The sequence below is a fragment of the Lepisma saccharinum genome, chromosome 4, assembly GCF_977018435.1.
Source record: "Lepisma saccharinum chromosome 4, izLepSacc3.1, whole genome shotgun sequence".
In the NCBI taxonomy this organism is placed as follows: Eukaryota; Metazoa; Arthropoda; class Insecta; order Zygentoma; family Lepismatidae; genus Lepisma; species Lepisma saccharinum.
The window spans coordinates 103,847,775-103,959,517 of NC_139232.1; the positions used below are offsets into that span (position 1 = coordinate 103,847,775).

The 111,743-nt window shown below is 37.1% G+C and overlaps 2 protein-coding genes across 2 annotated transcripts in view; both read right to left on the reverse strand.

Moving 5' to 3' along the window:
* The window catches only part of LOC145986690 (aminopeptidase N-like), a 120,197-nt gene extending 110,373 nt beyond the window's left edge, over positions 1 to 9,824 (reverse strand). Inside the window, exon 1 of the mRNA XM_083121003.1 lies at positions 9,468 to 9,824. Within this exon, the coding sequence (XP_082977129.1) occupies positions 9,468 to 9,755 (288 nt within the window). The 5' untranslated portion in view covers positions 9,756 to 9,824. The remainder of the gene's footprint in view (positions 1 to 9,467) is intronic.
* A 24,351-nt stretch (positions 9,825 to 34,175) lies between these two features.
* Positions 34,176 to 103,563, reverse strand: LOC145986693 (aminopeptidase N-like). The gene is made up of 12 exons (XM_083121007.1): positions 103,438 to 103,563; positions 100,126 to 100,485; positions 98,324 to 98,405; positions 89,053 to 89,134; positions 85,210 to 85,402; positions 78,432 to 78,624; positions 72,606 to 72,880; positions 70,092 to 70,297; positions 53,259 to 53,426; positions 50,686 to 50,829; positions 36,525 to 36,606; positions 34,176 to 34,535 (listed from the first exon to the last, which is right to left on the reverse strand). The coding sequence occupies exons 2-12, from the start codon at positions 100,411 to 100,413 to the stop codon at positions 34,365 to 34,367; spliced, it is 1,884 nt and encodes a 627-aa protein (XP_082977133.1). The 5' UTR covers positions 100,414 to 100,485; positions 103,438 to 103,563; the 3' UTR covers positions 34,176 to 34,364.
* Between the last annotated feature and the right edge of the window lie 8,180 nt (positions 103,564 to 111,743).

The following is a 111,743-nucleotide window of genomic DNA, read 5'->3' on the forward strand; positions in this document are numbered from 1 at the left end:
TAACTATATTGCTTTTTTATCCATTTATCTAAGAATACACACAGACAAACACATCTGTTCACACTTTTATGTACATAGATATGCCTTTTTTCAATATTTTAGTATGAAGATTGCACTTTAGCTATTTAAGCAAGTGTAGGAAAGGTAGGATTTCTGAGAATTTGTTGCAGGATTTTGTTGTCCAAGTATAGATGAGAACTGAGCTGGGAGACTGCTTTGAACCTTTTCATGAGAGTTTGCATGTGAACTGTATGCAAATTGAGCACTATTGACTGTGCATGCTTCTAAGTTTTGCTGTTATTTTACATCAAGTCTGTGAGACTGTAGTCAGTTTTCCCTCTTCAAGTAGTTTTTATTGATTGTATTTGTATATGTTTTGGGGACGAGGCAGTTTGTTGTAGAATATTTTTACCTGATTGTTTTGAGATATTGAGTGTCTGCTGTTTTACTTGTAATTATTTTCCTTCTTGTGTTGTGTATTTGACTATATTTTGTCCAAGTTTGTAATATTTAGAATAATTGTTATTGACTTGTAGATGTAGGGAGTAATAATCCTTTGCAAGATGCTCTATACTTTAGTCTGAACATTATTCTTAGTGTTCACTTTTGAAGCCTTAGTATTCTGGTAGTATTATTAATGTAGAGGTAAATTATGCTGAAATGTAGGCATTTTTCTGATAAATTATACTCACTTAGTTGTTTCAGCAGGTAGAAGTTGCATGATGGTTTACTGCTGATTATGTTAATTTGCTCTTCTTATGTACTACGTATGATGTAGCTTACTTGAGTAATTGGAATTTTCTACTGAAAAAAGGATTGCTTGTCTATTTTATTCCTATGTTGTTGAGTTTGTCCATAAGCAAGCCATGTTTTTACTCTATCCTATGCCTTGAAAGAATCTAGATATATTGTGTTTGCAGTTTTATGTTTCTCTAAGGTTTCAGCTATGTAGTTTTTTAAACTGTGCTATGGGTGTGACTATTGATTTCTCTTTCTGGATGCCATGTTGGTTTCTGTGTATTCCTCTTGCTGCTTGAATCTGACTTAGGTTGTTTGCTTTTCTTCTTTGATCTTTATTTGTTTATTTGTTCAGTATTTTTTATTTCTTTGAATTTTAATTACTTTAATTTTACATTAACTAACATATTTTATTTTAACAACAAAAGAATTTACTCTAGTATAATAACTTCTACTAACAAAAATGAACTATTATAACTTTTAATTTTAGAAAATTGTATTTTTAAAACTTTAACTTTGAAAAATTGATTTTCAATTACTTTAATTTTACATTAACTAACAAATTTTACATTAACAACAAAATAATTTGCCCTAGTATAAAAACTTCTACTAACAAAAATATACTATTATAACTTTTAATTTTAGAAAATTGTATTTTTAAAACTTTAACTTTGAAAAATTGAATTTTAACACGCTTTGACTTTAACAATGTTCTTTGAATTTTTTATGTAAAAAAATATTAAAAAATAAAAAATACTGAACAAATAAACAAATAAAGATCAAAGAAGAAAAGCAAACAACCTAAGTCAGATTCAAGCAGCAAGAGGAATACACAGAAACCAACATGGCATCCAGAAAGAGAAATCAATAGTCACACCCATAGCACAGTTTAAAAAACTACATAGCTGAAACCTTAGAGAAACATAAAACTGCAAACACAATATATCTAGATTCTTTCAAGGCATAGGATAGAGTAAAAACATGGCTTGCTTATGGACAAACTCAACAACATAGGAATAAAATAGACAAGCAATCCTTTTTTCAGTAGAAAATTCCAATTACTCAAGTAAGCTACATCATACGTAGTACATAAGAAGAGCAAATTAACATAATCAGCAGTAAACCATCATGCAACTTCTACCTGCTGAAACAACTAAGTGAGTATAATTTATCAGAAAAATGCCTACATTTCAGCATAATTTACCTCTACATTAATAATACTACCAGAATACTAAGGCTTCAAAAGTGAACACTAAGAATAATGTTCAGACTAAAGTATAGAGCATCTTGCAAAGGATTATTACTCCCTACATCTACAAGTCAATAACAATTATTCTAAATATTACAAACTTGGACAAAATATAGTCAAATACACAACACAAGAAGGAAAATAATTACAAGTAAAACAGCAGACACTCAATATCTCAAAACAATCAGGTAAAAATATTCTACAACAAACTGCCTCGTCCCCAAAACATATACAAATACAATCAATAAAAACTACTTGAAGAGGGAAAACTGACTACAGTCTCACAGACTTGATGTAAAATAACAGCAAAACTTAGAAGCATGCACAGTCAATAGTGCTCAATTTGCATACAGTTCACATGCAAACTCTCATGAAAAGGTTCAAAGCAGTCTCCCAGCTCAGTTCTCATCTATACTTGGACAACAAAATCCTGCAACAAATTCTCAGAAATCCTACCTTTCCTACACTTGCTTAAATAGCTAAAGTGCAATCTTCATACTAAAATATTGAAAAAAGGCATATCTATGTACATAAAAGTGTGAACAGATGTGTTTGTCTGTGTGTATTCTTAGATAAATGGATAAAAAGCAATATAGTTATAAATCAATGACTATACCTAATAATATTAATTTCAAAATAAGCTGATAGAAAAAGATCTAATAACTACAGTATAAGCTTTTAATTTTTGTTAATTACAAAAAATAAAAGTTAAATACAGTAAATAAACTTGATCCCTTACATTGAAAAAGGAACATAAATTGAGAATATTTGAAAATAAAATACTTAGGAAAATACTTGGGCCTAAAACAGATGAGGAGACAGATGAGTAGAGAAGATTACATAATTTAGAAGTACATAATTTGTATTCATGTCCAGATAGTATTAGAATGATTAAATCAAGAAGACTTAGGTGTGTAGATCATGTGGTACGAATGGGAGAGGAAAAAATAGTATACAGGATTTTTGTTGGGAAACCTGATGGTAAAAGACCAATAGGAAGACCAAAACAAAGATGGAGGGATAATGTAGAGATGGACCTAAAGGAAATTGGTAGGGAAGGAAAGGAGTATATAGATCTTGCTCAGGACAAGGACAGATGAAAGGCATGTGTTGCTGCAGCCAAGAACATTCGGGTTTAAGAAGACTAGAGAGTTAGTTAGTTATACATTAAATAAGCATAATATTTGGATTGTAAGTAGAGAATATAACAAATGTACAAAGCATTGTGCGTAAACTATGTCAACTTTGCATTATAAGCAGAAAATTAAACCAGTTTGCCTTAGAAATACATTTTAAAAATAGCCCAAAATAGCATGCGTAATAGAAAATTAAGAAAACTTTCTGAAACATAAAAGTACTGACTAGTGCTGAATGAATCAATTACTGTAAAATATTATTCTCTGATTCAAGTAATTTAACTGTAAACATTATCTTTTGTGTGTAAAATATAATTGTTAGTTGAACTGATAAGTACAAATATTAACTTTATACGCCTTCATACACTCTAAATAACATAACTTTGATATATAAATTAGTAACAATTTGTTAAAATGAAGTTAAACTGTAGAATTGTTTTCTTAAATAAATATAAAGTAGTAAAAATACTAAACAAATAATTCCTTCTTTTGCTATTTAAAGGATGTCAAACAGTGTAAATCAGTTGTTAGTGGCTAAATAACATAAAATTTGAAGGCAGTAACAATATTTTTAAAAAATACTGTTTTTTACCTAACTTTGTGAATTAAATACTAGTACATTTTGTCAAATTATAAATAAAATATACCTATTTCTTTGGTATTTGTACTAAAGTGAAGAAAATGTTACTAAAACTTGGCTAGTACAGTAAATCTAAGAGTTTTAGCTTTATTTGTCCGTAACTGGATATAATTGTAACTTGTTAATCTCGCCAAACACAATCTTTACCTCAATTTTGGAAGCTAGCTGAACTTTAGCGTTTCGAATTACATATAGTGAAGGCCTCTATAGTGGAAAAATACACCCAGTCTGTAAACATTTAGAAATGTTGTCTCCTTGTCTGTCGAACCAGACCAAAAGTGTTCTCAAGTGTTTCAATATATTTCTTAACATAACTAACTTTTCAAAAAAGAATACCTTGTGCCCAGATAGCTTAGTTGGTATAGCGTTAGGCTTTTAACCTATCTGTCCAGGGTTCGAGTCCCTGTCTGGGAGATAACAATTTTTAAATTTTGTCATCGGATCTTTTGCAGAATGGATATAAAATATGTTTACAGTCTAACAGATTATTATTTATCTAAAATTTTGCAAATAAGCTATTAAGTTTCTCAAATATCAGCATCTTTAGCTAACAGTACAGCATAACCAGTATTATTATGATAGAAATGTTCTGGTGGAAGAACCTACACCTACTGTAATATCTCTGTGGTATTAACTTACATGCAGCCCATAACTTTTGGGACTGTTTCTCCTCCGTTACATTTCCTCGCCATTTACCCTTAGCGTCGCGATTAGCCTCAGAAGCAAAAAAAGCGAAATCTTATATTTGTTCTTTTTATATCTCTGAAACCACCTATACTATAGAACTACGTTTAATGAATTTTGCAGTCTTCCTGTTTGATCTGTTAAATAATCCAGTCAATAAAAATATACTTGCATAGAAAAATCTGTTTTTCAGATACTTTAATCGGGTAATCTGCTTTTGCGTACTTCCTCAGAAATATACACAATCATAGTTCTTTATAAATTTAGCACCTGATATAGAATAAGTCGAAGTCTAGTTAGAGTTGACCTGTAAGTGCTTCTGGTACATGTAGTTACTTGAAAAAGCAAATATTGGGTGTATAAAAGGTAGCATTCTTGTGAAACAGTAAAAAATCAACCTCATTTCCTCGTAATATTAGCTGTAAATGCTTCTTGCAGGTTAACCAAGCTCTGGCGTGTGGGCCTACGTCACCTATAATCCTTTGTAAAGTTCGTGTTGTCCTATAAATTGTCGATATACATACTAAGTCTCTAGTTACAGCCTAAGCTTTTAGTTTCAATCAGAGAATTTCAGTGTTCAGATAGTGATTGTAGCCTCGTATAATAAACCAAATGGAAATAACCCAAATGTTGATGCACCCAAAAACCAGTAATACTTCAAAAATACCTTGAAAAAGGCTATAAGGCTAAATTATTCTTCTAGCATAGAAAAAAGTTTAGCAAGTGGACCTATGGTCCATATAGTCAGTCGTCTGAGAACTTCGTCTTGTCCTGTGAATTGTCAATATATTGATAAATAGTTATATTAAAAAAAAAAAAAAAGAAACAATGTTGGTAAGCGTCCAGTTATGGACCCATCGGTAAAGGAATTTCAGTCTTTATAGACACACAATAATTTTCGTTAAACTAAACATTTGGCCTCGTATAAAAATAAATAGTCGAAATGATAAACATTTCGTGTACCTTATCCAGTAAGCCTTAGCTAGAAATACAATAACAGCGTTACAGACATAAAAATTAAGCAAGCTTTGATATTCTAGTGGCACATAATAAATATAAAATATCCTTTAAAAAACTCTGACAAAAAGTTGTGGGTTATCTGAGATCAGAATTTTCAAGCCCTCTCTCCTGCATAAATAGGCTCTAGAATTCACTAAGCCTCAAAATAATATTAGGGTACATAAAATAAAAAGCAGATGGAGAGTGATGCTGATCACATCTCCAAACAGCAAAAACAAAAGTATATGGATGGAGCCCTACCTGATATATTTAGAAAACTTTACCTAGTATAAAAGTAACAAAATACTTAGCAAACTCTAAAATAAACAAACTTTCCTACGTAGCAGGCGTAACCTGACCTAAATAAATACATATAGAAATACAGAACCAAAAATAGCATATTGGAAATCAGTAAACCCTAATAATAATAATAATAATATATTCTGTGGCTTACATTTTAGCTAAAAGTACTTTTCCTTTAGTGTTTTCGAAAATATTTAAATAAATACTAAACTCTAAGTTAAAAATTTGTAAATGTATATATGATACAAAACAAAATAAATAAAAATTAATACATACCCTGCAAATAATCAGTAAAAAAGTTGAAAACATCTCTTTGTGCATCCAAAATAAAATAACAAATCCTACCTGACTGGATTAAATTGTGTTATTTGAGTAATATTAAGCCTAAACTTGTAAAATAAAAGGGTAAAACTTGACGAAACACACTTCATGTGTACAAAATTTAATTCAAAACACATCTAAATTGTGTTATTTGAGTAAACTAGAGAATAATCCTGTAAACTTGGAAAATATATCTGTGTGTGTATGTGTGTGTGTGTGTGTGTGTGTGTGTGTGTGTGTGTCCAAAATGTAATAAAAAACACGTTCAAGTCGTGTTATTTGAGTAAATATTAGGCTAAACTTGTAAAATAAACAGATAAAAAATAAAAACTCACACTTTGTGTGTCGAAAATATAACTAAAAGTCTTTCCTAAACAAATAGAATTGTGTTATTTGAGTAAAAAATAGGCATAAACTTGTAAATAATAAATTAAAAGTTGAAAAAATCTCTTTGTAAATACAAAATATCCTGAATAGATGAAATTGTGTTATTTGAGTAATAATAAGCCTAAACTTGTGAAATAAACAAATAGAAGTTGAGAACAAACACTTTGTGTGTCGAAAATGTAACTACAAGTCTTTCCTGAACAGATTGAATTGTGTTATTTTGGTAAAAATAAGCCTAGACTTGTGAAATAAACAGATAGAAGTTGAGAACACACACTTTGTGTGTCGAAAATGTAACTAAAAGTCTTTCCTGAATAGTACAAATAGTGTTATTTTTGTAAAAAATTAATATCAAATTGTAAAATAATAAGTTAAAAGTTGAAAAAATGTCTTTGTGAGTCCAAAATTTAATAAAAATTGTTGCCTGAATAGTACAAATAGTGTTATTTAGGTTAAAAACAGGTATAAAATTGTAAAATAATAAGTTAAAAAGTTGTAAAAATATCTTTGTGAGTCCAAAATTTAATAAAAAATGTTGTATAAATAGTGTTATTTTGGTAAAAAATTAACATAAAATTGTAAAATAATAAATTAAAAGTTGAAAAAATGTCTTTGCGAGTCCAAAATTTAATAAAAAATGTTGCCTGAATAGTACAAATAGTGTTATTTAGGTTAAAAATAGGTATAAAATTGTAAAATAATAAGTTAAACAGTTGTAAAAATATCTTTGTGAGTCCAAAACTTAATAAAAAATGTTGCGTGAATAGTACAAATAGTGTTATTTTTGTAAAAATAAGGATAAGCTGTGAAAATGTTTGACATAAAGTCAAAGTTTGGTAAAAAAATAAACTCAAAATTAAATTAAATAGCACACAGTAACATAAATTTACTACCTAAATCAATAATCAAAAGGTCCTAGGTTCGTTACCCCGTTATAAAAGCAAATAGTGAAAACTGTAGGCCCAGTCCCTGATAGCTCTCCCTTCTTCCTAGTACAGATAATAAACCCTTACGCTTCGTTCTCCTTGTTCAAAATAAAGTTCTCGCTCCAATCTAATTCGGTATCCAAAATCCTTTTTTCTTGTGTTCTCGGTAACCTTGGCTTAGTTAGACAGAAACCTGTTCTAACATGCAAGCTTTCTACCCTAAAACCTTCGCTAAAGCGTCCTGTGCCTTGGGGCAACCCTGAGCGGAATATTAATTGGCGGCTGAAACCAGTTCTACAAGCGACGCATAGCTTCAGAGATTTGACCCTTGCTGCGCATTTCATTTCCAGACATCCTTTGTTGTCTGGTTCAATCCCTCCCCTGCCCTACACTATTGCATAGCTTTCCCCTGTTCTTGCGTACTGGTTAACCTTGGAAAAAAAACCGGTTCTGAAAACCTACCGACGCGTTCTCTGATTGGTGAATCAGATTCCTTCTTTGTTGTGACGTTCTGACGTCATTTGACCTTGAACGCACACTCCCCAAATTCCTTTCTCGTCTACCTGGGCGGAATATTAATTCATTCTCTCTGTCTGGCATCAGAGCCGAGTCGAGATTCGGAGACAGTATTCTGTCTGGCGTCTGAGACCACCGTGTTTCATAACATGATGAAATTACTGCATAGTACTAATTAATAATATTACATATCGCGGGTTCGAGTACCGGGAGCGTCCCCAATCGTAATTGGACCTGTACCTACACCCATTACCACCGTTCATAGCAGTTCATAAACCATAGAAAACTTATTTTCAATATTATAAACATTAATTATTATAGTTTCATACATTACATACTTTGCAGTAATGAATATAAAACCATATGCATAGCGTTTAGTACCTCTAATTACCTTCTATATACATATTTTTCATAAAATAAATAATTATATATTCATAAAAAGTTATAAATATGCAAATACATAAATGTAAAGTATTCTAAGTACATGCAAATGAATTCTAAGTACATGCGAATTAATTAAAACCCGTGCAAATGACTTCTAAGTACGTGCAAATTAAATTGCGAATATTAAATAGCAACAGACGTTATCTCACATCAATACTACTTATAGAGGTTCCGGGATATGCAGTTTTTACTGTATTATTCAATCAAAATCCTGCTATTTTCCATTACCAATTATAAGTTACCTTGGGATCTAAGTCCCCCTTGTAGTAGCACAAGTAGTTTCGCACACATATTAAGAATAGTAAAGTTTTTATTTCTTATGAAAATTTTAATAGTTTAATATTAACATTTAATTCTTTTTTAAAAAAATTACATGTGAAAGTTCGTTTTAAGTTCATTTTATGCTCAGGTAGCCTAATCAGGATTGGGCCTACAGTTTTAAGATGAAATTTGAATATTTATGTAATATGTCTCCACTGAGGATCAAATCTGGTATCCTTTAATACAAGACAACAATCCATATGGTAAAAACAAATTAAGGATTACACGGTATACAGAAAGTTATGCAAACGAGATTTTAACTTACGTAATTTTGTACAAAAAGAGAGAGACATGAATCTTACATTGGCAATTAACTCTGATGTGTCGATATTTTATTAAACATTAAATTAGATTATCATGCTAAGCATGAACGTATAGTAAGCCAAAATTGACTAAGGTTTCATTTTAACACGAAGTAAAAAGAATATAGATAAAAGACAGCTGTGGAATATCTTGCAAAAAATTTCAATGTGTATTGATGATCTCTGTGATTATCTACCGAATTGATAAAAATAATTATACTTACTCGGGCAAGAAGCGGCAACTTTAAAAATTCCCCTCCCCAAAGCAGTCAGCAGGGAAACGGGATTTTGTCAAAATAACCTTTTTGCGCTGTAATTGGCCACCAGGAGATACAACGGCAGGAGTGTAAAAAAAAAAGAACTTCAAAAGTAGGCAAAGAGCCATAAACATGTATTGGCTACTTGAAATAGTATACGTAATACTCCCTTGGAAAATCTTGCGCACACTACTGCACATTACTACCATCAAAATAAATAAATTTATTGACCACATCTGCTCACCTCCGGCATTTCAGCAGAGCGCACACTAATTGATTTTTTGTGGAGCTTTATATCATCCGACCATTCCTCCGTTGTCAGGCCGTCTATCCATTGGTCAGCTGTGGATCCATCCAGAAGAGACCTTTCCCAATCAGTGTCCACGATTTTATAGTTGTTGACTCTTCTCATTCTGTGCAGAGGTTCCGCCTCCTCAACAAAGCTTTCCTGAGATTGTTTGAAATTGCAAATTGCAAGAAACAATAACGGCAACAATACCTTGCTGGCCCACGCCATCTGTCCAGTTTTCATCTTCTTTCACCGGCGAAAGACTTCCCAGTAAAGTGCTTTTGGATGCAATGTTCACTAGCGTTGGCTGATGATCTGCAAGAACAAGAACAATACAAGATTGGTTAGTTTAAAAACCACAAGTCACACACATTCCGAGAAAGTTACCTTGTATAACTGCCGTTCTCCCAAAATGCACACACCTAGTACACAAGATGAAATATTTTAACATTCAGAATTTAGGGATGCATTGTTTTTTCTAGTCCAAAGTCTAAATTATATGTTTGTTATAGTTTGTTTCTAAGTCCTCATTATGCACAGAAAGGCTAATCGGGACTGGATCTACGGTTTAAAGTGGTATTCAAACCGCTATGTGCCGGGTATCGAAGCAGGGACTCCTTGATAACAAGGCAACGATGTTAGCACTACGTAATTGGGGTGGCTATAAATCATAGAATTACAACGTTCACTATGTGAACGCTTTGATCAGTTTAAGATGGGCCGGATCGTGCGATATGTGTCAAATGCATAACTTTTCACCTTCTTTGCTAGAAATTAACACAATAACTGTCTATGGACCAAAATGCACTTCATGGTTTCATAACAAATGTATGTATCAAAGGAAGTTCGCACACTTCACGAAAGCAACAGAGGTGGACGAGAGGGTTGAGTGGTAGACTCACGTAATCGTCACAGAAGATCCTATGGTCCAGTCTCGGATTTTGCACGGGTAAATGTTGCTTCATCAGTGCCACCTATTCACCATTCATCCCCATCGACGGGATTAGCCAACAGGAACCGGAATGCGACGCTAAATATGAAAAATCCAAATAAAAAAATATATATATCTTATATTGTGTAACGTTGTCAACCCTTGTTCTTACGTGACTTGAGGGGTTATGCCTGTCGGGCACCAAAAGAATTAATTAAATTTAAAACACAAACTTTTGTGAATAAAATAGCTATTTGTTTGAACAAATATGTGTATTACTAATTGATACATAATTATGGAAACATCAAAATCATGATTTTTTAGTTCTTTAACTGTAGTGTTTATCAAAGGGATCAGGCAGGCACATCGTACAGAATTTCGGATGCCCCTTTAAACTGTTGGTCGAATTTTGTTTATCCCAGTTAAGTAAACAGTGCAAAAAAACAAACATTTTCCCTTATGTTACCCTTACGTCCTTAAGATTATTTTTTTTTAAAAAAAAACAATTTCCAAGTGAAATGAATTTTTTATATAGCACCGTGATGCATGCCACCGTTGTGCTCTTTCAGAATGATTGCGTCATCATCGCTTACATTTCCGGTCAGGCAAATAGGAAGTATAATGACAATATGCATTTGCGAACTGTTCAGAAAAGAAATATGGAAGATGTCCTTGGCAACATGAATTATTTCCGGTCATATAACACTTTAGTTGTCTTTTTATATACCGAAGCGTTGGAATGGCATTTCCTGTATGAAAACTGATTGCACTTTCTTCAATCTGAGTGTTGATATTGTGATCAAAAATATATTACATTAGTGAGGATACCAAAATTAAAGTTAAAAAGGTGTATGTTCGTTATTTAGCGTTGCTATTCTGCCTGAATTTGCTAATGCGACGATGAGATAACATTGATGAAAACAACATCCGAAAAGACATACTTCCCGGAACTCGAAATCAGAAACCTCAGTTGCTGCAACGGCAATGAACTCGATGCACTGACCACGCGTGAACTGGCCCTAGGCTCTCGAAAAGCCTGTAAAACTGAATATAGTTATCTTCTCTTCTTGCAGGTGGTCTTAGGTCACATTTTTCTTTTCTAGCTACATCTTCTAAGTATTATTTCTTGTAGTTAAATTTTCGTAATGTATCAGAAAAAACTATGGACAAAAATACTCGAATTGCGATCGTATTATAATATAAATTATGGATATTTGCTCGTCTGTTCATAAGAGCCAGTAATCAACATCGAATGTCCCTTGCGACGTGTCAGATACTAAAACATTACATATTTGATTATATAAAAAGAACGTCCTTAAAAAGGGATCAGTTATACAATGGATCTTGTCAATGTTACATTGTTGGAATGTAGCAAATTAACTGTGAAGCAAGCAGTCTGTTTTATTATTATTTAAGATGAATAAAGATGATATTAAAACGTCACAACAAAAAAATATATGTTTTTATGCTTGTAACAACCATAGACTACAAGAGAAGTAGTTTTATCATTTAAGTTAAATTGTTCATTGAGGGTAAATAATTTAGTTGTAAATAATAATAATATGTGTGTGTGTGTTAGCCCCTCTTCAGCTCGATTCCTTCAACATTAAGACCGTATCGTTGGTCGAACAGAAGCTAAACAAAATTATAAAATAAAGATTAATCGTAGTCAAAAAGGACTTACAGAAGCTAAGTGCTCATTGTAAAATGGCATCACTGCAGCATATTTAACATGCATTCAGAATTTATAAGTTTCAGCATTGAGGATTTAGACCTGATCAAGAAAAACTCGTGTACAACTTACCTGTATCTTCCCTCGACTCTCCCTCTTTGTAATCAATGTTGATAGTCTGAACCAGATCAACCGGACTGTAGGATTGCCTAGTAGCTGAAGGCATTTTATAATCCTATCCTTAGAATTTCCTATTGTTCTTAAGCACCCCTCCCCCTTTCCAATCTCATCATCATCACATTGTGATAGATCCTCCAAAGGTCAACAATAGTGTTGAATGCCAATTTTCTTTTCTGTCATGTTCTTACCACGTATTTTTCATAGTATTCATATCTCCTGCCGCTGTTGTTGGTGAGCATTATTATTTTATTATTATTATTTCTTTATGTGTTTCACCGTGGAATGACCAAGGATGTATCGTGAAGCAAACAGGATGTTAGAATGGCATGGTTTCCCCTGTTGCTGATGTTATCTTAGTCACGACAGCTGTTGATCAGTAGCTTCGTCTACTTCGCTGCACTTTTTGACTCTCTCTCTCTCTCTCTCTCTCTGCACTCATGCGTTTAGTTGGTTTCAGGGTGCAACGTGGATTCACCTACAACCTACTTCGTTGAATTGGTGTCAGGCAGTGGCGGCTCGTGGTCTGTCTCTATGGGTGGGGTGTGAACTTAAGAGCCCGTATCAGCGTCGCTCGAAAAAAGCAGCGGACAGATGTCATTTATTCTTCCTAGTCTTATCAATATTGATTCCATTTTCCCCTTCGAAGGCAAATCCATTGCATGGGAGACCTTTTGAGACTTTGCTGGAAGGAGGGTTGCTGTGTCGAAAGAAGCAGACCACAAGGTTCCCTGTCCGCTACTCTCCCCCCATTCATGCAGGTCAGAGTCTGATCATAACGGACCTTTCTTTCCAGCCCCCACCGTTTATAAACCCGACATGTTTCCTGTGACAAGACAAAACTTTTTCCGAGTGTCTGAAAGAAGAAAAACACACATTGACGAACATCGCAATACAACTTACATGTAATAGAGCCAAGGACTATTTAGGGGTGGCGGGGTGTCCAGGGAGTCCGAATCTTCCACGAGAGACTTACGAAGTACTAAAATTAAATAATGTAAATATGCTTGTTTTGTTTAGCATCTGTCGTATAATCGAGAGAGGTGTATTTCCGTCAAACATATTCTAAGGGAAGGATTACATTGGGGTCAAACAACTTTGGATGACTGTATCACATAAGATTTATGCACACCACTACTTAAGTAATATGCTTAAATATTAAATTAAGAGCTTTTCTCTTCGTCAAGTGGATCTAACATCCTTTTTCGTTATTCAAGAAATATTCAATTCCTTATCTGTTTCACAATCACCTTGCCAGGGCAGTTGTTTTTATACAAATTGAAGCGATCTGAACTATTCATGAGCTAGATAACGAATATTCTTATGCCGTCTTTTCCCCATTCATGTAATAACAATATTAATTAATATTTTAATTATTAATTTAATATTACAGTTATTTTAATTTGTTTTTATTATTAGAAGAAGGTACCAACACCATAGGCGTATGCAGACCCTCTGATAAGGGAGGGGGCAAAAGCCTTGAAAATTCAGTCAGATCGGGAAAAAAAAACTCATTTTATTTCACTGTTTTAGTTTTTTGCATTGATGTGATATATATATGTGTGTGTGTTCGCGCGCGCGCGTGTGTATATATATATATATGTTAATACCTAGGTATATATATATATATATACCTAGGTATTAACATATTATTTAAATACATTACGTAATCTATTCATCCGCCCCTTAACAAACCAACAGCAAAAATTATATAAATTGTCTGTGAAATGTGAGCGCTCGTTTTTCTCCAAACCAAACTGTTATAGCAGCAACTGTCTGAATTACTTACTTGTTCTTACTTTTTCTCTGGTAATTTACAATGTATTGGAGAAAAGAAATTGCGAGCGAAGCGAGCAAGAAAATTTTTCGAATCAAATTTTTGAAAATTGAAACAGTATTGATTTAATAGGGCGCAAAAAATTTCATGGGACGGCATGGCATTCTCTTTTACAATATTTCTCAATCAGATTGTTCGGCGCCCAGGGCCAACTCCCGCTACTTCCTAGCTACGGCTCGGAAGTTGACAAGACTGCAAGAAAAGCAGGTACCGCGAGCGAAGCGAGAAATAAAATTTTACGAAATGTATTTTTATTTGTATAAAATTTAAGTCGAGGGGACAATTGTCCCTCTGTAACCCCCTGCAAGTGATCCTGACCGTCTGGAAGAAATATTGCAAGATGGACGTGAAAACTAATTCCGCCTTGAGTATTTTTTTGTCCTGCTACTAGTAGATTCTGCTAGTCTTGCTTTGTTTTACTTCAATGTATCCCCCCCCATAATTGATTTCCGTCCAAGGTTGGAAAAAGGCATAAGGCAATGCCCCCCTGTCCCCTTGTGGTTGCGCCATTTCCTTTTAGAGTATAATATTGTTTAATAACAGCGACAATATTGCTCTTCACTAAATTTCTAGGTGAAAGTATAATAATATAGGGGCATGGAACGTCTGAAAGGGTGCAAGGAAGACCACACCTCGAAAACGAAGGTCAACCTAAAAGTATATATCTCACAAGTATAATTCAATTCAATTCAATTCAATGGTCTTTATTCTTGGGCGAGGTTCAGCAAATGCTGATCTACCACCTAACCCGGCAAAGAAAAATGTAGCAAAGTACCTAGGTACATTATTATACATGAAGATTATAAGACACTACATAAGTAAAATAACATAAAAGAAACTATAAAGAAAAACTACTACTACACAAAGAAAATCACAAAAAGAAAACAGATGAGAAAATATATACAGTGCGTGTGTGCTAATAAATGAAAAGATAATAATGTACATGTATTAACTTAGTTTCGGTCCAGTTTTTTCAATAATTCACAGGAAACAGTTTTTAATCATATGTGGTCTTACTTTGCTTCTGATCATCAATCAGTGAATCATATACTGCCCTACGAAAGTGTTTGTAGTTCAGTTGCCTTATTTCGTTCGGGAGTGCATTCCAGATTTTAGGTGCCAAGTAACTGAATGAAGATTGCGAAACAGAAGTTCTGCAGCGAGGTATATGGAGATTAGCGGCGCTTCTGGTGAAGTATGAGTGCGTTTCCCTCCTGGCTTTAAGCTTTACACTCGGATAGTTCGGTATGTTTTTATTTATAACATTGCAAGTAATGCAGGTCATGTGCAGTTCTCTCCGTCTTGCCATGTTGAGAATTTTGTGCTGATTAAGCACAGGTAGAACGTGTTCGTGATTTTTAAATCTGTAGACGTACCTCATGCATGCATTTTGGACTTTCTGAATTTTGCCTGAGAGCCTTTTTGTGATTCTTGGCCCGTAAACAACATCGCAATAATCAAAAAGAGGATATATTAAAGATTGGACCAAATTTAATTTAATTTTGGGTGAAAGAAAGTCAACAAGCGTGTAGAGGCTCTTTAGCACTGAATATCCTTTACCGCACTGTTTCAGTACATGTTCAGACCAGTCTAATTTTTGATCCATGGTCAAGCCCAAATTTCGTACTGTTTGTGAGAATTTTGCGTTCTTCGTTTCAATTAATATTTTACATTCGCTGAGATTTATTTGTTTCACGAGATTATTGTTTCCGATAATAGTAAATGTAGATTTATTTAAATTTAGAACTAAGCCATTTGATTCTTACCAGTTACTTATATTTTTGAAGTCCTGATTTAATAGTACAATCGCATTTTGTAAATTAAATATATCTGTCGATGTATACAATTGCGTGTCATCGGCATAACAGTGCACGTTACAATATTTTACTGACGTAATCAAGTCGGCAGCTGCTAACGTGAATAACAAAGGACCCAGGATTGAACCCTGAGGGACGCCAGCATCCACTAGCAGAGGCGACGACAGTTTATCTGTTAATACACGCTGTTGCCTTCCACGGAGATACGTCTCGAACCATTTGAGTGTTATTTGAGATAATTTGTAATATTGTAGCTTTGCAAGAAGTAGTTTATGTGGTAGCGTGTCAAAAGCTTTGCTGACGTTAAGTAAAACTAACATTGTTACATGGGATTTGTCCATTGCATGAAAAATATCGTCGGTCACTTTCAGGAGAGCAGTTTGCGTGCTATAGTGAGGACGGCGGAGGAAGAATGTTATAGTCGCCAATGTACTTACGAACTTGATCGTTTACTATTTTCTCAATGATTTTTGAGAGTACCGGCAAAATACTAATGGGGCGAATGTCATTTACAGAGCTCGGGTTCTGTTTCTTAGGTATGGGAATGACCTTTGCCTCCTTCCAAGAATGCGGGAAACAGCCTGTGAGGAGGGAATAATTAATTATATGCGTTAATGGCGGAAGGATTTGGGGAAGTGAGAGTTTTATCATTTTTACAGATATGCCGTCAACTCCGGCCGCGTTTGATCGGATTTTGTACACGAATTTTCTGACAACGGATTCATCCACTTCACGAAAACTGAAATCAGCCGCACTCTCACTGAAACAGCCAGCGTAATAACCCTCACACTGCTGAGAAACTTTCTCTTGGTTTACTTTCAAGTCGCGGCATACGTTCACAAAGTGATTATTTAGGACATTAACATCATTTAATGTGGGAGGAAGTTCCCCGATTTTGTTTTTACCACTATACCCCCAACTCCGCATATGTTGCCATATGTGCTTCGAATCATTGTACGAATTTATGATATGTTCGAAATACGCTTTTTTCTCTTGTCTTACGACCGATGTTGCGAAATTACGTAATCTCTTGTATTCGGTCCAATGTTGAGAATTATTTGTCCGCTTAAATTTCAGTAGTTCGTTATCTCTTAATTTCATGATTAACTTAACATTTTCTGTTATCCAGGGTGCTTTCCTCTTAGTTGCGCGAACGGTTTTCAATGGAGCATGTTTATCAAACACCGCATTCAATTTTTCGGTGAAGAAACGCACTTTATCTTCAATGTTTGCAAATTCTATTAACGTATTCCAATTTATTTTGCTTAGGTCGTTTTCGAGGTTGTCTTTCACTATCGCATTATAGTTTCTGTAAGTAATTGTCGTGGCCTTAGGCTTTGCTTTGCTGAAATCAAAGAGACATATGTCAAACAATGATCGGAGTTGCTGACTGGTACAGAGACGCCACAATTTATGACATCAGGTAAGTTATTTACGAAGATCGGATCAATTAAGGTTTGAGTGTTATGCGTGATACGTGTGGGTTCCTTTTAGGATTTGGGAGAGCTGGAAGTGTTCAGCAAGTGACCGGACGTATCGTGTGTTGGGCTCATTTGGCTTTAAAAAATCTACGTTTATGTCACCTAAGATTACTAAGTGATGGACTTTGTGATATATATTTGATACAATATCTTCGATGATTGATAATTTGGAGTACGGAATATCACCGGGTCTATAAATGCCGCAAATGTCAATACTGTGTTGCTTTTGACGGATTATTATTACAATAAATTCAATATTATTAATCTCTTCAGGAATAATTGATATCTCTTCTACCGCTAGCTCCGAACGCACGTAAAATAAAATTCCGCCGGCACCTTTATGCTTGCGGTCTTTCCTAATCACGTTGAATCCTGGTATTTTAATTATTTGATCATTTGATTTCAGTCATAGTAATTTACATTAATTATTATGTAATGGGGACGCAGGAACGTGATAATTTCAAATTCAAGTGGTGTTTTTTGAGGGGACAGCACTAGTATCGGGGTAATATTATGCCCCATGAAAAAAATACCTTTCTTGTCCCTTTGTGGAAAAATCTGCTAACGTCCGTGATTAGGGGCAATTCCCCCCCCCCCCGGTCCGTGCGCACGCCGATGACCTACATATATGGAATAGTTCATAACATCGAGTAGCAGGATATCTCTCCTGTATGGCGCAGTAAACTAGGGAAATAATGACAATGCTTTGTAGTAGTGCATAGCTATTCAGCCTGTTGCGACACATGTGCAGAACAGGCGAAAGACATTCTTTTGTGTTTTCTGCAGTTGGTGGATTATCCTAGATGAGATGATTTTGATGTTCTTTCTTTTCTTAACGTAATAAAAACGTGTCTTACAACCTAAGGCGTCGTGCTTTGTGCTCCGCCTGAGGATGAATTATATGATGAAACTGATGAACGGACACTCACAAAGAGCATCCATGCCGGGATTCGAACTCCCGGATGTGCTAACCACTCCACACGGAGGCCAATTTCTATTCCATGGAGAAGAATCAGATGTGAAACACATATAAAACTATTGGTAGTTATTTTCACTACTAATCACAACTGCCTAGTGCGAGAGCTGCAACTGTATCCGTTGATTTATGTCAATGATATTGATAGTCAATGCTTTTGTCTCCTAGTGTAGGTGAATTTGCACTGAAAATATGTTTGTTCTCTTAGTGTTACCTTCACAATACAATTGGTAACATCCTCCAACTTATAAAAATTAATTTTTAACACTCGTTCCAAAAATAGTGACATGATTTACATAGGATAATAATTGTTAACATTCAGCTTCGTAGTCATCGTATTATCATCATCGTTTGACCCTCCAACAACCAAACAGCAATCCCAAAGCCACTGAACACATCCACCTGGCAGATATGCAGCAGAGTATCTGTAAATTTTTTTGGCAAGTTTCGAGACTTGTGATTTAACAATTACTTAGTACGTATTAAATAATCAATGTCCGTTGTTGATCCATGCAGATCTGCAGCTGTCACCTCCAACCACGATTTTACGTACAACACGTTGTATTAATCTTGCGATCTTATAAAAGCAGGAAATGTACTTGAACATTGCAATGGCCTTGCCCTAAGGGAAGTTTTATAATGGAAAATATTACGGAAGATAGCTTCTATTTCTTTAATTTTCGATCGCAAGGCGTCTACGTACTATAAAAATCTGGGGCTAAAGGGAGCTTAGATCTGTTGTTGGGGTTTCATCCCCCCCTAACCTCCTTGTAGCTCCGTCCCTGGCTGTATGTATTTCGTCCAATGAGTACAAGCTAGCAAAACTGTGAATTTCAACAAGTTTGTAGATAATTCTGCAGCTGTTCATAAAAACAGACGTATTTTATTAGTTTCTTGCTGTGGTTCATTTTCCCATTTCAGCAAAAAGTATTCACACTCTTTGCATACGGTGAGTAAATGGGCGGAAGGGAGAAGTTGCCCCTTAATAGTCTCACTTAGAAATTTAGTGCAGAGGAATCTCATAACCGTTCTTAAACAACATTATGCTTTTATAGAAATAAAAGTTAATACTATTTTCAAACCTGCGAAAGTTCCAAGTAACTACGTAAGGAAAGGGTAGTGTATTACTTCCTATGTAATTGGACTCTCCCACTAGCAAATTTCTTATTAACACCTCCACATATTTTATTCTTTAGTTGTATTATCTGTATGTGTCTGCCGAATAAATTGCCCATATATTGCACATGAATAAATTATGTGTAGTTCTTTTGAATTTGCGGTACTAAACCACGTTTATACGTACGTTAGTCTTTGAACGACAAAGATGGAAAATAAATCGCCAGCAGAGAACAATGGTGCTACTGAAGTTGAAATTCATCTAATAAAGTGATTTTAGGTGGGACGGGACACACACGACCCTGTTTTGTTCCCATCAATGTAATAAAAACAGTGAGATGGAATGAGGGCTTTATTTCGGCAGCTAAACTTTTATCAAGGTCCTTGCTCCCCATAATCGGAGTATCTGAGCACGCCTAAAATTCCTTATACAGAAATAGTGTTATTTGTCGTATATCCAGAAAGTTTATTGATTTGCTTTATTTTACTTCGCTTTTTGTGCCACTTTTGGCCAATTTGCGAAGATGGGGATGAGTGATGATATGATGAAATTGATGAATGGACACTCACAAACATCCGCGGCTAAGCTGGAATTCGAACCCGGGACCCCTGGCGTCGTAGCGCGATGTGCTGACCACTCTCCTACGGTGGCCGGAACCAGAAAGTTGAAAGTGAATGAAATTTTTATGTTGTGTTTTGTATGGTCATTATCAATAGTAAGTCTGTCATATTATTCCACTAAATAATGTCTTTGGAAAAGAAAAAAACAACATAAAATTAATGTATTTTATTTCACATAAGACCTATGCCTACAAGTATTTTTGTATATGATGACACAGAACTATCTTATGTTGTGATTTCTTTGGGTCTGACTGTAATATATATATATATATATATATATATATATATATATATATATATGTGTGTGTGTGTGTGTGTGTGTGTGTGTGTGTGTGTGTGTGTGTGTGTGTAATTGGTTATAAAATAACGCAGTAAAGTATTAAGTAAATATATTTTATCCCCCTACTTACAAATCATGAAGGGAGTCAAATTCGAAATTAAATTGAACGGACGTTCAAAATGTTTAAAAATAGCAATATTTCCATAACAGATCATCAAGTATATTTTACCATTGACCCTCAGAAATATCTCAAACTAACAATGAACGTTCATTGAACTTATTTATGATCGACAGCTAAAAAGTCATTCATTTGCGTGGCTGGTTGCTAATCCACCACCAGATAGAATTTACACAATATTTACCTAAAAACTTTGAGTAAAGTCACCTTCCCCCTAAGGAAAAAATCCCTTGGTAATGGACTTTCGTGTTCTCACAAAAAAAAAAAAGTTATAATTTGGCACAATTTTTCTTTTGTAGGCAAACCTTTTGTAAAGGTGTACTTCAGTCTGTGCAACCAGCCCTTCCCATTTGTGAACAGTATAGTGGAGTAATCCCCCGTCCTTCACTGTTATCATGGATATCGCGTAGTGAAGAACTGTTTACAAGCATCGCCCAAACCATTGATTCTCACCCAAAACCTTTCCCTGCCTTCTTTTTTTCTTTTCCTAGCTCTCAGCATGCGGTTTTCTTGGAAGACTGGCCGATTGTGAAAGAAAAAAGGGAAGGCGAAGGAGTATGGAGGGGCGGGGGCGGGGTTGAGCGCGAGCGGTACAGAGGGGGAAACGGCTAGCGCGACCAGCTTAGAAAAGTCGAAGTTAAAATTTACATACATTGCTCTGTACGTCGAAAAACTACAGACATTCTAAAGAAAATTATGTAAGATCAGTTTCATTTCTTTGCTGTAGAAGAACAGTTGAAGCTTTCTTGTGCTTTAAAATGTTGATTTAAGTCATTATATACAATTGGCGAGCAAGTGAATTTTACGAAATTGAGATAAGGAAAACTACGTAATAGATAATGTATTTAAAAAAAAGGCTTCGCGACATAACTAATTTCATATTCGATCTTTAACTCAGTAAAATTTAAATGTCACACACTTGACTGTTCGAGCACAGAAGGTCGACGCAAGAACCTATTTTTTAGGTATCGTCACCAGCGGTGATACGGGCTCTTAAGACTATATCACAGATTAATAAGATCGCTTACTTCCTATCTCTCCTTTGTAATCTGTGCGTATACCAAAAAGGGCATGTGGAGCCACCCTACAGCTGTTTCGAAACGTAAAGCGTTGTCATAGCAACCTCTCCGCCAATCATATCTTACTCTTGGCAGTGACAGTTGAATGCGTCTCAGCGCAATGATCCGCTCACCCCACCCTTCCATTGCTGCTTTTATTTTCTGCTAATAATTCGGGACATATCTCGTAAGGTCGAATTAATTATTTTATTTAAGTGCATAAAAATGTTCTACAAGGATAAATACCATTGTTCAGTTAATGCACGTTACGTTTGAATGATTTCTACATCTAAGTTACAAGATATACAGAATAAGTAGCCCAGAAGCACAACATACGAAAATAATTTGAAGTTCCTGAAATTCCAGCACGTAAATCATTCCGTTGTGCATCAAAAATGGTCCGTGTATTATCTGCGGTAATAAGTATTTTTATGTCGTATTCTCCCTATTATGCGTTGCTTTTCTGACATTTTTGGCAAACCGCGATTTTATCTTGTGTAAACTCCACAGCGATTACTTTGTTCGTAGATCAATGCGTTTCCTCGTCGTTGTTTATTTAGCCTCGCATTTTTCCAATTTTAGGCTAATCGCGACGATGCTATGAAAAATTGATGACACAAAGAAAGCTCTAACAGGGATTCGAACCCAGGACCCCTGCATTAACCGAACAATGGTATTTATCCTTGTAGAACATTTTTATGAACTTAAATAAAATAAATACTACGACCTTACGAGATATGTCCCGAATTATTACCAGAAAATAATAGCAGGAATGGAAGGGTGGGGTGAGCGGATCATTGCGCTACCCAAAGTGTTCTAAAGGGCGCTCGAGCCATGTTGCAACATTTCCCAAATTGTCTCTTTCTCTTCATAACAATTGCTGCACAGTTTAACGTGGGTGGCAATCTGCAGGATACAGCATACTTAATACCAGCAACTGTTTCTGGTGCCGTCACTGTAATTTCCTCCCTTGTGTAGGCCTACCATATTCAATCGCAAGATGTAGACACTTCTGATTTACCAACGTAGAAAATTCCATTCATCTGTCTATGGCCTCATAAAATAAAACGAAAGACAAATGCATCCACTTTCTCTGCAATTAATATTAGTAGAGTACCCTGAAAGGGGGGGTGGATTTGATGCTGAAAATGCCAGGGAAACAAAATACAGGATTCGAAGGTTTTGTCTCAGGAAATAAGAATAAATCATAAAACGTATATTAAAAACTACTCATGGAACATTAACGCTATTCATCTAACGAAACCATTACAAATCGGCTGGCGGCTTGTAGGTATGAAATATACTGGAATAAAAGATATATACATGTAGTCAGTCAGTACTTGTTTTCCAAACTTAACCACCATCCTAAGAAAATTGGGGACCTACAAGTGAGTAGCGTAACCCAGTCTGGGAAATCTCCTATAACAGCTGAGGGTTCGATGTGCTGACCCTACGTCACCCCATTACTGGTTGAAGATCTCCACACCTCTAGGTAGGGTTGTGGGAGGCAGACTGGCAGTCAGTTGATAGGCCAAGGACCTTCCAGGGCTGTAGAGCAGTGGATCTCAACCTTTTTCAGTCGGGGACCCACCTTGAAGGATATTACACTTCATGGGACCCATAAGATGGGAACAAGCGGAATTACTTTGTAGGGGTGTGGACCTAGTCTATAATCATATATTTGCTCTTTTACAACAACACTGCCTGAATTTAAATTGTTAAAACAATATATCTAAGTAATTTAAGGTAATAGGTTTTTAAGACCCAGTTAACAAAGTTTCGAACCCAACTTCCCGACCCACCAAATGTCCCCTCAGGACCCAGGAGTTGGTCGCACCCTATAGGTTGAGAAACTATTCTGTAGAACCATGGGTTATGTTATGCTGTAGATGAAAGTAAATATTTTACACTACAGTTAATTTCTATCACAACTTACATTCAGTGTTCTGTAGATGAAATAGTATTTTGGACAATACGACATAGAAACTAGTTCAGTTCCATCTGCCATGAGAGAATAGAATAAAATAATAGTTATGAGTGACACAGCTCATTGGGGAAGTTATCAAGCAGAATATTTTCTGGAATAAAATTGTAATTGTTTTAATTCTATCAGTCTATTTCTCTGTTAAAACTACTATGATGGTGATAATGAATAGTTATAGGAAAATAGAGTAAGAAAAGGTCAAACCTTACACAAGTTAACCTAGAATGCCTATATAGCAACCACCTCATCTCGAAGTTGTACCTATATGGAGACGCATAGTGGTTCGGATCCCACTTTAAACTGTAGTTCCAGTCCCGATTGGCCTTACTGTGAATAAAGTTGACTTAAAACACCAAATCAACCAATCAATCGAAGTTGTATGAAATTTCACTTTTCTGGTTTGCATGAGAGTAATTTCAACCCATTTCTAAAAACGAGTGAATGTTTGTAAGATATATTACTAACTAATCACTGCATGCTTATTCATTTTAGTATTTGTCAAAAATCCTTAATTTTTAATCTAGAATGGGAGTAGGAGTATGTCATACAAGCTAGTTTTGTTCGAAGTTACTTACTGGAACCACTCTACATATTGACTACAATTTCATCATATGGCATTACATATTTCATAGTTACACAAAAATCTGGATTCGAAATATGAATGTCTTAGAATAAAAAACAAAGCAGTCATTGAGTATGTAGGATCAAGCTAGATAAGCACACTCCCAGCCCCCCACTCCTAAACACACACACAATGGAATTAAAAATACACCACTGAAAGATCTTATCCTGCACAGATATGTATTTTATATATTCATATACTTAATACAGTACTGAAGATGATACAATCCATGCATTCAGAATAAATATTGCACATGAATTTTTTAAAGCTAATTAAAAAACAAAAGAAATGTGCAAATTTCCAGCTGATGACAAAGAAACCAACAGTATTTTTTGCAATTTAGAGAGATTTCACACCAAAGTGACATGTGGCATATGCCACTTGGAAATGAACCAATGAACAGCAACATTTCACTCATAGTGGATGCCATATTGACAAAATCCCTGCTACTTCTAAATAATGTCACACATGTTTCTAGTCAGTCTGAAAGAAAGTGAACATAAAGAGTTAATAAATAATCATTCTTTTAAGCTTCACACTATCAGGTCGATCATTGGTGCATGTTTCTCATACCATCCCTTCCATCAAGAAGTAAATTTAACTTGGCTTCGTATCGAACATACAGGTAGGTGTCTCACTCATGATGATTTGCTGCAAGGGCTAGACCATCCAATGTGTCATGTCTAAATGTTAAGTGATTGGCTTATTCCTACCTAATGTGTAGATTATACTTTCCTCAAACTTTTGATCTTACCAATTATTGACCAGGTTGGGAGATAATGAAAGCACTTTAAGAAATGTCATTACCTTTTTGAGAAGAGCTGGGCTCTTATACTGTCTCTGAAGAAGTTCGTAGTTTTGTGTATATCCTTTGCAAGTCTTTATAACATTTCACTTTCAACCTTTCTCAAGGGGCTCTTCACACCCATTTTTTAACTCAGGTATGGGTTCGATACCCGGTGGAGACCCATAGTGTTTCGGATCCCACTTTAAACGGTAGTTTCAACCAAATTAGCCTTTCTGTGCATAACGTAGACCTAAAAGAACAGTTCAAACTCAAGTAAGGATATCAGATAAGAGGATTCTTCCTCACATACATTGAATGGCCCAATATGGTCATTATGCCTACAAGTCCCAAAATTTATTTCAAGCATCTTACTTCCAATTACACATATAAATTATATTGTTAGCATTAAACATATGGAATATAAAGTAAAAGACTATAAGAAATCCTTAAAACCCTACATCAAATAATTTCCACTGTATTGAATATTATCATAATATTGTTAATGAAATTCCATTAGACAAACCATTGTGTCATACTGATAGGTTTCTTGGTCGGACACTCACTATGGTGACATGTTATACTTCACCAAGAATGAATTTACATGTTGAAATACTCCAGAAGAAGAGAACAGTTTCAGAGAAAGTACATTACTCTTAATGATTTAATACTCATACTGTGGAAATGTAAAACATTATATTCTATTGCTAATAACAAATGTAAGGGAAAATAAACAAACACATTGTTATTCAGGTATATATATATTTATTGAATCACTAGTAATTAATATATTTTGCATAAGGTATGATAATCTCTTTGAGGTCCTACAGACTTTCACTGGAATAAAAGTTACTGAAATTATTAAAGCATCATTAACACACTCAACAAACATTTCCATAGTAGGTTCACATATGTACAGTCTCAAACAGAAAAATATGTGCATTTTATTTCCTTTAATCAAACTTTTCAAATATTTTACAGGACTGTTTAGCTGAAAATCATATCTTTTTCATCCATCCTGCTTGGAATATTTAGTGAAACATTAAATACATTTGTTTCTAACATTCTCAAGCAATGTATCGTGTTGTTAGGTGTTATGTACTTTAAGCAAAATTTATCTCTAAAGCATATATTTTTTTAATGCAGAAAAGGGAAAATACAATTTCTTATGCATGAGCCACATAACTGATGACAATGTTATTCCATAAGAAATGCAATATACTTACTTGGTTCTACATCTGGGTATGCATCATGCACTAACTTATTTCTATTAGAATTCATAAACATTTTCTCTGAAAAATTGTCTCCACAAACTCTGTAACTTTTGTATGTTTTGTGCCTCAAGTCCTTTCGCCATACTTTCTCCAACCATATCTCAGCTCTACGAGAAAAATAAAAGACGAAAAATTATTTTAGAAACATATAACTATGCAAGACAAAGCATTCTACATTTTATGTCACTCAAAAAAGATAAATTCCAAGATGCAAGAGTTGTTAGTGAGCTAAGGTCAAAGCGTGTCAACACAAAGAAAAGTTACTGAAAATGAATATGCATTAGATCACTATCTGTATCTGTTGAATAAAGTAGTGTCAAATGTATAAGGGTCCATTCTATGATAGCTCCTTCAACAATTGCGCAAAATATTATGAGCTTGTCACCATTCAATTGATTTATTTTTACTCAATTTTCACATTATTTCTCATCGTAACTAATTCTTATGGCACCATACAGTGTGTGGCAATGCAAATAAAAAAAAATAATTATAGATATTGCACTAAACTTCCTAACATATGAAGCAAAGTTTTACCACATTATCTTTTAGAAAGAGTCCCTGAAGCTTACTGCCTAACCTACAACAGGCTAACAATGCAATTTTTGACATTAAATGGATCATGGAATCTATTCCCGGGAGTGCTTTCAAGAAAAATGTTATGACACAACATATTTCTGAAGAAGATACCAGGACAGGAAATATGTCAACAAATCAAAATCACCCATACCATCTAGTAGATCAAAGCCCATGACCAACAACAAGAGCTATTAAAGCAATAATATTAACTACAGGTATAGTTAGATGATTCCATCAACAAAATATATTATTATTAATAATAGGAGTAACATTCATAATTCTGTAGGGTTGGATTAAAGCACATAGATTAAAATGCGATTTGAAACACAAAATCTTCGTCCCGTGGCACCAGTGAGAAAGGATTTTTCTTTACAGTAACACATGTGTAAATGTTCGTAAAATATTTTGCATATATTGCACATGTAGGTTAGTTACACTAATTTCGTTTCCAAAACTAGTAATTACTTATGATTTGGTTCAATGTATGCTTTCGTAGTTAGGTTAGGCAGGCCAGGTTTGGTTCTCTTAGCATTATAAATAAATTACCTAAATTCATTTTACTAAGGTTCCGATTTACTTCTACATTAATTCCCACTAGTCTACGATACTTACAGTCCCTTGTCAATGGAAAATACATTGTCCTTGGGAAGCGTGCAAGCTTGCGTAAGGTAATTTTTAAGTTGTTTTTTCAACATAAATATTTTTAAAAAAATCCAAAGAGTGCTAATTACTTTAAGAAAGGTTCAAATTTCGTGTGACAATGATTGCTAAAATTCTACGATAATTAGTCTTCCTGCTAAGAGAATTTTTTAAAAAATCATAGAACGATAGGAACCGTTACCTTAGGTTTCATTGCTTTAATATTTACACGCTTTTTTTCATCTCCTGTACATGTTGACAACGTTTTAAATGCTAGAAGAAATAAACTTCATGCAGAAGCGAATAGGAGCGCGATAACTTGCAACTATCTGCATTATAACATGCACAAATGAGCTTTTCTGAACTTCAAACAAACTTCAAGTCATTCCTACTATTCTCGTTGGCTTCCTATCCTCCTGTGTAACTTATAAATAACATTAAGTTACAAAATCGAACCTTTAATCTTTCAGACGTTTTTTTAAACACATGTCCTTTTACTTAAATGAAGCAAAATACAGAATACGAAGACATGCTAGGAATTATTCTCCGTGGAAACTAACTTTATGGAAATTATTTTTACATAAAGAGCGAACAGAATTCATAAATAACTAACCTTTCAGGATATGACAGAACACGAACACAGCTCTGGATTCCTCTTCTGACAGTTTTTACAATAAAAACCTGCACAATAAGCCATTGTTTTTATTTTTTGTTCTTCTACATCCTTATTAAAATAGTTAGTGTACGTCCATGACAGATCATATGGAACTATGTTACGTCATGTAAAAGTATTGACTTTAAAAATACGATTTTTCTTATACATGTTTAAGAAGGGAAAGGCATTTAATAAAATACAAAATCACGTACAAGTGATCATCATTGATTAATAGATACATAAACTAAATTTTTAATGAGAAAATTAGGATTTAACATCGATGGTGGTGCCGACTGGTAGCTGGTTAATTCATGCACGAACAAATGAATACCGAAATTAACCTTGTTCGGATTTTTGCACCAGTGCGGGAGGCCTGACTATATCATGGAAAGGCATTTTCCGAATTCGCCTTCCTTCTGCCGGTAGAGCGCGCACAGCGTTTAGGCACCAGATGTTTTGTCCAGGCCCGCTTTGCGAGGCTCCTCAAGAACACTCCTCCTCCGGTACCCCGGTAGTTAGTGATTGATAGGTCATAAAACCCTTGCGAATTTATTTCATCAGACATGTCCTAGGTTTTGCTGTTCGGGTCGATTGGCATCTTCATTGTCAAAAGCTGATCTTACCATTTCGTGTCAAAATTCCAGACGAACGATAATATAGAGTCCTGCAGCAACAATATGTGGCTTGTAACGTACATAATTGTGAAAGCTTCTCTTCAACTAATAGTATTTGACCTCCGGGGCGAGGTAGTTAGCACAGCGCGCTGACAGCAGGGGTTCGAATCACGAATAAGACATGGATGTTTATGTTCTGAATGTGAAAAAATATGGAACTGAGTATAAACTGGTATATGAGAAAAACAGAGAAAATATTTCATCTTACTGCCACGTAGTAAACCCAGGTTCGATTCTCAGTGTGAATGATTTCAAGCGGAAACTTGAATAAAACCGACTCTGTGAATGTCCTTGATCTATTTTTATAAAACTTTGACTGATAATCAATATATGCACTAATTTAATAAAACTTGCATATTTTAATTAATATTAGGTCTAAAACAAAATATGGTTATTTAATACCATGTGGTCTAAAAAGATAATAATTGACAAAATAGTCAACTTTTTCTATTTATATATATTGTTGTAACCCCTATGTATTTTCCTAAACTTGACTTCGTTTAAAAATTGCGGCCATGTTTGACTTATGATTTGCGGCATTTTTAGCCTTTGTAGATATTTGCGGTAATTATGATAACTAGAGCCCGGAAGTTCAGGCATTTATTTACGTTAAAATAGGCAGGCAAAAAGGCATTTATAATGTGGAAAATAGGCACTAAAAATGAAAAAAGGCAAAATAAACCGAAAAAAAGGCGCATTTAGAAGTCACTTACTTTTATCTATAATATCTTGCAAAATGTTAAAATCTAAATTGGGAAGAGCATTTCAATTTTCTCCGTCTTGATTGCACGTAACTACAAGGTGCTTTTTAAATGCTCAACATTCATTGATAGTTGTCTGTCAGAGAGAATGTTTTTCATAATAGAAAATGATCTTTCTACTTCGACAGAAGTTATTGGAGCATACATAAAACAAGCTAATGTAGCTGGACTCATTTCGGTAACAGCATTTTCACCTTTTAGAATATCACAAATTGTTTTCAATTGTTTCAAGTCCTCATTTGCACTCACTACCCGTTTGCACCGCAACAGCTGACCCCTTTTCTCCTGGCACTTCCATCATCTGCTGCATAGATTCCTCGAAGATTTTCATGGATGCTATAATTGTAATTGTCTCTGGCAATGCACAATATTGTGCAAAAATAAACTTGAATAGCACAGGAGTTTTTTCACTTCACGAATTGAAGCCGCTTCAATTTCTGGAAGAGCATCGATCACCTCACTGATTTTTTGAAGGTTGTTAGCATAATATATAGCTGCTGATATCCAGGTTCCAATCTCGTCAAGACTGGTTACTGAGGTAAACTAAGCTCAATCGCAACTTCCTGAAATCTTCGGGTTCGAGAGGGAGATTTCAGAAATATCTTCTTTGTGTTCGAAATCAACCTGTCCACTTCAGCAGTCAATCATGCACAAGAAATGTAAACCGAAAGGCAATATCCTAACTCAGCATGAATTACTTTTTTCTCACACTTTTCTCCTTCAGCAATCTTGAAACATGCGTGAGTTCAATATTACTTAAACAAGGCGAAAATTATTCACATAATAAACGGAAGAAAAATAAATGCCAACAACGTTTTTTGGGACAAAAATAATTTATATACACATTTTTTTTTAAAAAAATTGTCAAATTTCATTGAAAAAGGCAAAAAAAAGCATTATAATTAAAAATAGGCAGTGGGGTCCCAAATAGGCAAAATAGGCAAAATAGGCAAAATAAAAAGGCTCCCAAAACATTCGAAACAACATAAGAAACGTATATCCGGAAAAATTTTATCAATATATGCAGTAGATAAAATGAGGCATTTTGCCAAACTTCCGGGCTCTAATGATAACTCATCTAAGAAAAATGATAGCTTGGGTAAAAAACATTGTTTTCAGTACATTTTAAGCTACATTGTATATTTCGTGTATTTTTTCATTATATTGATTTTGACCAAAATTCAAAGTTTAGGATATTTTTGTTAGGGAAGTTATGTAATATCATAGTATTTCGGCTGAATTACTGCTAGCTCTTTGATCGTTTCTTGATTCTCTTTTTCAAAATTTTGAGCCCAGATGTCTCCGATGGGGGAGCTAAAAAAAATGATATTTACAACGTAAAGATTACTCTATGACAGGTACCTGTGAAACAAAATTTCCAGATTGATATTTCTTGGATAACAAACCTACAACGTTATTATTTACAAAGAAATGTTTGCTTTTTAATAATCATGTAATTAGAATTATTGTATTTATTAATTACATCATGCTAATGGCGTAATAAGTCCGTTAGTAGTGTTACGAATTAAATTTTCCTTTTTCTTTATCCCATTAGTTATGTGTGGGGCGTTACTCCCACCCCCCCCTATACGCCTTCATGGCGTGGTGCTAAGCACAGGGGAGCACTTTACCTTTTTACCATTAGTTATGAATAACTTCTTCCCGGCTCGACAAATGTCACAAGGTCTTTCAAACTAAAAAATAGAGTGCTTTATGCCAAATTTAAGTCAGATTACGTGTCAGTAAGCAGTTTTTTTACCTGTTTACTTACTTCAAATGCGACATTGTCCCAACGGGAAGTTTACCGATTCTGGCCTATGTTAACTTATTCTTTATAGAATTACAACAAAATGGGTTGCTTTGATATTTTATTGTAATTTTGAAAGATCCAATTATGTACAAAAAGATGTTTTGTTACTATAATTAGGTACTTGTATTTGAAAGAAATTGGTAAAGTCAACCACCTAATTATGCAATGTGTTTTGAAGTCATATTGATGGGTGGGTGGTGGTGGCTCTTTACATATTCACAGTCTCGGTTATTTATAGAGGCGATGCAAATCGTCTCTATCCTCCCATGTAGTTATATAGTAGAGTCCCTTGTACGTAGATGCAGCCTCACCCTCTCCTCCGGGAATCGAACGGCAGTCAAGCTCTCCTGTCGACTGTCTTTATCCTCCCAAAAATAATTTCCGAAAAAAATTATGACCGATTTTGAATCAGGTGCAACACAAACAACATTGGAGATATTGAATTTGTTGAATCGGTAGAGTATAAATACACCCCCAATTTTTTTTATAATTCTCTAGGCATTGAATTAATAATGGAGGTTAGCATATTGAATCTTTCACCCGAAATTCATTATAAAATTATTTCTTAATGATTTATTGATTTTGTGTTTTAAGTTCACTTTATGCACAGTACGGGTAATCGGGACTGAGCCAGGCATGGAACCCGGGATCCCTTCATTACAAGGCGACGACGGTACCACTGCACCATCGAGGATGCTACGTCAATACTTGAGTTTTGAAGAAATCTATGGAGAGACTTTAACTTTGTTTCATTTGCATTTTATATATATTTATCTTGTGTCTCTAATATCCTATTTAACACTACAACTAACCAAATTAGAACTAGTGTACACTTTATGTTGTCTATATTCCCCATAATTATTTGTTACACTGGGAGTCGTATTCATGTACCACTTTCCTCACTTCCAGCACCGGTGTTGGTTAACACTGTGACGACTTCCTGAGGAGTTAGACTGAATTTGGAAGCACTGTTCTGGTAGTAGTTTCCCATTTTTCTGGTGGAACGTCGTTTAGCTACTGAATTTGCTTTTCCTCTAATTTGTGTTTCGGTTTTCTTTTAAGCCTACTTTGACTTACCTTTACTTTGATGCTGGTGTTGCTTTAGTAGTTTGAGAACAAGTCAAAGTATTCTTCGGATTCCATTTTCTCATTTTGGGGATTGGTGGGTGGGTCGGTTTTTGCGCAAGGGGGTGAGGGTGAGGGATGTTGTTTTTCTGCTTCTCTTCACTAACTGTGGTGGTGGTTCATTGTTCTCTTTATGAATTTTGGTTATCGTGTTTTTGGTTTCTATCTCTATTGTGCCTTCTTGTTGTTCGTGTTCCTTGTCGTTGTGACTCTGGTAGATCGGTTGCTGCTCCTTCTGCTGTTCGGTTGCTTGCAGTTGTGATGTGCTTGCTGTTTCCTACATTCCCGTCACTGATCAGTTTGTTCACAACGGCATCAATGTAAGTTCTATTTGCCAGTGTTCGCACATGCAATACAGTAAATTTCGCAGTTTGGCAGGTAGATTTTCAATGATCATTCGAGCCACTCACATATAGAGGACTGAACAGAATTGATCAACTAAGCTTTATAATTATTGAAAGCCAAAAAAATAATTGAATAGGCTTTTCAAGGATATTTTTATCAACCGTACGCCACTGTGCACTGGGTATCGAAATTTTGTTCTCCACGTTTCATCGGGAACATCTACAGTGCCGTATTCACATAGTTTTTCACACACTTGATTCTTATGCACTTCCACTGGTAAATGATATACGAATTAATATCACTACCCTCCCTGCATCGCTAAATGTCAAATTCGCAACCGTCCCATTATCGTAGATGATTCATTTCACCGTGGTATTGTTCAAGCAATTTCTTCACTGTTTGCAGTCGCACTAGTTTCAAATAAACACATCTTCCATTTGTCGGTATCTGTATTACCGAGATTTCGTCGATGTTAAGGATAAACTCTCCACATATAAATTCATGAACGTCCATTTCACTGGGTTTTGCAAACCAGACTCAAAATTTATCAGTATGGTATTTTTTAGAATCATATTTCTCTTTTATTTTTCGATAAACAAAAGCCCTAACACAGTTCTAGGTTCTTGTAATATTCCTCACTTGCCCCGTTCTCGGCCGCGGTGGTTCAGTCGGTAACGCGTCTGACTACCATGTTAGAGGTCCCGGGTTCGATCCCCGGCCGGTCAGGGGCGTGATGCTGATCACATCAACCACACTCACGACCGGATCAAGAATGTGTGGCTCGTTAGCCCTACACCCCCTATACTCCTTCATGGCGTGGTGCTAAGCACAGGGGAGCACTTCACCTTTTTACCCGTTCTCGGTGCTTCACGGTATTGCTGCACTCACGTCAGCTAAGCCCCGAGGAACGAACCCTCTTGACGCGTGCTGACGCATGAACAGGCATAGGTGGAACTGGTTATTTGTCTATGGGTGGAACACTTATGAGTCACCGACTTTACAGCTCGCAATTCCCACCGGCGGCTGGGAAACAACAAATCAGGGATCAGTTAAATTCTCTTCGACTGACATCGGGCATTTTCGAGTCACAAGGCACCGAAAGTTCCGGGAGAGACGAAACAAATGAACGTCGGATTCACAGCATGTTGCCAAACGTACTGTAAAACGGGAGAGAGAGACCAAGGCTGCCCACAGAGGGACATACTAATACTAAAATATAAAACGAAATCCAAATGTTCAAGTACACACGAATACAATAAAAACACTGATGCATGCAAACTGTGATTGTATTATGTACCAGTTGATATAATGATATAGTTAATGACAATAGTCGGTACTCTGTGTAAGATTATACTACAATATAAAAACGTGAACAATAGGTAAATATCTTGAATGCTGTTGACTTTAATTGTTATGTCACATTGATCAGAATACTATGGAAGAATTGGCCGGAAAGAACTTATAAGTTTTCGTTCTCGAATTCCCTGTTAATTTCTTCCAAGACTTCCTTTATTACACCGACGTTCTCTTCTGTCCATTGAACCCTCACCTTGTCTCTTGACAGCCGTTCGGCAATCTCTTCTTCTTCAGAACCAAATTCTCCTTTGTGATCGTCGTAAAATTTCTTCGCCTGCAGACAAAGGAAGGTGTAATTAGGAACTGGAACATATCTATTATACACAAGACAACCCTGTTTTAGGCTGGGCGACCCCAATAATAGAAATATCAAAGATACTTATTATAATATGATTTGCTCCGATTTTGGGTGGAATGAAAACGTTCCTACTGTGAGCCACTAGCCTCACCGTGATTCAAGTCCCTATCTTTACCATGATTCAGGACAGTTTTGAATCCAAAATTCTCCTTACTTCTGACATGTAATTAAATTAAGTTTAAATTTCGATACGATTGCACAATGACGTCAAACCATTCCACAGCAAATTGTTGTTTGGATAATCTTTGAAATATCAGAAAGAAGTTGAGATTCGCTACGACAATTGAAATTCACATTACACCATCCGTGCACGTTCATATAATTGAGTTTCGTTGAAATAGAATTTTATTACATATTCCTAGTTAGCAAAACGAACTATATTAAAATGTATTCATTCTATTGACTTTTAGTTATAAGTCGTGTATGACGAAAAAGTAGCAAAAAGTACGTTCTATGTTCAATTAAAGTGGATGAAAGAAAAGTTGAACATGGTTGCCAAATATCTTAGTTACTGTCCGAATGCTCTGCTACATTATTGAAAATTTCTCGGAAGTGGGGAATTTTTTATCCCCCCCCCCCCACCTCCCCGGTCATCACTGATTCAGGAGCAATTAATTTCGAGCAACCACAAGTGATTTCTTTCTCTCTGTTCTAATTCAAATTTGTTCTACGTCATTTTATGCTTAGAGAGACTAATCAGGACTGAAGTGGGATCCGAAAGAACGTGATGTGCCTCCAAGGTGATCGAACACTGCACACGATGATTACAAGGTAACAGCGTTTCGATCGGAAAGAAATATTAAATGTAATTTTACATACCTTTTAGAAAAAGGAACACGTGGTGGCTCGAAACCAGATACTCATGCGGAGTGTTTTCTATTGAGCTGTGTCAAAGATAACGAACTGGCGTTCGAGTGAGGACTGTAACCATTGCCGGATCTACAAGCCGCCAAACCTCATAGTGGATGGGATCCCGCAGACAAGTAAAGGTAGGTAAGTAGAAGGGGTCTATGATAATATTTTGCGGGGGGTGGGGGCAAGATTTGTAGATCCGGCATTGACTGTAACCATAATGTTGCACATCAGAATCAACAATAACTCGACAAACTGAATAACTGAAAGTCTAGTCTATGCTCTATGGTAGATTTTGCTGTACAGTTAATTGTAAATGGTTTATGGAAAAAACGTATATTATTACTCCATTTATGCTTATGTCATCAACGTATTACGTCGAGACTTCCTTGCCACCAATGGGGTCTCTCCAAATGTCCAAATGCCTAGTGATAACGTATTGTAATAAAGGGATTGTGAAAGCACATGGTGGTTAGGTTTCTACTTTAAACTGTAGGTCCTGTCTCGATTAGCCTATGTGTGCAAAAAGTGGCTTAAAACAAACGTATACTAATCCCTTACCATTAACTTTGCCGATCATTCTGCAGGTGAAGTATTCGTATAATCCTGAAATGTTATGCCACCATGCTTACAACATGCTTCTTCTTAACTATAAGGTAATCTAGAATCATTTATGGCGCTTACCGTACACATAATGCTTTGAAAGCAAAACAACGAAGATACCCAGATAGCACGAAAGCTTTTGGAATCCTTGATGTAGCTTGCTTATAGCTTGTCAAAGCTAGTTGAATACGGCAAGCTTGATATTAACACGATGCAAACTTGTTTCAAGCATGCAGCTTTCAGTAGCAAGCTTGCTTGACACGTGGTAACTAGTTGGCTTGATTCAAGCCTGTTGTAAGCTTACAGAAGCCTTGTTTGCTTTACATGAACAGCTTGAAGATTGAAGAGAGCTTACTGTGCTATCTGGGTAAGGAAGAGTTCAATGACAATCAACAAATGGAGAGAATCTATCATTAATTTAAAAGAAAAAGAAACAGAAAATCTTCATACCTTCTGCAGATATTCCTCTGTATTGATATGCCCAATGGAAGCTGTAAACAAATCTATCCACAATGTAGGGTGGTCAGCATCCCTGCGAGAGAAAAACACGCATCAGTGATTTCATTTTGACTGCAGGCTGCGCGGCATGTCGCGGATGCCGCATTCTCGACTCGTGACGTCCCGCTTATTTTTACGTAAAAATCTTTAGCATGCATATATATATATTGCAAAACGAGTACTAATCTGTGTTATAATAGTTGCTCAAAGTGGTGGCCAACTGTATTCTAGGCATTTTTTGATGAAATTTTGTGACATGCCAAAGATTCTCTTTAGTAATTATGGCAAGTTCTGTTTGTACAGTAGACTATTTCTAATCTGATATTGCTGTGCTACGCAATGCAGTCCTGGCTAGTAAGAAAACATGTCCGAGGAGGCCTCATTTCAATCCACACTGCCCACCTGCTTATCGCTTGAACATGATTCAAACAAGACCTTGAATGAACTCGATCGACACAACCCACAGGAGGAAGCGGGAGGGCGTGTTTAGATTTGCTGATATTCACTGAAAAGCATGAACGTCCCTTCGGCAGACGAAGGCATTACGTAGTCGATTTTCGATCTTGACACCGAAGTGCCCAGTTTCGATTCACAGCCTGCACATGGATGTTTTTTTTGTGAAGTTCCCTTCGTCAATTTCATTTAATTATTATCAATCCTGATTGTCGTGTTAGCCAGAAGTGGTAGAAACGTGACTCTATGTAACCAAAAATACAAATACGTACATTAGTGATGCGGTTGCAGATATGTTCACATACATAAATTTCATTTTGCGTGTGCCCACCCGTGAATGTGTTCTGATTTTATTCATACGTGCCGGCAACAATACATCAAGTATAACACTATTTTTTTTCCTGAAAACAACTTCATGCAGATCTACTAATTGCGATTTATCTATAGTTAATTACAGGATCATTTCACTGTAATGTCACCATACTCGTAAAAGAAGCGCGGATTTACAAATGCAACACGGGAATGAATCTATCTGTATATGTGGGAGTTAGGATTTCTATATGACAGTGACGTGCGGTGATGTCGACACTTGTGGTAGCAATCAGTGGCGTGTCCAAGGGAGGTTGGTGTGGGCATAATCCCCCTCCCCCCTTTAGGGCACAGTATTCCTAAAAATAGAACGTCAAAGAAAGGAAATGATTGCAAAATGAGGAAGGACTACTGAAAAGAAGCAGGTATTAATCCCACCCACTTTCGAAAATCCAGAACATGTTGATTTGACTATTAAGCCTAAGATCCCGGGTTCGAACCCCGACCTGGGCATGGGTGTTACTTGTGTTTGTCCCTTCATCAATTTTATCGTACCATCTTGACGATTAGCCAAAAGTGTAGGAAAAGCGACGTAAAACAAACCAAATTAAACAAACAATCAATGATTTGATTAGTGTTGCCCACGGGACGAGACGGGACAGGCTTTTAAAAATTCGAGACGAGATTGACCATGTGTCATAAGACAAACGAATATTTTCGAGACGAGACAGCATTTCGACGAGACTCCACGAGACGAGACAGACCAAAGTCTCGTCTCGTGGGCAACACTAGATTTGATTTATGCTACTTAGCGTCGCTGTCACATTTGGTTAATCGCGAAGATGGTACAATACAATTAATGAAGAGACAAACACAAAAAACACCCATGCAGAATTCGGGGTTCGAACCCGGAACTTTTCATGTCATAGCGTGCAGTGATAACCATTCCCCCACGGTTGGTTGATTTGGTGTTTAAGTCCACTTTATGTACATAAAAGCTAATCAGGACTGGACACACAGTTTAAAGTGGGATCCAAACCACTATGTGCGTCCACCTGGTAGCGATCCGGGGCACTTGCACTCCCCCACGGAGGTCGGCCGACAACAAAGATGAGTGGAAAGTTCTAACTATTCGGATACGTGGGTATCGGTAAAACAAACTGCATATTTACTCAGTGGTACGTAAATTTCAATTGGATTTTTTAAACACCATATGTGCATATGATTAACGTTTTTCCAAAAAATTTGCATTGCTTGATTTCCCTAATTTCTTCATCTCACTATCTCGTTAGTGAAGTATCCGGGCTCGAGCCCTGGCCTGTGCATGAGTGTTCCTTTGTAACCATTTTTCATCCGTTTAATTTAATCAACGTTCATCGTCATGGCAGAAGTTAGGTAAAGCAATGGAAAAGCAACGCTAAAGAAAGGAAAAAGAAAATACAAATAATCTCCTCCCAGTGCATCTGCAGGGCACTGTGAAATCAGGAGTCCGGAGTTCTCTGTTTATGATTGTCCCTCGTGACTTCCATAAGCTCATTAGCTACTTATCGCGATTAAATCTATACAGCTACAAAAAGTGATGGAAGATGGCAAAAATTAAAAATATTAGAGGGGATGAACAGGTAACAAAACACACTTTTTTATACTTTCTTCAATGATATTCATTTGGCTTTTTGAGTTGTGGGATACATTTTACATTCCAAATTATTTCATTATTCACTGCAGAGTACAACACATATGAACAAGAATGCGCGCTCGTCACGGGTTCGAATCCCGGCCTGAATTGTTCTTTGTGAGGTCCCTTCATCAATTTCATTATATCATCATTCATCCTCATTTTCGCGATAACCAAATGTGGCAGAAAGGTGAAGTAAAATAAACCAAACCAACAACAACAATTAGAACGCGCGTTTTCTTGCCCAAATTAATACATCCGTATTTATGACAGTTTAGCTTACCCATATGTTTTATTGGAGGCCGAATTATTAGTATATTTAAATAAAACACTACTAAAACGAGAGCGAGAGAGCGTGAGCAAATATTTGTTATTTAATCATTATATATTCCATATTTGAAAAAAAAAGAAAGAAACCATAACACTTTTGTCTGCACAACGTTTAAAAGGTTATGTAAATACAGAGAACATAAGTACTGAAGAAAATTTTAGAGGATTTACAAAGGTAACGAAGGGAAACCAATCCCCTATCTGTCCTATAGGAGATAGACTGGAGGACCTTAAACCACGGGCTTTTAACCATGGGAGCGGGGGGCGAGGGGCAAGGGACGTAGAGGCAGAAAACTTCCCCTTCCCTTCGGGCGGATGTCTATACCTGGATCTGGTAAGGCGGAAGAAGAGCCAGCTAGGGTATTCAGCCTTGCCAGCTGATCACATCGAGGGGCGAGAAACGCGTGGAAAGAAATGTTGCATATGAACTGAGGAGGCTTCAAGATAATAAATATTGTGATTTGAAAATAATTAGAGACGTGAGATTTATTGATCTATCTCTGCTAGACTAGCTACTACTCAGTGCACGTCACTGCTATATGATGGTGATAAATATGTGTCTCTGGTGTTTGTGTGTCTGTGTGCGTTCGCTCACACATGAAATCTCTTACAGGAGTTAGTGTCAGTTCAAAAACAGCATTGACATGTTGATATTGTTACAAAAGATATGTTTATTACAACTAATGGAGGGGAATTAGAGCCAAATAAAGACATCTGAAAACAAATGGAGAACGTAATGCATTGCAAAGCAGGAGGTCCCAGGTTCGAACACTGATCAGTCATGATTGTTTTTGTTATCGTCATTTCAACAATTCATCCTTTCCTTTCGCTTTGTCGAGATTAACATGGGAGATAGAACAGCGACCTATAAAGTAACATAAAACTTTGCTGCTTTAGTTGTCTCTTCACGATCTCGTCGTAGAAGGTTCCGGGTTCGAGTCTCAGCTTGGACATGGGCGTGCCCATTGGGAGTGTCCATTCACAAATCTCACCCAACAATCGTTCATTTTCATCCATGCGACTGGGCAAGAGTGGCAGAGAGAAGCGACGTTAAATAAGAAAAATGCCAGTTTCTGGAGAGAGAGAGAAGGCATCTCAAAGCCTGTTTTAAGGGAAATAGTAGTATTGTGTTTCATTGTAAATTTTAAATATATACCCAAGTAAAATAATGATTACCAATGATTAACTGCAATCTTTGAGGTTAAATCGGTATTGTCAGTAGTATATGAAAGACAGAGAGGCGTGTCTGGCGAGTCATAGATGGGGGGCGAATATTTTGTGGGGGACAGTCATAATTGGTTTGAGTTGCTGCTTTAAGTCCACTTTATGCACAGTAAGGCTAATCGGGACTGGACCCACAGTTTAAAGTGGGATCTGAACCACTTGTGCCTTCACCGGGTATCGAACCCGGGACCCCTTGATTACAAGGCAATGACGCTACCACTGCGCCATGGGGGTGGCCCGGACAGTCATATTTAATATATTCAGAAATATTAGTTACATCTCACATGTGTATTTCAAGAAATATTCAAAATGTTACCAGGTCTTGTGTCTGTTTTTTTGTAAGTGACAGGGGAGTGTAAATACCATTGTTTCCTTGAATCGCTATCGAATAAATAAATTAGTAGTTAGCTCACCTCTGGCAGGAGATCATATGACACAGATGAAAATTCAATTAAACCAAAACGTATGGCTTAATCCTGCAATTGGGGGGGGGGGGGGGTGTATCGAGGTGCATTGCCTTGGGTAGAAATATGTATCCTCTACACGCGCGCATTTCTTTGCTTGTAATTTGGGCATCGGTTTGCACATGTTAAGAGTTCCTCACTAGTTACGTGATGTTCTACAGACGGATGTCATTTCACCTAATGAAATTAATTCGAATTTATGTTTTCCGGTCCTTGGAGGGGTAAGGATAATGCATTACGAGGCTAGAGGTCCCATGTTAGAACCTTGGACAGACATGAATGTATCTTCAAAACAAATCTCTATCATTTTTTCTCAACTTCATCTTTGCGAAATGAAATAAAAATGTTCAAACTTTATGAAATTAGGTTATTCGTTTAAGATATTATTTTTTACATGCTTTGATACAATTAAAATTCGAACTTGAGAAGCAAATTTCTTCTGTTTTTCTAACCAACCGCGCGTCCTGCCGTGTTAGAGTACAACACACATATCTTTGCCGTTGCGTAGATAGAGTACAACACACATATCTTTGCCATTGCGTAGATACCAATTTTCGTTTCGTCTCCCTCTCTCTTAGCATCACGTGTTCTACCCTGCTAGCCAACCTTCGCTATTGTTGCCATATTGTCATTCCATTCCTGGACACTCTCGCGCAAACATCATTGAAAACAATTGAATAGCGCTCCAGCTAGTGGTTCACACCGTTCGGCAGGGACGGTAATGTGGCAATATAGCACGGCGTAGTGGTTGCTTCTTTTATGCAGTGCATGTTCATTGGCTAGCTAGTAACTAGTGTTGCCAACTGTAATAATGAAGCACTATTTTTGTCACGGAAGGAGAAAGGCAGGTAAAGTGACGGTGAGTTTTGTTGGATTGGAAGCACCATATTTTTATTTTATACTAAGTATTAGACCGGTTTGACGTTGTGTGCGAGTGCTTATGAACCATAGACAATTTACCGAACCCATAACTGTGTTCAATGTTATCTACTGGTTATAATCAGGGCTAGGATTTATAGGTAACCATATATACTTTTAGTTTGACGAAATATTGCTGAAATTTTGTGATATCTTTGCGAATAGTAATGTTTGTAGTGATTTAAGGTACAGTTTATTGTCAATATTTTTCCATATTTTTCCAACTTTAATAAATACTTACTTTTACATATTTAAGGAAAATATACTTAATTTTACATATTTCAACAGGTTTATTTCACAAAGAGTTCATATTTCATAATTTTGGAATTGTTCAATATAAATAAATTATGTGGCTCCAACAGCATTTCAACCCTTGGCTACGGCATGTGTTATTGTAGAAATTTTTGCTGCTTAATGCAATGCATATTGTTTTCTGTGTTAAAATTGCCATACTTTGATGGGTGACCAAGTTCATAGCAGGGCTGGCGGAAGGGGAGGGCGAACCGTGCGACCGCTCAGAGCGGCAAATTTTCAGGGCGGCAAAATTTGAAGAGAAGAAAAAAATAAGACTATTGAAAACTGTGGTCGAGCGAGATATTCTTTTGCGTTTAATAGTATGGAAATAGCATAAGAAGTCTCATTATTTATTTTATATTTTGATGTTTTACTTAGAATATATTGATTTTGAATTTCCCGTTTCTGGGCAATGACGGGGGGGGGGGGGGTTCGAAATGGAGCGGCATCTGCCGCCACCGCCCAGGGAGGCAAAATGACTACCCCCATCCCTGGAACATAGCAAAAGAAAAAGCCGCGCAGCTTATCGTCTAGTGGCAGTATATGTACGTGTTATTGTTGTGGAACCCGGCATCGTTTGTAAATGTACAACAAAGGCAACCGACTGTCGCCGATCACAGAGAGGAAATAATACTGCTTGAGGAGGAGTGTTGTTGTCCAATTGTCGGGGTTTAACACGTTGGTATGTTATTATCTGCCATTGCAATTCCGTACCAGTGTTTTCTTTTTTTAGGAGTGAACAGTTAGAACGCCACCAGTGCATTAATGCAATGAAAAATATTTTCTTTTACTTTGTTTGAAACCACTCAAATAAGGAATCGTATGAAGAAGTCTTCTTTGCAGCATTTTTGGTAATTTTACGTATGTGTTAGTTCATATTTTGCGAATTTTTAGTCCATATGTATGTAGCTACATACAAAGCCACTTGTTAGTACATATTAATCCTAGTCCTGGTATAATGCATGACGTTTAAAACTCAACGTTAGATAGACCTGAATTCTCTAATTTTTTTGTTGTACGTAACAGCTGTGCATCGGCGCACTGCAGCAATTTTTCTATCTGCTCCATTAGCAACACTGCTTCTTGAGTTGTATCGCGCATCGCACGGCAGAAATATCTGTGTTGGACTTCATCAATTTTCGTTTCGTCTCCCTCTCTCTTAGCATCACGTGTTCTACCCTGCTAGCCAACCTTCGCTATTGTTGCCATATTGTCATTCCATTCCTGCACACTCTCGCGCAAACATCATTGAAAACAATTGAATAGCTTTCCAGCTCGCGGTTCACACCGTTCGGCAGGGACGGAAATGTGGCAATATAGCACGGCGTAGTGGTTGCTTCTATTATGCAGTGCATGTTCATTGGCTAGCTAGTAAGTAGTGTTGCCAACTGTAATAATGAAGCACTATTTCTGTCACGGAGGGGGAAAGGCAGGTAAAGTGACGGTGAGTTTTGTTGGATTGGAAGCACCATATTTTCATTTTATACTAAGTATTTGACCGGTTTGACATTGTGTGCGTGTATTGCGTGTGTGTATCAGGGCTATCATGAACGAAATACAATCTCTTGAGATGTCAGAATTTGAAGAGAAGAAGAAAATAAGCCTATTGAAAACTGTGGTCGAGCGAGATATTCTTTTGCGCTTAATAGTATTGAAATAGCATAAGAAGTCTCATTATTTATTTTATATTTTGATGTTTTACTTAGAATATATTGATTTTGAATTTCCCGTTTCTGGGCAATGACGGGGGGGGGTGTCGAAATGGAGCGGCATCTGCCGCCACCGCCCAGGGAGGCAAAATGACTACCCCCATCCCTGGAACATAGCAAAAGAAAAAGCCGCGCAGCCTATCGCCTAGTGGCAGTATATGTACGTGTTATTGTTGTGGAACCCGGCATCGTTTGTAAATGTACAACAAAGTCAACCGACTGTCGCCGATCACAGAGAGGAAATAATCCTGCTTGAGGAGGAGTGTTGTGGTCCAATTGTCGGGGTTTAGCACGTTGGTATGTTATTATCTGCCGTTGCAATTCCGTACCAGTGTTTTCTTTTTTTAGGAGTGAACAGTTAGAACGCCACCAGTGCATTAATGCAATGAAAAATATTTTCTTTTACTTTGTTTGAAACCACTCAAATAAGGAATCGTATGAAGAAGTCTTCTTTGCAGCATTTTTGGTAATTTTACGTATGTGTTAGTTCATATTTTGCGAATTTTTAGTCCATATGTATGTAGCTACATACAAAGCCACTTGTTAGTACATATTAATCCTAGTCCTGGTATAATGCATGACGTTTAAAACTCAACGTTAGATAGACCTGAATTCTCTAATTTTTTTGTTGTACGCAACAGCTGTGCATCGGCGCAATGCAGCGATTTTTCTATCTGCTGCATTAGCAACACTGCTTTTTTAGTTGTGTCGTGCATCGCACGGCAGAAATTTCTGTGTTGGACTCTAACAATGGCAAAAAAACAACTTGCAAACAGAAGAAACAGGTTAATCAAAATTTCATCAAAAAATGCCGGGAATGGATGAGTGCATAGTCCACCACTTTGAACAACTCTTTTAACACAGGTTAGTACTCGTTATGTATGATAAATATGCATGATAAATATGTGTGCTCAAAAATATGTGGGACGTCACGGGTCGAAAATGCCGGCATTTGCGCCATGCCACGCATTCTGCAGTCATGTGCTATGTCGGCCCAAAACAAAAATGAATGATTGAACTGGAAACTAATCGTAATTTGTATGTCAAAGCACGAAACTTAATAATACAAATAGGTGTCAATATGTAGCACAGTTTCATGTAATAAGCGATGAATGAGAGCCCCGTGGCTTTCGCAACACTCTGTACCAATGTACCAAGCTAGTTATAGATTTCGATGTTCGAGGCGAGAATATAATCCGTTCTCCCCGTACTTTGGCCAAATGTTACCATTATCCGTGTACGCTCTATTATTTTAAAATACCATGCGAAAATAGTAAATCGAAACTAGAGATTCCAGGTTCGAAACCTGATCTGGCATCTATATATCATTGTGTTTTCCTGTCTTCATTTCCTTATCGTTTGCGATTAATTCAAGGATTATAAGACATACTAAATCACAAGAACAGAAAATATAAGCACAAGACAGAACTTCATAGTGGAATTTTGAAATTACTTTGCCGGTTGGTCACGTGAGTACTCGAAAATCAATGTCCTAAGGAAGAGTAATTGGGTGTTTTGTTTTATAACTGTAGTTGTTTTTCCTCTCCATATATTACATTTTTGAGCATTTATATGAAAACAGTCCGTGGAATTTATGAATATATCTTCCAAAATGAAGCTCGGCAATTTAAAACCCACTCAGAGAAGATACACAAATTTCAGAATACTTTTTCATGTAAATGTTTTCTTAAAGTCAATTCCAAAATGAGAAGGTGGTTTCTGTGAAAATCCTTAACATAATGGAAGCCGTTAATTTAAACGGATGCTGCAATTAAAGTCAGTATTGAATTTCCAAACATGATTTCTGTAAATTATGACTGTGCACTCTTCTTAAATCTCCAAAAGTACCATTATACAAGTGTAGACATTATGCTAAGTTTACCGTGACTGGACCAGCAAATATGTTTCTATACAAACTGCTTAATACTGCAAATAACTTATTTCTGCTTCTTCTTTTATATGACTCTATCAACGTTTATATCCTGTTGACTTTGGTCAGCGTTTCTGTGAATGTAGTTCTTCCGTGTTCGGTAGATTAGATTGTCTTATTTCACCAGTAACACAGATTGAAATCAATTATATAAACAATATGTTAAGCAATGACTGGGTGTGATACCTTGATACACCTGCACTACACCTAGTGTCAGAAAGTGCAGCGAACTCGACACGGACCGTTTGCACGATTTGAATGTTTGTTTGTTTTGCACCTGTGTATTATTGTGCGTAACACTCAATTGGGTATCAATGATTTCTTTTAAAAATTGTTTTTGATAACAAAACAGACAGACGCTGACTCACCAACGGTTTTAATGATCGAAATTCGAATCCACCATAAATAGCTCGAGATAATTTTTCAGCCCCAGTTGTACTCAGAAATTTATTGCGTGAACAGTTCTTGCCTCCACGTTATTGGCTGATTATTAATTGATACGTAAAGCGTATAAAGGGGAGTGGTGTGCTATTGAAGTGTCATTTCAGTGACCGTGTCGTCACATCTAGATCTACAGGTAAACGAATATCCTTCTATTCCCCTTTCTATTCTTCTTACAACCGTGCCAAACCAGTCATCCCCGAAGTGTAAATATCGAATGATGTAGTGTTGTTCTTATTTCACAGGTTCGAGCCCCTTTGCTTGTGTTAGTGTTCCATTAATTATCTGGGGTGTCACCTCATCACCTTTGCGTCCCTCTTGCGAAGCGAAGAAGTCGTTTCCGGCTGTCATAGCTGTAGAAAGCGGTCCCCAAAATCTAGCTTAGATTTTATTTATTTATTTATTGATTTAGTTTATTTTTCTTCTCGGTTGTGTTTCTTGGCTAATTTGCAAAGATGGGGATGAGTGATGAAATGATGAAATTGATGATTGGACATTCACAATCAACCAAGCCCCCAGCGGGATTCGAACCCGGGAACCTTGGCGTCGCTCACCTTAGATTTTGTACGTGGTGGAGTTACCTTTGCTTTCATTTATTCCCCTCCACGAAATGCATGAACACTTTTTTTTTTTTTGTATTTTGGCTCCGTTCTCTCGTATCCCCTCTTCCGATTAGGATATAATTGACATCCGGTTTTTTGGGACCGTTCCCGCTACATTCATTTCCATATTTTGAATGCCTTTCCACCCTCCAACATTTTTTCTCACCCGTTTTCTTTAGTTTTTCGTCGCTCAGGCCGCCCGACGTATCTAGCGCGTCACGCTACCAAAGCCTCATGGGGCTAAACCCTACAGTCTCGCCACACCTTATGGTTTGCAATTTCATATTAATTTTGTGTTTTATTGGGGGGGGATCCTTCCTCTCCCCCTCCTTCCTGTTTTTACCCGCTTTACATGTTATTGAGTTTTTACATTTTTATATACATTTCATGGACTTTTTTACATGACGTTTTAGTGTCTACCCTTCCAATCACAGTTTGTATTTGTTAATATTTTGGAATGCGGCCCTTTCAGAATATTTCCTATGCGTATATTTCTGCTATCTCCTCCGTTCCCATAGTAACGAATATATTTACGCTAGAGCCTTGCCTTTTTTTCTCGCAGTTGTTTCATAAATAAATTCAGAATATAAGCTCCTCCCATGTACACATTGAGTACAATACTCTGAAATATTTTTCGGACTGGTCTGGTTTAACTTTTCCTTTTTAGCTACCCCCTGACCCTAGCTTCCACACCATTCGTCTCAGCCAGCAAGGGCCGCCAAAGAGGAACCCGGCACCCCTTTATCCAGGACAGAAGTCCATCACCTTAGCCCTCTCCCGGATTCATCAGGTTCCTGAGCCCTAACCTCCAGGAAGGTTCGTGACCAGTAATCACCAGAACTTCGTTTATAACTAGCAACCACCAGAAGTTTGTTCATGCAGAGCAATTACCTGAACCCCCCCAGATTCATCATGTTCAGGACCAGCAACGCCCAGATAGTCTACGCTAGTACGCCCCAGTCCCATCTTCACGCCTTAAGTGGTTAAAGTGCAGTCGCAGTCCGTCCACCCCAGGATCCTCAAGAAAATGTCTCTCCCCCCCCCCGGATGACAGGGCCTCACATCAAGAATGCTCAGGGCTCAACCTGCCATTTCCGCATCGGCAGCCGCCTCTTTTCCATCGCCCAATTTATCTACGCATCAATCCGTTCTAGTGACATCGTAGCACCTTCCAGGATAACAGTGCAGTCGCCGCCCGTCGACCCCAGGTACGCAAAGATACGCCTAAACTGTCCGTGTGTTCGAAACCCGTTGCTGGACCTTTCAGAACATTTCGGACGATCTCCATTACCCAATAAACACTCACCAGAGTGATTGCTAATGGAGTATATTACCTAAGAGAATAAAGAACGTTTCATAGTATTTTTTTCTGTTCCCATTGGCCTCACATCGTTTTCAACCCAGTACTTCACGTAGAAAACACTAACTTACAGTGTAACATCAGGGAACAATTTCTTTTTATGACAAACCTTTTAACATGATTTCTGACATCAACAACATTAATTTAAAAATAGACAGACAATAGTTTTTGGGGGCGGCACGGTCCATGTATACAACTAATATTTCATTTTTTAAAAAAAATCCTTGACTATTGTATATAATTTCATTACTTGTGAGAGAGACACTCCACAGGTAAACCCCTCAGGTAATACCTCTGTGTATATTTTAAACATTTTTTTTTCTTCTGGAGTATGTCTCGATAAGATTTTTTTTAAAAATACATATGAAACTAACGGTTCAAAGTGTATGGACATTCCGAGTGACCCAAACAATAATCAAGAAGTTCTGACCCTTTTAATGGGAATCGGCAATACGCATCCTTTTTTTTCTCTCAATCAACGTTTAAGTGCTTCAGTGTTCCATGTGACGCGTGATAAACGTGTTCGACGTCAGCACCTGACATGAGAGAATGCTCTGTCAGCAGCAGCTGAAATCTCATAATACGTACGCCGTCAGTATAGTGAACCGGAAAATGGTCCAGTGCTTATGTTCCAGCATATTTAGAATACTAAGTGCATTTTTGTTTCTTTTTTCCTTCTTTTCACCCCCCTTGTATAACATTATTTTTTGGGGGGTTGGCGTAAATAAATTGTCTTCTCCAATTGACTGGACTGGCCGGGTACACGTCACAAACAAAAAAGATTAACTTCCCTTCGTGAACTCAATTTTTTGCCCCAGGCAGGTGTGTCGTATCATGGAAAAGGCGTGATTCGAACCCGGGACCCATGGCGTCACAACTTGATAGTCTAATCACTTAATTAAGAGGCCGGTTGAAGAAGCTGGAAAGAGCATCTCATAAGCACACACCGGCAATCCTCAGCGGATGAAATATCCACTAACACAAAATAGTATGAAATAAAAATAAGTAATCGCAGCTTTATACTTAAAGCACCGTTTGCGACAGATGCGGAATCGCTAACGGTTTTAACGATCGGAAATTCAAATCCACCATAAATAGCTCGAGAGATCATTTCTCAGCCCCAGTTGTACTCAGAAATTTATCGCGTGAATAGTTCTTGCCTCTACGTTATTGGCTTTTTATCGATTCATACGTAAAGCATTACCGCGGGAAGTGGTGCGCTATTGAAGTGTCTTTTCAGGGACCGTGTCGTCACATCTAGATCTACAAGTAAACGAACATTCCTTTATTCCCGTTTCTATTCATCTTACAACCTTTCCAGACCAGTCGTCCCTGAAGTGTTAATATCGAATGTTTAAGTGTTGTTCTTATTTCACAGGGACGAGCCCCTTTGCTTGTGTTAGTGTTCCATTATTTATCTGCCCGACCCTGTGGCCGAGTGGTTAGCACATCGCGCTGCGACGCCAAGGGTCCCGGGTTTGAATCCCGGTCGGGCTTGGTTGTTTGTGAATGTCCATTCATCAATTTCACATTTCATCGCTCATCGCCATCTTCGCAAATTAGACTAGAGGCACAAAACGCGAAGTACAATAAACTAAATCAATCAAATCAATCAATCAACCATTATTTATCTGGGGTGTCACCTCATTACCTATGCGTCCCTCTTGCGAAGCGAGCTAGTCGCTTACGGCTGTCATAGCCGTAGATAACGATCCCCAAAATCTACCTTAAAGACATTGTATGATAGTTACTTTACTTAATTTGTACTCTTTCTCGGATAACTTGATAAGGAAGTAAACACTGTTCGAAATAAGTGAAAAACAATCCAGTGGATGCCAGAGCTTCATCTGTCCGTGTGTAGTTCGCTGCACGTTTTGACACTAGGTGTAGTGCAGGTGTATCCAGATGTCGGGCTGGTGCAAAGAAATGACATCAACCAAGTAGACGAATGGAGGTGTTCAAGTTCACAAGATTCAACAGATGCCTGTCTGCTGCCTCAAATCTTCATTTGATTAGTTATCACGCACCACGTGACCATGCACCACACACTGCACAGCTTTATAACGTAGTGCAAACGGTGCAGACCCAAGATGCACTACTTGATACCAAATCCACCAAATAGTCGAGTTGGTGTTCCACCTTGTAACGTGTATTCAACTAGACGCGTGAGACCAGATAAAGCCAGAAAGTTCAGGGAAAGGAAAGGGGCTTCTTTCTCGAAATTGGTTTTGAAATGATTATTAAAACAAATATTTACAAAGAACAGATATTTAGAAATAGAAAAGATACAGAGTGTTTCAACTGTAGTCATCACGTTTCAGCAGTTGCTTCACTTGAGGAAAATATTCATCTACAAGCACCTTAATGCATCAAGAAAATCTGTAAATATTGAACTCTTACTTACAGTGATTTCCATCCGTTTAAATTAGAAATGAGATGATTCAGCATGTTGCTCCTACCGCAAGAATTCACTGTATATTTAAAGAACACCCTTCTAGCTTGATCGATGGTAATTCCTTCTTTCTTGGCCAATATATGACTCAGTATTCTGCAAAAATTAAAACTAATTTAGATTGCTTAGTTATGAAGTCATATTTGCTTCTTTCAAGGGAATTACTTGCATTAATTTTCAGTAAAGGATCCAATTATATGGAAAGAAAACCATCAATATGTCATCAAGCAATAGATTTCCTCCTAGGGATTGAGATCTGTTTGCTTCGAAGATTGTAAAAGTAACGAAGATTTTTAAACCAACACTTTAACTTTTGCCTTAGACTTATTTATTCGTAATGTCTAGTTTCAATTACTTTGAGCAAATTCATATATTACTAAAATATTGCTCTAGTGTTTTGACGCAGAGAATTCCTTACATTAAAAGAGGAACAAAGCTTTTGAGAATAAAATTCTAAGATTCGTGTTTGGACTTGAATGAGATTAACCGTAACACCGCATGCAGTGACAGCCCACAGTTTCCACGGTTAAAAGGTCATTGCTGTGTGCGGTGTTTCCAAGTTCTACGTAAATCTTTACTTGATTCAATAAAAAAATGTTAAAAATCAGTTTCGCAAGTATGAATTGATAATGATAATGGATTTTAAGAATATATGCAAAGAGCTTTAGAACAAGACCAATTTTGTACTTGTAGGACTATCCAATACTAAAAATTGGTGTTTGGAAAAATTAATAAGAACAAGTTTTTGACAAATTTTGAAAGTCTGAAAATTAAGAATTATGTCAAAAATGTTTCTGCCTGCACCATACTAGAATTGCATAAAGACTGGACCACCCGTTTCTTATTTATATAATTTCAAAGAGAGCGATCAATTACAACACTTAGAAGAAAAAAATTTTTGTTCACACGACGATAACAAATAGAAGGCATACTTGAAATAAATTTGGTTAGCATAGATTAATGTATAATTGAATAAGCTAAATTTTAGCTTAACTCGTTTTTATGTAGATCTACAGGTTAATTTCTAATTGGAGTCCAAACTCGAGTATCAAGAATTTTTAATCCGATAGTGAGGAGGATTCTATCTTATGATGTTCAAATATTATATTTTGTTTGTGGGGATATAAGTATATAATTACTTTCAATAACATTTAGTCGTGCTTCTCTTGCTAAATGACCAATGGAGAGCATGAATTACTTCATAACTTTTTGATTTGTGATAACCCAATTCCCGCTCTAGACGAAGGTATTTTCCTTTGCATTTTTCTTAACATTTTCTTAATTCTACAGTGTAAAGTGAAATCTTATATCATTTTGTTGCCATGGCATATTCCATGACATTTTCACAGATAGAATCGGTTCTAATTTACTTAGCATTTCGAGTAGCGTAACCAATCAGAATGCGAGCTCTAGGTCACGAGTTTAGATGTAATGGTGGCCGAAGAATATGAAGACAATGCATCACTTCACATTGTGGAAAGTCGATGACTATACAACCGAGTGGAAAAATATTCCATACGCAACCATTTTAGGTACAATGTCTCTTAAAAGTTTTAGGACAACGACATTTTATACTAGGCAACCCAAATTACGTAAGGCGATGGTGGGTTGCGTGTAGAGTTAGGCTCTATTTCAGGGTTGCCATAAGCACAATTGATATTTATGAAATACGGGAAAGGTATAAAATCAATTATTATTGCATAAAACTTTTAAAAAAATATCAGTATTACATTTGTCGCAAATAAGAAAAACTTTCCTTTGTGTAGACTCATCATCGATGAAATACTAGAAAATCGATTTTCTTTCTTTCAGAAAATATGTCTCTTTTGCGACAAATGTGATAGTGATATTTTTTTAGACTTTCATACAATAATACTTGTTGTTATTCCTTTTGCGTATTTCATAAATATCTATTGGGCATATGGCAACTTTGAAATTTTGCCTAACACTACACGCAACCCACAAGCGCCTTACGTAATTTGGGTTGCCTAGTTTAAAATGTCGTTGTACTAAAACTTTTGAGAGACACTGTACAAATCAGTGGCGCTGCTTCAGTTCGAGCTTTATAGCAGTACACTTACAGAAGAATAAATATTTTTTCAATTGTAACATCGGCCACTGGCAGAAATATCTGAATATATAGGTGAAATTTATGGTTACTCAACGCTACAAAAAATATGAAAGGTTTCACTTTGTTCACACGGTACCTCGTAAATTAAATAATCATTCCTCTTATTAATTGCATCTCTTCGTCTTAACAATGTTTAGTTATTGAGTGAATACCGCGTAACTCGTATGCCTTTCGTGCTGAAGAGTATCGGATGTTTCCTGCACGCTTCGAATTGCATTTGCAAACGGAAATGTTACATGGAATGCTACCGTGTAAAGCACTGCCTGTCATAAAAAATGCTATAAGATTTTTGAAAGCATTTATGCTAGCAAATATGCTAAAGAAAGTCTTCCGTCTAAATCGGATTTAAGTTAAAATCTTCAGCTTCTTATGGAGAGATAAATCCATTACTCACCTTTGAACCTTATAATCGTCATTAAGACAGGCAGCCAGCGACCGAAGGAAGCGGTCTCTGCTCTCAGAGTCGTAAGAGCTGGGCAGGTTGAGATACCTTTCAAACAGGAAGTCCCACTCTTCTCTTGATGCAAAATTTGAAATGTGGCAAAAATTTCTGCTATGGAAGCTAGGGGAAGAAAGAAGAATCCGTAATCGACATTGGAACAATGACGGCGCGATTAATATTTAAATGTATTGAATAATATCATGCTATTGTTTGTGAGCCACATACCAATTTGGTATTTAACTTATTTTCACCTTCACTGTGAACAAAGCACATACAAAATTAAGTTGAATTAAACAAGGGTGATGGCAATTAATGGTATTTATTTCATTAATGCCAATTTCTACACGCAAGGGGGTCGATGGACCTCTCCCTGAGATAATAAAAAAGACAAATGAAAGCAAAGGAGATCGAGAAAATGACCGCCAAATACCATCTTTGTCTTTGAAAAAGTTTTAAAACGATGTCTCAAAATGGTAATTAAACATTTATTACCTCTACATACATTATTCATAGTAGAGGCAATAAACGATTTCACCCGGAAATAATTCCAATACAAATCATTTTGTGCCAGATTGTGCGGAATGATGTGGTGAATAATACATAAAGTATCCACCATCAAAATGTTTGGGGAAAATCCGCCATCCTGCAAAATGGCGGCAAAGATTTACCTTGAAAACTAAAATATTGTAATAAATCGAAAGCGGTACATTGTATGTACACAAATGTGGAGATAACCAAAATGAAAAAGCAGAAAATTTGCTAAATTATGTTTTTTTTTTGTTTGATAGGGTTACCACAAATCTTAATTGAATTAGAAGGATTCAAACATTTTCTTTTATTTTTAGAATTAACGTAAAAGTAGGGTTTAAACATAAAAACAGCAAATATGTAAGAAACTATGTAACGTACGTCCAAAAATTACTGTACAAAATTTATATCTTATGATTTCCTCTAGAGATTGCTTTTTTTCGTGCTTTTAGTGTCAAGGGCTGAGGAGATCTGTACTTTAAAGCAAAATTTCCCAATATCTTACGTGTTCCATTTCTTATGATATTGCTGATAATACTTTGTCTTCTGCAGTGTCTCGTTCACTTGCGTTTGTTACGTGTTGTTTTGTTGTTTAAAAATGTATACACACAGTCGCAGCGATTAGGTGTCTGAACTGAGCAAGCTTAAGGACGGGGGGCGGAGGGCATGGACAGTTAACTTTCTATATACTGCAATTAGAAAGAGTCGTATTGAAAATGGAATTCGGAAAAATGATTTTGGGTGAAGTCCACCGGTAGGGAAGGTTTAGCATTAAGAGACCATAGTGAGTGGACAAGAAGTGCGTAATGGGGGGGGGGGGTGATCCCCATGACCATACGTCTAATTGCTGCCATTGTCAATATATTGAACTAATATGATACGGTTTTTAATCAGTCGCTTTGCCATAGAGTCCATTGCAGAATTTTTCGTAGATACCTGGTGCCAACATTTTAAATTTCATCATTTCCTGTACATACGGACGTGCACTTGTAGCTCAGGTGGTGCCCCTGATGCAGCAAAATGAGAACATATGCATAACTGGTTGAACATGTAAACTCTACATCCAAATAAGCTCGGCTTTAATGAAATTCGGAAGAATATCGACCATACTAATGCATTGCATTAGCATCTTCTTCTGAATTGAAAAGGGCAACGATTATTGAACGTATCTCAGAAATAAGTTCATTAGCAACATGCACTCTGCTGCTTCAAGTAGCTTGAGCAGTGCTCCATATACTATGAAATGAACCCTTGTGCCTCTGGCTAAGGCTATTCCGAATTTATTTGATCTGCTTTAGTTTATATTACGTCGTTTTTCTGCAACTTTTAATTCATCACGAAGATAAGGATGGACAATCACAAACATATATGGACCACACAACACAAGTCTATCTGTAGCAGGTCCTGCGTCAAATAATCGAAAAAGGTGATCATCCAGTGAAACCAGCGATTTCTTCACTTCCAGATATGCATTCAATCTACATTGCACTATATTTGTGGGCACTCAAAGAGGTAAATCACACACATATCATCACATTTGATCAACCAATATATCTGAACGCACACTGTATTGCAACCAATGAGGACGCAGATAGCCCTCTGAAGCAGCCCATATTAAGGCTGGGTGGTCTTCATATCAAGATCAGTTTCCTGAGATGTGTTGCTTATCTAATGGCAGGTTCAGGCCTTCAACAAATCCTTGAGATCATTTACCTATGATAACCAATGATCACCGGAAGAGGCCCTCACTTCCAAGTAGTGCACCTTCGACTGCATTTTGAAGACTACCGAGGCTCTGATGTCTGTACTCACAGTCAGTATAATCCTCTGTGGGACTCGTGTTGTCGTCCATATTCTCCCTTCATCCGTCTCACCATATCATCATCATTCCATGTGTTCGCGGTTAGCCAAAATTGAAAGAAAAACGACGTAATATGAAGGAAAACATATCAAATCATACCGGAAAGGTCATAGCCAGAGACACAAGCAGTCATCTCATAGGTTATACAGCACTTTTCACGCTACTTGAAGAAGCAAATGCATTGCAAATAAACATATTTCTGAGATACGTTCAATAATCGCTGGCCAACTCAATTCAGAAGTAGTCGCTAATGTATGAGATGGTGTATTAAGACTTCCGAAAGTTTGTGAAAAACAATGATGTTGAAGAAAGGTATCCACACAGAAGCCATTTTGAGTGGTTCAGATGTAAAAATCGTCTTACTTAATGTGACAAATCAACGTTGTAAATTACCGAGAATAATCGAAGACAGCGTTAACAAGCAGGCGAACCTCCATGCAGGAGTGGCCAGTGTAAAGCATCATGATGAGAGGGGGGCCAAGTAGGAATATATAAAATGACATGCACGTCTCAATTCATCCATAATATCTTCACTCATCGTCGCGACTAACAAAAAAGGCAGAAACGCGACTTTGTAAATTAATACGTATTTACATTTTCTTTGTGCTAGCTGTACGCACTACATAAATTTTGCTTTACACACACTTCATCTTCCCTCAAAATCGTGTATTATAATTCCCCTCCTTACGTTAGTATACAAATAACTCCTAGAAGTTTGATCAGATACAGGAGAATTAAATATAAAATGTATAGTTTAACAATCCAAATATTTCACATGCAAACAAAGTTATGTGACCGGCTCATTTTGACCTCAAGTCTCTATATGACTGTACTCTGTTTCAATCTTTCATTTCTCTTACTTCTCCTAGGTATTTCCCCACTTCCTGTCCCACTTCTTTTACCTTTATTCTTTCGTCTACCACTTCTATCACCTCCCTCCCTGTTAAGTTCAGCCACTTGTGCCTTAGGTATCGTGTAGAAGGGCAGTTCAGTAGGATATGCTTCTCCGTCTCCTCTCCATCGCACAAAGAACATATCGTTTCCCCTGCTTCGTTTCTCTTCCTTAATTGTTTCCATCCACCTAGTCTGATCCATGCCAGCGCGCTTCTTCTCTTTTCCCTCACAACATTGATATATTTTGATTTCCCCCATTCTCATTACTTTTAGCTGTTCCCTGATTGAGACCTTCGTTTGGCAGTCTGCTCTCATTTGGTTTTCTGTTGAAATGCCCCCTCCTCCCTCTTCCCATACCCAACCGATTCCGTTATTGAATAGGAAATTTTTCAAGTCCCAACCCCAAGTGTGAACGTTTTCCTCCCTTATCTGTATTTCCAAAAATTGTCCTCTCAGCGTAGTTTGGCCCTCTTGTGATAGTCGCATCCAATATTTAACAACCCTCATCCGTGCTTGTACCGTGTCTCTGTTCAAGCCCAATTCCTTGAGGATCCCACAGTTGGCCGTACCTCTGCTTACGCCCATTACCCTCTCATAGAATTCTGTTTGTGCCGGTTCTTGTGTTGTCCCCTCTTAACCCCCACAGTTATACTCCACAGTTTAATATTCCTAATATTATTGATGAATAGAGGTTTAGAATGACCGGGAAAGGCATTTGAGGCTATATTTATTGTCCTTATGACTAGTTCTATTGTAAATTTCGTTTTAGTTTTTCTTGCTCTTATGTGGTGTGTCTAGCTTCCTGTCATGGAGAGTGTTGCCTCCAGGTATGTGAAGTTTATAAGCCGTTTGATTAAATCCTCTCGTATGTCCATGGGTCCTGTCTGCTAAATATGTAGCCATCTTTGAAGTCAACTATTCTTTTTAATGTTTACATTCATTTTATATTTGTTGCACCCCTCATATATCCTATCTATGCCCCTTTGTAAACCCTCTATTGTCTCAGACAAGATGACTATGTAGTCTGCATACATAAGGACTCCTATACATGGGATTGAATCCTGGTCCATTTTAATTTCATGTGCTATCCAATCTATGAACAGTGAGAATAGCACTGGTGATAGGATGCGACGTTAAAGGAAGTGAAAGAGTAAAGAGTATAAAAATGTTATATATCATGTTCTTTGGTCAAATTAATATCCGATCTATTTACATTGCACAAACCTAAAATATTAAACAAATGTTTGGGAAAATCGATTTTGTTGCATTCGATGGGGTCTGTCAATCCCGAGTGTACTGCAATGCCGGGCCGTCAGGTGGTGAGGGTGTAACATGTTACCACCAGGTATCTGCAATGGACTCGAAAGCGAAGTGACGGATTTAGAACTGTATCTTACCGTATCATATTAGTTCAATGTATTGACAGTGGCGGTGATTAGACGTGGGGACATAGGGAGTAGTTCCTCCCCTCTCCATACTCCTTTCGCACACCGCGTCGTCATTTGCCAAGTAAATGTTAGAACGTGCTCAGAAGTTTTTCCGTTGAGTCGACTCCTTTCAATCACGAATCGGCCAATATTTCAGTTTTTTGGCATTGTAAGACGAACAAAAATGGAGACATGATGACGTCATTCCTGAGGTGAGTGACACGATCAGGTCATTGTTTCACGCATGTGAGTAAACTTTTAGTTGTTATTATGAGTAAGAAATACTTTTTTACAGATAGAGGGTGTGACTAATATTTGTTAATGTTCAATTTAATGTAACCACATATGATTTTGTGAAATTTATGTCTTTTGGGGCAGCTAGATTTTTAAAGATCTGTTTTTCGTTATTTGTCAACATTTTGAGTTGTGTGTTAAAATTATAAAGCAATGAGTTCGTGAGCCAATATTGTTTCAAGATATTTGGTACACGTAAATGTACAAAACTTAAGGTTTTCAGTAGGTTTTTTGTGTTCTTTAAGTTATTTTGTATCCAAATGTATGTAGTGGCGTACCCAGGGATTGGTGCTAGGAGTTGAAACCCCCTTTTGATTCAAAATTTTCTTTAAAAAGAAATAATTAAAAGGACCTAAAACGCAAGAAGAACTATGAAACTCTTAGGCAAGTCACTTTTGGGTGCGCACGCAGGCGTGTCTATGTGAGGAGGGGCTTGGCGTGTCTGCTAGGGGAGAGGGACGTGGCATTTGTGAATGCTATTCATTTCTGTTTCTAATTTTCATTTGCTGTTATATTTTACCATTTATGAAGGTAAGGAATTACATATATTTTCTCCTCTACTGTAGGCTCTAAAGATGTCAAAGTTTGACTTGATGTAATTGCTACGAGAACTGAATGACAGTCACTGATTTATCCGCACAACATTGATGACAAAGGAGTTGAGGGCTTTAATGGGAGGTCTTGACAAAGTGGACTTCATTTTCTCTTTGTAATGAATATTGTTCAAGTCATGAAAGTGAACCTTGGAAGTAATATTTCATTTCGTTGACTTAGTGATTTGTAGTTGGAATAAGATAACCTAAATAATATATAAGTAGCTAGAATATGAGAGAGAGATATGCTACGTGAGAGAGAATCTTCAAGAGAAATAAATGATCCGTTGAACTTCAGACGAGACATTTCAGAAGCTCTAATTAATGAGGAATGATAATAGAAAACAGGGTACTCTTGTAAAAATGGGACGCCCAGTTCACCAAATATAGAAGATGAGGATTTAGTTCAACAGGGCAACAACTTAGAAGAAAGTACGAGTCCCAAGAATAATATATTTGAAGTGACGCCAAAGAATTATGTGTGTTAGGATCGGTTCCAAGATATGTCAGAACATTCACATGGTTGAGAGGCACACTGTACAATGGGGGATTGTTCATGGTAATGCATGATTCAAGGTTCACGATGTGATGGACTATGTTTTAACAAGTACAATAATTGTTTTAGAGATTGTGATGAAAAATTATGAAGAAGAAATGTTATATTCTTTCAAACCAGTAGAACAGTAACCCTGTAAAGATGATATATTTTATCATGCATTGCTAATATCTGCAAAAATTCTACTTCATACAATTTCTGATAATTTATTACCTATAAATTATTGTATAATGTAATGTATACCACGGGCATTATAAACATTATAAATGTGTTAATATTGCAACAGAAGTGTCTATTAATGGTTTTCATATGTAGAAGGAGTACAAAACGATGAGCTCCCTTCACTCACAGTGACGTCATTTGACAACATCCGATTCTTCAATCCTTACACACACAATGTATAAAAAATATGTATAATATGTGACGTTTTTATATTTATATATATCAAACGTCACATAATTGGAAAATTTCAAGTTAAATATTAGTTTAATTTTCCGCCATCAGAGGTCTTTCGCCCTCGATGCCTCAGTGACCAGTGCTGCCTCTTGCGGCAGACTTGGTACAAGCGCGCAGGTCGTAAAACACCTCCGCAGTGCCTCAACGACTTTTGTACTGACGGGGACGAGAAGGTCAACTCCTTTCGCACAACATAGCCAGCGAGAGACGTGCCCAGCGAGCTGCCTTGACTGACGGAAGTTTCCTCGTTTGCCATTTTGCGGAATGGGCCAGTATCATAGAGGACCAGGGGCATAAATAGGACAGCCGCCTTACAAGGACTTTGAGGCCAAAGTTTGTTTGGCGTAGGTACGTAAATTCTCTCTGCTGTGATAATGAACTTAACATCTTTGTGCTGAAGTTCCACGTCGTATTCCCTTTAATCAAGTATAAGCATTGCGCGTAAAACTTTTGTTGCACTCTAATTTCCTCCCCACCTTTTTCCCCTTGTTGCGTGCCACCTTTTGGACGCCTTGAAAGCCTTAAGTGAACTAACGAAAGATAATGTACGCCGAAACTAGTGTGAACAGAACAAATTAATTCTTACTTGATATTAGGTTCAAAAAAAACAAAAAAACTATTTTTTTGTTGCTAAGATTCTGGTTTTCGTAAGTGATCCCTAACAAGTGAACCTTTTGTGCGGCGAACGAGTATAGCAGTTTGTGCCAATCTTGTGATGCGTTCCTTAGGCTGGTATTTGATGATTTGACCCGGTAGTCAAAAAGGGCGTCGAGTTGAAGTCCTCGTCGCAAAAGCAAAATTTACGAACCTTCTTTCCCCTTTATTAATTGATTCGGGACGTTTGTTCCATTTGCCCTTTCCACCTTTTTCCACGGTAGCATTAAGAATCAGGAGAATTGGGGGTAATATTGTTTAAACGCAAAATTGTTAATGTAAAAGTAAATCAGCGAGATGCAAAAGAAAACTTGCTTGTAGTAAACACATGAACTGTAGAGTAGCGTTAGTTGTCAAATCATTATGTTTGAATGGGACGAGGGAAGATCAACGTATGAATTGAACACGTATTGTTAATGGAGTGAATGGTTGAAGTCAGTTAAATTAACACACGCAGGACGTGTCCTTTTGAATTTTGACGTGGACGCACGTCTCTTGTGAAATTAGTATTTGATTTAAGTCGAGTTTGTTTGTATTGGGCTATTTTTACGTGTTGATTGTTATTTATGAAATACATGATATTTGTGCAATGCAATACGCTGTTGATGATTGAACATACTAAATTGTAATTTACCTTACTTGAAATCTATTCTGCGCCAGTAAATAAAAACGCGCATGAGATACGCGTCACCTGGCAACCATATACTGGTATGAAAGGTACTCTGGAGTAATATTGTATTTACGTGAGTGCAAGACAAAACAAGATTGGACGATATAGTAATTGAGAGTGTGAATGAACTCAACGGAGAAGGCACAGAGTGCTATTCGTTGACGGACCCTTTAAATTGTGTGCGCGTTATATACATATATATATAGGGTGTACATTTATTACAGGGCTTTGTCTCGCGCTTCTCGTCGACTTTGCTTGTAGACTCCTGCATTCTCGCGCGAGAAGGGCGACACAAAAATAGTATTTGTGATATATAGTGCGGGTTTTCACTTTAACCTTGAAGTTGCGATCGCCGCCCAGCAGCTTCCTCATAAACATCTCGCGCGATCGTGGCTTAACCCCACTATACCATTACAAAATTTGGTACCAGAGCATAGTTTCATTTGATCCGTGTAGCAACATTACTATTGTTATCATACTACCTCCCAAATTTCCCCCCCCCCAATTGTCCCCCCTAACTTTTGAGTAAATTGATTTTTTTCTTTGCAACTCACCCTTTTTTTTTCAACATATTTACTGTTTTGCCATAATTTTTTTTTATGAAAATTGTAACTAGGTGTGGTACAAATTTGACAGCGGAGCATTTGATCTCCGGTATCCTCAAATTTGCCAGTAGAGCATTTAACATACGCGATATAAGAAATAGTGGTTCATAGTGCAACACGATTTCTACCTGTGCATTTTGGGCATTTTGATTTGCTGCTTGAACATAACTTTTACTGCAGTCTATATATTCTTGAGACATCCAATTTTTTTTTCCCATTTACATTGTTTCCCATTCTTTTTCTCCCTCCTTTTGTTGGTACTCCCCTTTTTCATTTGCACCCCCCCTTTTTTCTTATATTTTGATAGATTGGATAGATTGGTTATATTTTTCCCTTGTACATATACATCTTTATATTGTTGTTTTGCGCTTGGGTCTTTACCTTTTCTTTCAGCGCAATGACATCTGCCATACCTTTTCCCTATACGCCGCCACATCTACCTCCACCATCACCCTCAACTTTGGATTTTGTGCGGGGCTTGGTTTTACCCCAGCCTCCTACCCCCGTGCAAGATTTGGCGCTTATTAGTGCCATCAATTTCCTTTTTAAGGACTTGCCAACATCGCATGGCCGAGATATACATAATTTGTTTATTTTTTTGTTTACCTTACATAAAATCATTTGTTTGGATTTGATGGAAGTCGAATCCATTTTGTTATTGGCCTTACAATATACATTGTCCCCTCTTACAGAAATTTGGCTGGAAGGCCTTTTGCAGAAACTGCCCTGGCACTTGTTCACATTAATGATCTGGAATCGTTTAGTTCCACATTCTGTCTTACTACCTTTTCAGATCGATGTTCTTCATAGGGTACAACAACCGGATGAAAGTTTGTACTCCTATGTTCGGGATATTTATGATGCTAGCCAAGTATTCCCCGTTGAATGGTCTGAGTCACAGTTAATTGATACCATTATCCAGGGTATCGGCTTTCCAGCTCGCTCGCTACTCTTGGGACGCTCTCGTCCCCAAACCATTCGGGATTTATTTCTTTTGGCGCAAAATATATGGCAGCCCGAATTAAAATGGAATTCTCAGCGAGGTGCGGAGACACGGGGTATACAACATAAAGTCCCGGTGCAGCCGTTGTTGACAGATAGTTCCTTCGCTCGTGGTGATCCGCCCATTGAACCGGTTTCTGCTTATTCATGTATGCCCGCGGTAGAAATTTCACCGCAGGATGAACGAAAGACACATGTTCAAGATGACAGTGGTGCTCCTGGTCGGGACATTTCTCCTACCTTGCTTCATACGGAATATCCGTTTTTGTTTGAGGGCCATCCGACGCCTACAATTCGAGTTCTCATAAATCAACAACCTGTTTTTGCATTACTCGATACAGCTGCATCGGTGTCCTTAATTTCCTTTTCCTTTTTGAATACATTTAAAGACCCCTCCCCTCTTCTTACTGATCACCCTATAGAATTGCGGGATGTGACTAATCATCCATTTTCCTTATCGGCTTATAGTCATTTGACTTTACGTCTTGATCGTCTATCTTGGAAGTGGCGCTTTTGGGTATCAGAAAACCTTCCTTTTCCTTTAATATTGGGTACCGATTTCTTGATGCATACAGGTGCTATCCTTTCCTTTGAAAAGAAGCTTTTGTCTTTCCCTTTTCATATTGATGGCATTCAAATGGCTTTTTCTTTATCATTTCCAGTAAATGTTCTTGATGTATCTCTCCCTTCACCGAATGCGCCTTTAGAAGTTAATAATCAACCAGATGAAGATTTACAGTCTCCTGTATACTCAAATAGTTCAACTTTACAATCTTTGTTGTGTCAGTTTCAGGATGTGGTAACAGATAAGGTGGGTTCTTGTACTTTAGATCCTGTTTCGATCCCTGTGGTATCGGACATTCCCTTTCGATCCAAGCCGTTTCAACTAAATCCTGTCCAAACTGAAATTTTGAGAAAACAGATTGAGGATCTACAGGCACAACAAATTATAGAGCCGTGCCGGTCAGCCTACTCTAGCCCTGCCTTCCTTGTACCAAAGAAGAACGGTACCCACCGTTTGGTATGTTCTTATAAAAATCTTAATCGCCTAATAGCCTATGATCAATTTCCACAACCACGTATTGATCTTTTGTTTCAGCATTTACAATCGGCAGCGGTATTTTCTTGCCTGGATCTATGCCAATCGTTCCATCAAATACGATTGGATGATAAAAGTAAAGACTTAACGGCTTTTGTTACGTCGTTTGGACAATATAGATATTCTCGTGTTCCATTTGGTATCAATTTGGGGACTCAAATACTATCAAGGGCACTGGATGAAATCCTGGGAAAATTCAAATACAAGTTTCTTATGACATACGCCGATGATTTGCTGATATATTCACCCGATATGCCGTCCCATTTGCAACATATCAAAGAGGTTCTTCTAGCCTTGCGGCAAGCTGGTCTTACCATAAATCCTCAAAAATCTACGTGGATGGCTTCCGAGATAAAATATTTGGGCTATATCATTCGCAAAGGTCAGATGCTTATGGATCCTGATCGGGTTTCCGCAATACAGGATATTCCCCCTCCTAAGAGCCAAAAGGGTGTTTCTCAAGTCATGGGGTTACTTTCATATTTTTCCCGTTTCATACCTCAATTTGCGGAGCGCACAAGTTTTCTTACCGATAAACGTAAGAAGGATCTTCCCTTCGTTTGGACTTCGGAAGATCAGATTCGGTTTGACAATCTAAAAGCCGCCTTTATTGAACATACGGTATTAGCATTACCTGATTTTAATCAGGAGTTTGTTTTGCAGACGGATGCTTCAAGTTTGGCCCTTGGCGCCACCTTAAATCAGAGAGATATGGATGGATCCTTACGTCCCATTGCCTTTGCGTCGAGGAAACGCACCAATCTTGAGCGTAAGCAATCCATATACGAAGCAGAGTGCGGTGCCATCGTCTTTGGTTTTAAGAAATTTGAAACTTATTTGACGTCTAAGCACTTCACTTTGCAAACGGATAATCAGGCCTTGTCCTGGTTACTCAAACATCCAGAACAATTTGGCAAGTTCGGACGTTGGTTGTTATACCTTTCGCGTTTTTCTTATGATGTGGAACATATTTCGTCAGCTAAAAACCCGGTAGCAGATTGCCTTTCTCGCATGCATTCTCCGGAAGAGTTTGCTGTGTCTTCGTTGCCTTTTACCAGCTTGGCCTGCGCTGCCCCGAAGTTTAATATAATTCCCTTCAATAAGTCAGACATTTCAGCCCTCCAAGTCCAGGATCCTGCTCTATCTCCCATCATTGCTCAATTGAAGGACAATTTACAGGTTAAACATTACCGCCTATACCAAGACCTTTTGATTTGGCAGCCGCCTCGTGCAACCTCTTCCTTGGTTGTGCTTCCCAAGGCCCTGCAACACTTAATTTGTCGTTATTACCACGATACCCCTGTAGGTGGGGCTCATTTAGGCGTTAATAAAACAATAAAGAAAATTGCATCGCTCTTTTGGTGGCCAAATTATCTTTCTGATATCCGTCTGTATGTGCGCTCTTGTGATATTTGCCAGAGGGCTAAAATAGCTGTACGCAAGCCTCCGGGCTTTCTTTCTTCGGAGGTTATTCGCCATCCCTGGAGACGTCTATATATTGACCTAGTCGGTCCCTTGGTTCGCTCGACTAAAGGTAATGTGTACATTTTAGTTGTGGTGGATGCCTTTTCGAAGTGGGTCTCATTGTATCCGCTTCGATCTGCCACGTCCCATCATATTATTGATAAGCTACGAACTTTATTTTTGTCCTTTGGTGCTCCTTGTGAGTTGGTATCTGATAACGCCTCCTACTTCCGTTCACATTTATTTAATAATTTCTTGTTTGAATCCAATATTAGACATATATATACTAGTGCATACTATCCAAATCCCTCTCTGGCAGAGAGATTTATTAGAAACCTTAAGGCTTCTTTGATTTGTTACCATTCCCAAGATCATACTAAATGGGATGTTCATTTAAGTAGCATTGCCTTTGCATTTAATACTGCACAACATGACAGTACTCACACTACTCCCTCCAAACTTATTTTTGGTCGTGACATAGATGGACCCATGAATTTCTTTTGGGAACTGCAAATGGATAATGAACTGGCTGCTCCTCCTTCGCCGGAACGAGCTCATCGTTGGGGTGAGGCGTACCAACATCTGTTAAAATCTTGGCATTCTCGCCAACGTAGATATGACCTATCTAGATCCCAGGTTTCATATAAGCCAGGTGATATGGTACTTTATCGTACCTTCCTTCATAGCAATGCTTTACAACGCATTTCTTCAAAACTTCAAGAGCGTTGGTCGGGTCCTGCCCAGGTTTACAAAATGCTGGGTCCTGTGACTGCTTTATTGGTGGATCCCGATACGCAGCAGATAGTTAGGAAGGCTCATGTGTCACACATTAAACCATATATTATACGCGACTTGGAGGTTGTTCCCCAAGTAGAGGATTTGGCAACTTCTAATATTGCTCTCCAACTTCAGTCCTCTCCAGCCACAAGTTAAGGACTTCTCTGCTTAATTATACTCATTTTTTTTTATTATCATTATTTTTGTACCTTTCTTGTAAGTGTTATTGGCTATAAGTGTATCTATATATATATATATATGTATATAACCTTTCTGGTTAGTCATATTGTTGCTCTCAACATATATATCTATGTGTCTTGTTTAACCTTGGATATTGAATTAAGAGTGTTAATATTATGTTGTGTGTATTATATATATGAGAGAAACTCATGCTCTCTTGAATGAAATTTGTTTACTTGCTATGACCTATGGTAACTCCAATTTCTCCGTACTGTTGTAATAATGCTATCTCCTTGTTCCTTCCAGTAGTAACCTTCTCCTCATCTTTCCTATTTCTTCCTTCTTCCTTCGTTCTTTATCTCGATTTTGATTGCGTTCCCTTTTTTTTCTTTCTATGTTTTTTGCTTGACGAGGATACGTGTGTGCTACCTGAAACTATTAATGGAACCGCCAACCTTCTCCATCGTTCTGGTTACGAGTTTTTTCCTTCCATCTTCAAGTGTACGGATTACCGTGGTTACGGCAAAGAGGCAATGTGTGCTGGTTACTCCACAACCTTGTCATGAAGAGTGTTACATCTAGGTGTTTGACCGGGAGGCAAACACGATGTAAGGTGCTTTATGTCGTCGACATGCGTCTTCTTATGTTTAATATGCTTGTATGCATCATTATGAAACTTTGAGTGACTATTTTCAAAATTGGTAACCTAAAAGTTTTAGGCGTGTGAATTTGAGTGTGGATCAATTAAGTGGGATTAGATCCTTCCTGAAAGAACTTGGTATTAATTGCAACAATGTTTTTTATATGTTGTTCAGGTTATTTAGCGTATATATGTTTCTTTTGGATTTTGGGGTGTGTATTTTTTTTTGGGAGTCTGGGGGATTTTGTGACGTTTTTATATTTATTTATATCAAACGTCACATAATTGGAAAATTTCAAGTTAAATATTAGTTTAATTTTCCGCCATCAGAGGTCTTTCGCCCTCGATGCCTCAGTGACCAGTGCTGCCTCTTGCGGCAGACTTGGTACAAGCGCGCAGGTCGTAAAACACCTCCGCAGTGCCTCAACGACTTTTGTACTGACGGGGACGAGAAGGTCAACTCCTTTCGCACAACATAGCCAGCGAGAGACGTGCCCAGCGAGCTGCCTTGACTGACGGAAGTTTCCTCGTTTGCCATTTTGCGGAATGGGCCAGTATCATAGAGGACCAGGGGCATAAATAGGACAGCCGCCTTACAAGGACTTTGAGGCCAAAGTTTGTTTGGCGTAGGTACGTAAATTCTCTCTGCTGTGATAATGAACTTAACATCTTTGTGCTGAAGTTCCACGTCGTATTCCCTTTAATCAAGTATAAGCATTGCGCGTAAAACTTTTGTTGCACTCTAATTTCCTCCCCACCTTTTTCCCCTTGTTGCGTGCCACCTTTTGGACGCCTTGAAAGCCTTAAGTGAACTAACGAAAGATAATGTACGCCGAAACTAGTGTGAACAGAACAAATTAATTCTTACTTGATATTAGGTTCAAAAAAAAAAAAAAAACTATTTTTTTGTTGCTAAGATTCTGGTTTTCGTAAGTGATCCCTAACAAGTGAACCTTTTGTGCGGCGAACGAGTATAGCAGTTTGTACCAATCTTGTGATGCGTTCCTTAGGCTGGTATTTGATGATTTGACCCGGTAGTCAAAAAGGGCGTCGAGTTGAAGTCCTCGTCGCAAAAGCAAAATTTACGAACCTTCTTTCCCCTTTATTAATTGATTCGGGACGTTTGTTCCATTTTCCCTTTCCACCTTTTTCCACGGTAGCATTAAGAATCAGGAGAATTGGGGGTAATATTGTTTAAACGCAAAATTGTTAATGTAAAAGTAAATCAGCGAGATGCAAAAGAAAACTTGCTTGTAGTAAACACATGAACTGTAGAGTAGCGTTAGTTGTCAAATCATTATGTTTGAATGGGACGAGGGAAGATCAACGTATGAATTGAACACGTATTGTTAATGGAGTGAATGGTTGAAATCAGTTAAATTAACACACGCAGGACGTGTCCTTTTGAATTTTGACGTGGACGCACGTCTCTTGTGAAATTAGTATTTGATTTAAGTCGAGTTTGTTTGTATTGGGCTATTTTTACGTGTTGATTGTTATTTATGAAATACATGATATTTGTGCAATGCAATACGCTGTTGATGATTGAACATACTAAATTGTAATTTACCTTACTTGAAATCTATTCTGCGCCAGTAAATAAAAACGCGCATGAGATACGCGTCACCTGGCAACCATATACTGGTATGAAAGGTACTCTGGAGTAATATTGTATTTACGTGAGTGCAAGACAAAACAAGATTGGACGATATAGTAATTGAGAGTGTGAATGAACTCAACGGAGAAGGCACAGAGTGCTATTCGTTGACGGACCCTTTAAATTGTGTGCGCGTTATATACATATATATATAGGGTGTACATTTATTACAGGGCTTTGTCTCGCGCTTCTCGTCGACTTTGCTTGTAGACTCCTGCATTCTCGCGCGAGAAGGGCGACACAAAAATAGTATTTGTGATATATAGTGCGGGTTTTCACTTTAACCTTGAAGTTGCGATCGCCGCCCAGCAGCTTCCTCATAAACATCTCGCGCGATCGTGGCTTAACCCCACTATACCATTACAAATATCACTTAGGAGACCAATATACGTACTTACAAAAATACAGATTTTTTTTAGGAACAAAAGAAAAACTCGGTGAGCGAAATACACCTTTTGTCCCATCACTAGGTCTCTTAATGCTACGCCTTGCCTACCCGTGGATTTGACTCAAAATCATCTGCTCAAATTCCATTTTGAATATGATTCTTTCTAATTGCACTAGCCTATATAGAAAGTAAACTGTCCATGCCCTTCTCCTAACTCCCTCGCTCACTTCAGACACCTAATCGCTGCTACTGTGTGCATACATTTTTAAGGAACAGCAACACCTAACAAACGCAAGTGAACGAGACACTGAAGAAAACAATGTATTATGTTCTCTGCAATATCATAAGAAATGGAACACGTAAGATATCGGGAAACACATGACTGTGCTTTAAACTACATATCTCCTCAACCCTTGACACTAAAAGCACGAAAGAAAGAGCAATCTCCAGAGAAATTCATAAGCTATAAATTTTGTTCAGTGATTTTTGGACGAAAAATACTTAGTTTCTTACATATTTGTTGTTTTATGTGTTAGAAACCAACTTTTACGCTAATTCTAAAAATGAAAGAAAATATTTGAATCTTTCTAATTCAATTAAGATTTATCGTAGCTCTATCTAACAAAAGCATAATTTGTTAACTTTTCTGCTCTTTCATTTTGTATATTTTCACTTTTTGTGTGCAATGCACCGCTCCCGAGATATTGCAGACTTTTAGTTTTCAAGGTGAATTTTTGCCGCCTTTTTCTGAGATGGTGGATTTTCTCTAAACATGTTGATCGTGAATCTGTAATGTATTTATCACTACACCATTCCGGAGAATCTGGCAACACAAACATATGTGTTGCAATTATTTCCGAGTTTGGCCATTTTTTCCTGTTCGTTTCCTGTACTATAAGTTAAAAGACAATTTTCACAATCAGAGCTAAAGACGTAAAATCTACTACAAGATCGCAGAATCTGGCCACGCTTCATGAAAATAATTAGTCATATTTTCTATTCCTACAATCTGTATAGGAGGGAGGAGCAAAATTACTCACCTCACCGGCACCTCTTTGTCCGGGTTCTCCGACTCCATCCACTTCTGGACTTCCTGCCTGTACATTGGAACCTGCTCGCTGGCCCCGAAAAATACCCTTATTATTCCTACAAATCTCCTCGCCTGTATTCTTGATGGGGAATCCCCTTCCTGGTTCTCTTCTCCCAGTTCCTGATAGGCTGGGTTTGTGAGGTAAATGAGGTAGTTCTGCAAGGGACACCCAAAAATTATTTTAGACAATGCATCATGTTGCTGCTAGGTATCAAATTAGCAATAAGCACAAAATATATAAATTCTTGTTATAAATAAAAAACAGAAAGCAAATTAAGAGTTTTGTGTATTACACCATATCCCATAATATGTTTTAAAACTAACAGTGATGATGAAGTGTCTCTTCTTATCAAAGATTTTTATCGTTAATACATTTAAATTGTGAATGTTATAAAAATATGACGGTCACAATAACCTCCCCTGCCGAGCTGAATAAAACATAGACATCGTACCGTGGATAACCTCAATGATACAAGTTCTTAATCATACACATCAAACAGTGACATAACATTCAAGTTTTTAACATTCAAAACAACTTTTAATACTATAACAAGTCTTTCAATGAATAAATATAAATTTTGAACTACATTTTTACTCTTGCACATGTTTGTTAACATTCAATTTAAATGTAAAATATTATACATTCCTCGAGGCAAAATAATATTTCCACTTAATGACACAGTTTGATATTTGAGCAATAAATCAAATAAATTATCAGCTACTCGAGCTTCACAATATTCGTTGCCGTAACACTTATTATGAATGTCTTCTTCAGAAGCTACATAAACAGAATCATCCACTGTGAAGATTCAAACACCAAAATTTTACAAGATCCTAAAAATACAAGAATTTTAATTATTTGTGGAGCTCGAAACAAAAAGACAAAATACTTCCTTACTACTTCAAAAACTGAGTTCAACAGTATACTTTTAAAATCCTTTTAAGATTTAATAATTCTTTATGAATAGTGGTTCAAGTTTCTCTGATTTTTGTTCTTTGTTTTGCTTTTATTACGATAATTATTTATTGCAGTTGTACTTGTGCTCTCCAGATCAAATAGGCGTGTAATTGTGTAACTACAAATAAAACCTCGTGGACAAATTCATTTTCTAATTGCATAATGGCATATTTAAATCCTGCCACTTTTACACGCTGTTCACCCGCGATACAAGTCAACTGAATTACTTCCATTGGTTCCAGCTTTATATTTGGCAGTATAGAACTGAAAGTGATCCAAACCTTATATTCAACAAATTAAATTGACTATCTGTGTCAATTAAAAAACATTTAAGAAACAAGTCACTGATAGATTAAGTATATAATGAAATGGTAAACGAAAATATATTCTGCGTTGGTTGTCATGACGACAGGATTTGGTTACATGGATTGTAGGAACATCGACTAAAAGATACATGAATATGTTATGATTATTGTTACCAGTTAAGTGTAAGAACTGATGTTGTCACTGTTCGGAGTTGTACCTAATGACTTTCATTTATCAAGCAATTGGTCTAAGCAACAGGTAACGATACGACATCATTTATATTGTCACAAATTTTTCCCTGTACTCTTGTGCTTCAAGTAAAGGTGCAGGACTTCCTTTATCTGTAACAGTTCACTGAGGCTCTGAGTCAATCCACTCCATCAAAAATGCAACAGGTAAAACTTCATCCTTATCAACGTCTAAATACTTAACTTTATTAAAATCACCGAGACAATACTTAACATGAAATAGATAAGGATCATAATTTCAAGCATCCTTTGGCAGGGTGAATTGAAACGCATTTCCCCGCTTTCATTTTCAATGTTCTCGCAGGGCTTCCACTAGTAACATTCGTTACTGTATAACATTCTTGATTTAAACAAATATCATTGCAGTTCATTTCATTTCGGAAATTTCCATTGTTCCTTGCTGAAAAATCTGAATTAGTGATAGCGGAGTCACCTCGCAATTCTCAAGAAAAACAAATTGTTAAAATTTTCATCCCCAGGTGCAAATATGGCGCTGAAACTTGGTGCAACAATATCCTTCTGCTTAATCATTGATCATGTGGTCTTACATTTCCGAAGGGTCATTGACGCATATTGAACATTGCTGTACTGACAAAAAAAAAAAAAAAATGCACGTCTAACTTCTGGTTATTGTTATTTCAGCGCCATATTTCCTCCGAATTAACGTCTTTTGATATAAATATAGAAATTACGGAAAGTTTGTAGAGTAACGAAGCATGTGCCACGAGAAGCAGTTTTGGTTAGCTGCCACATCATCAACGGTGGACACACAGAGCATTTCAGAGGTGTGTACAAAAAAACCTTGGGAGAGTTTATCATTCAATTCGCATCAGAATTACTATTGTCATCTCCATTCTTTAACCGTAGTAAGTTTATAATCATCCACAGACATTACTTACCCTGTATTTTACCTATACGTTCATCAGTTCTATAATGATAATCATAATAATACCTTGTAATTCTCCCATGCATCTGTACCGTCAAGGAATGAGTTAAGGAGGGTCATGGATTTTATTAACCATGGCTCTGCGGTGTCCAGGTCCCTCCGAAGGAAGAGCTGCAGGCGAAAGTGGTGGGCGCAGGAGAGGTCGCCTGACCTACATAGGTAGCCACTGTAGTGGATCAGCTGGGCACGAGTCAGGGCGGGGATGTTCTTGAAGTTGTCGCTGTTCAAGTACCGGGTGATCAGGTCCCAGTTGTCGGTGTCGTAGTTAACGTAGTAAAAGCCTGGAAGATTTCAGACAATGGTGTAAAAACAAGAAAAGATTCAGTACATACTTAAAAGGAAAAGCTCCATTGTAGCTATGGTTAAGACATATTAAATATGCATGTAGTTCAAGAAAAACTTATAGGTTGGATTCAACAACGTCACTATCTACTGAATTGGTACTTCGAGCGGCCTTGATGGATGCCAGTTCTTGTAAACATACGGAATTGAAGCGGGAGATTTGAAACATTTTTTACGATGGTATATTATGAAGTATTTGTTGTTTCAAACAGAAGCTAACGTTATTTCACATTTTCTTGCATGCGCAAACATGCCGGCTGTGCGCACCCTGACGTCACATGAAACTCGACTGTACATCATCCTTGTTGGGAAACCTAATAGTAAATGATATGCATGAAGGTCAAGTCAAGGACATTGTTGTAATGTTGACGAGGAAGAGTGACGGTATGATGAAATTCGACATTCAGACGGAACACCCATGACCAGACGGGATTCGAACCCGGGTGCCTTGACGTCGGGACGCGCTGCAATAACCACTCCTTCACAGAGGTCGGTTCAAGTCGCTTGTACAACGCGATATTTAACTACTAATTTCTTCAATGGACGAAAAATTAAAATTCAGATGATGGATTGTTCCAATGGCTCTTCTGTTAGGTGACTGTAATGCACAGATTGGCAAAGAAGACACATTTAAACCCACGATTAGTAAAGAAAGTCTTCATGAATTAAGTAATGATAATGGTATAAGATTGATTACTTTTGCAACCTCAAAGAATTTAATTGTGAAAAGTACCACTTTTAAACATAAAGATATCCATAAATATACCTGGTCTTCTCCAGATGGTAAAACTCATAATCAGATAGATCATATTCTCATTGATAAGAGAAGGCATACTAGTATATAATTGACGTTCGTGCACATAGAGGTGCTGACTGTGTCAGTGACCATTATTTAGTAATTGCTAAATTAAGAGAAATACTCTCAGTGATAAATCATAAGCAAAAAAAATCGAAAAAGTTCTAAAATTTAATACAGGAAAATTTGCTGATAAAACAATTAAGAAAGATCACCAAATTAAACTGTCAAATAGATTTGATGTTTTGCAGGATTTAAATGATGATGAAAATATAAATGAAACAGACGTAAATAAGAATTAGGAGCACATACGTAATGCAATAGAACCAGCAGCTAAGGAAAGTATAGGATACCATAAACCAAGGAAAAGTAAGCCATGGTTTGATAATGAATGTCATAATCTAATAGAAATAAGAAATCAGGCTAGACTTAGGTGGTTAAATAACTCTGATGATACAAATCTAAGTAATTATAATAGAATAAAACGAGAAGTTAACCGCACGTTTAGAAGTAAAAAAAGAGATTACTTGAAAGCAAAAATAACGAAATTGAAACAAACAGCAAAACCAAAAATATCAGAGAGTTATATAAAGGTGTAAATGAATTTAGAAAGGAGTGGCAACCTAAAGTAAACTTGATAAAAGATAAAGACGGTGATTTTCTAGCTGACCCAAGCGATATTCTAAATAGATGGAAGTACTACTTTAATGACCTTTTAAATGTTCATGTAGGAGATAAACCAGAAGAAAATGAAGTGCACACAGCAGAACATTTAGTTCCAAAACCTAACTTGACTGAAGTTAAAGATGCTATTAAAAGGCTAAAGAATAACAAAGCACCTGGCATTGATTTAATACCAGCTGAGTTAATTAAATATGGTGGAAATTTAATGTCAAATTCATAAATTAATTAGTTTAATATGGAATAAGGAAGAAATCCCTCAACAGTGGAAAGAATCCATAATTTTTCCTGTGTTTAAAAAAGGTGATAAAATGAACTGCAATAATTACCGTGGAATTTCTCTACTCTCAACAACATATAAAATATTATCTAACCTTCTTTTAACGAGACTAACCCCATATGCTAATGAAATTATAGGTGATTATCAATGTGGATTCAAACGTAACAGATCAACTACAGATCAAATTTTTCACATTAGACAGACACTTGAGAAAAAGTGGGAATATAATCAAAATGTCCATCAGCTATTCATTGCTTTCAAAAAAGCATATGATTCAGTCAAAAGAGATAAATTATATAATATATTTGTAGAATTTGGAATACCTAAGAAGCTTGTTAGTATGATAAAAGTATGCACCAGTGAAACAGAAAGTAAAATTCGTGTGGATATTAATGTGTCTGACAAATTTACAATTCATGATGGGTTTAAACAAGGAGACGCATTATCTCCATTGCTCTTTAATTTTGCTTTAGAATATGCTGTTAGGAAGGTAAAAGAAACTAACGAAGGATTAGAATTAAATGGTGTGACTCAGTTGTTAGCATATGCAGATGATGTAGACTTATTAGGGGATGATATAAATACAATTAAGAATAATCCTAAAATACTTTTCAAAACTGCTAAAGAGATAGGTTTGGAAGTTAACAAAGAGAAAAGTAAATGTATGCTTACAAGCCGAAACCAAGTGTTAGGTAATAATCAAAATCTAATTATTGATAACAACTCGTTTGAACTAGTTTCCAAATGCAAATACTTAGGAGTAATATTAACAAATGAAAATTATATTAAAGAGGAAATAAAATGTAGGCTTAATTCAGGAAATGCATGTTACGTCTCTCTTCATAAACTATTGTCTTCTCGTTTAATATCTAAGAAACTAAAAGTTAAAATATACAAAACAGTAATTTTGCCTGTAGTATTATATAGATGTGAAACTTCGTCCCTTACATTGAAAGAGGAACATAAATTGAGAGTATTTGAAAATAAGATCCTTAGGAAAATCTTTGGACCTGAAAGGGATGAGGAGACAGGTGAGTGGAGAAGGCTACATAATTTAGAACTACATAATTTGTATTCATGTCCAGATATCATTAGAATAATTAAATCAAGAAGACTTAGGTGGGCAGGCCATGTGGCTCGAATGGGAGAGGAAAGAGGAGTTTACAGGATTCTTGTTGGGAAACCTGATGGTAAGAGACCTATAGGAAGGCCAAGACGAAGATGGAGGGACAACGTTGAGATGGACCTATAGGAAATAGGTAGGGATGTAAAAGAGTATACAGATCTTGCTCAAGATAGGGACAGATAGAAGGCCTGTGTTGCTGCAGCCATGAACCTTCGGGTTTAAGAAGACTAGAGAGTTAGTTAGTTAGTTAGTTAAGATTGTACCAATGTTCGCTACAAAAATAGGTGAAAAGATGAATGATTTACTTTGTAGTTAGTGGTTATTGTTAGCGTTTTTCTCTAGAGTCATTGTTGGAATTGCTACGTAGTACTAAAAATGATAACTTGATTCATTTACTGCTCTAAGAAGACAATTGGTTCCTTAGCAAAATCCCACTTTAAAACATGAGAGTTTAATTGGCACGCTGAAAATGTACGGAAGAAACACATACAAGAGACTTGTCAGACATGGAAGCGAATTTATTCCCTGCGCCACGTTCGAAACCACCACGTCGTCGTCACGAGGCTCGACACGGTCGACAACTCTCGCCCGGCACGATCTCGTCTTTGAGACTCCTATACTCATACTGTCGATACTCGGGCTACCCCGGAAAACGATGGCAACGCAGTAGATCTAACTTCGACTGCAGTAGGAAGTAGATCGGGTTCAACCGGAGCCATCCGAAAGGAATCGTCCGGGAGAAAACACATAATATTCCGCTACATACAGCAGATGGACCTGTTTTAGCAAGCGGAACTTTTCGCAACTCATTTTAGGAGCTATTTTCAAATAAATGAACATCTCCACGAATTAGAGATTGAACGGGAAGTCTTCAATAGTTACAGCCAACTACAGCAAATGGCCCCAATATTAGATGCTCAGCATATCACACCTAGAGAAGAAGGACGCACAAGTCAAAAATTAAAATCCTCGTCTGCACCAGGATCGGATGGAGTGCCAGTTGAAGCTTTGAAGAACATGACCAGAAAAGGCTTTGTCTATCGCGCCAAACTCTTTACGGCCATCTTGAAAATTGGATACTTTCCACGTAGTTGGAAAATCGCAAAAGTGGTCGCTATTCCCAAACAAGGAGAAAATCCGAACGACACAAATAACTACAGACCAATAAGTCTCCTGTCGCACATCATCAAAATCTTAGAGAGAATCACCTGTAAAACACTCAACACCATCTAATTCCAATTCATCAATTTGGATTCAGAGCGAACCACAGCACTATGGAACAGATCTTAAGAGTCATTGATTATGCAGCAGTGCATAACATCCGCAAACATCGTGTTCCGGGAATATTCCTAGTCGTGCAAAAAGCCTTTGATCGTGTTTGGCATATTAGATTAATCTATAAATTACAACAACTATCGTTTCCTATAAATTACAACAACTACCGTTTCCACAGTGCTACACGAAATTAATACTCGATTACCTTACCAGAAGCTCCTTCTTGGTCAATGTTGAAGGTAGAAAATCTCAGGCACGTGACATAGCTGCAGGTGTACCACAAGGATCCGCTCTTTCTCCCATGTTCTACGCTCTCTACACGGCAGATCTTCCGCAAACATCTGAAGGCATCATGGCCACGTATGCTGATGACACTGCATTTTCTGTGCATGCCAAGAAATTATCAACTTATGAAGTTGGAATGAAAAGGTATCTTCCAATATTTGAAAAATGGGCCACCAAATGGAAAATTAAAATACATGCAGGGAGATTTAAGGCCATAACAATAGGGGCAGACGGTGCCAAAAGCAAGGCTAACCTCCATCTTTTTGGAAAACATATCCCTGCTGTAAATAAAGTCACATACCTGGGAGTAAGCATCAACTCGAGATTAACCTTTGGATCTCACATTGAGAATATCTGCACACGAGCCAAGCAGACAGTGGAATACATCACTCCAATGCTTAGATAACCGCCATTAACATTAGAAACTAGACTACACATATATAATATAATGGTGAGACCGATACTGATATATGCTGGCCCATCGTGGATGCAAGCTGCCCAAAGTCATCTTAAGAAAATTCAAGAAGTACAAAATAGAGCCCTTCGTGTAATTGTCACTACTCTAGAGCTATGAGAACTTTACAAATGCACGAGGATCTAGAACAACCCATGATTATAACTATTCTGAGGTATGTAAGAGAAACATTATGGACCAAACTGGGCACGCATCCCAACCCACAAATAGAACAAACTCTTCCTCGAATTAAGAGAGTACACTTTCCACGTCCGCCATAAAGATTACCTGGCTACTCAGAACCAATCGTCTAATTGACCATCTTGTAGTGTTTTTTTTATTGTCACGCTTGTGTTGTATTGTATTCCTTGTATTTATGTTTGTATTATTAATTCGGGAACATTGTCGATAAAATCTTCCGCGACAGTTGCGGAAGACATTTGTAAAAAAGAGAATGTAAAGAAAATATTTATGTTGTATTATACAATAATATTTGTGATACAAGTTAATGTAATAAACAAGATGCTGACTTAGACAAAAGCTGACACCAATGGGAAAGGAGGAAGCGAATTAATACGTGGTATAAAACTCACCTACATACTCGGGATTGGCAAGGATAAATTTGTTTCTATCTGGAAGCCCGGTCAGCACTCCTTCCTTCTCTTGTAGGAAGATCTTAGCTCTCCTATCAACGAACTGAAGCTCGTCTTGCGTTGTGTAGGGGATGGGAATAGTCCACAGCAGGTCCTTATTTGTTTCTTCGCCTTTCATTTCTATGTAGACTTTCTGTAATTAACGTATGAGAACATTCCATATAATCTATTCTTAAGTCTACACTCTAAACAATTGATTGATTGATTGATTGATTTAGTTTATTTTACTTCGCGTTTTGTGCCTCTTCGCTAATTTGCAAAGATGGGGATGAGTGATGAAATGATGAAATTGATGAATGGAGATTCACAAACAACCAAGCCCGACCGGGATTCGAAACCGGGACCCTTGGCGTCACAGCGCGATGTGCTAACCACTCGGCCACAGGGTCGGGCGTTACACTCTAAACAATATAACAGTCGCACATAATGTTGTAAACTGAAGAAAGAGGGAGATAATGCTTGATCTAGTTTATTTTACTTCGCTTTTCTACCACTTCTCGCTAATCGCGAAGATGAGAATGAGTGATGACATGATGAAATTCATGAAGAAAGACACACTCAAAAACACCCATGTTCAACCTGCTATTTTAATCCGGGAGCCCTGCGTTGTATCGCTCTGTGTTAACCACTCTGCCACGGAGGTCGATGTTAGAAAGAGAGAGAGATACGTATGTTGCTGCGTTAATCAACTTCCGGGGTTTGGAGATACTAGAGGGTTAGTTAATATTTACCTTCCACAATATTCCAATGTTTCAGTCGGGAAGAGACTCCCAAGGGAAAGAAATACATCACGTACCTAAAGAAACGCAGGAGGGGATGGGTATCGTGCAGGGTGGAGAAAAAAATTAACAAACTCATATTTTTGCCCCAAAACGTCTCTCAATTCCTGGTTTACGAAAACTTTCTCTGAACTTTTACTCTACGTACACAGAAATGTTACGTTTTATATAGTTGCAATGTGTAGAGTGACAGAGAAATCAAATTTTATGACGTCAGCAGGAAAACCTACATTTTGCACATTTTCACGGCAGTGTGCAATGCTGCGACCTCAGATTGCACGGCACGATGCATACTGGGTATCTACACAACATGGGAAGCAAAAAGTACTGAAATTGACAAAGAAATAGTTATTTTGATTTTTTTTTGTGGAATTAGTAACAAACAATAAACTTGTTACATGGGTGGCAACACTGTTCTGAATATTCTCGTCTAAAGAAAATGCTGGAAATGCCCAGCCCTCTGTTTTAAGGCACATTTCAGACGACGCCGTAAGTTGCAGAAAAAAACTTTTTCCACGACTTGTGGGCTGATGTTGTTAATGACATGCAAAATGTTTGTCTGCAGATGTTGTAATGTTTGTGGATTGTCTTCATAAACAACATCTTTTAAGTAACCCTACAAGAAGTAATCTAGTGGGAAGATGTCGGGGGAGCGAGGGGGCCACAAGCCCTTTCCAATCAATTTGTCACGAAAAATTCTCTCAAGAAAGACTTTGTTTCGCGTGATGAATGACTTGAAGCAGCATCTTGTTGAAACCATACGTCTCTCTCATCCTCCTCTAACATCGACACAAATTCCTGCACAATGTTCATATACACAGCACTATTCTTCACAGTCTCTTGGAAGAAAATTGAAGAAAAATGGTCCAACAATGCACCGCTATGATATTGCACACCAGACACCTATTTTCGTCGAAATAAGTGGCTCCTCATGAGAGTTTACGGTAGCCCATATCCTAAAGTTCTGACTGTTAACATAACCCGATAGGTGAAACCATTCTTCGTGGAAAAAATAAACTTTGTCAAGTTCCCTTTGAGACTTGAATGTCTGAAGAAACCATCTAGCAAATCGTATTATTTTGCCCTTGTCCGGAAATTTAAGTTCATGTACGACATGAACACGGTGAGACGAAACTTTAACTTACGCAATGCTTTGTGTATGATAGATTTGGGTATATGCGATTCTTTCGATAAACGCCGGAGTGATTTCTTAGGTGAACGAGCATACCGACGTTCCAAATCTTCCAAAAAATCAGCTGTAAAGGCACTAGGTGTTCCACTTTGTGGCTTGTCACACACGCGACAAGTTTCATCAAATTTGTTTTGAAGCCGCAATATTGTTTTCCTATGTGGTACACTCTTCTCAGGATACCTCAATGAAAACTGTTCCTGCACCTGTTCATGACTGTTTGTTCTCAAGAAGCATTTGAGGATAAAAACACGTTCTTGCAAGATGTAACTCACTTCAAAAGATAAAAGGAATAATAACTTTAGAATCAAATTAATAACAGCACTCTCAGCAGATAGAACAACGTCACTCACATACGACACAAAACCAACGAGCCAACAATGCAACAAACAGAGCAGCGCTGACAGGTTCGATCCAGACACACAGCATGGCAGCGCCGGCTTGATTGCTCACCAGAGAAGTCAGTGTTGCCAACCAACAAACAGTAAAAGTTACCGTCCATAAGAGATTTACAATTTACGATCACTCGATATCAGTACTTTTTCCTTCCCATGATGTGTAGATATCCAGTACGCATCGTGCCGTGCAATCTGATGCTCGCAGCATTGCACACTGCCGTGAAAATGTGCAAAAAGTAGGTTTTCCTCCTGACGTCCTAATATTTCATTTCTCTGTCACCCTACACACTGCAACCAAAAAAATAGCCTATTTCGACATTTCTGTGTACGTAGAGACTATATGTTCAGAGAAAATTGTCGTAAACCAGGAATTGAGAGACGTTTTGGGTCAAAAATATGATTTTCTTCATTTTTTCTCCACCCTGCACGATACCCATCCCCCCTCCTACATTCAACTGCAAAAACATGCCAAAAGACCATGCTCTCTTGTGTTAAAGCCTTATTCATCTCCGACATTTCGTTACCAATTTACAGCTAATCAAATTTCAAGGGACAGGACTTTGTGGACACTCTGTATAAGTCGACATGCCACATAGCGGTTTGCCAGACAAGAAAGTAGAAAAACCTACGACAAGATAGAAGGCATAATGGAAAAAAAGAAAGGAAGAGAGCATACATTATCGTAATGAGAGTTTGGAATGCAGTAGTAGGAGAAGGCGAAGAGGGAAAAAGAATAGGAAGACATGTATTAAAATACAGAAACGAGAGAGGTGAATTGCTGGTCAACTTCTGCAGGAGTAACTCACTCATTGTCGGAAACTCTCTCCTCCAACAGCATAGGAGAAGAAGATACACATTGGCATCCCAAAGGACAGCAGAAGATATCGGACAGACTACATCCTGGTAAACGAGAGATTTAGAAACTGCCTCAAAAATCCAGAAACCTTGCCAGAAGCTGACATAAATTCAGACCATGTACTAGTAGTGAGAGAAAGAAACTTTTGTTTGAAGAAGATAAAAAGAGGACAGAAAATGAAGAAACCTAATTTCGAGAAACTAAAGGATGAAACACAAAGGAAAAGGTTTCAAACAGAATTTAAAGGAAATGTAGTTGAAGTGAAAAGTGTTTTTTAAAACAGTGACACGATCTGGGAAGGAATAAAAGTTTGCCTTAACATAACTGTCGAAGACACCATAGGGTACAGGGAATGAAATAAATAGAAGAGACTATGGATCACACAAAGTATGCTCGAGAAAATATAAGATAGGAAAAGATAGAATAACATTAATGCACAGGAAGGAAGAAAAAATACAGAGAACTGATTAACCAGGTAGAAAAGGAAACATATAAGGGGAAACAGAAATGGATGAAACAAAAAATTCGAGGAAATTGGTGTACCATGAAATTCAATGTCTGGACTTTACAAAAGAAGTGGGAAGCTATTTGGATGATGGAAGATGAGAGCGGAAACGAAATTATGGACAAACAAGAAATACTTAGAACATGGTAAGAGTATATAAAAGATCTGTACGGGAAAGGGAACCGACCAGATGCTTTATGCCTAGAAAATGAAGGAGGACACAAAAGGGCTACCCACCATGATGGAAGAATTTGAACTGGCCCTCTGTAATGGTTTATATTCTTCTGTGGAGAGTAACCTGCCTTGGCTCGACCTGTTACGTGCTTTCGTTACTTACCCAGGCGAATAGTTTATGTTATACAATAAAAAACTAATAAAACGGTTCAACAGGACTAAAAGACATAGATTAACTATCATACAAATATTGTTATATTCTTGACCACTGAGAGAACCTTCCAAGGTCTCTCCTCTAGCCCAAGAACTTAAGAATGCCATTCCCCGCTATTCCGCAGGATCCTTTATATAGACCCTCCGAAGAATGACCGGAAAACTGGAAATTTCCACCCCTTAATGACGTAAAGGGAAAAATATAAAATTAACCACCTTCCACAACCCTGCTTTCAGTCACATAGACCAAGCCTCTAGTACATTGTTTTAAAACTGCATGAAAAAAGGAGTTACATTGGTATTAAAAGACAAAATACTAAAAATGCATAACAAGTATTTAAAAAGGACCATGTACTGATTCTATCATTACATCTCAAACAACTGAAGAACAGAAAAGCAACAGGAAGTGACCAAATTCCTGTAGAACTCATAAAAATGTGGGTGAAGGAAAGAAAGAAATGCTACATTTATGCAATGAAATCTATGATAAAGGTATATAGCCAGAGAATTTCATGGAAACAATGTTAGTACCTTTACAGACGAGAAGTAACTCGAAGAAATATTCTGAATATATGACAGTCAGTTTAATATCACAATCAGGAAAAAGGTGTGGAAATGTTTGTAGCCTTTGTTGATTTGGAGAAACCTCTCAGGGATCCTGAAGAATATTTGGGTAGATTGAAAGGGAGGGAGGCTTATCTGCAACCTATATATGAGACAACGTGCCAAAGTGAGAATGAAGAAAAGAACCAAGGAAGTTAAGTTGGAAGAGGGTCACGACAAGGCTTCTGGCTCTCTCCTACATTATTCAACATCTATGTAGAAGAAATTTTTAAAAATTGTTTCCATAGCAAGGGAGGAGTAGCAGTAGGAGGATGGACAATATATTGTATAAGATTTGCAGATGACATAGCATTCTTTTAAAATATATTAACTGATGCTATGTTTAAATCTATATTATTTTTAGCAGAAAATGAATGGACCATAAATGCCATGCAAGCAAAGATGAATAACCTCTGTGAACAGTTCGGGATAAGAATAATGTGAAGAAGACGTAAGCAATAGTGATCGGAAGAAAACCGAGAAAGGCAAAAGTGAGCGTCAGAGGTGAGAGAATCGAACAAATAGATAGTTTTAAATATGTTGGATGCATCATAAGCAGTGATATGAAATTCAGTCAAGAAATAGAAGTGAGAGTAACACCGGTAAACTTGCAAGAAGAGCTCAGGGAGAGGATCTTAACAGCTGGTCAACACATCAAAGACACCATCACATCACGAGTTAAGAGACCAAATGTCCGTAAAAACCTGCGTGCCTACATTCGTAACGGAGGTGCCCACTTTGAGCAAGATGTGTAATGTTCTTTAATTGTATTCTTCATTGATTCCATTCACATGAAGATGAATGAAGTATTATTTCTTGTACACAAATGTGATTGTTAGCAACATTTGTACCTTGTTGGATAGCAGATGTCACAAGGAAGTAATTTAGGTAATTTGTACGCTTCGTGTTCGTACCATTTTTGTTATTAATAGGTGGCCAAGTAAACTAAGAGTGCATTTTTTTATCATCTCTTGTAAGTTTAGATCCACCCGTTACTTACATGTGATTGTTATTTGGGAAAAACGTTTTTTCAAAGAACCACTTATTTGTTAGCTATCTAAAAAGGCTGAAATAAGTTCCATACAATGAGCAGTTTTTTTCTCAATTCATCTTTTTATGTGGAAAATTGTCATTTTTTTAAAAAAAAACAATTGAAATTCGATTATCTCGAAAACTACTAATTTTCGGACGGGGTATCATATGGTCAAATTTATTGCAAATTGTCTGTACTTTAACACCTTTCAGGGAATACATCTAATTACCAGTCACCCTGTATATATATATATATATATCGTGTTCCTGTAAAGCAAAGTAATTAATTCCTACCAAAGCAATTTCTGTAATGCTCTACGGAAACATCCGAACATCTCTTGGAGAGGAGAGGAAAGTACTAAAAAAAAGAACATCGGTTTACATTTAGAGGGCAATGTGTTTGTTTATATACATTATGTATGTTAGGGCTAAGCCGATTACATCTTGAACCCATACCGATACTCTTACGATACCGATGCTTGGAAATTTTGTACTCGTCAGAGATATCCAATGTTATTGATTAGTCTTGTGTCATGGTTGCTTAAAGCGAAACTTGTTATTTACCTTAATTTATCAAGCAAACTCATACCAAGCTTTGTAATAATAACAGTATCAGTAGGTAACCATAGCAATGAAAGTGCAAATGACATGAGTTCGTGAGAAGTGTTTTTAGGCAGGATTTATACAATTATTTTCTGTGTGTCAACGAATGAATTTCACCCTGGTACTAGTGGTACAAATATCAATTGAAACTTCGAATATTACTTAAATTTCAGGATAATTAGACTGTCGCGCGCAGTTTTCAACAATCAAAACACCGCCAAAGTATCGGCCAGTATCGGTAAATTAAATCGAACCGATACTTTCAATACATCGGCATCAGAAATTCAACCCTAATATATGTACATACTCGTCTTTTTTTTATTATTTTATTTTTTAATTTATTAATTAATATTACGTATATATTACCTGGCTTAGAGTTGCTGTGTTGTTCTCGTAGTTCCTGTTAATGGTGACAACAGGAACTCTGCTGTAATTGGTCCATGTGGCTGCAACATCAGGGAGAGATATGCTGGCAGGCAATGATCCATCCTCGTGGCAGAGCTCATCAAAAGTTTGCCAGAAATATTTCTTGTTGTTGTCGTCGTCGTATGAAGATTTCCTGAGGAGAATGAATTAAGATTATTACTTCTCATTAAATGTATTTGCGATCTCTGAAAGTTCAACTCACGCTCTCTTCTCTCTTTTTTTGTGTGCGTGCGATTGTGGCGGAATGGCAAATAGTAGGGAGAGAGACAGAGAGAGAAAGTTATGTAAGGCAGTAAGCAGACACGAACAATATCTAGTACAGAGTAACGAAGTGTGTGTTATGACGGTACACCCCAGGCGCAGTGGTCCACAAATCAACCAAGTTACACAACTCCATAGTTGCCAACCAATTTACAAAACTGCATACTCGTGACTTCCAAATTAAAATAAAAAATAACAATTTAAAAGAAAATGGAAAATTATCCACCCCATATTGTAATGGTAATGTAACTCCCGTCCAGTAACGCACGATGCGCAGTTTGCAGCTTGACAGGTCTGCAGACTCAACAAACAAAAAAAGAAAATGAACACTATCCCGCTTCCCATATTTAAAATGAGGATAAATGTATCCCACCCTATATTTGTTTCATTTTTCGTTACCCTTCCTGTTACTTCATGGGCAACGCTCGGATATAATGCACTTCACTTATTTGCAGCCAAAGAATATTTAGTTGTGATTACTTTAATCTAAATTTGGCACTATTGCTTTCCATCAACCCTCGCACAAATGACAATTAAACACACATGTTTGTTATGCACAGGGAAATTCCACGACCTGAAAGAGAAGGATTGTTATTAAGACACATGAAATAAAACTTGCTGTGATCTTCGTAAATAATTTGTAAATTTGAACAAATTCCAATTTAAAACATGATGTTTATTATATTAATGAATTTTAACATCACCACCTTAGTATGACAGGTTGAATCTGTAAGTTCTAGAACATATATTGTCACAATAATTTCTTCGAAGTTACTCGAAAGGTAATCCTCCTCTAATCCTTACCAAGTAAGGTATTTTGTCCTACGAACCTGATATAATAGAAAAACAACAACACGAATAATTTTTACTTATAAATAAATAAATAAACTTCTCAACACTGCGATGCTAGCTTGCACAATATGTGTGCTTTTTCTATCTTCTATATCAGCTGACACCAGAATGCAATATGGCGTCGACTACTTTGGAATTGGCTCGAAGCGAATACTTCTATTATTATTAATATAAGATATGCTGTATTACAAGGATATCAGCTTATCGATTAGACCAAATTACAGTCACATTGGATATGTATTTTCTCGACGTCGTGCGAACGTAATGCTTCCCTATGCGTTAAGACCATTACATGTCATCCCTTAACTTGGGCAATGCATTTGCAGAAACAACAAATCTGCAGCCGGAAGTTTCTTGACGTAAAGCTTACATACGCCGTTCTTCTTAGTCCAAGTTCTTCTTCCCGCACGATCTGCACATCACCTAGGTCGGGCTGGTATATGAACAAAGCCATACCATGGCTGCGTCACACAAAATCCTGAAGTGATTCGTTCCCAACGCTAAAAGCAAGCCATGTCTTTGTCAGCCATGACACGATGTGTCCTTTTTTTCCATCCTCCTTTAAACTTGCCGCACAATTTCGATTAACAATACCGCCTTTTAAATTGTTCAATACATTATAAAATTGTGTGTTAAGGATCGGTATAACAACAACGCAAACACCAAATCGCATTTTCCTGCACTCCTTTTTGTTGCCTTCCGCAGGCACTACTTTTAAGATGCATCAGTCATCCGGCATTCTGCAATATGTACACCAGAGAGGCCGACGACTACATCAAATGAACTTTTGTTAGGGATCCCCATAATACATGGACTCAATATAAAAAACATAACTTCACATCTTGTGGGTACTTTCAAACAATATCACATTTCAGCCATATTGTTAAATTTAGTGACAATTTTCAACACTTAAGTAAATGAAAAGGATCCCTAATGCTTGCGTAACTTCTATGCATGAAATCTCAAACTTCTTAAATATTCACATGCGCTTATGATGACTGTGACTGTGATAGTGTGTGTGTGTGTGTGGGGGGGGGGGGGGTTTGTGAATGTGATAGAGAGCGAATTCGCATTTGCTTTGTTTTAGGTCCGTTTAGCAAAGATATGAGGGTAGACAATGATAGGATGAAATGTATTATCCCATACACATACCAACTTACAGAACACACATCCTTCAAAGGAGAATTTGATTGCAAGAGCGCTTTCCCAAATGGTCTAACTCTCAAGAGGCATGCAGAGAGAAAAATGTAACACAGACAAACTGAGGAACGAGATGAAAACAGAGATGATGAGAGAGAAAGAGTGGATGAGAAAAAGAGATATAAGCAGAGGAATAGAAGCTTAGACATGTTCGCAGATATAAAGACGAGAAAGAGAGAGAGAGAAGAAGCGACAGAAGGGGAAGAGAGCGAGAGAAAGGTAAAAGAAGAGGGAGATAAGAAAAAGAGAGAAAGACGGGCAGAGAGGGAGACAGATAGTAGGAAGAGGGAGAAAAAGAAAGACAGAGAAAGGAGGAAGGGAAAAGATAGAGAGAAGATTCAAGGGAGAGGGAGAGAAATAAATACAAAGACAGGAAGAAAAATAGGTTGAACGAAAGAGGGGAAAACAGAAAAATCAACACATAGAAAGTGAGCGAGGAAGGAAGAGAAAGGGAAGGGAATGTGAGAAAGGGAAGCAGAGAAAGAAAGATCGAGAGATTGAACATGTTAATTCAGATGGAGGGTGTAGTCGATTGTCAAGCACCATTGCAAGAGAGGATCGTCCCACTATTGACGTTGGAAACTAGAAGCTAAAAATCACTCCAGACTCCTCAAAAATATAACAATAATGAGGTAAACAATGGTCAAACCGTGTAGCGACATCGGAAACTAACAATACTACTTCAGAGAGACTATTGGTTGTCTGCTGCAGAAAGTCATCCAACAAGGAAAGCACGTTAATACATTATTTTACTGGAGAAGAAGCACAGAGACACACACAGTGAAGGATAAAGTAGGAATATAGGGGGAGAGAGAGAGATAAGTAGATGAAGAAAGATGTGTGGAAACATAAAATAAAAGAAAATGAATTGACAAACAGAAGAACAAAGACATGGACAGGAAAAATAAAAGGCTCACGAAGAAAAATGGAGAGAGAGAAATAGAGAAAGAAAAGAAGGGAGGGAAGCAGATAGCAAGAAGAAAACAAACAGAAACAAGATAATGGGGAGAGAGTGAGAGTGAGAGTGAGAATCTAGTGAGCGTAAGGACACAGAGAGGATGAGAAATGCACAAGCAGAATGAAACGTATTGGAACACCCACAAATCAAGGGGTCCCTCATTAGGACCTTGGCAGAGACCACTTGAAACTGTAGGTTCAGTCCCGATTACCTTATTTGTGCATACAATTTTTTAAACTTTGACAAACATTTCGAAACACACACTGAGATCGCAAGAGAGAGAGAGAAACGACACCAATAGAGCCAGGAGGGACGAACACCCCCCTCCCCAAGTCAACCAAAAATAATGGGCTTTTCTCTTGTGTTTGTGCACTAAATGTGACGCCTCCCCCATCAAAGGCAAATATTCCTACTCCCAATCTTTGCATCTCTACTAGCTTTTTTCTGGTAGCGTCACTAGATACATACATACACACACAAACACACACATAAGAAACTGTCTGAATACTTACCCCTCTCTGTCCAATTTACTCAACGTCCTCTGGTAATTAGCAGGAGAAACTGTTTCATTGAACATTGATCTAATCACAAGTTCTGGAAAGAAAGAGACGATTCTCAGTTATTTAAGCACCAAGAAATTTAATGGACATCTTGGTATGAACTTTACATCTAGATTGAAGGGTGCCTTAAGATTGAAATTCCACCCGTGTGAGGTGGATTTTTGTGGAACACAGAAAAATTTAGAAAACTTCTATACAAAACAAATATAGACAAGATATAAAAACGAAACTTGATGAAACAGGAGAGGAGAATGATGTAGAAGTGGAATGGGATAATTTAAGAAACATCATTGATAGTACAGCTAATAATGTATTAGGAACCAAAGAATACGAAAAAAATGATGATTGGTTTGATGAAGAATGCAAAAAGGTGGTTAAAGCAAAAAATGAAGTCAGAAATAGATGTCTTAATAGGACTACAAGATCAAATAGAGAAAAATATGAAAATCTGAAAAAAAAATGCTTAAAAAATATGTAGAAAAAGAAACGTCAAGCAACAAAAGCACAAACAGAAATGTTACAAGAACTAAACACCAAAGAAGAATATAGAAAATTCTATCGAACTCACAAATTTATAACACACCAGTATAAAGCAAGAAGTAGGCACTTAAAATCCAAATATGGTCAAATCCTAACTGAACAAGCAGAACTAATGAATAGATGGAAAGAATACTTCCAGGGAGAGAAACACAACCAGGATTTTGAAGTACCCTACTGGAATGTAATGAGGATCAACAGGATAATGGCGACATATTAGTTGATGCACCAACATATGAAGAAGTAAAGACAGTAATTAAAAACTTTAAAAAAATGAAAGCACCAAGAATTGACAATATGAACATGGAGCTTATACAAGCAGAGGGAAAAGAAATGTATCGCAGAATACATAAACTTATAATTAATATATGGAATACAGAACAAATACCAAATGATTGAAATATAGCACTGGTGTGACTTGTACTTAAAAAGGGGATAAAACAGTCTGCGAAAAGTATAGAGGCATAGCATTATTAAACAACCTATATACTGATGATATTATAGGAGAGTATCAAAGCGGATTTAGGAACAACAGAAGTACTACAGTTAAAATCCTGATGATGTGTTTGATTTTCGAGAAATGCTACGAATATGATATAGATTTGCATGTTTTGTTTATTGACTTCAAACAAGGCTTCGATTCAGTACACAGATCAACAATATTACAAAGGTTACAAGAAATTGGAATACCAAATAAATTGGTAACATTAATCCAGATGATAATTTAAAACACTAGAGCCTCAGTTAAAATAGAAAATGTAAGATCTGATTTTTATTTATATTATGACAGGGTTCCGCCAAGGAGATCCTCTTTCAGCAGCGTTATTTAATTTAGCTTTAGACTCAGTAATTAAAAAAATAGATACAAAAGGAGATATCAGTACTAGACTAAATCAAGTCACAGCATACGCTGATGACGTAGCTATTATAGCAAGAACTAAGAACGTTCTTTCAGAAATATTTATAAGTCTAGTAGAGGAAGCTGCAATAGTACGACTCCAAATTAATGAAAACAAATTAAATACATGAATATTAATAGATCAAATATGGATAATATTTGATCAATGCTAATAAATAATTACTCCTTTGAGCGTGTTAGTAATTTTACATACCTTGGATCTACACTTATTGAAAATAATAAAATACAATCTGAAATTGACGAAAGAATAAAAAAAGGTAATAAGGCCTATTACCAAATACATCCCTGTTAAAATCGAAACCTCTGAAACGAAATACAAAAATGAAGATATATCCTACTATGATAAGACCAGTGGTTACATAATACATACATAATACATTAACGGAGCAGACATTATACGATATATTAAAAGCCAAAGAATTAAATGGTTAGACCACATACAAAGAATGGATAACACGAGAACTATAAAATGCATACTAGAATGGATATCTATGGGGAGACGACCAATCGGAAGACCTTGGATGAGATGGTTTGAAGATTGAAGATGTATGTGAGGATCTAAAGATTCTCAAAATTTGAAATTTGAAAGAAATGGCAAAGAAGAGGAAAGATTTGAATGACAAATTGTTGTGATGCTAATGGAAGAAGAAGAAGGAGGATTTTTGGCATCCCTTCCTTTGCACCCTTCCATCCCGGACTTTCAACCCTGGCTCCCTATTTCCTCCAAAGAAAAAAAGGACAACGTTATAAACTTATCGTTATAATGACTAAAAATACAGTTATTTTTATAATATCTCACGTGTTACTATTTAAAAGAAGTTTATTATAGGTATGTGTTTAATTCGTACATAATGATATCAAAAGGAGAAAAATCTCTTACCTTAAATTGCTACATGACTTTGAAGTATAATTATTGTATTATGCACCAGTAACTTCAATTAATTCTTGTCTACACATATCCAACTTCTTAAGAGATACATAGCTACGCTTACGTAATCAGACAAAAAGTTTTGGCGCTATTCAAGGGGGACGTCATTTTTGGTGCCCCCGAGGGTGACGCCCCGGGCTGTTACCCGAGTTGCCCGGCCCTTAAACCTCCTCTATTAGATTCTCTCTAGATCGCGAATTCTCTATCAATTCGTTTAAATGAAACACAATACTTTTGCAGATTTCACTGTTAACCTTCTTGTGTTAAACTTTTTTTCTCATTTGAAGTAATTATGATAATCTTGTAACGACCCTGCGTGGTCGCCATTCACTTATTATTATTAGACCTTGCGTTGTCGCAATATTCTTTTTAATTTCGGATGATAGAGTTAAGCGGAATGTCCCTGCGAGGCCTACGCTTTTAGTTTAAATGTATTCTGTAAACGTTAACGGATCCACCTCTACGTTTATTAGCTTCACTTATTATTAGACCCTGCGTGGACTCTGTATTCTGTAAACGTTATCAATTATTGTCATTTAAACTGTTTAATTTTAGTATTGCAGAGTTCTGCGTGACTCATTATTAATTGTATTGTCTGGATGTACACAGTTTTAGTTATGGTAGCACGTGCATCTAGTGATTTTTTTACTAGTGTTTTCTCAATGTCAAATCACGATAATTCTCAGTGCGGAGTTTGCAATATGTAAAAAAATTAATTGGCAACGCGTACTTGTATAAAATATTATCTAACATTCTTTTAACAAGACTAACCACATATGCTAATGAAATTATAGGTGGTTATCAATGTGGATTTAAACGTAACAGATCAACTACGGATCACATTTTTTACATAAGACAGACACTTGAAAAAAAGTGGGAATATAATCAAAATGTCCATCAGCTATTCATTGATTTCAAAAAAAGCAATATGATTCGGTCAAAAGAGATAAATTATATAATATATTTGTCGAGTTTGGAATACCTAAGAAGCTTGTTAGTATGATAAAAGTAATCACCAGTGAAGCAGAAAGTAAAATTCGTGTGGTATTAATGTCTGTGACAAATTTACAATTCATGATGGGTTAAAACAAGGAGATGTATTATCTCCGTCGCGCTTTAATTTTACCTTATAATATGCTGTTAGGAAGGTAAAAAAAACTAAGGACTAAAATTAAATGGTATGACTCAGTTATTAGCATATGCAGATGAAGTAGACTTATTAGGGGATGATATAAATACAATTAAGAATAATGCTAAAACATTTTTCAAAACTGCTAAAGAGATAGGTTTGGAAGTTAACAAAGAGAAAACTAAATATATGCTTACAAGCCAAAACCAAGTGTAAGGTAATCATCAAAATCTAATTATTGATAACAACTCGTTTGAACCAGTTTCCAAATTCAAATACTTAGGAGTAATATTAACAAATGAAAATTATATTAAAGAGGAAATAAAAAGTAGGCTTAATTCAGGAAATGCATGTTACTTCTCTCTTCATAAACTTTTGTCTCCTCGTTTAATATCTAAGAAACTAAAAGTTAAAATCTACAAAACAGTAATTTTGCCTGTAGTATTATATGGGTGTCAAACTTGGTACCTTACATTGAAACAGGAACATAAATTGAGAGTATTTGAAAATAAGATCCTTAGGAAAATCTTTGGACCTGAAAGGGATGAGGAGACAGGTGAGTGGAGAATGTTACATAATTTAGAAGTACATAATTTGTATTCATGTCCAGATATTATTAGAATAATTAAATCAAGAAGACTTAGATGGGCAGGCCATGTGGCACGAATGGGAGAGGAAAGAGGAGTTTACAGGATTCTTGTTGGGATACCTGATGGTAAGAGACCTATAGGAAGGCCAAGACGAAGATGGAGAGACAACGTTGAGATGGACCTAAAGGAAATTGGTAGAGATGGAAAAGAGTATATAGATCTTGGTCAGGGGTGATGATCACATCACCCCCACTCACGACCGGATCAAGAAAGTGTGGGGCGTTACCACCACACCCCCTATACGCCTTCATGGCGTGGTGCTATGCACAGGGGAACACTTTACCTTTACCTTTTAGATCTTGGTCAGGATAGGGACAGATGGAAGGCCTGTGTTGCTGCAGCCATGAACTTTCGGGTTTACGAAGGCTAGAGAGTTAGTTAGTAATTATAGTTAGAATTTTCACCGCCCATGCGCCACCCCGTGTATAAGATCCAGAGAGAGAACTATTGTCGTTCGACGTACACCATGTTGCGGGAGAAGAGATGCAGGGAATCACTTGAATCGTCGTCCAAATGTTTGACACGCTCTTCAGATGCTAAAAGAAATCCTGAATCGACTTCGGTTCCTGTTCGCCGATGGGAAAAACCCGCACAGATTTTGATCTACACCGCCAACGGTGCAGATATAGCACAGAAGATTTGTTTTCTGGTTCGTCGACTGCTAACATTTACCTATAAAGGAACTGCTTGAGAGTTACCTGTTCGACACAGGAAGTAAGAAACAAGATTTGGCAAGCGCTTATTGAGGGCAAATTTGAGCAGCACCTGCAGTTCGCCTCTGGTTCAGATGCACATCAAACACTTAAGGTGGTTATTCGATATATCCCCCGGATCACGCCGACTCGGATATACAAAAAGCTCTACGGCAACTCTGCTTTCATGTCATACAAGTTCGACGTCTTAGAAAACAAGAATATACTTCGCCAAATAAGATTTCGTCATATACAGGCTACTGGGAGAAGGAATGCCACCTCTACCCGCTCGTGTACGTCAAACTCCGACGTAGTGTTCTTCGACCCGGGTGCAAGGATCGTCCCGCCCCGGAAATATTGAAGCTGGACACCCTACTCCAATTTCACATTAGGGTAGAAAGACTCCGACCACAAGAAATCTTGCAATGCCATAAATGTCAGAGATATGGCCACGGGCAGTCTTTCTGCGAGGCCAAACCCCGTTGTGTCAAATGTGCGGGAGAACATTTAAATAAGGACTATCCACAAAGTTCTCCGCAAATATTAGCTCGATGTGCCAATTGTTCCGGTCAACATACCGCCAATTACAAGGGTTGTCCCTTGTTTCGAGAAATCGACTCGATGCATCGCCAAAAACATCCAAACGATCGTCCATTACAAGTCCGACGGCAGAAGAAAGACGAACAACCATCGCCTTCTGCCCCAATCAACTCCATTCCTCGGTCAAAGGGGCCCGAGGATACATCGACGCAGCGACCATCGCCTGCTGCCACTTTCAACTCCATTCTTCGGTCAAAAGGGCCCGAAGTTCCATTGAAAGAGCGACGAGCAGCTTCCCAGCTGTCAGCCAATCACCGACACACAGCGAGCTCTTCGCCTCCTGTAACTACTTCGACGTCACCCGCTCCCGGGAAGACTTAAGACGTCCTTCGGAGCGTCCGACGGCTACTCAGTCAACTATGGAACCCCGATACCTTCAGGGCGCTACAGCTATTAGTGGATGGACTACAACATCTACGAACTTTGACCGATTCAGAAGCACGCTTCTAACATCTTCGGACGTTGGCGGCGCTCTTGTGATATATATGTTTTATGTTGTTCTGTCTTGTGTTGTCCCCCTTTTTGGGATTTCTTGGGAACATTGTATATTTTCTTAATCATGCGATAGTTGCATGAGGACTTTGTACTTATTGATGTAATACTTATACTTTTTACATTTTTGTACTCATTTCCGACTCCAGTTAATGTTCAAACTAAACAATATGCTGGGATACACAAATCCTGACTACAACCTAAGCCCAAAAAAATACGGAGCTCACTTGGCTCCCGGATGTCAACTGGCAAACATCCTGGGAAAAACCGGCCATCCAGCCAGAAGCCTAGCAGCCATCCCAGAAGGAAGGAAGGAGGAAGAAAGAAGAAGAAGAAGAGCCTAGTAGCAACCCAACTACCTGGTCTAATCTATTTTGCTGATAGATGCCAGATTCTACCTGCCCGGCTTGTCTGGGAGCACCAGGACCTCCTTCCTAACCTGCCGTCCTTGTACAGAAGACACCGGTCGGCTTGCCGATTCCTAGCTAGCCCCGAGGGTGTCGCGGAATCCTTTAATCCTTTACCCAGCGTCCGCTTATCGGAGGTGCAGGCTGGCTACGGCCAGTTCCCAGCTGTGGTTGGGGGTACCACGCACATACTACTTTGTCTTACTGGGGAGTCCGTGACGTCGGCCGCAAACAGCGCACTAAATAAAATTAGGTCCCTCTACACCCCCTGGCGCCTCACTGCGAGGAATAAATCGAATGATCCCTGCCCCCTTTGAGTCCAGAAGTGGTGAATGCACGTGTAGGGTAATTGTAAATGCACGTAAGTGAAAAAGGTTAAAGACTAGTGTGCTAACAGACTTTCTTATGATAAGCTCATAATAAATATATATATATAAAGCTGTTGTTCACGTTTTACCCAGCAAGCCCTGAGATATCTAGAGTCTGTGTCCACCGATTGAATTAAGGAAGTTAGCACTTATGGGTAGACTTTTGCCGTCCTCTTAACTGAAGTGTGGCGATTACGTGGTAGGACGTTGCAAAATTTTTGTCGTCCATAACGTGGGGTCCGACAGAACCGTTCATTGTCGATCATAAAGGGACTGTCCAGTGAAAGTGAAAGTGTGTGGACTGCACTAAACATGGACCAATTTCCAGTGCCAGAGCCAATTGGTAAGAAAAGAGAAAAATACTTTGAAACTCTCCGAGCTTTAATTGAGAGCCAAGTGGAAATAAGAAAGAAAGAGGAAGAAGAAGCCAAAAGACGAAGAGAAAAAGAGGGAGAAGAAGAAAAGCGTAGGAATGAACTACAAGCTTTCTTTGCCCAGCAGAGTACTGACATAGAAGGTCTTAAGGCCGGAGTAGAAAGTATCCAAATTACTTCTCAGCAATAGGTAGCAAAGGGTGAGGAAAGATTAAAAGGGGTACTGCAAGAAAGACTGAAACCATTATCTCAGTGGCGCGGACAAGTAGAGATTACAGTGGAGTCCATTGAGAAAGCTGTCCAAAATTTGGGAGAGAAGACCGAATCCATCGAGAAAGTCGTGCAAGAAGAGAAGGAAGTGATGGAGTCAGTAACCTCAACTCTGAGGAAGGACGTAGAGCAGGCCGCTGAAGAGAAGGTGAATTCTCTTAGGGTAGAAACAAGGAAGCTTGAAAGAAGGAAGTGATGGAGTCAGTAACTTCAACTCTGCGGAAGGACGTAGAGCAGTCCGCTGAAGAAAAGGTGAATTCTCTTAGGGTAGAAACAAGGAAGCTTGAAGTATCTCTGCGAAGAGAAATGCAAGATCAGACAGGAACATTTGTTCAGAGGGTAAGAGAACTTCCGGTTCAGTTCCAAAGATTGAATGTTCAGCCAGATGTTCATTCCAGCCCTTTTACTCCGGATTGGGATTTTATTCAGGATTCCACTCCTTATGAGCCGCCTAGGTTAATTGAGGAACCTCTATTCGCTGCCAACAGAATGAAGGCTGGTGGAAGAAAAAGGCCTCGACACGATGATACTTCAGATGGATCGCCATCTAGAAGAAGGCCAGATTTTAAGATGCCCAGAATGGCGGATGTCGCTCACATTCCTAAATTCAAAGGCGACATTGAGGTTCAGTCAGCAGAAAAATATCTTCGGGAGCTCAACGTCAGCTTTGAACTTATGCAGGTACCCGAACATTATAGGCTAGAGTTGCTTCCTAGAGTCTCCACACCAGGGCCAGGCAACCCGTCGACCGAGTAAACTTCGACAACCATCGCCTCTACAAGTGTTCATCTGAGCGAAGAAGAGAAGCGGTAGGGGAAGAAGATGAGCTGGTGACTAAAGTGTAGAAGAAACGGAGGCTCTTATTACTATCATATTTTCTATTGAATTTTAAATGAATATTTCATTACAATTTTTCATAAATCGTAAGATTTAAATTTCTTCAAAATATTTGCCCGAGGAAAGGGCATATATAACGACACTGCGTGGGTCCACCGATTGAATTAAGGAAGTTAGCACTTATGGGTAGACTTTTGCCGTCTCCTAATTCAAGTGTGGCGATTACGTGGTAGGACGCTGCAATCTAAGATTACAAACCTCAAATCGTGTAGCTATTTTATCCACAATATTTACAAAACATTTACAACTTACACGAGAATAATCCTTGTGTTTCTTTTTTTATTGAAACACAAATAAATAAATAAATATTCCACCCAGTGCTGGAGGCCTCCTCGATTGCGCAGTGGTAGCGTCGTCGCCTTGTAATCAACGGTTCCAGGTACGATACCCGGTGGACACTTGGCAAAGTGGTTCGGATCCCACTTTAAACTGTAGGTCCAGTCCCGATTAGCCTTACTGTGCAGAAAGTGGACTTAAAACACCAAATCAATATACAATAAACAATCAGTGCTGGTTCGCAAGTTTGGCAGTTTTTACTAGTTTGGTATACTAGTAGAAAATTGAATTTTATGTGCTGAAACACGAACATCCAAACATAAATCTCGAAAGTTTACACATAGTCGTATCTTGGTTGGGGCAGGAGAGCACTTGCACCAAAAATTTTCAGGTTTATAAAAATGTATAAGTTATTGGTACTTTTGTTAACATCCTGGAACCTTAGTAACAGAGAATCCAGTAATATTTACAATTTCTCAAATGTAACAATATATTTTGGCTTTCAACAATAGTCCTAGATGATATTTTTATTGGGTTGAAAACTCATTGATTCTGCCCCCCAAAGTTAAGCTCCATGTTCGATTCTGACACTCCGAAGTTTGGTCCCAAGTTACACAACTCGTATATATATATATATATATATATATATATAATGAAAGAATAATTAATGTAAAAATACTGTACCATAGGAATATGCGCCCTCTTGTCCGTTAGCAAAATTCAAATAGTTCACATACGTCTTTATTAATCTCAATATGGGATTATCCTGTTAGAAAGAATATCGAGTTAGTATATGTATACAATTTTCCAATATACTATGATTCAACGCAAAATTATACAATACCACAAAAAAAAAAACTCCGCACAGAAAACATGTAAGAATACTGCAGAACAAAAAAATCACACATAGACCCTATTGGGTCAACGTGCACTACACTCCTGAAGTTCTTAGTGTCCAAAATAAATTTGGAAATGGTCGAAATAACCGGCTCTTTTGAAAAGAAAGCAGAGTTTGTTTTGTTGGATGGTCTTCTTTCCATAAAGTGTTTCAAATCAATGAAAATACATTACTTGGCTGCACTCTTCATGTTCCTCCGTGAACAGGTTTACCAGACATTACGTCAAATTATACATGAAGAACTTGAAAGCCGGAATACAAATATCTTATGCTAAATACAAATGTCAAGTACATTTTCTGTTTTAGATATAGTTAGAGATTAAACAGTATCATAGAGGGTGAATTGATAAGTGTGTTAAAAGATGTAGCACTATTTTCTTTGTTTTATCTTTCTTTCCTTCATGTTCATTAGTCAAATTCAAACAATGAAAATTATATCATGCCATTATATTCTATGTACTAAATACATACAAAACTACTCTAGTTATGCGAGTGTTTATATACTACATAGATGTATTTAATAAACCTACTGAAATAGGAAGTTAACACTTCCATTCGAAATATTCGGTATTTTTGCAACTACTGCTTGTGTCTGGTTATGAATTCCACGTCGAAAGTTGTATTTTAATTTAGATATGAGTGTCTCTTTACAGTACAGAAATAAATTAAAGCTGTGCAAGTCTTGACACATTTTGGCCATCTAATGTGGTTGTCAATCGTTGAAAGACCACAGCGAGGTAAATTTATTTCATAATAGTCAATCCCTGGTCAAAAATTTTACCCCTTTCTATTTTTTAAAACTGTATACCTTAATGTACATCCTTGAAATTAAATATTAATAAATTAAATGGCACATGGTATATGTCTAGTCTTGTTAACAAATATAAAATAGAGTTTAAAATAGGTAACAACCACTGGATCTAATTAACTTTTGTGGCCCGATACTGGACACAGACCGGTAGTTTGGAAACACTATCCAAGATCACGGTGGCCCTTAAACTGACGCAGAAACTAAATCGGTTGACCACAATTGGCAAACGAAAAGTGTATATAAAAAATCTGACTTTCTCGCAGTCAAAATTGTGTTTCTTCAAGTTCACTGTATGCTCCGATGTGGTAATTGGGTTTGGTTTAATTGATTGATTGATTTGGTGTTTTAAGTAAGGGGAAAATTGACTAAGGTTTAAATCTTTTTGCACGAAGTAAAAAGAATATGGATAAAAGACAGTTGTGGAATAGCTTGCAAAAATTTTCGATGTCTATTGATGATCTCTGTGATTATCTATCGAATTGATAAAAATAACTATTCTTAGTTGGGCAAGAAGCGGCTACTTTAAAAATCCACCTCCCCAAAGCAGCCAGCAGGGAAACGGGATTTGATCAAATTAACCGTTCTGCGCTGTAATTGGACACCGGGAGATACAACGACAGGAATGCAAAAAAATGAACTTGAAAAGCAGGAAAGGACTCATAAACGAGTTTTGGTTACTTAAAACAGTATACGTTATACTCCCTTCTAAAATGTTGCGCACACTACTGCACATTACTACCATGCAAATAAATAAATTTATTGACCACATCTGCTCACCTCCCGCATTGAAGCAGAGCGCACACTAATTGATTTTTCGTGGAGCTTGATATCATCCGACCATTCCTCCGTGGTCAGACCGTCTATCCATTGGTCAGCTGTGGATCCATCCAGAAGAGACTTCTCCCAATCAGTGTCCACGATTTTATAGTTGCTGACTCTTCTCATTCTGTGCAGAGGTTCCGCCTCCTCAGCAAAGCTTTCCTGGGATTGTTTGAAATTGGAAATTGCAAGAAACAATAACGGCAACAATGCCTTGCTGGTCCACGCCATGTGTCCAATCTTCATCTTCTTTCACCGGCGAAAGAATTCGCTGCAAAGCGCTCTTGGAGGCAATGTTCACTAGCGCTGGATGAAGATCTGCAAGAACAAGAACAATACAATCTTGGTTAGTTTAAAAACCACAAGTCACACATTCCGAGAAAGTTTCCTTGTATAATCCCCGTTCCCCCAAAATGCACACAACTTGCACACAAGATGAAACATTTTAACATTCAGAATTTAGCGATGCATTGGGTTTTCTAGCACAAGGTCTACATTATATGTTTGTTATAGTTTGTTTCTAAGTCCTCTTTATGCACAGAAAGGCTAATCGGGACTGGATCAACGGTTTAAAGTGATAGCCGAACCACTATGTGACTGAGCCTGGTATCGAACCAGGGACTCCTTGATAACAAGGCGACGATGTTAGCACTACCTAATCGGGGTAGCTATAAATCATAGAATTACCAACGTTGACTATGTGAACACTTTGATCAGTTTTAAGATGGGCCGGGTCATGCGATATGAGTTAATTGCATAACTTTTCACCACCTTAGCTACAAATTAGCACAATAACTGCCTACCAACTATCGAAATGGAGCAAAATGCACTTGATGGTTTCATAACAGATGTATGTATCAAAGGAAGTGCGCACACACGTCACGAGAGCCACATAGGTGGACGAGAGGGTTGAGTGGTCGACTCACGTAATCGTCACAGAAGATCCTGTGTTCCAGTCTCGGATTTAGAACGGACGAATGATGCTTCATCAGTGCCACCTATTCACCATTCATCCTCATCGACCAACGGGTTTAGGCAATAGGAATCGGAATGCGACGCTGAATATGAAAAATTCAAATCAATTCAAAAAATCTATATCTTATATTGTGAAACGTTGCCACCTTTTAATCACAGGGATCAGTCAGGTACATCTTACAGAATTTCGGATGTCCCTTTAAACTATTGGTCCAATTTTGCTTATCCCAGCTGAGTATAAAGTGGACGAGAAACAAACTTTTTGGCTTAATTTACTCGGCTGTCCTTCAAATGTTTTGAAAAAAGAATCCAATTTTCAAGGAAATCGAATATTTACATGCACGCAGTGATGCATGTCACCTTCCGTTCTTCCATAATGATTGCGTAATCATCGCCTTCAGTTCCGGTCAGCCAAATAGGAAGTATAATGACAATGTAAATTTGCGAACTGTTCAGAAAAGAAATATGGAAGATGTCCTTGGCAACATGAATTATTTCCGGTCATATAACAAATTAGTTGTCCTTTTAGATACCGATGCGTTGGAATGGCATTTCCTGAATGAAAACTGATTGCACTTCCTTCAATCTGAGCGTTGATATTGTGATCAAAAAGACATTATATTAGTTATGAATGAAAAATTAAAGTGAAAAAGGAGGGAATGTGACTATAAATAGTTAATGAACAATAGAGAGTCGTTCAGTATTATTGTATGGACAAAGAAACCAATTGAGAAAGACATTCCAGACAGACTTACGCATAAAACCTAACTGAGTTTGCAATACACGTTCGGTGAAGCTTCTTGGTAAGCCTAAACAAAAATTTGGTAGTTTTTTTTTTTTGCTAAATCTAGTAAATATGAGCAGCTTATTTTGGTGTCTATGATCAAATATCACGATTACTAATTCAAATTAGTTCTGGAGAACAATAATATTATTATTGACTATTTAAACATTTCTTTGTACATCAGAAACTATATGTTTTGTAAATAAAACCTTTAAATTCTGACCATTCAAACTTTTATAGTATGTAAAATACACATAGAAACGTTACGTTTTCACCCTCTAACAGGGTCTTCTTCAGACGAATATTCACAATAAGAATTTACGTTACGTTTTTATGTACGTATATTTTTTATACTATAGAAGTTTTCCTTTTTCATTTCAAGGTTTTAATAACATGGAAACAAGGCTTAACAGCGATGCGTTTTGTCTGAAGAATTCCCATGTATCTAGCTCTGCCCTTTTGAACAAATGTATACATGTTTGATTCCATGTGGAGATGTAAATATCAGCGTTAGCGTCATGAGGACAATTGAGAAGCTACTTGAATGCAATGGTGGCACGGAGTACACTGTCAAAATGTCAGAAAAAAAGCAAAAATTATATTTTTGGTGTATATTCGTTATTTAGCGTTGCTATTTTGTCTGAATTATTCTAATCGTGACGATGAAATGACATTGATGAAGACAACATCCAAAAAATATACTTCCCAAGACTCGATACAAGAAACCTCGGTTGCTAGAACAGGAGAAAGGACTGCGAAACTGAATATAGTTTACTTTTCTTTTTGCAGGTGGTCCTAGAGCACATTTTTGTTCTTTTATAAGTACATCTTCTAAGTACTATTTCTTGTAGTTAAATTTTCGTAAAGTATCAGAAAAACTATGGACAGAAATACTTAATTGCGATCGTATTACAATATGAATTATGGAAATTTTTTCGTCTGTTCATGAGAGCCAGCAATCAACACAGATTGTCCCTTGCGTCGTGTCAGATATTAAAACACAATATATTTGATAAAATAATAAGGAAGTCTTTAAGAAAGGATCAGTTATACAATGGATATTGTCAATGTTACATTGTTGGAATGTAGCAACTTAACTGTGAAGTAAGCAGTTTGTTTTATTATTATTTAAAATGAATAAGGACGTTATTTAAACGTCACAACAAACAAAATATGTTTTTATGCTTGTAACAACCGGAGACTACAAGTGAAATAGTTTTATCATTTAAGTTAAATTGTTCAGTGAGGGTAAATAATTTAGTTGTAAATAAAAATAATAATATGTGTGCTTGTGTTAGCCCCTCTTGAGCCTGATTCCTTCAACATTAGGCCCGTAACGCTGATCGAACAGAAGCTAAACAAAGATTAATCGTAGTGAAAATAGACTTACAGACGTTAAGTGCTTATCATAAAATGGCAAGCACTGCAGCATATTTAACATGCATTCAGAATTGATATGTTTCAGCATTGATGATTCAGACCTGATCAAGAAAGACTCGTGTTCAATTTACCTGTATCTTCCGTCGACTCTCCCTCTTTGTAATCAATGTTGATAGTCTGATCCAGATCAACCAGACTGCATGATTGCCTAGTAGCAGAAGGCCTTTTATAATCCTATCCTTAGCTTTTCCTATCGTTCTTAAGCACCCCTCCCCCTTTCCAATCTCATCATTATCACATTGTGAGAGAACCACACTAAGGTCGTCAATTGTGTTGAGTGCAAAGATTTTTTTCTGTCATGTTGTTACCACGTAACATTTATAGTATTCATATCCTCTGCCGCTGTTGATAATGAGCATTATTCTTTTGTTATTATTATTTCTTTATGTCCTTCACCGTGGAATGACCAAGGATGTAACAGGAAGTTAGAATGGAATGTTTTACCCTGTTGCTGATATTATCTTAGTCACGACAGCTGATGATCAGTAGGTCCGTCTATTTCGCTGCACTTTTTGACTCTCTCTGCACTTATGATTGTAGTTGGTTTCACGGTACAACGTGGACTCACCTACAACCTACGTCATTGAATTCGTGTCAGGCAGTGGCGGCTCGTGGCCTGCCTCTATTGGTGTGCATTTTAGTCACGAATCCAGAAGTTTTGTAACTACCCCTGTCAAATACTCGCACCCGATCTTGAGCACATATTGATGCTTAATATATTGGTTACCCAAATTTTGATTAACTTTCACTGAAAATGAGAATATTATAGAGTTATATTTCATGTTTTTACAAATTTCAAATATTTCGGAAATTATCCAGTCAATCACGAGAAGAACGATGCAATATCAATGCAATATTCAGCATTCAATAATCTTACAAAATCACTCAATACATAGAAATAGGGATCTACAATATCAATACTATTGTCGATTTGCAAAATATATTTCATAAAAATTTCCTCCTCCGCTAGGCTGACATTAATGAATAACGAGAATAATAACATTGGCGTACACCAAATAAAACGATCCAACTACCACATGAGCAAATCAATTGTAATCTATCTAGCTGTTGTTTATTTCTAATGGCAGACTAATCGAAGCAAGCAAATCAAGCGAAATCAAGAGAATAATAAATCTTAAAGAAAATTACAGTACTCACTCAGTTCACACTGCCCTGCTTCGTACTTCAGAATGTTTTCTTCACTTTCGCCGTAAACATATATTGCTGCAGTTGCTACAGGATATGTAGCTAACTTCCCTCCAAAAATCAACAATGTTAAATATGAAGTCTCTGCTTTCGCTATGTAGTGTTTCCCTATTCATCAAGAAATCAAACAGTTTGCACTGAAAGAGTTACGAGATTTTGATAGCGCTAAACAATTTTGCAACTCAATAAAAGAAACACACAATGCAAAACAGCTGGCTGATTGATGTCCGCTCCCTTCGCGTGGGTTGATAATTCGGCTACTGCGCCACAGAGACCGTTTATTTTGGCCAAGATGCACTAAGCAAACGCAATATCAGGCATGTATAAATCTCTCGTCTCGCTTTCTGTTGCCCTCCTCACCTTCCCCTTTTTCTTCCCCTATCATGCACGGGACACAATTCGGAGGGACAACATATCATCGAAATTTCCCTTAAAAAAAAAAAAAAAAAAAAAAAGAATCCCTGAATTTGCAATTATGTATGTTCGTCACACTCTGTCACATGATCTCTAATGTTATGGTTTTGCAACACTACATTTGCTCGCACACCAATCGATACGTTCACGGCTTTCCTAAATGATGCAACCAGCCCTCGCATGGCGCTCAAGCTAAAAGACCCAATCAGCGTCCTCTACGCGACTGCTTCAACAGCGTCATAGGGAGCGAAACTAACATTGCGTTCAAGCCCCAAGCGCGGCTCAGTCGACGCGAGTTGATATCACTAATCGCAGGCTTCTCCACCATCTCTCTTGGTGGAGCGGCGTTGGAACACTTGATGTTACAAAGGAGATAGAGTTCAATAAATAAGTATAATAATAATGTTTTGCATTACAGATTTATTTGGGTGTGGACGTGCGAAAAGGCAGAAGCCGCTACTGGTTCCAAGGAATATATCAAAACAAATATAACTAACTAACTAACTCACTAGCCTTCTTAAACCCGAAGGATCATGGTGCAGAAACACAGGCCTTCCATCTTTCCCTATCTTGAGCAAGTTCTATATACTCTTTTCCATCCCTAAAGGTTTCCCTTAGGTCCATCTCAACGTTGTCCCTCCATCTTCGTCTTGGTCTTCCTACAGGTCTCTTAGCATCAGGTTTCCCAACAAGAATCCTGTAAACTCCTCTTTCCTCTCCCATTCGTGCCACATAGCCTGCCCACCTAAGTCTTCTTGATTTAATTATTCTAATAATATCTGGACATGAATACAAATCATGTAGTTCTAAATTATGTAACCTTTTCCACTCACCTGTCTCCTCATCCCTTTTAGGTCCAAATATTTTCCTAAGGATCTTATTTTCAAATACTCTCAATTTATGTTCCTCTTTCAATGTACGGGACCAAGTTTCACATCCATATAATACTACAGGCAAAATTATTGTTTTGTATATTTTAACTTTTAGTTTCTTAGATATTAAACGAGAAGACAAAAGTTTATGAAGAGAGAAGTAACATGCATTTCCTGAATTAAGCCTACTTTTTATTTCCTCTTTAATATACTTTTCATTTGTTAATATTACTCCTAAGTATTTGAATTTGGAAACTGGTTCAAACAAGTTGTTATCAATAATTAGATTTTGATTATTACCTAACACTTGGTTTCGGCCTGTAAGCATATAGTTTTCTCTGTGTTAACTTCCAAACCTATTTCTTTAGCAGTTTTGAAAAATATTTTAGCATTATTCTTAATTGTATTCACATCATCCCCCAGTAAGTCTACATCATCTGCATATGCTAACAACTGAGTCACACCATTTAATTTTAGTCCTTCTTTAGTTTCTTTTACCTTCCTAACAGCATATTCTAAGGTAAAATTAAAGAGCGACGGAGGTAATGCATCTCCTTGTTTTAACCCATCATGAGTTGTAAATTTGTCAGACATATTAATACCCACACGAATTTTACTCTGTTTCACTTGTGCATATTTTTATCATACTAACAAGCTTCCTAGGAATTCCAAACTCTACTAATATATTATATAATTTATCTCTTTTGACCGAATCATATGCTTTTTCAAAATCAATGAATAGCTGACGGACATTTTGATTATATTCCCATTTTTTTTCCAAGTGTCTGTCTGATGGGAAAAATTTGATCTGTAGTTGATCTGTTACGTTTAAATCCACATTGATAATCACCTATAATTTCATTAGCATATGGGGTTAGTCTTGTTAAAAGAATGTTAGATAATATTTTATATGTTGTTGAGAGTAGAGAAATTCCACGGTATTATTGCAGTTAATTTTATCACCTTTTTTAAACACAGGAACAATTATTGATTCTTTCCACTGTTGAGGGATTTCTTCTTTATTCCATATTAAACAAATTAATTTGTGAATTTGACATATTAATGAATTTCCACCATATTTAATTAACTCAGCTGGTATTAAAGCAATGCCAGGTGCTTTGTTATTCTTTAGCCTTTTAATAGCATCTTTAACTTCAGTCAAGTTAGGTTCTGGAACTAAAGGTTCTGCTGTGTGGACTTTATTTACTTCTGATTTATCTCCTACATGGACATTTAAAAGGTCATTAAAGTAGTTCTCCCATCTATTTAGAATATCGCTTGGGTCAGCTAGAAAATCACCGTCTTTATCTTTTATCAAGTTTACTTTAGATTGCCACCCCTTTCTAAACTACTTACACCTTTATATAAATCTCTGATACTTTTATTTTTGCTGTTTGTTGCAATTTCGTTAATTTTGCTTTTCAAGTAATCTCTTTTATTTACTTCTAAACGTGCGGTTAACTTCTCGCTTTATTCAATTATAATTGTTTAGATTTGTATCATCAGAGTTATTTAACCACCTAAGTCTAGCCTGATTTCTTATTTCTATTAGATTATGACATTCATTATCAAACCATGGCTTACTTTTTCTTGGTTTATGGTATCCTATACTTTCTTTAGCTGCTGATTCTATTGCATTACGTATGCGCTCCCAATTCTTATTTACGTCTGTTTCATTTATATTTTCATCATCATTTAAATCCTCCAAAACATCAAATCTATTTGACAGTTTAATTTGGTAATCTTTCTTAATTCTTTCATCAGTAAACTTTCCTGTATCAAATTTTAGAACTTTTAGATTTTGTTGCTTATGATTTATCACTGAGAGTCTTTCTCTTAATTTAGCAATTACTAAATAATGGTCACAGGCATAGTCAGCACCTCTATGTGTACGAACGTCAATTATACTAGTATGTCTTCTCTTATCAATGAGAATATGATCTATCTGATAATGAGTTTTACCATCTGGAGAAGACCAGGTATATTTATGGATATCTTTATGTTTAAAAGTGGTACTTTTTACAATTAAATTCTTTGAGGTTGCAAAAGTAATCAATCTTATACCATTATCATTACTTAATTCATGAAGACTTTCTTTACCAATCGTGGGTTTAAATGTCTCTTCTTTGCCAATCTGTGCATTACAGTCACCTAACAGAATTTTCATATCATACTGAGAAAATATATCAAAGACCTGTTCTAACTCTGTATAAAAATCATCTTTAGTATTATCATCTTTATCTTCCGTTGGTGCATGTATGTTTATTAAAATAATTTTACACCACCTACCCTGTAAAACTGCATATCATATCCTATCATTAATAAATTCTACTGTTTTAAGAGCCGAGATAATTCTATTATTTATGAAAAAGCCTGTTCCAAAATTATGATTTTCAGTACCACCATAGAAAAAAGTATAATTTTTATTTTTACAATTCCCATCTCCTGGCCACCTAACTTCCTGGACAGCTACTACATCTAATTTATACTTAACTATCTCATTAACTGTACACTGAAATGCCCCAGGCCGTTAAAGGCTCAGAACTTTCCAGGTGCCTAATTTAATATCCTTATTCCTAACGTAGATCTTAACCTTAGTCCAGGGACCTCCCAAAGTAGTCCCCACCCGGAGATCCGAACGGGGGACTATTTTACCTCCGGAATACCTTGGGAACATCCATGGCCTTATATTGCTGTTTCTTGACAGGTCTTTTTACAGTGCAGAGTTGTCAGCTCTACGCCTAACCCCCAATATGAATGGAGGAACTACTACACAAAACAAACACGAACACATTAGACAGCACAATTACTACACAAGACGAACACAAACACATTAGACAGCACAACTACTACACAAGACACACACAAACACATCACAACTATAACACAATATAAACACAAACACACCACAACTACTACACAATATAAGCATAAAGAAACTACACACCACAACTACTACACAAGACAAACACAAACATACTAGACAGCACAACTACTACACAAACATGCTAGACAGCACAACTACAACAAGTGTATTTATATATATAAAATATATACAAATATCTATCTGAATCTGAAAATGCAATTCATATGTACATTTACACCGGTAAAACAGCAGATTATGTGCCTATGCAAATTATCCTAGTTGTAAGGTTGCTTTATGAGAATTATCTCAACTAGTGAAAAGTATTACTCCACATTTCTCCAACTTTAAACACTGATGCTCCCCTGAGAAAAAAATCCTGCGAGTGACCTTGTTTTGAATCACAATTTTCACATAACTTGGCGAGTTGTAATATATATTTTGTGTGCCACTGACTCCAGCCCTTAATACACACTCCATACTATTTTTGATGATACAGATATTTATATCATACATGTTAAAATGTACAATATTCACTTCGACCATAGTACCTACCGTACATTCCATCCCTGGCCAAAGCAATACAACTTGAGATCTGTTGACATTTGACGTAGATGTGGAAGGAATATGGATAATGACATCAAAGTCACAGATTTCTGTCAAACGAGAGGTTGCAACAGGGGCGGGGAAGGTACAGATAAAGAAAGCTCCCCATGAAAGAACTTTCTAAAGTCTAGACAATCTTCTAAACACTTTTCCGTCTCCCACCTAATTCGCCTATTCCTGTTTGGTTAGGCTTCTTAGTGAGTATAAACAAAAAAAAATTGCAGCCTTTTTGCAATATTTTCTGACGATATTATTATTCAACTGTGAACAAATATACACGATTACGAAAATAAATTAGTTCTGTTGAACATTAATGTGATTGTTGCCTATTTAAACAAATATTTGATCATTAGAAACTATTGTTTGGTTATTCCAAATAAACGTTTTCTCTGAACAACTCCCACGTAGCTCTGTCCTTAGGAACGAGTGCTTACGTGTTTTTGAATCCATGTGGAAATGTAAATTTTAGTGTTATCATCAAGAGGACAATTTAGGAGCTACATGAACGCGGAGTACACTGTCAAAATAATAATAATAATAATAATAATAATAATAATACCGGGACTCGAAACTAGAAATCTCAGTTTCTACAAGGGCAATGAACTCGTTGCACTGGCCCTGGAAAGGCCTACGACACGGAATATAGTTTTCTTATCTTTTTGTAGGTGGTCTTACAAAACGTGCTCTTCATCGGTACATCTTGTAAGTGCTTTTACTTGAAGATAATTTTGTAATGTTCCATAAAATATATGGACTGAAACACCAAAATTAAGATTGAATTGAAATATAAATCATAGAAATTAGTTCGCCTGTTTAGAGGAGCCAGCAATCAATACAGAATGCCCTTCATGTGGTGTTAGAAACCAAAAGCCTCAAATCTGATGAAATCCAAAAAGGAAAAAATATATATTATCTTGTTCCAGCATAAATTATACTGATTTTTTCATCTGAAGTTCGAATGTGAGTCAGCAGTCAAATAATGCATCTGCAAATAAAGTTCAAACTTGCCTTATGACGTTGTTGGTTGTTATACTTATTTAAGTCTTGTAACATTTCAATTCTAACTAAACGCATTTCGTGACAAATATCCACAAATTATGCATTCACCAAACCGTAGTAGGATGAATAAAAGTACTTTATGTCAGTGTTTTCATCGGAACAAGTTTGTGGTTTACTAAATAAGTTTATATCTCCGAGTCACAAATATGGAGTAGGTTACGAGAATGAGCAGGAAATTGCATTGTGTTGGTTTCGAAATGCCGTCCTCTTATCTCTTATGAAATTATAAAGCCCCTCTATTACATTGAAATACCTGTAATGCGAAAGGATTTCCGACGCTTATAGATGCTACGATGTATTTATTATGTACGTTACAATATTCATTGAAGGTCTACCAAGGTTCCTCGGCTCTTGAAAATAATTTAGTTATAAATAATTGTTTGTGTGTGTTAGACCCTGACGAGTCCGAATGCTGGTTGAACATAGCCTTTATATAATTGCCTAGGTATATAATAGAGATTAATCGTATACAAAAAGGATCTACAGAAGTTAAGTGCTTATTGCAAAACGGCAAGGATTGCAGCATATTGAACACCGCGTTCAGATTAAAGATTTATGTAAAGCTGCAATTGCGACCGAAGATTCAGCATTGAGGATTTAGATCTGATCAAGAGAAATCGTGTCCAACTTACTTATATCTTCCATCAACTCTCCTGCTCTGTAATCAATGTTGATAGGCCGAACCAGATCAATCAGACTGCAGGATTACTTAGTAGAAGAGGGCCCTTTTTATAAACCCATCTTTAACTATTCCTACGATACTTAACACTCCCCTCACATTCCAGTCTCATCATTGCTTCATTGTGAAATAGCCACACAAAGGTCGTCAATTGATATAGTGTTGACTGTCAATTTCTTTCTATCATGTTCTTACGACGTAGCTTCTATATTCATATCCCCTGCCTCTGTTGATAATGATATTATTTTTTAATGTGCTAATTTGCATCGTACTAGAATGACCAAGGAGGTATCGTGAAGCAAACAGGAAGTTACAATGGTATATTTTCTGTTGCTGATGCTATCTTTGTCATGATAGCTGATGATCAGAGGCAAAAATTGAGGATGAGGCTAGGACAGTTTACTTTGTCTTGGTAGACAAGTCTTTAACATTACGAGAGGCCTTAGTGAGTGGGTCAAAAGTAGTTTACGAAAACTTTTCCTGATGTATTGGGGATATATCTGTACTAGTGCAAATCATGCAACTTTTGTTTGCTGTATTTCTTGCATAATTTGCGCACTGTTAGGTGGGTAAAATCAGTCTGCTGTACAGGGTCAACGAAGTTAGTAATAAGGTGCGCTTTATACAGCGTATACTGATACACGTGTAGATTTAATTGTATCTTGTGCAAATATCCTG

Coding starts and splice junctions, on each gene's coding strand:
- LOC145986693 (XM_083121007.1), bottom strand. CDS start 100,413: ATGAAGATTGGACACATGGCGTGGACCAGCAAGGCATTGTTGCCGTTA. Junction 78,625..85,209: donor ACACAGCAACTCTAAGCCAG/GTAATATATACG, acceptor CGTTAATTACAG/AAAGTCTACATAGAAATGAA. Junction 36,607..50,685: donor TTAAACGGATGGAAATCACT/GTAAGTAAGAGT, acceptor TTTCTCTCGCAG/GGATGCTGACCACCCTACAT.